The sequence below is a fragment of the Oncorhynchus gorbuscha genome, linkage group LG10 (genome assembly GCF_021184085.1).
Source record: "Oncorhynchus gorbuscha isolate QuinsamMale2020 ecotype Even-year linkage group LG10, OgorEven_v1.0, whole genome shotgun sequence".
In the NCBI taxonomy this organism is placed as follows: Eukaryota; Metazoa; Chordata; class Actinopteri; order Salmoniformes; family Salmonidae; genus Oncorhynchus; species Oncorhynchus gorbuscha.
The window spans coordinates 88,169,459-88,313,637 of NC_060182.1; the positions used below are offsets into that span (position 1 = coordinate 88,169,459).

General features: G+C 43.3%; 5 protein-coding genes across 24 annotated transcripts in view; all 5 read left to right on the top strand.

Moving 5' to 3' along the window:
- Window positions 1-5,515: 5,515 nt before the first annotated feature.
- LOC124046680 (trifunctional enzyme subunit alpha, mitochondrial-like) lies at window positions 5,516-16,818 on the top strand. Its single transcript, XM_046367323.1, has 20 exons — window positions 5,516-5,644; window positions 6,406-6,447; window positions 6,527-6,597; window positions 7,404-7,537; window positions 7,782-7,920; window positions 9,075-9,194; window positions 10,422-10,524; window positions 10,705-10,827; window positions 11,397-11,515; window positions 11,682-11,738; window positions 11,864-11,973; window positions 12,254-12,388; window positions 12,892-13,063; window positions 13,185-13,271; window positions 14,031-14,171; window positions 14,316-14,384; window positions 14,493-14,688; window positions 14,957-15,071; window positions 15,261-15,406; window positions 16,121-16,818. The coding sequence occupies exons 1-20, from the start codon at window positions 5,581-5,583 to the stop codon at window positions 16,264-16,266; spliced, it is 2,289 nt and encodes a 762-aa protein (XP_046223279.1). The 5' UTR covers window positions 5,516-5,580; the 3' UTR covers window positions 16,267-16,818.
- Window positions 16,819-17,002: 184 nt separating this feature from the next.
- On the top strand, window positions 17,003-28,569 carry LOC124046679 (kinesin-like protein KIF3B). Its single transcript, XM_046367322.1, has 8 exons — window positions 17,003-18,964; window positions 19,112-19,213; window positions 19,861-19,983; window positions 20,334-20,452; window positions 20,548-20,664; window positions 24,923-25,034; window positions 25,506-25,690; window positions 27,739-28,569. Exons 1-8 carry the CDS (start codon window positions 17,402-17,404, stop codon window positions 27,893-27,895), a joined length of 2,478 nt encoding a protein of 825 aa, XP_046223278.1. The 5' UTR covers window positions 17,003-17,401; the 3' UTR covers window positions 27,896-28,569.
- Window positions 28,570-28,949: 380 nt separating this feature from the next.
- LOC124046972 (putative Polycomb group protein ASXL2) lies at window positions 28,950-59,369 on the top strand. The gene is made up of 15 exons (XM_046367723.1): window positions 28,950-29,129; window positions 37,513-37,595; window positions 38,010-38,012; window positions 38,508-38,616; window positions 42,004-42,235; window positions 46,390-46,508; window positions 50,469-50,574; window positions 50,852-50,911; window positions 51,188-51,351; window positions 52,364-52,460; window positions 52,637-52,742; window positions 52,936-53,515; window positions 53,578-53,620; window positions 53,805-54,205; window positions 54,343-59,369. Exons 1-15 carry the CDS (start codon window positions 29,073-29,075, stop codon window positions 56,539-56,541), a joined length of 4,359 nt encoding a protein of 1,452 aa, XP_046223679.1. The 5' UTR covers window positions 28,950-29,072; the 3' UTR covers window positions 56,542-59,369.
- Window positions 59,370-60,243: 874 nt separating this feature from the next.
- LOC124046681 (dystrobrevin beta-like) lies at window positions 60,244-119,849 on the top strand. 16 transcript variants are annotated; one of them, XM_046367332.1, is made up of 19 exons: window positions 60,244-60,366; window positions 66,534-66,601; window positions 69,315-69,395; window positions 69,577-69,790; window positions 71,871-71,956; window positions 73,817-73,971; window positions 74,323-74,428; window positions 74,693-74,859; window positions 75,770-75,897; window positions 84,769-84,843; window positions 87,634-87,739; window positions 89,285-89,370; window positions 89,605-89,718; window positions 97,529-97,625; window positions 106,899-107,058; window positions 110,020-110,109; window positions 110,193-110,250; window positions 110,296-110,506; window positions 114,260-119,849. In XM_046367332.1, the coding sequence occupies exons 1-19, from the start codon at window positions 60,353-60,355 to the stop codon at window positions 114,266-114,268; spliced, it is 2,025 nt and encodes a 674-aa protein (XP_046223288.1). In that variant the 5' UTR covers window positions 60,244-60,352; the 3' UTR covers window positions 114,269-119,849. The 16 variants fall into 16 exon arrangements, 15 of the variants coding, with proteins under 15 accessions (XP_046223288.1, XP_046223290.1, XP_046223280.1 ...); XM_046367334.1 differs by having other exon boundaries at window positions 110,196-110,250; XM_046367328.1 differs by adding an exon at window positions 65,730-65,779 and having other exon boundaries at window positions 60,248-60,472; window positions 110,193-110,506.
- Window positions 119,850-128,340: 8,491 nt separating this feature from the next.
- The window catches only part of LOC124046687 (DNA (cytosine-5)-methyltransferase 3A-like), a 70,129-nt gene continuing 54,290 nt past the window's right edge, over window positions 128,341-144,179 (top strand). For all 5 annotated transcript variants that reach the window (XM_046367344.1, XM_046367346.1, XM_046367345.1 and 2 more), the window contains exons 1-3: window positions 128,341-128,458; window positions 130,106-130,313; window positions 135,363-135,473. In XM_046367344.1, the coding sequence (XP_046223300.1) occupies window positions 130,230-130,313; window positions 135,363-135,473 (195 nt within the window). In that variant the 5' untranslated portion in view covers window positions 128,341-128,458; window positions 130,106-130,229. The remainder of the gene's footprint in view (window positions 128,459-130,105; window positions 130,314-135,362; window positions 135,474-144,179) is intronic.

Sequence of the window (144,179 nt, forward strand, 5' to 3'; positions counted from 1 at the left end):
CTGCCAAACGACTGAATGCGCGTCATGCTCGTTGGGCGTTGTTTTTCGCTCGTTTCGAGTTCGTTATTTCTTATTGCCCGGGTACTAAGAACACCAAGCCTCATGCTTTATCCCGTCTCTTTAGTTCTTCTGTGGCTTCTACTGTTCCCGAAGGGATCCTTCCTGTTGGGCGTGTTGTCGGGTTGACTGTCTGGGGAATTGAGAGACAGGTTAAGCAAGCACTCACGCACACTGCGTCGCCGCGCGCTTGTCCTAGTAACCTTCTTTTCGTTCCTGTTTCTACTCGTCTGGCTGTTCTTCAGTGGGCTCACTCTGCCAAGTTAGCTGGCCATCCCGGCGTTCGAGGTACTCTTGCTTCTATTCGCCAGCGCTTTTGGTGGCCTACTCAGGAGCGTGACACGCGCCGTTTCGTGGCTGCGTGTTCGAACTGCGCGCAGAATAAGTCTGGTAATTTTTTTTCTGCTTCTGCTCCTGGTCTTGCTGGGTCTCAGTCTGTTCCCTGCCACCGCATCTCTCCTGTTCTTGTTCCTGCCCTTGCTGTGTCTCAGTCTGTCCCTAGTTGTTACTCTCCTGGCCTGTTTGGTCCTGTTTGCTCTAAAGCTTTCAGTTCTCTACCCGTGTCTCATTTTTTTTTTTTAGAGTAGTACCCTAGTTTCCCTTTTTTCGTTTTCCGTTACGGTCCTGAGGAGAGGAGTTGGGTTCTTTCTCGGGACGTGCTGGACCGTTTGTGATCTATGATTTCCTCCGTTGCCGCCAGTGTTCCTCCTCGAGAGCGCCAGGAGGCGCTCGGTGAGTGGGGGGTACTGTCATGTTTTGTCTTATATTGTCTTGTCATTATGCTTTCCCTTCTGTTCGTTTTCCCCTGCTGGTCTTTTTAGGTTCGTTCCCTTTTTCTCTCTCCCTCCCTCTCTCTCTTCTCTCTATCGTTCCGTTCCTGCTCCCAGCTGTTCCTATTCCCCTAATCAATCATCTAATCTTTTCACACCTGTTCCGTATCTTGCCCTCTGATTAGAGTCCCTATTTCTCCCCTTGTCTTCCGTTTCTGTCCTGTCGGATCCTTGTATATTGTTCGCCGTGCTGTGTCTTGTTTCCCTCAGATGCTGCGTGTGAGCAGGTGTCTGAGTCTGCTACGGTCGGTGCCTTCTCGAGGCAACCTACAGTTTATGGTCGAGTCTCCAGTCTGTCCTCGTCACTACGAGTGGAATTAGTTTCTTATGTTTTGTTTTCTGCTCCGATTTGTCTAGGAGTATTGCCTATTTTCCTTTACTGGAATAAAGACTCTGTTTTCGCCAAGTCGCTTTTGGGTCCTCATTCACCTGCATAACACTCCCCCTCTACGAGAGAGAACACGCTGTAGAGAGGACCCACTGTAACCTGATCCTTCAGATCATCACAGGAGAGTTATGACATTCCCCTTTACGAGAGAGAACACACTGTAGAGAGGACGCACTGTAACCTGATCCTTCTGATCATCACAGGAGAGTTATGACATTCCCCTCTACGAGAGAGAACACGCTGTAGAGAGGACCCACTGTAACCTGATCCTTCAGATCGTCACAGGAGAGTCATGACATCCCCCTCTACGAGAGAGAACACGCTGTAGAGAGGACCCACTGTAACCTGATCCTTCAGATCATCACAGGAGAGTCATGACATCCCCCTCTACGAGAGAGAACACGCTGTAGAGAGGACCCACTGTAACCTGATCCTTCAGATCGTCACAGGAGAGTCATGACATTCCCCTCTACGAGAGAGAACACGCTGTAGAGAGGACCCACTGTAACCTGATCCTTCAGATCGTCACAGGAGAGTCATGACATTCCCCCTCTACGAGAGAGAACACGCTGTAGAGAGGACCCACTGTAACCTGATCCTTCAGATCATCACAGGAGAGTCATGACATCCCCCTCTATGAGAGAGAACACGCTGTAGAGAGGACCCACTGTAACCTGATCCTTCGGATCATCACAGGAGAGTTATGACATTCCCCTCTACGAGAGAGAACACGCTGTAGAGAGGACCCACTGTAACCTGATCCTTCAGATCGTCACAGGAGAGTCATGACATTCCCCTCTACGAGAGAGAACACGCTGTAGAGAGGACCCACTGTAACCTGATCCTTCAGATCGTCACAGGAGAGTCATGACATTCCCCCTCTACGAGAGAGAACACGCTGTAGAGAGGACCCACTGTAACCTGATCCTTCAGATCGTCACAGGAGAGTTATGACAGTCCCCTCTACGAGAGAGAACACGCTGTAGAGAGGACCCACTGTAACCTGATCCTTCAGATCGTCACAGGAGAGTCATGACATTCCCCTCTACGAGAGAGAACACGCTGTAGAGAGGACGCACTGTAACCTGATCCTTCAGATCGTCACAGGAGAGTTATGACAGTCCCCCTCTGGTGGATTCAACTTGGAAGGATTATTCAGATCGTCACAGGAGAGTTGTGACATCTGCCATGGCTTCATGAGCTCTTTAGCTGATTTTGTCATTGAATTGTAAGTCACCGTTGTGTCTGTAGGCTTTGCAGGCAACTTGAGTAATCAACTCTTAGAATTGTGCCAGCAATTAGGTCACTGAATTCACAACAATACACACAAACAGAGACCAGTCTCAGCTGTACGGATTCAGATACTACTGTACACTGTTCTCAGAGTCTGACACACACACGCATGCATGCACACACATGCACACACATACTCACACACACACATAACCCAAAAGGCAAGGACTAAATACCTCCTTATTTTCTTAAACTGTTACCACTTTGACACTTGCTAAGCAACAGTTTGAAAATATTCAACTCTGTTCTGTACAAATTGTACCTGTTTCTATCTGTGAGTATTTATTTATTTGATTTATTTCACCTTTATTTAACCAGGTAGGCTAGTTGAGAACAAGTTCTCATTTGCAACTGCGACCTGGCCAAGATAAAGCAAAGCAGTTCGACACATACAACAGGTAGGAATGTGTGTCTATGCTCAAGGATCACAACTTGACATAATTACCATAGTGGCCCAATGAGTATAAAGACAACACTGAGTCCTAGTGTCTGTCACAGCATTCTATTAGAAAATACCCATTATTTTAAGCATAGGTCCAACATGCCCCTTGAGAGATAGAGAGAGCGAGAGCGAGCGAGAGAGCGAGAGAGAGAGAGAGAGAGAGAGAACGAGAGAGAGAGAGAGAGAGAGAGAGAGAGAGAGAGAGAGAGAGAGAGAGAGAGAGAGAGAGAGAGAGAGAGAGAGAGAGAGAGAGAGAGAGAGAGAGAGAGAGAGAGAGAGTGAAAAAGAGGGAGAGAGAGGCAGAGAGAGAGACGGAGTGCCACACTGTGTTCAAAAACTGCAGTGTGACTAGTAAGGGCACCCTCTTATCATTCTCACCAAAATTATTGAAATGATGTGAAATGATGAATGTTACATTTTTCATAACCGTTCATGATTTGTTGCACATATCAACTACAAGTGTCAAAATGATACACATTTTTCTGACAATATAAATAATTTTACGTCTCGCCTGTCTGCTAGGGCCTCAGCAGACTTTATTTTTGTCCAATGATGTACATTTGAACCCTTGATTGCTGATACTATGTATTGCTATGTAAGGCTCAAATCAGTTTTGCTTTACATTTTTTTGGGGGGGGAAATACTGACTGTCCAAACAGCAAGGTAAAATTGACCAAATCAGATTTGTGTGTGTTCAGACAGCAGTCATTTGCTGAAATGGCTATGCTAGTTGTCATAGTAACAACAGATGTGTGCGCAGCGGTGGTCGGCATAATGGTTGTGCTTGTACTTTCCATCACTAAAGAGTTATGTAGCAGCTATATGACAACAATGCATACCATGGTCATTTCCCAGTTGCTGTGAATGTTCAAAATCGTAGTGTAAGAACACATTTAAAGCCTCAAAGGATAAGATGATCCACCTTTCAAAACAAGTCCTTTTAGGCTAGCCACAGCATTCAACTAGATACAGTAGGTAGCTATTTAGCTTTCTAGCACATTTATTCATTTGTTTGTAAACAAATAACAAGCTACTTAGCTACCACTTCATGTTCTTGTCAAACTGTCAACAGAGTCATAAGGTGAATGCACCAATTTGTAAGTCGCTCTGGATAAGAGCGTCTGCTAAATGACTTAAATGTAAAATGTAATGATGTTAAATGAGTAGCTAGCAAGCAACAATATATGCCAAATAACAGTCCAAAAAGCACTTGAGGGCAGATTTGACCATTCAGACACAAGTCGCATGGCCAGGGATAAGATTTGTAAGGTGGTTTGAAATGTGGCTTGAGATATCCGATTCATTGTGGCTTTATGCTGTTCAGACCTTCCAGAAAAATAACAGATACAAATCAGATATGCCAAAAAATTGGATATGAGTCACTTCAAACTGCCAATGTGAACAAGGCAAATGTTTTTGTATATTATTTCATGTTTTATCTGTATGTTTATCTCATATAATATCATTTAAAAGTATGCATTAAGGTGTCTTTAATAGTATACTCGTTGAAAAATGAATGGAGACATTAATAAATGCATTTCCATAGCCTACAAAATATGATTTTCAATGGTGAGGGAGTGCCAAGACAAAGGCGCGGTGGCTTCAACACAGTGCCCCCAATTGGTCATCTAGTGTATTTATAAATTATTGGATTATGCACTGATCATAAGAGCTCGACAGTTTGTAGTTCAAAAAACCCGGAAATAAATTAGCTCCGGTTCGTTCATCGTCCCTATTAAAAAAATATGGGGAATGGATATGGTTTTGGAATAAACGCCGAAAATAAGGTCTGAGGTTAACAGAGGTTTATGAGGTTTTATACGTTTCGTTTTATGAGATAATAGAAGCCATTTAACATGACATTATTAATTAGGAAGCATTTATGTGCTTCATGTTTTTCTTCATTACATAAATTCTTCCAAATTCACAAAAAGTGATGTTAGCTGATGAAGACTATCTAAAAAAAACGCCATACATTTTCCCCATAAACTTTGTTACTGCGTATAGAAACACGCTATAAATATTTATTTATAGCTATTGATTTCCCCCCCACTTCTGTCATGTGCTCCCGCATGTCTTTCAGTTGTCGGTGTTGAAGTATATAAACCCTGGATTGAAGCCACCGGTCGGCCATATTGTCACTCCCCGATAGAAGCAGTCGTCAATGAGAACGAATGGAATTCTACAGTATTTTAATTAAATGTTTAGAATAGAAAAATTAAATGTATTTAGCTATTTTTGTTGTTGTAGTTGCGTCAGTAATATTATTCATTTCTAGAAATATATACTTTCTTATAAAATTCTTATATATATTTATGTTCAGCTCACATAATATAATTTAAAAGTATAGATTAATGTGTCTGTAAAAAATAAATGTGACAAAAACGAATGTAGAAATTAAGAAATGCATTTCTCTAGCATCCAAATTATTATTTTTTTACAACGTGGGGGAGTGCCAAGATGGAGACATGGTGTCTTTAACACTGCGCCCCCTTATTCTGTCATCTAGTGTATCTATAAATCATTGGTTGTCAGCAGTCAGGTTGTTTCGGTGTTCTTGACCTCCTAAAATGGCTGGTGTTCGAGCCCTGGGTGCGCTGTCCAGAATTACAGCAAGGAGATATGTCCTCTCAGGTAAAATTGTGTTGAAGTGTGTGCAATTGATGCCAAAGTCAAATGTTATTCGATTGTTCAGCTACATTTTGTAAACCGGCGCCTTTCTACTGTCTGAGATGCTAGCTAGTGCTAATGGTGCGGCTAACTTGGCTAGCAAACGTTAACTTCGCTGTCAGAAGTCTACCGGTAGCTAGTTAACACCGCTTACTAACTAATTTAGCAACGCAACTTTACTGGTACACACATCTGGCTTTAGCTCCCTATTTGTAATTCATTAACTAAGATTAAGATGGCTAGATAGTTAGCAGTTAACCGATGCGAGTGAACTTTCACCGAGTGAGCAAACTCGCTACGTCACATGAACTAAGTTAACTAACTTTGTTGATATTAGTCTAGATGGCTAGATATGAACACCCACTCATCGCTAAAATCAAACTTTCCATTCAATTGAATTGTTTTCTTGATAAATCTACACTTTACATTAGATGCTTCCAGTTGTCATTGTCTAATTTGCTACGTAGACCGGGGATCTAGGTGAAAGTTCAGTGTCTGTCTTTGAGGTCAGACCCCCCCCCCCCACACGGCTCGTCATCAACACTTGTCATGAGTTATCTGTTGCAGACCCAGGCCTAGAATAAATAAAGCGTGGCCTAAATATTTCACTCCCTACAGAGACACACCCCCTCAACCTTAACTAGTTTTTGCTAGCTAGCACCTTATCAGTAGCTAATGTATTGAATTTAGTTAACATTAACCCTCTTCTTATTTTGTGTTTTTAGGTATCTCATGCCGTAACTTTTCAGTTGCCCTTGCCATGTCAGGTAAGTTGAATGACTAATTGTGATAATAACTAGATTATAAAATAGAAGTATGAAGTTCATTTGGTCTCTTTCTTCTTAGCCCGAACCCATGTCAACTATGAAGTGAAAGAGGATGTGGCGGTCATTCGGATGAATGACCCAAATTCTAAGGTAATTTATTTAAAAATACATTTTCCATGTACAGTACCAATCAAATTTCAATCTATCAAATGTATTTATAAATCCCTTTTTAAACTGCCCTATGGGATTGAACCCGGGTCTGTAGTGACCCCTCAAGCACTGCAATGCAGCACCTTACATGCTGACCAGACCGGACACTTTGCATGCGACGCAAAATAAATTTAGAAATTAATTTCATTCAATTATTGCACCCCCACTGCTCTCGCACGCCAACGGGCGTCTGCGATGCCAAGGGCTAAAATAGAGCTCCTTTCTATTTCTGACGCAGATCGCGCAGGAAAGTCTCGCCTCTCCCATCTCCTCATTGGTTTATAGAAGCATGTACCCACGTGCCATTTCCTCATTGGTTATACCCACGTGGGGGATTGAAAGACAAAATGTTTTGCCAGACTGTCGTGGTAAAAGTGTAGATGCCAATCACCATATAAGTTCAAAGATGAAAAAGCCTGGAAGGAGGAGAGATTTGGTTGGCCGTTTTATGTGTGGATTAATTGTCGAAGTAGAAGACCTTGTGCATTTCAGGTAAAATAACTCAATGTTTATATCCCTGGACAAATTAGCTAGCAAGCTACCTAGCTAAATTGCCATACATGTTTAATGCTTTTTGACCTGTCCCCAAATTGTCATTTGTTTTGGTATTTTAACCTGCGTTTCGTGTTAGCTTTAGGGGAACAAAATGTATGCACGATGGCGCGCGCAGCTGGTTTGGGTTCCGTGTTAGACCGCTGCACCACTCAGGAGGCCCCAGTATTGTATGTCTATCTATGTTTTTGCAGGTCAACACTCTGTCGGTCCAGATGCAAAATGAGATGATAGAAGTATTTAATGAGGTCTTGGCCAACGATGCAGTCCAGAGTGCTGTCCTCATCTCCTCCAAGCCTGGCTGCTTCATTGCAGGAGCTGACATCAAGTCAGTCACACCTTTCACATTATATGATATAAATGTTAATATATGGTGCCACCTTGGCTTACATGCTGTGTAATTAAAATGCTGTACTCAGATTGGAAAGTAGAACCTAGTTCAGGTTTACATGATTCTCAATGTTGCATATCAGTCTAGCATAGTGCATTTCACCACTATGCAAGGTTTGGGTGTTCTAGGGTCGTAATTTCCATGTCCCTCCCCCCACTACTGTCTGTCCTCTCTTTTGCAGCATGATCCAGGCCTGTAACACCTCAGAGGAGGTCACAAAGCTCTCTCAGGAGGGACAGAAGATGTTTGAGAGGATTGAGAAATCGCCCAAGCCCATTGTTGCGGCCATCAACGGCTCCTGCTTAGGAGGCGGCTTAGAGGTGAACAAAATTACTTCCTTTACACTAATACATAAAATAATCATTAATGAAAAAATACAATTCTAAGCGACTTGCAACAGCAAACGTCCCAGTTTAAATCTTTGTCATACTATAGACTTTTTATTTGGCATGCTACTCCGTTAGAAACGTAATTTTAAAATGTTGCTGTAATGTTGCCTTAGCAATTTGCTAAGGACAGCCTGGGGCTAAGGACAGCCTGGGGCTAAGGACAGCCTGGGGCTAAGGACAGCCTGGGGCTAAGGACAGCCTGGGGCTAAGGACAGCCTGGGGCTAAGGACAGCCTGGGGCTAAGGACAGCCTGGGGCTAAGGACAGCCTGGGGCTAAGGACAGCCTGGGGCTAAGGACAGCCTGGGGCTAAGGACAGCCTGGGGCTAAGGACAGCCTGGGGCTAAGGACAGCCTGGGGCTAAGGACAAAGCAGTGTGAAAAGGCCTATTGTGACTTGACACTGGCTTCTGACCACTTTCCCAACAACGTAGACAAATACTTAGAGGGCATGACATCTTGGTCTACTTCTCTGCTATTCAAATCTTAAATCGGAACAGAACTATATTCTACTGATCAAAAGATACAGCTGTTTTAGTAACTGCATCAACTACATTTAATCTAACCTTTTAAAGGGCTACTTTTTTTTAAAGCCATACTTCAGGAATTAGGCAATGAAGCCCTTTATTTCCCCGGAGTCAGATCAACTTGTGGAAACTATTTTCATGTCTCTGCATCCTGTATGAAGGAAGTTGGAGGTAGTTTCGTGAGCCAATGCTAACTAGCATTAGCACAATGACCTGATGTCTATGGTAACATCTAGCAAGCAACTTCCTTCAAACTGCACACAAGGTATCCACAAGTTCATCTAACTCTGGGTAAGTAAAGGGCTTCATTGCCAAAATATCCCTTCCCTACAATGTATGGCATCTTAGTCTGCCTTTAAAATCTATAATCTGAACACTTATTCCACTACCACAAAAAATACTTTTAAAGAGCTAAAGCAAGTCCCACAATTTTACCTTGTATTACTCAGTATCGTAACAAATTACTAGACAAAATAATCTCGGGCAACAAGACATTTGACTTCCTTTATTTCAAAGTTATTGATTTTCTTAACGTTATGTTTCAATGTGTTGTGTCCTTAGTTTGCCATCGCCTGCCAGTACAGAGTTGCTACCAAGAGTAAGAAGACAGTGCTGGGAACCCCTGAGGTGATGCTTGGTCTTCTACCTGGAGCTGGAGGAACACAGAGACTCCCTAAGATGGTCAGTATATGGGAAAATACTTTATATATTCAGAAACCCTACCTGAACAGCACAGTAAACCATCTTTTCGGCATGGGGCTGTGCATTATCATGCTGAAACATGAGGTGATGGTGGGGGATGAATGGCACAACAATGGGTCCTCGGGATCTCATCACGGTATCTCTGTACATTCAAATTGCCATCGTTAAAATGCAATTGTGTTCGTTGTCCATAGCTTATGCCTGCCTATACCATAAACCCAACACCACCGTGGTTCACAACGTTAACGTCAGTAAACTGCTCGCCCACACGACTGCATACACGCTATCTGCCCGGTACAGTTGAAACCGGGATTCACCCGTGAAGAGCACATTTCTCCAGCGTGCCAGTGTACCATTGAAGGTGAGCATTTGCCTACTGAAGTCTGTTACAACGCCGAACTGCATTCAGGTCAACACCCTGGTGAGGATGACGAGCACGCAGATGAGCTTCTCTGAGATGGTTTCTGATAGGTTGTACAGAAATTTTTTGGTTGTGCAAACCCAGTTTCATCAGCTGTCTGGCTGGCTGGTCTCAGACGATCATGCAGGTGAAGAAGACTGCTGGCCTGGTTACACGTAGTCTGAGGTTTTGTGAGGCCGGTTGGACGTACTGCCAAATGATCTAAAACGACGTTCGAGTTGGTTTGTGGTAGAGAAATTAACATTCAATTCTCTGGCAACCGCTCTGGTGGACATTCCTGCAGTCAGCAGGCCAATTGCACGCTCCCTCAACTTGAGACATCTGTGACATTGTGTCGTGTGAAACTGCACATTCTAGTTGCCTTTTATTGTCGCCCGCACAAGGTGCACCTGTTTAATCAGGTTCTTGATATGACACACCTGTCAGGTGGCTGGAACTTGGCAAAGGAGAAATGCTCACTAACGGAGATGCACACAATTTGTGACATTTCTAGGATCTTTTCTTTTGGCTCATGAAACATGGGACCAACCCTACATGTTGTGTTTATTTTTGGTGTTATTTTCAGTGTTGTGTTTCAGTGATATTGGAAGAGTGAAACTTAGTTACTACAGTATGCACACTAACTGTACTGCAGAATGCTACAGTATTCTTTAATACATTGAGCTGATTTGCAGCACTCTTTGCCTGTTGTAGTAGTAGTGTTTAATTTCCTTGATTTTGTTGTCAGCAGTTAAAAATAAATAAATGGAATGCTGTCTTAGTAGTGTAAAATATGTTGTCTTCAGGTCGGTATTCCTGGTGCCTTTGACATGATGCTGACAGGAAGAAACATCAAGGCAGACAAAGCCAAGAAGATGGGTCTGGTCCATCAGCTAGTGGACCCACTAGGTATAGTAACCACTGCACTAATGCAATCAATATTAGAATCAATAAAAGTTATTGATAAGAGCATACCAGTATTCAAAGAATGTTCTGAGATTACAATAGCTGTAAATTGTTTCCAGGTTAGATGCCGTCAGTGAAGGTGTCTTAACTGCTGCTTATTGAGCCCCCTCTTTGATATTCCAGGACCTGGATTGAAGAGTCCAGAGGAGAGGACTATTGAGTACCTGGAGGAGGTTGCCATACAGTGTGCCAGAGGAATCGTCCACAAGAAGATCTTGCTCACCAAGAAGAAAGGCATGATGCAGAGTACGTATTTGCGTATTAGAGGCCAATACCATGTAGATATACAGTGCTCTTGGTATAGTGCAAAAAAACAGACTCTACTATATATATAATATGAAGGCAGGTTTTGAATTGTAAGCTTCTCATGTTTGTTGTTTTTCAACCTTTTACCATATGTTACATCACACTTTCAGTCCTTGTTTTTAATGCATGTACACAACCTTTTACCATATGTTACATCACACTTTCAGTCCTTGTTTTTAATGCATGTACACAACCTTTTACCATATGTTACATCACACTTTCAGTCCTTGTTTTTAATGCATGTACACAACCTTTTACCATATGTTACATCACACTTTCAGTCCTTGTTTTTAATGCATGTACACAACCTTTTACCATATGTTACATCACACTTTCAGTCCTTGTTTTTAATGCATGTACACAACCTTTTACCATATGTTACATCACACTTTCAGTCCTTGTTTTTAATGCATGTACACAACCTTTTACCATATGTTACATCACACTTTCAGTCCTTGTTTTTAATGCATGTACACAACCTTTTTTGTTTTTCTCTCCTTCCTCTGCAGAAGTCCAAGACTACGTAATGGGCATTGCGTTTGTGCGGCAACAGATCTACAAAAATGTTAATGGCAAAGTCATGAAGATGAGCAAGGGACTGTATCCTGCCCCCTTGAAAATCATTGAGGTAGGACTTTGACATATCTACTTATCCATTTGATGATTTTTAGTGAGTGAAGTATATGAATTGGCAGCAATTTTGCAAAAAAAAATGGACACAGAGCTCCAGATGAAACTTCTCTCTCATGGTTCTATTGAAAAAAGACTTATATTTGTTTCTCTCTTGCCCTCAGAGTGTGAAGGCTGGCTTGGAACAGGGCCCAGATTCTGGCTATTTGGCAGAAGCACAGGTCAGAGAATATATATAGAGTTAAATAGATTTCTGAATTGTATGCTTATCAGTAAATGTAATGATTTTGTATGGAACATGGTTTCTTTCAGTCACTGTTTTATCTTTCTTATTCATTCTTTACAGAACTTTGGCAAACTGGCAATGACTTCTGAATCAAATGCCCTGATTGGACTTTACCATGGCCAAGTGGCATGCAAGAAGAACCGCTTTGGAGTCCCTGAGAGACCGGTCAAGTAAGTGATGACCTTTGACCCAAAACCAGTTAAATAGCTATTTTCATGTTTCAATCAGTGAAAAATGCAAACCGTATTACAAATATTGTAATACTGATCAGATGATTCAGAGTTTCTTGAAGATCAAACCACTTATGCTGATTTCATTATTATAGAGGTCATGACATTAACTTTGTAACTGGAGATATGGTACAAACAATTATTTGGGGGGTGGAAATCCTTGGTGGACAATAATTCCATTCTATTGTAACAGCCTGTTTCTTCATTCTGCATCCACCAGGAACCTGGCTATCTTGGGGGCAGGTCTGATGGGTGCAGGCATTGCCCAGGTGACTGTGGACAAGGGCATCCACACTGTCCTGAAGGACACCACTGTGGAAGGTTTGAGTAGGGGTCAGCAGCAGGTCTACAAAGGGTGGGTTTACCAGGGCGCATTACTGCCCTACAAAGGCAAGGTGCAGTTACAATGTATTTGGTCAGAAGTCTTTGATTTGTTGTAATGGCCAGACATATTATCTGATTAATGTATTATTTAGTTTCCTGAAACAAGAACAAGCCAGTCAATCAGAATATATATAATAAAGCACCAGAAGATGCTGTCGGTCTATACAGAAAGATGAATAGCGCACCACTAATTAGCTATTGACTATTTCAGCTACACAATCTCCTGGCTGTCTGGCATATTGGGGGTTAAACTCCTAGGAACGGTTTCCTAAAGCTTAAGATATTGCATTTTAGTCCAGGACTAGGCTTAATCTGGGGATCTGACCCTTAAAGCATAGCTGGAGTTGTTGATAAAGAATAAACTAAATATTGTTGAACCTGCCCTAATCTCTCTCTCTCGACAGACTTAACATAAATAAATGTTGATTGGGTAGCTAGTACAGAGATTAAACCTGCCCTCACTTTCATCACCAGCCTCAATGACAAAATCAAAAAGAAGGCCATCACGTCATTTGAGAGGGACTCCACACTGTCCAGTTTAACTGGCCAGTTGGACTACAGTGGTTTTGAGAAGGCTGACATGGTCATCGAAGCTGTGTTTGAGGACATCAACATCAAACACCGAGTCATCAAGGAGGTGGAAGCTGTAAGTAGTGCAGAATTGTAAAATTAGGGCAAACAACAAAGCTTTTTCTAATACAAAACTAAAATAAGCGTTTCTTATTGGAAAACATTGTTCTAAAAAAAAAAAATGTTTCTGATTACAGGTGATTCCACCTCACTGTATATTTGCCACCAACACGTCTGCTCTCCCCATCAAAGATATTGCTGCTGCTAGCATGAGGCCAGAAAAGGTAGGTTTAGTAAGAGTTCAATGGGATTAACATTCCTGTTAAAAAAGGCCTTTTTGCTCCTTCAAGCCAGATTCAAACCACTCACTAGAATCCCTTTGTCCACAATAACCTCTCAGGCTACATGTTTTGTGTGCTTTGGGCTGATTATTCTCTCTGTATAAGTAAGCCTTGTCCAAGCCAGAACATCCCATAGAGGCAGCAGTCAATCTCCTGTTTCTGTCACGTGAGGCAGCTTGATGTACAAGTACACCTCCTGGACAGGATGCTAGTCTGTTTCAGGGCCTTACCCAAAATCACCTCCTTAAAGGGATACTTTGGGATTTTGTCTATTTCCCCAGAGTTGGGTGAACTTGTAGATACCATTTTTATGTCTGCGGCAGGTTGAAGAAAGTTGCTAGCTAGCGCAATTGCTAACTAGGGTTAGCATAATGACTGGAAGTCTATGGTATCTGCTAGCAGATATCTGTCGACTTCGCCATTGTGCTAATGCTAGTTAGCATTGGCTCGCGAAACTTCCTCTAACTTCCTTCATACTGGACGCACCGAGACAAACATTTATCCACTAGTTAATCTGACTCTAGAGCAGTAGATGAAGTGCATCATTGCCAAAATCCCTTTAATAAGGAGTGCCAAGCAGAGAGAAGGCAGGTCCTCCTGTCCCCCAATCTCTGGGCGGACACTAACCACAAGGCCACCACGTAGTTTTGTCTGTATAACTGGAGCCATTGCAATAAATAGTTGTATTTTCTATTCCTGTAGGTTATTGGTATGCACTACTTCTCTCCAGTGGACAAGATGCAGCTGTTGGAGATCATCACTACCGATAAGACCTCTAAAGACACCACTGCCTCTGCTGTTGCTGTAGGCCTGAAGCAGGGGAAAGTCATCATCGTTGTCGGAGTGAGTGCGCTTCTGCCCAGTGCCCACTTCCCATGTTCTCCCTTAGCTTGTTGATCAACATAACGACACTAATACATGAATTTTATATATTTTATACTGTAGTGCTTTTCATGGGCCTATAATAACTTGTGTGCTTGTTTGCAGGATGGACCTGGGTTCTACACCACCAGGTGTCTGGCTCCTATGTTAGCTGAGGCAGTGCGAGTGCTACAGGTTAGTGTTGTCACATGCACTCTTCATCTACAATGTTGGAATGGCGTGGGTATTGTCTCCAAAAACTCAAATAATGGACCTGTATTTCTGTGCTGTGTGTGTTCTCAGGAGGGTGTTAACCCCAAGAAGTTGGATGCCCTGACCACAGGTTTTGGATTCCCAGTGGGTGCAGCTACACTGGCTGATGAGGTGGGCATTGACGTGGCTGCCCATGTGGCTGAGGACCTCGGCAAAGCATTCGGATCCAGGTTCGGTGGTGGAAATGTTGACGTGCTGAAGACCATGGTGGAGAGAGGATTCAAGGGTAAATTCTTGTTTCTAGGACTTTGAGACAAAGGCTCTTTCAAAATGTTTTAAACTTCCCTCGATTTCTTGCATCCCTTCATCTTGCTTTCTTAATACATTGGAGAAGGTAAGAGGGGTGGAACTTTGGAACTTCTCCACCAATGAGGTTTGAGATGGAGAGTATGTGAAGAATCAAGGAAATTTTGGGAGAGAAATGATGTAATGGGAAGTGCATGATCCTCATTGGTTTTATCTGATACCCAATTAGAAGTATTTTCCATCAACAGGCCGCAAATCAGGAAAGGGCTGCTACGTGTATACGCCAGGACTCAAAAGCAAAGATGTCAACCCCGATATTGACGACCTCCTGGAAAAATTCAAATTGACACCAAACCCTTCAGTGTAAGTCGCAACCACAGTGGAAATGTCTCCTCTAAAGTGACTTGCAGTACAGTGAATGCATACATGTTCTGTGTGTGTGATCCCAGTGGGAATGGCATTTGCTAGCTCAACCCTCTTACCAACTGAGCCACACAGGGTCATCTACTCTCCAGACCACCACTTAACCGTCTGGGTCTTTTTTTTCTCCAGGTCTTCAGACTCTGATGTCCAGTACCGTCTGGTCTCGCGGTTCGTGAACGAGGCAGTGATGTGTCTGCAGGAGGGGATCCTGAACGGCCCCGTAGAGGGAGATATAGGCGCTGTGTTCGGACTGGGATTCCCCCCCTGCCTTGGAGGTAGGGATTAACTCTATAGCAAGGGTATTCAAATGAGTCTGGAGGTCCGGAAAGAGTACTGCGGGGTTGCTGTTCTATAATGAATTCTGATGATGAATTGCACCAACCAGTGTTCCAGGTCTAAGTTGGTTCCTGACTAAAGGACAATAATGAAAATCAGCAGTGGAGCTTAAATGTTCCTTCTCTAGACGGCTCAAAATAATGGTTAGAATGGAGTCAATGGAATGGCATCAAACATGAAAACCATGTTTGATTCCATTTACTCCATTCTGGCCATTTTATTATGAGCTGTCCTCCCTTCAGCAGCCTCCACTGGTCTTATACTATATGCCACTTACAGTGCATTGACTGCATACATTTTTGCTATGCATCTAATCCCTGTGGAAATTGAACCCATGACCTTTTACCAGCTGACCCAGCCACACATACAGGATGATCACATGACATGAGCATAAACGGCTCTAATGACATTTCGCATGCATTGCTGAACTCTTTTCAGGTTTAACAGCAGGCACAGCCTTTTTGTTGTGCTACAATTAGGACTTTTCTTTCAACTTCCCTGTTTAGTCCATTCCCGTTTGTGCAACTGGACTTGACTAAATTTGATTTTATCAAATTTCGGTATTTTAGACAGCTATCCGATATCATGCTATCATTATTTGTCCATTTGAAAGATTGAATCCTACAAACGTTATTTTAACCTTCTCTGTTCAGGTCCTTTCCGGTTTGTGGATACCTTCGGTGCTGATAAGCTAGTAGAGAAGATGAGGAGGTATGAGGAGGTTTACGGCAACCACTTCACCCCCTGTCAGCTACTGCTGGATCACGCCAAGGACTCCAACAAGCGATTCCACAAGTGACTTTCATCATCTACTGATACCATCTAATAGCAGGCTTGCCATTAGAATGTGCCTAGGCTGTGTATTTGTCTGTTAACTTAAGCTCAATGCTTATTTCTTTAAAGTTTGCAGAAGAGAAATCATGAGGGGCCTGTTTTTACAAATCACAAAATGTTTCAAGTTCATAACTAAAGGTTCTTTTTTTGGGGAGTGTTTTTTTATTTTTATGTTTTAACATGATTTGAAAGTTCCCTTTTTGATAATATTCTGCTGTAATATCCATCCGAGGCAGGTGTAGACCCATCTGGCAATCCTAGTCTTCTCAATGTAAATTTAAATCCATGTCTTCATCTCAAAAGTGGACTCCTTTTCACCAGGATCACTACATAGGGTGCCATTTCAGCTTTCATAAGTGACCAGTCTTGGGCTGTTCAGTCATGTTTATTCATCTGAGGTGAATGTTTCTTTTTTTTTTACATTTATGATTTTTTTTGGTCTTTATGCCATGGTTTGGGCAGTGATGTATTTAATATTTAGAGCCAGTAAATTAATAAATAATGATATTGAAGTACATTCACATGCCTTATGTATATTCTTTGTTTTCAATGAATGAACATTTTGTGCTAATCGGTTAATTTGTTATGCCTATTAAATCACATGTATTAAATAATTGCATTAGGCTACACCTGTTTACAAGGTTTCGCTTTAATCCAATCTGTTTTGTTGGTCACATGCCTTGTTCCTATTGTCTGCAGCAGAGAGAAGGGTGTGTACTGGGGATGTGGGCTGGCTGGCTGACGGCAGTGTTTTCTAGCAGTGGTGGCGCAGCATCCTTTGTATCATGTAGCCTTGGTGCGGTGCGTGCGGATTAAGGGTGGAGACAGTTATGGTTGCCAGGATCAAGGATATGCATCAGTCGGAGGAAGTACATGTAGTCTACGTGGTATAGGCTATGTCCGTGTGATTAGGTGTGCCCAAGTACAGAATGTTACCATTTTCTGCGAAAGCTATGAATTGGCTTACCTGGGTACCGCTCGGCGGAGGATGCTTCGAGAAAGAGGGGCAACATGAGTCATGATGCGCGATTAACAGATAGTGGCTTTTAATTGTGTTGCGGAGAAATCCATTTTTATGGTCAAGGATCAAAGGAATAAATATGTCGAGACCGAAACCGTGCGAGGCGGTAAAGGTGGTGGTGCGATGCCGCCCTTTTAACAGGAGAGAGGAGACTATGGACAACGATAACATATTGGATGTGAATTCAAAACTGGGCCAGATCACACTGAGGAACCCGAGGGCGTCACCTGAAGAAGTCATGAAATCATTCACCTTTGATGCGGTCTACGACTTTGAGTCGAAACAGAGCGATATTTATGACGATACAGTCAGACCTCTTGTAGATTCCGTGTTACAAGGATTCAATGGTACGATATTCGCATATGGACAGACTGGGACAGGTAAAACATACACGATGCTAGGTATGCCCACAGACAATGAAAGGGGGATCATCCCAAATTCATTTAACCACATTTTTACACAGATCTCCAGGTCTCAGAATCAGCAATATTTAGTGAGGGCATCCTATCTAGAAATCTATCGGGAGGAGGTCAGGGATCTGTTATGTAAAGACAACAAGAAACTAGATCTCAAAGAGAACCCAGATTCAGGTGTTTATGTCAAAGATCTGTCTTCGGTTGTCACCAAGAATGTGATGGAGCTCGAACATGTCATGAACATAGGAGATGAGTCCAGGTCTGTGGGGTTCACCAATATGAACGAACGCAGCTCGCGGTCCCATGCCATCTTCATGATCACGGTGGAGTGCAGTGAGAAAGGTGCAGATGGAGAGGACCACATACGGGTTGGGAAGCTGAACATGGTTGACCTGGCTGGCAGCGAACGCCAGAGCAAGACGGGTGCTAAAGGGGAGCGCCTGAAAGAAGCCACTAAAATCAACCTGTCCCTCTCAGCACTGGGTAATGTCATCTCAGCTCTGGTGGATGGGAAGAGCACCCACATCCCTTACAGGGACTCTAAACTGACCCGTCTACTCCAGGATTCACTGGGTGGCAATGCTAAGACAGTCATGGTAGCCACTCTGGGACCAGCGTCCAAGCACTATGAAGAATCCCTGACCACCCTACGGTACGCAAACCGAGCCAAAAATATAAAGAACAAACCCAAAATCAATGAGGATCCAAAGGATGCTCTGCTGAGAGAGTTCCAGGAGGAGATCGCCCGCCTGAAGGCCCAGCTGGAGGAGCGAGGGACGCTGGCGAAGGAGAGGAGGAGAAGGAGGAATAGCAGAAGACTGACTAAAAGTATGATTGTTGAGGATGTAGCCCACAGAGAAAGGGATGCAGAGCTGTGGAAGGCACTGGAAGCAGAATGGAAGCGGAATGAGGAATACTATATAAAGGAAGAAGAAGAAAGCAAGATGATAGAAGAGGATGAAAAGGGGGTAGAGAGATTCAACTCCATGGATAACTCTGTAGAGGCCAGTCCCCAAAAAACTTTAACCTCCAGAATACCGATACATAGATTTAGCTCTGTGGATGATAGCCCCAAAAAGGCTTTTCCCACCAGCACCCATAGCAGCCCAGGGGCCAGAGAGAAATGGAAGCCATTTGGTGAAAAAGAACAGATGGAAAAGGAAAGGATGATGGACGACATGCAGAAGGAACAGGAAGCTATGGAAAAGATTATTGAGAAATATAAGGTGACAATACATTATTTTCTCTGATTCTGTATGAGACAATAATGTGCATTTTGATATGTTTTATATGATCCATTATTTATTGGTGATACAGAGCGTCCGTCCTTCCAATGATCAGCCATCCATATGGCCATGTGTCTTTCTCTCCAGGCAATGGAGAGCAAAATATTGGCTGGGGGAAAGAACATTATTGACCACACTAATGAGCAACAGAAGATGCTGGAATTGAAGAGGCAAGAGATTGCAGAACAGGTGAGAGATCGTCTACAAACCAATAGGGTATGTTCATTTGATAGATTGAGGGAGTCATGGAGAAGGCAAAAAGCAACTAGGCTATCACTCTACTATAACACAAATAGTGCTGTGTCTGATGATCCTGATGAAAGTGGTAATTCAATATTATTTCATGTTTCTCAATGTACAGTACCAGTCAAATGTTTGGGACACACCTACTCATTCAAGGGTTTTTCTTTATTTTTTTTACTATTTTCTACATTGTAGAAAGACATCAAAAGCAAAGCTTGGCTACTTTGAAGAATATAAAATATATCTAGATTTGTTTAACACTTTTTTGGTTACTACATGATTCTATCTGTGTTATTTCATAGTTTTGATGTCTTATTTTATGTAGAAAATAGTAAAAAATTAAGAAAAAGCCTTGAATGAGTAGGTGTGTCCAAATCTTTGACTGGTACTGAACATGCAGGTTTATTCACTGTTTAGTATCTCTGTGTTTACGTATCTTTGATTTTGGTCAGCACCTTGGAGTGCGGCTATGATATGAAAAACAAAATGTTGTATAGTTTGCGTGCAGGCTAGGCCTCACTTTATTGTGAAATACGACTACACAAAGGAAGTTCCCACACTGGAAAATAAAAGTCATTTTTCTTTGTATTTAGATAAGACGGGAGAGGGAGATCCAGCAGCAGGTGATGGCTCAGGATGAGGAGACAGGAGAGCTGAGAGAGACCTTCTCCTCCCTGCAGCAGGAGGTGGATCTCAAGACCAAGAAGCTAAAGAGGGTAAGATGGATTACTAACCAGCAGGGTTGGGGTCTATTCCATTTCAATTCCAGTCAATCCAGAAAGTAAACCAAACTCCAATTCTAAATTTTCCTAATTGAAAAGCATTGAAGAGAATTTACATTTCAGTGTAAATCTGAATTGACTGGAATTTAAATGGAATTGACTCCAACCTTCCATATCCCTAAAGCCCATTAGGGATCATTATCATGACCTTATGTTTAATATAAAGGGATTTTAGACAGTGTTCTGATACAAAAACCTATTCCCTCATTTCTGGTTATTTTGATTAGGATATTAACATTCAATGGTTGTGCTCTCCTATTTTGTTTCCTAACTTGTTGATCCAGTTGTATGCCAAGCTGCAGTTGGTGAAGGCAGAGATTGGGGATGTCATTGATGAGCATGTAGTTACTAGACAGGAGCTTGAGCAGACACAGAATGAACTCACCAGAGAACTCAAGTTCAAGTAAGTTTTAATAACGTATAATCACACAGACACACACAGACACACTACCCCAATTGGTTCACTTTTCATAATGTTGTTTTATGTGTTACCTGCAGGTATCTCTTAATTGAGAATTTCATCCCTCCCAAAGATAAGAACAAAATTATGAACCGGCTTCACTTTGACAGTGACGAGGACCAGTGGAGGTTTAAGCCCTTCGTTCCTTCCGAAAGGTCAGTGAGTTCACATAGTCTACGCTAGTCTATACTATTCTATACTAGTCTTATGAGCTTAATATTCATTAAGTATTAAGAATTGCAATGGTAGCAAATATATTATTGACTGGTGCTGGAAGGACAGCCCTGCTAATCGGCCAGCCACTGCATAAAGGTACAGGTGGTCAGGGCAAACATTGTGGTGCTGGAAGGACAGCCCTGCTAATCGGCCAGCCACTGCATAAAGGTATAGGTGGTCAGGGCAAACATTGTGGTGCTGGAAGGACAGCCCTGCTAATCGGCCAGCCACTGCATAAAGGTATAGGTGGTCAGGGCAAACATTGTGGTGCTGGAAGGACAGCCCTGCTAATCGGCCAGCCACTGCATAAAGGTATAGGTGGTCAGGGCAAACATTGTGGTGCTGGAAGGACAGCTCTGCAAAGCCAGTTACAATAATGTCACTGATGAGGGTCACAATTTGATTCAAATCCAAATTAAATTTGTATTTGTCACACGCACCGAATACGACAGGTGTAGCCCTTTACAGTGAAATGCTTACTTTACAAGCCCTTAACCAACAATGCTTTGAGAAGTTAAGACAAAAAAGTGTTAAATTAAAAATGTAAGTAACAAATAATTAAACAGCAGCAGTAAAATAACAATAGCGAGGCCATATACAGGGGGTACCGGTACAGAGTCAATGTGGAGGCCATATACAGGGGGTATCGGTACAGAGTCAATGTGGAGGCCATATACAGGGGGTATCGGTACAGAGTCAATGTGGAGGCCATATACAGGGGGTACCGGTGCATAGTCAATGTGGAGGCTATATACAAGGGGTACCGGTACAGAGTCAATGTGGAGGCCATATACAGGGGGTATCGGTACAGAGTCAATGTGGAGGCTATATACAGGGGGTATCGGTACAGAGTCAATGTGGAGGCCATATACAGGGGGTACCGGTACAGAGTCAATGTGGAGGCTATATACAGGGGGTATCGGTACAGAGTCAATGTGGAGGCCATATACAGGGGGTACCGGTACAGAGTCAATGTGGAGGCCATATAAAGGGGGTACCGGTACAGAGTCAATGTGGAGGCCATATACAGGGGGTATCGGTACATAGTCAATGTGGAGGCCATATACAGGGGGTATCGGTACAGAGTCAATGTGGAGGCCATATACAGGGGGTATCGGTACAGAGTCAATGTGGAGGCTATATACAGGGGGTACCGGTACAGAGTCAATGTGGAGGCCATATACAGGGGGTATCGGTACAGAGTCAATGTGGAGGCTATATACAGGGGGTACCGGTACAGAGTCAATGTGGAGGCTATATACAGGGGGTACCGGTACAGAGTCAATGTGGAGGCTATATACAGGGGGTATCGGTACAGAGTCAATGTGGAGGCTATATACAGGGGGTATCGGTACAGAGTCAATGTGGAGGCTATATACAGGGGGTATCGGTACAGAGTCAATGTGGAGGCCATATACAGGGGGTACCGGTACAAAGTCAATGTGGAGGCCATATACAGGGGGTATCGGTACAGAGTCAATGTGGAGGCTATATACAGGGGGTACCGGTACAGAGTCAATGTGGAGGCCATATACAGGGGGTATCGGTACAGAGTCAATGTGGAGGCTATATACAGGGGGTACCGGTACAGAGTCAATGTGGAGGCTATATACAGGGGGTACCGGTACAGAGTCAATGTGGAGGCTATATACAGGGGGTACCGGTACAAAGTCAATGTGGAGGCCATATACAGGGGGTACCGGTGCATAGTCAATGTGGAGGCCATATACAGGGGGTATCGGTACAGAGTCAATGTGGAGGCTATATACAGGGGGTACCGGTACAGAGTCAATGTGGAGGCCATATACAGGGGGTATCGGTACAGAGTCAATGTGGAGGCTATATACAGGGGGTATCGGTACAGAGTCAATGTGGAGGCCATATACAGGGGGTACCGGTACAGAGTCAATGTGGAGGCTATATACAGGGGGTATCGGTACAGAGTCAATGTGGAGGCCATATACAGGGGGTACCGGTACAGAGTCAATGTGGAGGCCATATAAAGGGGGTACCGGTACAGAGTCAATGTGGAGGCCATATACAGGGGGTATCGGTACATAGTCAATGTGGAGGCCATATACAGGGGGTATCGGTACAGAGTCAATGTGGAGGCCATATACAGGGGGTACCGGTACAGAGTCAATGTGGAGGCCATATACAGGGGGTACCGGTACAGAGTCAATGTGGAGGCTATATACAGGGGGTACCGGTACAGAGTCAATGTGGAGGCCATATACAGGGGGTACCGGTACAGAGTCAATGTGGAGGCCATATACAGGGGGTATCGGTACAGAGTCAATGTGGAGGCCATATACAGGGGGTACCGGTACAGAGTCAATGTGGAGGCTATATACAGGGGGTACCGGTACAGAGTCAATGTGGAGGCTATATACAGGGGGTATCGGTACAGAGTCAATGTGGAGGCTATATACAGGGGGTATCGGTACAGAGTCAATGTGGAGGCTATATACAGGGGGTATCGGTACAGAGTCAATGTGGAGGCCATATACAGGGGGTACCGGTACAAAGTCAATGTGGAGGCCATATACAGGGGGTATCGGTACAGAGTCAATGTGGAGGCTATATACAGGGGGTACCGGTACAGAGTCAATGTGGAGGCCATATACAGGGGGTATCGGTACAGAGTCAATGTGGAGGCTATATACAGGGGGTACCGGTACAGAGTCAATGTGGAGGCTATATACAGGGGGTACCGGTACAGAGTCAATGTGGAGGCTATATACAGGGGGTACCGGTACAAAGTCAATGTGGAGGCCATATACAGGGGGTATCGGTACAGAGTCAATGTAGAGGCTATATACAGGGGGTACCGGTACAGAGTCAATGTGGAGGCTATATACAGGGGGTATCGGTACAGAGTCAATGTGGAGGCCATATACAGGGGGTATCGGTACAGAGTCAATGTGGAGGCCATATACAGGGGGTACCGGTGCATAGTCAATGTGGAGGCCATATACAGGGGGTATCGGTACAGAGTCAATGTGGAGGCTATATACAGGGGGTACCGGTACAGAGTCAATGTGGAGGCCATATACAGGGGGTATCGGTACAGAGTCAATGTGGAGGCTATATACAGGGGGTATCGGTACAGAGTCAATGTGGAGGCCATATACAGGGGGTACCGGTACAGAGTCAATGTGGAGGCTATATACAGGGGGTATCGGTACAGAGTCAATGTGGAGGCCATATACAGGGGTACCGGTACAGAGTCAATGTGGAGGCCATATAAAGGGGGTACCGGTACAGAGTCAATGTGGAGGCCATATACAGGGGGTATCGGTACATAGTCAATGTGGAGGCCATATACAGGGGGTATCGGTACAGAGTCAATGTGGAGGCCATATACAGGGGGTACCGGTACAGAGTCAATGTGGAGGCCATATACAGGGGGTACCGGTACAGAGTCAATGTGGAGGCCATATACAGGGGGTATCGGTACAGAGTCAATGTGGAGGCCATATACAGGGGGTACCGGTACAGAGTCAATGTGGAGGCCATATACAGGGGGTACCGGTACAGAGTCAATGTGGAGGCCATATACAGGGGGTATCGGTACAGAGTCAATGTGGAGGCCATATACAGGGGGTACCGGTACAGAGTCAATGTGGAGGCCATATACAGGGGGTACCGGTACAGAGTCAATGTGGAGGCCATATACAGGGGGTATCGGTACAGAGTCAATGTGGAGGCCATATACAGGGGGTACCGGTACAGAGTCAATGTGGAGGCCATATACAGGGGGTACCGGTACAGAGTCAATGTGGAGGCCATATACAGGGGGTATCGGTACAGAGTCAATGTGGAGGCCATATACAGGGGGTACCGGTACAGAGTCAATGTGGAGGCCATATACAGGGGGTATCGGTACAGAGTCAATGTGGAGGCCATATACAGGGGGTACCGGTACAGAGTCAATGTGGAGGCCATATACAGGGGGTATCGGTACAGAGTCAATGTGGAGGCCATATACAGGGGGTATCGGTACAGAGTCAATGTGGAGGCCATATACAGGGGGTATCGGTACAGAATCAATGATACAGGGTCAATTATTTCCTTGTTTCACATGTTTATGAAATCGAAGTTACTTTGTCACGTTAAGATACTGTCTATTATTTGCTTTGCACTCCTTAACTAACTCCTAAACTAGATTTTCCTCCCTTGCACATCTTATTGCAGTAAATCGGCTCATCAGGTGAAGCGAAGGCCCACGTCTGTGGTGGGATACAAGAGACCAATCAGCCAATATGCACAGATGGCTGTCACAGCAGGAGCTCCATGTCGATACCGGGTGGGTTGATGCTTGTTTTTTTTTAAATCCATGGTACTTATTTCATATCTGAGATTGAACATAAATGAAAAGTTGTCTTTTTTTACAACCGAATCTAAACGTCTTATGTAAATAAAATGTTATAGAAGGGTCCAGACACCTTTTTTTAATTTCACTTGTTTTTGAGAATCCTACCCCAAACGGCAAATGGTATGGGGGCCCTAAAAAAACATGAACAGACTCCAAAAACACACAAATATGTATTTTTTTAGAAAAGGTAAAGCTCTCAGTATAGTGATGCAGGTTAAGATGTGGTACACATTAAATTGTGTCATTCCAAACTAATTGGGGGCCATTGACATACTGAACTGATTAGTGTTAAGAAATCACTTTCCACACATTTATTTATCATCAATTGCAGATGGTTTCCATCGTCATTGTTCATTATATTAAACTCCCTCTCTCTTTCGCGCTCATTCATTATTTCTGTAGGCTGAGAATGTGATGCTCCTGGAGCTAGATATGAGCCCACCCAGCATGTACAACCTCAACCTTAACGGAGCACACCTGGAACAGAACTTTGGAGGTCACGGTAGTCCCAGGAGAGACCTGCAAGCCAACGTCCCATTCAAGGACAGGACAACTGCATCAGGAAGGGTCCGGAAGTCACGATCCTGGTGAGTTACAGTACCTGTAGGAACCTGGTGAGTTACAGTACCTGTAGTAACCTGTTGAGTTACAGTACCTGTAGTAACCTGTTGAGTTACAGTACCTGTAGTAACCTGGTGAGTTACAGTACCTGTAATAACCTGGTGAGTTACAGTACCTGTAGTAACCTGGTGAGTTACCTGTAATAACCTGGTGAGTTACAGTACCTGTAATAACCTGGTGAGTCACAGTACCTGTAATAACCTGGTGAGTTACAGTACCTGTAGTAACCTGGTGAGTTACCTGTAATAACCTGGTGAGTTACCTGTAATAACCTGGTGAGTTACAGTAGCTGTAGTAACCTGTTGAGTTACAGTACCTGTAATAACCTGGTGAGTTACCTGTAATAACCTGGTGAGTTACAGTACCTATAATAACCTGGTGAGTTACAGTACCTGTAATAACCTGATGAGGTACAGTACCTGTAATAACTTGGTGAGTTACCTGTAGTAATCTGGTGAGTTACAGTACCTGTAGTAACCTGGTGAGTTACAGTACCTGTAATAACCTGGTGAGTTACAGTACCTGTAGTAACCTGGTGAGTTACAGTACCTGTAGTAACCTTGTGAGTTACATTACCTATAATAACCTGGTGAGTTACCTGTAGTAAACTCGTGAGTTACAGTACCTGTAATAACCTGGTGAGTTACAGTACCTGTAATAACCTGGTGAGTTACAGTACCTGTAGTAACCTGGTGAGTTACAGTACCTGTAATAACCTGGTGAGTTACCTGTAGTAACCTGGTGAGTTACAGTACCTGTAGTAACCTGGTGAGTTACAGTACCTGTAGTAACCTGGTGAGTTACAGTACCTGTAATAACCTGGTGAGTTACAGTACCTGTAGTAACCTGGTGAGTTACAGTACCTGTAGGAACCTGGTGAGTTACAGTACCTGTAATAACCTGGTGAGTTACCTGTAGGAACCCGGTGAGTTACAGTACCTGTAATAACCTGGTGAGTTACCTGTAGTAACCTGGTGAGTTACAGTACCTGTAATAACCTGGTGAGTTACCTGTAGTAACCTGTTGAGTTACAGTACCTGTAGTAACCTGGTGAGTTACAGTACATGTAGTAACCTGGTGAGTTACAGTACCTGTAATAACCTGATGAGGTACAGTACCTGTAATAACTTGGTGAGTTACCTGTAGTAACCTGATGGGTTACAGTACCTGTAGTAACCTGGTGAGTTACAGTACCTGTAGTAACCTGGTGAGTTACAGTACCTGTAATAACCTGGTGAGTTACCTGTAGTAACCTGGTGAGTTACAGTACCTGTAGTAACCTGGTGAGTTACAGTACCTGTAGTAACCTGGTGAGTTACAGTACCTGTAGTAACCTGATGAGTTACAGTACCTGTAGTAACCTGGTGAGTTACAGTACCTGTAGTAACCTGGTGAGTTACAGTACCTGTAGTAACCTGGTGAGTTACAGTACCTGTAGTAACCTGGTGAGTTACAGTACCTGTAATAACCTGGTGAGTTACAGTACCTGTAGTAACCTGGTGAGTTACAGTACCTGTAATAACCTGGTGAGTTACCTGTAGTAACCTGGTGAGTTATAGTACCTGTAGTAACCTGGTGAGTTCCAGTACCTGTAGTAACCTGGTGAGTTACAGTACCTATAATAACCAGGTGAGTTACCTGTAGTAACCTGGTGAGTTACAGTACCTATAATAACCAGGTGAGTTACCTGTAGTAACCTGATGATTTAAAACTGTAGAGGAGGACACTCAGAGTTCCTTCAGTATTTGCTAATTAAATGTTAGGTGATTTGTCCTACCTACTTTACTAATAATTGGCAGTTTAGAACCATGCATATCGTAATTTGATTTCTGACACGTTTCAACAAAACAGAATAGATGTACAACTATATTTGCTATGTTAGGCCTACTCTTGGTACAGCATTTTTGTGACAATCTTTGTTGCAGCTAAAACAATTCCATATGAAAGGATCCATATAAGACCCTCAAGTTGCCAGCTGAATACGTAATATGTATTCCCTCTTCTTTATTCCCAGGTACCAGGCACCACGCTCATCCTCTTCATGCGTCTCATCCTCTTCATCATCCAGCTCTATAACATCAGGGCCCCAGACCCAGTGCTCTCCTCACCCCCAGAGACCCTCCTCAGCCATATACACTCCATTGGAAGGTTCCATTCCAGGGGATCCCTGAGTCCAGATTCTAGAACATTCCAACATTCCAATGTATATCATATATGCTTATTTGCTAGGTCGAAAATATACAGGTTAGGACAATGTAATAATCCATGCAGCAGTGTTAGAAAATAAACAATTTCATTGGACCAGCGCCTACAGGATTAGCATAAAAATTGTGACCAGTGGCCAGGAAATCAAGTAGTGAAGTGACTGGAGATCATTTGAAACGTAGATAATTTAAACGTTTGAATTAATAGAATGACAGTAAAACAGTTATGCTATGTGTTTGATGAGTAGTTAGCTGAAATGTACTACGATTGTGGTTATTTTCCAAGTTTGATGACAAACTTTCTGTACTGCTAACATTCACTTCCAGTCATTTTCACTCGCATTGCTAGCAATGAGGTACAATAGATTGCTAGTCCCATTGTTTATAATCCTTTTGCATTTATAGAGACATTCATGGGATTTTAGAATCCTCTTGTCCTAACCTGTATATCTGACCTGTCTGCATTATCAACAATTTCATAGTGTATTATTTCACCAAACACAATTGGTCTGTAACCAAAAGTAATTTGCATTTGTGGAAACTATTGCACCGCTGAACTTTGACTAAAGTATATGACTAAAGTAATGTTTAGCTTTTGGCGTACAGAAACATCAGAATAAATGGTACAAACTGTTACATAACATAACTTGTATGAGCCTACATTGTTTAGGGAATGGAGAAAATACCTGTCTTTCAAATTGAATGAACTGCCATTGGCCACAACAAATAGGGAGAATAGGAAAAACACCGGCCTTAACGTTTTTCTTTTGTTGTTGAGGATTTACTCGGTAACATTCTATTTTATTATATTATATTTTAGTCTGAGCACCCAATCTCCCCAAAATGTTCACATTTTCTCACAGTAATTACACTATTAATTATAGTGAGAAAATAACGGTATTATTTTTTATATAACAAAGATCATCTTTAAGATGTAAAACAAATGTGCATTCTATCAAAACTCCAGTGTTTAGTGACAGCTCCATTTGTACAGTAAGATGACATCTCTCTCGGGGTCACATGACACTCTCCTTACAGTAAAATACCAATATGGTAGAAGCGGTGGGTCTTGCGCGGTAACTAAAGCAACATAACACAGGAGCACACTGTCAAATTCAACACTAATCAGTACAAGACCGCAGCGATGAGGGAGAGACAGAAGAAAAAGAAGGGGAGGACATGGGCAGAAGCTGCTAAAACGGTATTTACTCTCGTTCTATTCAACGTTTGTTGTGCTTGTTTTCCCTTCGCTCCCACTAGTACAACTGTGTTTATGAGTTCATGACCCACTGGTGCAGACGAAATGTTGCTTATGCAATGCAAGGCCTTCTTGTCGGCTAGATAAGCACTGGAAGTCCATCAAGATTTGCTTGATAGTCTTGTGGCTTCATTTACAGAAAATAGCTATATCAATGTGTCCATGTAGCTTACAATTGTAGGTAGGAAATTGCGAAGACATAATTCTTGTTTCGACCGCATACCTACGTATTATTGAGAAAATAACGTCTGTCTTGCGCTGTAAAGTAAACACCAAAGTGTTGCGCTAGCGTAGAGCTAGCCAGTTAGCAAGCTATGTTAGCTCTAATGAATAAAATGTTAGAATTAATAAAATATATTGAAACATGCCCGTTGTCAAGTGTCCAAGTTAGATCTCCAGCTTAGCTCTAATCGCCCTATGTTGGTGGACACAAGCTCTTGATGTTGAATAATGACCGACGAAAGACAGCTAGCATGGTAGCCAGCATTGCTAAGCTACAGTAGTTGGCTAGCTAGTAACTTAACTATAGCTAGCTAGCTAATGTTAGTACATCAGTAGTGTTTATAAACAATTTATAAAGGTGTTTTAGCTACCTGGTCACTGTATTGGCCATTAAGTAATAGTAAAATGCTTAGCTATAGCTACATGTATTAGCAAATCATTGCTGTTACATTGTAAGCAAAAGACACTGACACACACTATATATACAAAAGTATGTGGACACCCCATGCATTCGGTTATTTCAACCCCACCCGTTGCTGACAGGTGTATAAAATCGCCATGAAATCTCCATAGACATTGGCAGTAGAATGTCCTTACTGAAGAGCTCAGTGACTTTCAAAGTGGTATCATAGGATGCCACCTTTCCAACAAGTCAGTTTGTCAAATTTCTCCCCTGCTAGAGCTGCCCCGGTCAACTGTAAGTGCTGTTATTGTGAAGTGGAAACGTCTAGGAGCAACAACGGCTTAGCCGTGAAGTGGTAGGCCACACAAGCTCACAGAACGGGACCGCCGAGTGCTGAAGCACATAGCGCGTAAAAATCATCTGGCCTCAGTTGCAACACTCACGAACAAGTTCCAAACTGCCTCTGGAAGCAATGTCAGAACAAGAACTGTTCATCGGGAGCCTAAGATCTCCATTTGCAATGCCAGGCATCAGCTGGAGTGGTGTAAAGCTTGTCGCCATTGGACTCTGGAGCAGTGGAAATGCGTTTTCTGGAGTGATGATGTCATGCAGGTGAAAGAGGACCCAAAAGCGACTTAACAGAAACAGAGTTTATTCAAGTCCAAACAGGGAATAACAGAAATCCTCTAGTCTGTAGAGGGGAATAACAGGAGAAGCGGCCACAGACTGCAGGTCGCTTCGGGTAGGCGCAGGCCGTAGTTGACAGAGACACCTGCTCACACGCAGCATCTGATGAAGGCAAAAAACACGACAGGACAGGGCGATACACAATCACAGCACGGTGAATTCTAAACAAGGAACCGACAGGACAGGAACGGAACACAAAGGAATAAATAGGGACTCCAATCAGGGGAAAGGATCGGGAACAGGTGTGGGAAGACTAAATGATGATTAGGGGAATAGGAACAGCTGGGAGCAGGAACGGAACGATAGAGAGAAGAGAGAGCGAGAGAGTGAGAGAGGGAGGGGGAGAGAGAGGGATAGAAAGAGGGAAAGAACCTAATAAGACCAGCAGAGGGAAACGAATAGAATGGGGAGCACAGGGACAAGACATGATAATAAATGACAAACATGACAGTACCCCCCACTCACCGAGCGCCTCCTGGCGCACTCGAGGAGGAATCCTGGCGGCAACGGAGGAAATCATCGATGAGTGAACGGTCCAGCACGTCCCGAGACGGAACCCAACTCCTCTCCTCAGGACCGTAACCCTCCCAATCCACTAAGTATTGGTGACCCCGTCCCCGAGAACGCATGTCCATGATCTTATGTACCTTGTAAATAGGTGCGCTCTCGAAAAGGACGGGAGGGGGGGAGGGAAGACGAACGGGGGTGCGAAGAAAGGGCTTAACACAGGAGACATGGAAGACAGGATGGACGCGACGAAGATGTCGCGGAAGAAGCAGTCGCACCGCGACAGGATTGACGACCTGGGAGACACGGAACGGACCAATTGGAGTCAACTTACGAGAAGCTGTCGTAAGAGGAAGGTTGCGAGTGGAAAGCCACACTCTCTGGCCGCAACAATACCTTGGACTCTTAATCCTGCGTTTATTGGCGGCTCTCACCGTCTGTGCCCTGTAACGGCAAAGTGCAGACCTCACCCTCCTCCAGGTGCGCTCACAACGTTGGACAAACGCTTGAGCGGAGGGAACGCTGGACTCGGCAAGCTGGGATGAGAACAGAGGAGGCTGGTAACCCAGACTACTCTGAAACGGAGATAACCCGGTAGCAGACGAAGGAAGCGAATTGTGAGCGTATTCTGCCCAGGGGAGCTGTTCTGCCCAAGACGCAGGGTTTCTGAAAGAAAGGCTGCGTAGTATGCGACCAATCGTCTGATTGGCCCTCTCTGCTTGACCGTTAGACTGGGGATGAAACCCGGAAGAGAGACTGACGGACGCACCAATCAAACGACAGAACTCCCTCCAAAACTGTGACGTGAATTGCGGGCCTCTGTCTGAAACGGCGTCTAACGGGAGGCCATGAATTCTGAATACATTCTCAATAATGATTTGTGCCGTCTCCTTAGCGGAAGGAAGTTTAGCGAGGGAATGAAATGTGCCGCCTTAGAGAACCTATCGACAACCGTAAGAATCACAGTCTTCCCCGCAGACAAAGGCAGACCGGTAATGAAGTCTAAGGCGATGTGAGACCATGGTCGAGAAGGAATGGGGAGCGGTCTGAGACGACCGGCAGGAGGAGAGTTACCCGACTTAGTCTGCGCGCAGTCCGAACAAGCAGCCACGAAACGGCGCGTGTCACGCTCCTGAGTCGGCCACCAAAAGCGCTGGCGAATAGACGCAAGAGTGCCTCGAACACCGGGATGACCAGCTAACTTGGCAGAGTGAGCCCACTGAAGAACAGCCAGACGAGTGGAAACAGGAACGAAAAGGAGGTTACTAGGACAAGCGCGCGGCGACGCAGTGTGCGTGAGTGCTTGCTTAACCTGTCTTTCAATTCCCCAGACTGTTAACCCGACAACACGCCCATAAGGAAGAATCCCCTCGGGATCAGTAGAAGCCACAGAAGAACTAAACAGACGGGATAAGGCATCAGGCTTGGTGTTCTTGCTACCCGGACGGTAAGAAATCACAAACTCGAAACGAGCGAAAAACAACGCCCAACGAGCTTGACGGGCATTAAGTCGTTTGGCAGAACGGATGTACTCAAGGTTCTTATGGTCTGTCCAAACGACAAAAGGAACGGTCGCCCTCCAACCACTGTCGCCATTCGCCTAGGGCTAAGCGGATGGCGAGCAGTTCACGGTTACCCACATCATAGTTGCGCTCAGATGGCGACAGGCGATGAGAAAATAAGCGCAAGGATGAACCTTATCGTCAGACTGGAAGCGCTGGGATAGAATGGCTCCCACGCCTACCTCTGAAGCGTCAACCTCGACAATGAATTGTCTAGTGACGTCAGGAGTAACGAGGATAGGAGCGGACGTAAAACGTTCTTTTAGAAGATCAAAAGCTCCCTGGGCGGAACCGGACCACTTAAAACACGTCTTGACAGAAGTAAGAGCTGTGAGAGGGGCAGCAACTTGACCGAAATTACGAATGAAACGCCGATAGAAATTAGCGAAACCTAAAAAGCGCTGCAACTCGACACGTGACCTTGGAACGGGCCAATCACTGACAGCTTGACCTTAGCGGAATCCATCTGAATGCCTTCAGCGGAAATAACGGAACCGAGAAAAGTAACGGAGGAGACATGAAAAGAGCACTTCTCAGCCTTTACGTAGAGACAATTCTCTAAAAGGCGCTGTAGAACACGTCGAACGTGCTGAACATGAATCTCGAGTGACGGAGAAAAAATCAGGATATCGTCAAGATAGACAAAAACAAAGATGTTCAGCATGTCTCTCAGAACATCATTAACTAATGCCTGAAAAACAGCTGGCGCATTGGCGAGACCGAACGGCAGAACCCGGTACTCAAAATGCCCTAACGGAGTGTTAAACGCCGTTTTCCAAGTCCCCCCCTCTCTGATGCGCACGAGATGGTAAGCGTTACGAAGGTCCAACTTAGTAAAGCACCTGGCTCCCTGCAGAATCTCGAAGGCTGATGACATAAGGGGAAGCGGATAACGATTCTTAACCGTTATGTCATTCAGCCCTCGATAATCCACGCAGGGGCGCAGAGTACCGTCCTTCTTCTTAACAAAAAGAACCCCGCCCCGGCCGGAGAGGAAGAAGGCACTATGGTACCGGCGTCAAGAGACACAGACAAATAATCCTCGAGAGCCTTACGTTCGGGAGCCGACAGAGAGTATAGTCTACCTCGAGGAGGAGTGGTCCCCGGAAGGAGATCAATACTACAATCATACGACCGGTGAGGAGGAAGGGAGTTGGCTCGGGACCGACTGAAGACCGTGCGCAGATCATGATATTCCTCCGGCACTCCTGTCAAATCGCCAGGTTCCTCCTGAGAAGTAGGGACAGAAGAAACGGGAGGGATGGCAGACATTAAACACTTCACATGACAAGAAACGTTCCAGGATAGGATAGAATTACTAGACCAATTAATAGAAGGATTATGACATACTAGCCAGGGATGACCCAAAACAACAGGTGTAAACGGTGAACGGAAAATCAAAAAAGAAATAGTCTCACTGTGGTTACCAGATACTGTGAGGGTTAAAGGTAGTGTCTCAAATCTGATACTGGGAAGATGACTACCATCTAAGGCGAACATGGGCGTAGGCTTCTCTAACTCTCTGAAAGGAATGTCATGTTTCCGAACCCATGCTTCGTCCATGAAACAACCCTCAGCCCCAGAGTCTATCAAGGCACTACATGTAGCACCCGAACCGGTCCAGCGTAGATGGACCGACAAAGTAGTACAGGATTTTGATGGAGAGACTTGAGTAGTTGCGCTCACCTGTAGCCCTCCGCTTACAGATGAGCTCTGGCTTTTACTGGACATGAATTAACAAAATGTCCAGCAACTCCGCAATAGAGGCACAGGCGGTTGGTGATCCTCCGTTCCCTCTCCTTAGTCGAGATGCGAATCCCTCCCAGCTGCATGGGCTCAGTCTCAAAGCCAGAGGAGGGAGATGGTTGCGATGCGGAGCAGGGAAACACCGTTGATGCGAGCTCTCTTCCACGAGCCCGGTGACGAAGATCTACCCGTCGTTCTATGCGGATGGCGAGAGCAATCAAAGAGTCCACATCTGAAGGAACCTCCCGGGAGAGAATCTCATCCTTAACCACTGCGTGGAGTCCCTCCAGAAAACGAGCGAGCAGCGCCGGCTCGTTCCACTCACTAGAGGCAGCAAGGGTGCGAAACTCAATAGAATAATCCGTTATGGACCGTTCACCTTGGCATAAGGAAGCCAGGGCCCTAGAAGCCTCCCCACCAAAAACTGAACGGTCAAAAACCCGAATCATCTCCTCTTTAAAGTTCTGGAACTTGTTAGAGCAATCAGCCCTTGCCTCCCAGATAGCTGTGCCCCATTCTCGAGCCCGGCCAGTAAGGAGTGAAATGACGTAAGCAACCCGAGCTCTCTCTCTAGAGTATGTGTTGGGTTGGAGAGAGAACACAATCTCACACTGCGTGAGAAAGGAGCGGCACTCAGTGGGCTGCCCGGAGTAGCAAGGTGGGTTATTAACCCTAGGTTCTGGAGGCTCGGCAGGCCAGGAAGTAACAGGTGGCACGAGACGTAGACTCTGGAACTGTCCAGAGAGGTCGGAAACCTGAGCGGCCAGGTTCTCCACGGCATGGCGAGCAGCAGACAATTCCTGCTCGTGTCTGCCGAGCATGGCTCCTGGATCTCGACGGCAGTGTAACGAGCGTCTGAAGTCGCTGGGTCCATTCCTTGGTCGGTTCCTTCTGTCATGCAGGTGAAAGAGGACCCAAAAGCGACTTAACAGAAACAGAGTTTATTCAAGTCCAAACAGGGAATAACAGAAATCCTCTAGTCTGTAGAGGGGAATAACAGGAGAAGCGGCCACAGACTGCAGGTCGAAAGCCGGGTAGGCGCAGGCCGTAGTTGACAGAGACACCTGCTCACACGCAGCATCTGATGAAGGCAAAAAACACGACAGGACAGGGCGATACACAATCACAGCACGGTGAATTCTAAACAAGGAACCGACAGGACAGGAACGGAACACAAAGGAATAAATAGGGACTCCAATCAGGGGAAAGGATCGGGAACAGGTGTGGGAAGACTAAATGATGATTAGGGGAATAGGAACAGCTGGGAGCAGGAACGGAACGATAGAGAGAAGAGAGAGCGAGAGAGTGAGAGAGGGAGGGGGAGAGAGAGGGATAGAAAGAGGGAAAGAACCTAATAAGACCAGCAGAGGGAAACGAATAGAATGGGGAGCACAGGGACAAGACATGATAATAAATGACAAACATGACAGATGAATCAGGCTTCACCATCTGGGTTTGGTGGATGCCAGTAGAACGCTACCTGCCCCAATGCATAGTGCCAACTGTAAAGTTTGGTGGATGTGGATTAAAGGTCTGTTTTTCATGGATCATGAATGATCATGGATTATTTCCAGTGAAGGGAAATCTTATCGCTGCAGCATACAATGACATTCTAGACGATTCTGTACTTCCAACTTTGTGGCAACCGTTTGGGGAAGGCCCTTTTCAGCTGTGCACAAAGCAAAGTCCATACAGAAATGGTTTGTCCAGATCAGTGGGGAAGACCTTTACTGGCCTGCACAGAGCCCTGACCTCAACCACATCGAACACCTTTGGGATGAATTGGAATGCTGACTGTGAGCCAGGCCTAATCGCTCAACATCAGTGCTCGACCTCACTAATGCTCTTGTGGCTGATTGGAAGCAAGTCCCCTAGCACTGTTCCAACATCTAGTGGAAAGCCTTCCCAGAAAAGTGGAGGCTGTTATAGCAGTGAAGGGGGGACCAACTCCATATTAATGTCCATGATTTTGGAATGAGATGTTCAACGAGCGGGTGTCCACATACTCTTGGTCATGTAGTGTAGCTACTTCTACTAGCTAGTTGTCTGGAACCCCAACGTTGAATTGGATTGAATTCTACATTGGGCAGAAATTTGTGTTTGAACCATTAAAGTTTCCTTTCATGACCTCTACAAGCCAGAATGTTTAATAAAATTATATTTTAGAGTACTTTATTGGTTGTCCTTGCTGTTGGTCCTTTTGCTTGTAGGAATGTGAGACAATATCAACAAGAAAGTATGATTACATTAACTTTATGTAATTATACTTTCCTATGGATTCCTTTTCTCACATTCCAACCCCCCCAAAAGAACCAACCGCACCGACAACCGGTAAAGTGCTTTTAAAATATAATTTTATTCAGCATGTTGGCATGTAGATGTCATGAGAGGACACTTTCCTGATTCAAACACTCATTTCTGCTGACATACAATTCAATGCAATTCAACGTCTTGTTTCCAGGCTACTTGCTAGGTAGCTGACATGACTACTATTCATATGAAAATCTTTGTGACAGCTCATGGCTATGATGGTGGTGGGTGGTGTGATGGTCGTGCTTAGTCTTTCTCTTCTTACACAAATACACACACAAAGGAAGTGAATCATGTTTTGATGAGGTCATTTAGCTCTGTCTTATTCCCAGCAAGACATCTATTCTTTTGACACTGGGCAAAGGCATGCAGTACATAGCTACATCATTGGGCGGGAGTTGTCGACAGGCTCAGTCCCAGAGGTTGACTTTTTTGTCTAAATCAACCACACCACTAATGACTTAAAAACTCAGGGGTCGTATCCGAAGGAGTGCTTATCTAGGATCAGGCCCTCCCTCTCTGCCTAATATTATTCCTTGTGATCTAAAAGGCTAATAAACTGACTCTAAATCAGTACTTGTATTCATAGTCAGAGCTATGACATGACAGCAGCGAAACTATAGAACAGCTCAGTAGAAGCTTGCTCATTTGGGCATGCTGTAGCGTTTTTCATTTGACCTCATACGTCAGAGCAATTTCATACTCCTAGGTACAACTATAGAATCGTGGGTTGATGATAATGTGTAGTAACACCGTAAGCAATGTGAATACTAGGACAGGTGGAAGTATGTTGTTGTCTATAGGCTAGATGTTGTTTACATTCCTCAAGTGGTTTTAAGCATGTATTACACTGCAATCCATTGACAGATTTTGTGCTGTATTTATTCAGGTATTGGAAAAGTACCCGAACACACCCATGAGCCACAAAGAGATCCTACAGGTGATCCAGAGGGAGAGACTGAAAGAAATCAGGTAAATGAACCGGTTCTCATGTTTTCTGTATGTTCTCAAAGGGAAAGGTACCTTAGACTACTTCTTAGACACCTTCTTTAGCTTCCTTTAGTCCCCATCTCTGTTTGGACTTCAGTTTTGATACACAGGATCGGGGCCCCGTATTCATAAAGTGTATTGAGTATGAGTGCTGATCTAGGATCAGTTTTGTTCTTTTAGATCACAATGAGTAAGATTACATGTACAGGGTGGGACCTGATCCTAGATAAGCATTCCTACTTTGAGACGTTTTATGAATAATTTCCCATTGTATGATTGATTGCTCATGTTCTTTCTCTTTTTATGTTCCTTTTCTTGTTGGTAATTATTACATTCACATAATTCTAATTATTTAATTTCTTTTTTTGTTGAATTATTTTCATTCTTATCATCCAGAAGGTAAGAGAAAGCTAGTTGTGCCCAACCCCGTCCCTTGACAAACTCACTAAAATGTTGTTTTATTTTTCCTATTGCATGTTATTTGCAACTTGTAACAACAACTTGTAACAACCAAGTTTCAGCATGGCATTACGAACATGTTATTGCATGTTAGGTATTGTTATTTCAGCCAACACAGCCTAATAATTTCATCAGTTGCTGTTATACTCAGAATACAGTACATTGGTGCTTGATTCACACTATAGGGCCAAACTGAGCCAGGCCAAGCCGAGCTGTACTGGGTTGACCTGCTTGGCCTGACTATGGTTCCACCATAGTTGCAGAAACTATGCTGGAAAGGGCAATGTGAAATCGAAAGGTCAGAGCGAGCACAGTACAGTTCAAGTCATCTCTTTATTGTGAATCAGGCATTACTGTCTCCTCCCTCCGGTGGCCAGTCAGCTGTCTGCTTCATTGAGTGTAACTGGCTGTGTTCCCTTTTCTCTTGTTACCTAGTGGTACTTCCCCGCTGGCATGTCTTAATGCTATGCTCCACACCAACTCTCGCAGTGAAGAAGGGATCTTTTACAAAGTACCTGGACGAATGGGGGTCTACACACTGAAGGTCCGTTTGTAATTTCTATGAATCAAACGCATGTAACAAATTAATGCTGACAAGTGAGATTGACATAGAGTTTTCAGATATGCCCGAGATTTTTTTACTAATAGTCAGTGCTACATTGTACAAAATGATATGTTAAAATCATTTATGATGACACTGCTTCTCTTTGGAAGGACATTTGAAAAGTAGAGCAACATTATGACTCACACAGCGAGCTTATCAGACAATTAGACATTCACATGAATCATTGTTCGTTGCTCTGAATGTTAGGAGGCACTCAAAGAAGTCCGTGTTATGGGAGTGTGTACTATCTTATGGTGGTGTGTACTGTATATACACGTATATATACAGTGCCTTGCGAAAGTATTCGACCCCTTTGAACTTTGCGACCTTTTGCCACATTTCAGGCTTCAAACATAAAGATATAAAACTTCAAGGGGGCCGAATACTTTCGTAAGGCACTGTATATACAGTGGGGCAAAAAAAGTATTTAGTCAGCCACCAATTGTGCAAGTTCTCCCACTTAAAAAGATGAGAGAGGCCTGTAATTTTCATCATAGGTACACTTCAACTATGACAGACAAAATGAGGGGGGGAAAATCACATTGTAGGATTTTTAATGAATTTATTTGCAAATTATGGTGGAAAATAAGTATTTGGTCAATAACAAAAGTTTATCTCAATACTTTGTGATATACCCTTTGTTGGCAATGACAGAGGTCAAACGTTTTCTGTAAGTCTTCACAAGGTTTTCACATACCGTTGCTGGTATTTTGGCCCATTCCCCCATGCAGATCTCCTCTAGAGCAGTGATGTTTTGGGGCTGTTGCTGGGCAACACAGACTTTTAACTCCCTCCAAAGATTTTATGTGGGGTTGAGATCTGGAGACTGGCTAGGCCACTCCAGGACCTTGAAATGCTTCTTACGAAGCCACTCCTTCGTTGCCCGGGCGGTGTGTTTGGGATCATTGTCATGCTGAAAGACCCAGCCACGTTTCATCTTCAATGCCCTCGCTGATGGAAGGAGGTTTTAACTCAAAATCTCACAATACATGGCCCCATTCATTCTTTCCTTTACACTGATCAGTCGTCCTGGTCCCTTTGCAGAAAAACAGCCCCAAAGCATGATGTTTCCACCCCCATGCTTCACAGTAGGTATGGTGTTCTTTGGATGCAACTCAGCATTCTTTGTCCTCCAAACACGACGAGTTGAGTTTTTACCAAAAAGATATATTTTGGTTTCATCTGACCATATGACATTCTCCCAATCTTCTTCTGGATCATCCAAATGCTCTCTATAATACTTCAGACAGGCCTGGACATGTACTGGCTTCAGCAGGTGGACACATCTGGCACTGCAGGATTTGAGTTCCTGGCGGCGTAGTGTGTTACTGATGGTAGGCTTTGTTACTTTGGTCCCAGCTCTCTGCAGGTCATTCACTAGGTCCCCCCGTGTGGTTCTGGGATTTTTACTCACCGTTCTTGTGATCAAGAAGAAGTTACAGGTCTGTGAGAGCCAGAAATCTTGCTTGTTTGTAGGTGACCAAATACTTATTTTCCACCATAATTTGCAAAGAAATTTTAAGCATCTCATTTTGTCTGTCATAGGTGAAGTGTACCTATGATGAAAATTATAGGCCTCTCTCATCTTTTTACCTGGGAGAACTTGCACAATTGGTGGCTGACTAAATACTTTTTTGCCCCACTGTACAGTTGAAGTCGGAAGTTTACATACACTTAGGTTGGAGTCATTAAAGTAGCATATGTTACAGTTGAAGTCGCAAGTTTACATACGCCTTAGCCAAATACATTTAAACTGAGTTTTTCACAATTCCTGACATTTAATCCTAGTTAAAATTTCCTGTCTTAAGTCAGTTAAGATCACCACTTTATTTTAAGAATGTGAAATGTCAGAATAATTGTAGAGAGAATTATTTCTTTCATCACATTCCCAGTGGGTCAGAAGTTTACATACACTAAATTAGTATTTGGTAGCATTGCCTTTAAATTGTTTAACTTGGGTCAAACGTTTCAGGTAGCCTTCCACAAGCTTCCCACAGTAAGTTGGGTGAATTTTGGCCAATTCCTCCTGAAAGAGCTGGTGTAAGGTTTGTAGGCCTCCTTGCTCACACACACTTTTTCAATTCTGCCCACAAATTTTCTATAGGATTGAGGTCAGGGCTTTGTTATGGCCACTCCAATACCTTGACTTTGTTGTCCTTTAGCCATGGGGTCATTGTCCATTTGGAAGACCCATTTGCGACCAAGCTTTACTTCCTGACTGATGTCTTGAGATGTTGCTTCAATATAGTATCCACATAATTTTCCTGCCTTATGATGCCATCTATTTTGTGAAGTGCACCAGTCCCTCCTGTAGCAAAGCACCCCCACAACATGATGCTGCCACCCCGTGCTTCACGGTTGGGATGGTGTTCTTCGGCTTGCAAGCCTCCCCCTTTTTCCTCCAAACTCTACGATGGTCATGATGGCCAAATAGTTCTATTTTTGTTTCATCAGACCAGAGGACATTTCTCCAAAAAGTATGATATTTGTCCCTATATGCAGTTGCAAACCTTAGTCTGGCTTTTTTATGGCGGTTTTGGAGCAGTGGCTTCTTCCTTGCTGAGCGGCCTTTCAGGTTATGTCGATATTGGACTCATTTTACTGTGGATATCGATACTTTTGTACCTGTTTCCTCCAGCATCTTCACAAGGTCCTTTGCTGTTGTTCTGGGATTGATTTGCACTTTTCGCACCAAAGTACGTTCATCTCTAGGAGACAGAATGCTTCTCCTTCCCGAGCGGTATGACGGCTGCATGGTCCCATGGTGTTTATACTTGCATACTATTGTTTGTACAGATGAACGTGGTACTTTCAGGCATTTGGAAATTGCTCCCAAGGATGAACCAGACTTGTTGAGGTCTACAAAAAACAAATTCTGAGGTCTTGGCTGATTTCTTTTGATTTTCCAATGATGTCAAGCAAAGAGGCACTGAGTTTGAAGGTAGGCCTTGTAATACATCCACGGGTACACCTCCAATTGACTCAAGTGATGTCAATTAGCCTATCAGAAGCTTTTCAAGCCATGACATCATTTTCTGGAATTTTCCAAGCAGTTTAAAGGCACAGTCAACTTAGTGCATGTAAACCTCTGACCCACTGGAATTGTGATACAGTGAATTATAAGTGAAAAAATCTGTCTCTAAAGAATTGTTCAGAGAAATTGCTTGTGGCAAAATGGCAGATGTCCTAACCGACTTGCTAAAACTATAGTTTGTTAATTAACAATACATTTGTGGAGTGGTTTTACGAGTTTTAATGACTCCAACCTATGTGTATGTACACTTCTGACTTCAACTGTATATATGTATGTTGTGTGTCTGTGAATAGAAGGACATTGGGGACGTGGTGAAGGAACTGTCTGAGGAGGGGTCGGATGTGAATGAGCTGTCTGAGGGCTCAGAGGAGCTGTCTGAGGAGGGGTCGGAGGTGAAGGAGCTGTCTGAGGAGGGGTCGGAGGAGGGCGGTAGTGATAATCTGTCTGATTCCCAGAGAAGCACAGAGAACAACAACTACAACGCTAACAACCAGGAGGGCAGGAGGGGACGGTGGAGGAGGAGAGGTACGCTACTCCGTCACAATATATTTACAACATCACTCTCCTTTTAACGAGGCAATGGGGAGGAGGGAGGAGGAGAGTTGGGATATACAGATAACTGACAAAACAAAGGAAACACCAACATACAGTTGGGCCAACACGAGCTAGAACAGCTTCAATGCACCTTGACATAGATTATACTGTACAGGTTCCTGGAATTCCATTGGAGGGATGTGACAATATTCTTCCATGAGAAATTCCATAATTAGGTGTTTTGTTGATAGTGGTGGAAAATGCTGTCTCAGGCACAGCTCCAGAATCTGGTGACTGAGATGGAAATGGCATATTGTTTAAATTGTTTTCATGCTCATCAAACTATTCTGTGACCACTCGTGTCCTGTGGAATGGGGCATGGTCATCCTATGGGGGAATAGCCTGCCCCAGAGAGGAAGAGGCGAAGCGAGAGGTTTTACTCCACCAAAAATCTGTCCATGAAAAGAAGCCCACGAAATGAAGAGTCTTTGTATGGAGGTGCTGTCACAGATGCAATTTTTTCTTTTAAAAATAATTCCATTTCAACCTTTATTTAATTAACCAGGTAGGCCAGTTGAGAACAAGTTCTCAATTACATCTGCGACCTGGCCAAGATAAAGCAAAGCAGTGCGACAAAAAACAACACAGAGTTACACATAGGATAAACAAAAGTACTGTCAATAACACAATAGAAAAATGTACATACAGTGTGTGTAAATGGAGTAATGAGGTAAGGCAATAAATAGGCCGTAGTAGCGAAGTAATTACAATTTAGCAAATTAACACTGAAGTGATAGATGTGCAGATGATGATGTGCAAGTAGAAATACTGGTGTGCAAAAGGGCAAAAAAGTAAATAAAAACAATATGTGCCACGACTTCTGCCGAAGTCGGTCCCTCTCCCTTGTTCGGGTGGTGTCTGGCGGTCGAAGTCACCGTGCTATTTACAGATGGGCTATGTACAGCTGCAATGATTGGTAAGCTGCTCAGATAGCTGATGCTTAAAGTTAGTGAGGGAGATATGTCTCCAACTTCAGTGATTTTTGCAATTCGTTCCAGTCATTGGCAGCAGAGAACTGGAAGGAAAGGCGGCCAAAGTGGGTGTTGTTATGGTGACCAGTGAGCAGAGATTAGGCAGAGCTTTACCTAGCAAAGACTTATAGATGACCTGGAGCCAGTGGGTCTGGCGAGGAGAGCATACAGGTCGCAGTGGTGGGTGGTATTTGGGGCTTTGGTGACAAAACGGATGGTACTGTGATAGACTGCATCCAGTTTGCTGAGTAGTGTTGGAGGCTATTTTGTAGATGACATCGCGGAAGTCGAGGATCGGTAGGATAGTCAGTTTTACGAGGGTATGTATGGCAGTGTGAGTGAAGAAGGCTTTGTTGCAAAATAGGACGCTGATTATAGATTTAATTTTGGATTGGAGATGCTTAATATGAGTCTGGAAGGAGAGTTTACAGTCCAGCCAGACACCTAGATATTTGTAGTTGTCCACATATTCTAAGTCAGAACCGTCCAGAGTAGTGATGCTAGTCGGTGGGCGGGTGCAGGCAGCGATCAGTTGAAGAGCATGCATTTAGTTTTACTAACGTTTAAGAGCAGTTGGAGGCCTCGGAAGGAGTGTTGTATGGCATTGAAGCTCGTTTGGAGGTTTGTTAACACAGTGTCCAAAAAAGGGCCAAATGTATACAGAATGTTGTCTGCGTAGAGGTGGATCAAGGAATCACCCGCAGCAAGAGAGACATCATTGATATATACAGAAAAAAAGAGTCGGCCTGAGAATTGAACCCTCTGGATCCTCCATAGAGACTGACAGAGGTCCGGACAACAGGCCCTCCAATTTGACACACTGAACTCTATCTGAGAAATAGTTGGTGAACCAGGCAAGACAGTCATTTGAGAAACCAAGGCTGTTGAGTCTGCCGATAAGATTACGGTGATTGACAGAGTCGAAAGTCTTGGCTAGGTCGATGAAGACGGCTGCACAGTACTGTCTTTTATCGATGGTGGTTATGATATCGTTTAGTACCTTGAGCGTGGCTGAGGTGCACCCGTGACCAACTCGGAAACCGGATTGTACAGCGGAGAAGGTACGGTGAGGTTCAAAATGGTCGGTGATCTGTTTATTTACATGGCTTTCGAAGACTTTAGAAAGGCAGGGTAGGATGCTACAGTTTGGGTCTAGAGTGTCTCCCCCTTTGGAGAGGGGGATGACCTCGGCAGCTTTCCAGTCTTTAGGAATCTTAGACGATACGAAAGAGAGGTTGAACAGACTAGTAATAGGGGTTGCAACAATGGCGGCGGATAATTTTAGAAAGAGAGGGTCCAGATTGTCTAGCCCAGCTGATTTGTACAAGTCCAGGTTTTGCAGCTCTTTCAGAACATCTGCTATCTGGATTTGGGTGAAGGAGAAGCTGGGGAGGCTTGGGCAAGTAGCTGTGCGGGGTGTGGAGCTGTTGGCTGGGGTTGGGGTTGCCAGGAGGAAAGCATGGCCAGCTGTAGAGAAATGCTTTTTGAAATTCTCGATTATCGTGGATTTATTGGTGGTGACAGTTTTTCCTAGCCTCTGTGCAGTGGGCAGCTGGGAGGAGGTGCTCTTATTCTCCATCGACTTTACAGTGTCCCAGAACTTTTTGAAGTTAGCTACAGGATGCAAATTTCTTTTTGAAAAAGCTAGTCTTTGCTTTCCAAACTGACTGTGTGTATTGGTTCCGTACTTCCCTGAAAAGTTTCATATCGCAGGGACTATTTGATACTAGTGCAGTACGCCATAGGATGTTTTTGTCTGGTCGAGGGCAGTCAGGTCTGGAGTGAACCAAGGCTGTATCTGTTCTTAGATCTACATTTTTTGAAAGGGGCATGCTTATTTAAGATGGGGGGGAAATTACTTTTAAAGAACAACCAGACATCCTCAACTGTTATAGCTATAATGGCACAGATACAAAGATGATTCCTCTGTCTATCTCTATGGGCTGGTGTGTACACATGTATCTGCCCTCTCATTGGCTAGAGTGGTCCCACCTGATCTCGCCTCTTTCATCTTTGAGGACATGTATTTACATTATTAGAGCGGTCACTCTAATATCTTGTCAATATAATAGACAAACTTGGCCTGCCCAGCATTTTTATACATGACCGTAAGCATGATTGGATGTTAATAGCTTAATTACCTCAGGAACCACACCTGTGTGGAAAGCATCTTCTTTCAATATACTTTGTATCTGTTGTTTTCTCAAGTGTTTCCATTATTTTGGCAGTTGCCTGTATGTCAGCTTCACCTTTTTCCATGATGACTAGGCTATATAATTGCACTGCTTGAAATTGACTGAAATGGGTGCTGATGCTCATTTGAATGCAGACCGTTACTCTGTTTCGGTGCCAGGCCCACCCAAACATGAAGTTATTGTGGTGTTTCTATTTTCACTATTGAGTTTGCAGCTTTACATCTTGTGATAAATACTGTACATACATCAGACTGTTTCCCATCTTAGTAACACTTTAGAAGGAGTTTTAAGTTTCGGCCATTTCTGTCATTATTTCTTTCCTGTTATAACAGGAAATAGTTTTTTTTTTTAATGATGTTTGAGCCACACTTCCTCATGTACACATATGAATGAGTTAAGGAAGTAATAGCTTATCTTCTGAACACAAGGACATCTTGTTTTCTGTTTTTGTTTTCTATTATTTTTAATACCGCTGCAAAAAAAAATCAATCAGAGCAAATGTTATCAAAAGAACCACAGAGACACAAGTCAAAGGGTTACAGCTACGGTGAGTGAGAAATGAACATGCAAGCCTTGTAAAAAAACAAACAGGAAATAGCTGTTGTTTTAAGTAATATTGCTACTAGCAGGTGGGTTTTTGGTGGTTGAAAAGACAATTCTTCATTTAAAAAGGCAAACTGTTGTGTATGTTTTCATCAATCTTTTGATGAATTAATTAACTCGATGCAACATATTTGATAGTGTATGATCTCAAAAAAACATCTACTTTGGTGTATCCATCTTAAAGATGAACTGAAACACTAAAATAACATAAATTTCATGTTGATGTTATCAGCTTTTTGGATGTGAACATTTCTAAGCCTAATAATGTGTTGTTGACTGTCTATCTAAGTTGTGCTATGTTGTATTTCCTTCCCAGGGCCTTCCAAGCTGCCGCCTGATCCGTTGTCTCCTCAGCCGCGCTGTTCATCTCCCTCTGTCCCCAGCAGCAAGCTCATCTCTCCTTCACAGAAACACTGCAAGAAGGCCCTCAAACAGGTACATTAGGCTACTGTGCTGATGCTCCATCGTCTTCGGTCTCAATTTCACTGGTTAATAGAGATGTAAAAGAGATGTTTTCTCAACAAGACTAACCTAATAAAGGTTAAACAAGGTACTGCTGCTGACCTGTTGCCTCCTGAGTGCCTATCAGTGTCTCAGTGATGCTCTCTGTGCTAATATAGCTCTAATTTCTGAAATGTGGCTAATAAAATACCAGTTTTGTCAAATAAATGCAGACATGACGTTCACTGTGCTTGTTAAATCTAACCGCTTCTTTGTTACAAAAACATATTGTGTAAGTTATTTGAAAAACACAATGGGGTGTGGGTGAGAGGGGAAAATAAACACCTTTTGCTGAGTTGTATTAATTTCCTCACAAACCTTCCCATTGGTCTTCCTTAGCTTGCATCTGAAATGGCAACCTATTCCCTATATAGTGCACAACTTTTTACCAGAGCCCTGCTGGCCCTGGTTAAAAGAAGCACACTATATTGGGTGCCATTTTGGTCGCACCATTAGCCTTTTGTGCTCTGCATAATTAGATTTCAGTTGATTGCAGATCGTAATGAGTTCCATCTGCAATGCTGTGGAATTTTCAGCTGTGTGTGTAAGAACAGTTTTATGGGTTTGTTAGGCAAAAATAAACCCAAGTCAGATGAAAATTTGGCTCCAAGGTTAGGCACACAGAGTAGACATTGGGTTTATTTTCCATCTGTAACTGTTATATACTGGGACGGCAGGTATACTAGTCGTTAGAGCGCTGGTTGCAAGATCAAATCCCTGAGCTGACAAGGTAAAAATCTGTCGATCTGCCCCTGAATGAGGCAGTTAACCCACTGTTCCTAGGCCGTCATTGAAAATAAGAATTTGTTAACCTTTTCGGGCTAGGGGGCAGTATTTTCACGTCCGGATGAAAACCATGCCCAAAGTAAACTGCCTGCTACTCAGGCCCAGAAGCTAGGATATGCATATTATTAGTAGATCTGGATAGAAAACACTCTGAAGTTTCTAAAACTGTTTGAATGATGTCTGTGAGTATAACAAAACTTATTTGGCAGGAAAAACCTGAGGACAAACAATCCAGGATTTTTTTTTTTTAGGTCACTCTCTTTTCAATGGGGTTTCATTGGGAATCTAGAATTCTAAGGCAGTTGCTTGCAGTTCCTATCACTTCCACTGGATGTCAACAGTCTTTAGAAATTGGTTGATGTTTTTCCTTTGTGTAATGAAGAAGTAGCCCTGTTCAGGACGAGGGTCGAGTGAAGTGTACTGTTTGATAGAGGCGCGTGACCTGAAAAGCACGCTCCACTTTGTTTTCCTCCGGTATTGAACGCAGTTTATCCCGTCTTTGTTTGAAATGCTTGGACAAAGATTACAGGTAATTTATGAGATACTTTGTAGTCATGTGGTGTGAGTTGGAACCTGTGTTTTTCTGGATCAAACTCGCCAAATAAATGGACATTTTGGATATATAACGACGGAATTAATCTAACAAAAGGACCATTTGTGATATTTATGGGACATATTGGAGTGCCAACAGAAGAAGCTCGTCAAAGGTAAGGCATGAATTATATCTTTATTTCTGAGTTTCGTGTCATGCCTGGCGGGTTGAATTATGATTGTCTGTCTTTGTTTGATGGGGTGCTATCCTCAGATAATAGCATGGTTTGCTTTCGCCGTAAAGCCTTTTTGAAATCTGACACAGCGACTGGATTAACAAGAAGTTTATCTTTAATCCTATGTATAACACCTGTATCTTTCATCAATGTTTATGATGATTATTTCTGTAATTTGATTTGGCTCTCTGCAATTTTACCAGATGTTATTTGAGACAATGCATTACTGAACATAACATGCCAATTTAAACTGAGGTTTTTGGACATAGAGGGACTTTATTGAACAAAACAAAAATGTATTGTGTAACATGGAGTCCTGGGAGTGCCACCAGATAAAGATCATCAAAGGTTAGTGATTAATTTAATCGCCGTTTCTGACTTTTGTGAGTCTCCTTGGCTGGAAAATATCTGTATGGTTTTTGTGGCTAGGCGCTGTCCTAACATAATCGCATGGTGTGCTTTTGTCGTAAAGCCTTTTTGAAATCTGACATGATGGCTAGATTAACAAGAAGTTAAGCTTTAATTTGGTGTATTGCTCTTGTGACTGTATGAAAGTTTTAAAAAAAATAATAATAATAATTTTGTGCTCTGCCATTTCACCGGATGTTGTCGAAACGTTCCGCTTGCGGAACCCCTAGCCGTAAAAGTTTTTAACTGAATTGCCTAGTTAAATAAAGGTTACATTAAGAAAAAATTATAATAATAAATACTGTAAAAATAGAAAGAATGAAGAATAGTGAATGATTTGGCCTCGTGAAAATGTAGGCTAATGCAACTTATTTCATTGTGTAAATTTTAAAATCATTTACCTAATAGACAGTACGACTAATTTGCGATAGTGATGATTCTAAACCCATCAAAAGAAGAAACGTCCCTCTTTCAGGACCCTGTCTTTCAAAGATAATTAATAAAAATCCAAATAACTTCACAGATCTTCATTGTAAAGGGTTTAAACACTGTTTCCCATGCTTTTTCGATGAACCATAAACAATTAATGAACATGCACCTGTGGAACGGTCATTTTGACACTAACAGCTTACAGATGGTAGGCAATTAAGGTCACTGTTATGAAAACGTAGGACACTAAAGAGGCCTTTCTACTGACTCTGAAAAACACCAAAAGAAAGATGCCCAGGGTCCCTGCTCATCTGCATGAAGGTGCCTTAGGCATGCTGCAAGGAGGCTTGAGGACTGCTGATGTGGCCAGGGAAATAAATTGCAATGTCCGTACTGTGAGACGCCTAAGACAGTGCTACAGGGAGACAGGGCGGACAGCTGATCGTTCTCGCAGTGGCAGACGTGTTACAACACCTGCACAGGATCGGTACATCCGAACATCACACCTGCGGGACAGGTACAGGATGGCAACAACAATTGCCCGAGTTACACCAGGAACGCACAATCCCTCCATCAGTGCTCAGGCTGAGAGAGGCTGAGCTGAGGGCTTGTAGGCCTGTTGTAAAGGCAGGTCCTCACCAGACATCACCGGCAACAACGTCGCCTATGGGCACAAACCCACCGTCGCTGGACCAGAGAGGACTGGCATAAAGTGCTCTTTACTGACGAATCGCGGCTTTGTCTCACCAGGGGTGATAGTCGGATTCGTGTTTATCGTCGAAGGAATGAGCGTTACACCGAGGCCTGTACTCTGGAGCAGGATCGATTTAGAGGTGGATGGTCTGTGGCGTCATGGTCTGGGGTGGTGTGTCACAGCATCATCGGACTGAGCTTGTTGTCATTGCAGGCAATCTCAACGCTGTGCGTTACAGGGAAGACATCCTTCTCCCTCATGTGGTACCCTTCCTGCAGGCTCATCCTGACATGACCCTCCAGCATGACAATGCCACCAGACATACTGCTAATTGTTAAGTTTGCTGAAAATAAACGCAGTTGACAGTGAGAGGACGTTTATTTTTTTGTTGAGTTTAGAATATATCACATGATATACACTACACATTTGGTTCAAAATGTTAATTATAAACTGGGTGGTTCGAGCCCTGAATGCTGATTGGCTGACAACCGTGGTATATCAGACCGTATACCACGAGTATGACAAAACATTTATTTGTACCGCTCTAATTATGTTAGTAACCCGTTTATAATAGTAATAAGGCACCTTGGGGGTTTGTGGTATATGGTCAATATACCACAGCTAAGGACTGTATCCGCATTGCGTCTTGCCTAGGAACAGTCCTTAGCTGTGGTATATTGGCCATATACCACACCCACTTGGGCCTTAATGATTAATTATGCCACGTAGAGTCTAAGACAGGAGCTGACATTCATCTTGGCACTGGTAAATAATCTATAATTTTCCTTCTTCCTCTTCTCTGTCCCCCAGGCCCTGAAGCAGCAGCAGCAGAGGAACCAGCGGAGACAAGGGGGCATGCCCACAACCTCCAGCCCTAGACTACTGCTTAAGACGGACACCATTGCCACTAAGTCCGGTAGGTGACAGACTTCCACATATCCAGTACACTACGTTGTTGATATACATCCTTAGTAGAAGCCTACAGGAAACACAAACAATCACTGTCGATGGTGATCAGTGGTCATCTCAAGTCTAACACTCGTCTCTACCCTTTATACAAAGCAGTGTGGTTATGGCTTTCTTATCCAAGTTCTAAAAAGGGGGGGAAACATATTAAATGCAGTGTATCCACTTGTGTGGCTAAATTGTGTTTCAATCGAATCGTGTTCCTCTCTCTCCGTCTGACCAAGCAGACTCCTGTCCTGCTGCTGGTACCAGGAAGATGTCCCAGAGGTCCAGTCGACTCAGTGCACGTCAGTAGTAGACTCATCCAGCTCGTCTTTGTCATTTACATATAGCAGGCCAGTATACATGCCAGGCTGTTGGACTGGTCCCAGATCTATTTGCGCTGTCTTGCCAACTCCTATGGTTAATGACACGTCAAACATAGCAACAACCATAGGAGTTGTCTACAGCACAAACAGATCTGGGACCAGGCTCAGTATAGTACCAAGTCTCTGTATCCTCTCTTGTTGTTTTGTATGACTCTTACTCTTCTCTTTACTCTTCTCTTGTGTTGTTGTCTCCAGGGCAACTGAAGCGTACCAAGTGTGCAGAGATAGACGTTGAGACACCAGACTCTATCCTGGTTAACACCAATCTGCGTGCCCTGATCAACAAACACACCTTCTCTGTTCTGCCCACAGAGTGCCAAGAGAGGCTACTGACGCTACTGCCTGAGGTCGACCAACAGGTGGGGCCATACTAGATATCATCAGGTCTCTAGCAACAGAGAGGTTTAAAATCAAGAGACTCAACATGTGATTAATTCCTGTAATCGTCCACCTGTATAATTCCTGTTTTCATTTTTCGGATTCTGTTGCAAAATGTTTAGTCTGTTGCGAAACATTTTGCAATGGAAACCGTTTACTCCAGATGGAAAATGTTTTGCAAAGAAAACTAAAGTTTATGGTGGACACTTTCAGGTCGGTTACTCCCCGTTTTGTTCCGTTTGCTCTGTTTGGTTCCTGGGGTAAACGGTAAATGATTTCTGTTGCAAATTGTTTTGCAACAGACAAAACATTTTGTAACAGAATCCGACTAATGAATAGACCCCAGGTATTTGCAGGACATAATCTCATGGTGAGTCTCTCTTTATGTACTGATGATGGTGATTATAGTGATGATGATTATAGTGATAATGATGTTGATTAGTGATAATGATGTTGATTAGTGATAATGATGATAGTGATGATGATTGTAGTGATGATGATGTTGATGATGATGATTAGTGATAATGATGATGATAATGATGATGATGATTAGTGATAATGATGGTGATGATGATTAGTGGTGATGATGGTGATAATGATGATGATGGTGATGATGATTAGTGGTGATGATGATTAGTGATAATGATGATGATGATTAGTGGTGATGATGGTGATAATGATGATGATGGTGATGATGATTAGTGATGTTGATTAGTGATAATGATGATGATGAGTGGTGATGATGATGATCATAGTGATAATGATGTTGATTAGTGATAATGATGTTGATTAGTGATAATGATGATAGTGATGATGATGATTGTAGTGATAATGATGTTGATGATGATGATTAGTGATGATGATGATTAGTGATAATGATGATGATGATTAGTGATGATGATGATCATAGTGATAATGATGTTGATTAGTGATAATGATGGTGATGATGATGGTGATAATAGTGATGATGATGATCTCTGTCTGTATCTCTAGGCCTGTATGGATGGTCTGTTGAAGGTAACCAGTTCTGCCTTAAACAATGAGTTTTTCACATCAGCAGCTCAGTCCTGGAAGGAACGACTGGCGGAAGGTCAGTGCTTCTAACCTGATCCGAGATCTGTTGGTGATCTCTTGCTTGATGGTCTTTGGCTTGATTAATGACCATTGGCAAGAGCACACAAACAGATCTTGGACCAGGTGATTGTGTTTCTGTAACTTTAAAAAAAAATGTCTCGTAAACCTTTTTATATTTTCCAAACCACCCAGGTGAGTTCACTCCTGAGTTGCAGCTGAGAATGCGTCAGGAGATTGAGAAGGGGAAGAAGGTGGAGCATTGGAAGGAGAGCTTCTTTGAGAACTACTATGGTGAAAAGTATGTCATTTTTTTCAGGGCTGTAATCTTTAAAATATAATGCAATTATTCTTATATCAAGCTTTATTTCTCAGAGACCAAACTTGCTACTTGTAATTTATATACTTTAAACATTCTTGAGTTATCCATTCTTTATGCAGTTGGCTGATCTCTCGCTCTCTATGTCTCCCTCCCTCCCTCTCTTTCTATCCAGCTCTGGACTCAGCTTAGAGGAATCCAAAGAGCTGCTTGAGTCTGGTCTCAGTTTGGAGCTCTCAGCCACCAAAGCCCAGTCGTCTCCTCCATCACAGCCACGTCCTGCTGGCCAAGTACTGCAAGACACCAAGATCCCATCGAACAGCTGCCAGACTCGCTCTTCAGAGAGGAGGCTCCGATCATCATCACTGCCCATAAACCCGACATGTAAACCCATAGAACCTACCAAGTCAAGGCCAGAGCCTGTTCAAGAGGAAACAGTAGCAGTCCCACCCGTTGTACTACCGGTGCTGCCAGTAAAGATCGTTCAGAAGACACTGGAGGTTGAGTACCCCAGACACAGGACTCGTAGTAGAGGTTTATCCCTACCTATAGAGGCAGTGGAGGCAGCTCTTGTGCGGAGACATGATGTGGTGGATTCAACCTCAACGGTTACTCCACTTGGAGAGAAGCAGAAGGAGGAAGATGAGGAGCAGGATTTGAAAGAAGCCCAGCCAGACACCCCCCAGTACCCTGAGATCCCCCCGTCCCCTGAGAACCCCCCGTCCCCTGAGATCCCCCGTCCCCTGAGATCCCCCGTACCCTGAGATCCCCCGTACCCTGAGATCCCACCGTCCCCTGAGATCCCCCGTCCCCTGAGATCCCACCGTCCCCTGAGATCCCACCGTCCCCTGAGATCCCCCGTACCCTAAGATCCCCCGTACCCTGAGATCCCACCATCCCCTGAGATCCCCCGTCCCCTGAGATCCCCCGTCCCCTGGGATCCCCCCGTCCCCTGAGATCCCCCCGTCCCCTGAGATCCCCCGTCCCCTGAGATCCCCCGTCCCCTGAGATCCCCCGTCCCCTGAGATCCCCCCGTCCCCTGAGATCCCCCGTACCCTGAGATCCCACCATCCCCTGCCCAGGAGAGTCATCCAGAGGTCTGCCCCCAGATTAAGCTCAGTTCATCACTGCCCATCGACCTTCCAGAGCCTCTGGGCGTGGACAAGCATAGTGGGGAGAGGAGGGAAGATGTTGACGTTACACCAGAGAGAGAAGCCTCAGCCCCTGTGTCAGTCACCTCTGTATCCGCCCCTGTATCCACCCCTGGAACCACACCTGTACCCACCACCCCATCCCCGGAGCCGTTGAAAAGGAAGTCCTCGTCCAGTGAACAGGAAGTAGAGCTGACTCCAGAGAAGAGGGCCCGCATCACTCCACCAGCAGTATCTGTGGTAACCTCTCCAGCAGCCACAGTAACAACAGCACAGAGAGTGCCTCCGCTTCAGGTAACAATTTAATATTGTATATTGGAATGTATTTGTGGTGAATAAAAGTGTCAGGTAAATTTAGACCAAATGTGTCTACTAACACCAGGAAGGCCCACACATTTTTTTTAAAATGTCTTGTTCACTTTGTTTTTCAGATTACTGTGTCGCAAATCCTATCAGTCCCAGTCCTTGTGTCTCCAACCCAGGTGTCCCCTAGGACACCTCTCCCTGTCTCCCTCAGTCCCAGTCCTAGCCCTGGTCCTAGCCCTGGTCCTAGCCCTGGACGCATTGGTGCTCGCACTCTGGCTGACATCAAGGCTAAAGCCCAGCTAGCCCGGACCCAACGTGCAGCAGCAGCTGCAGCGAGCTCCTTCTCTAAAGGTGCAGTACCAGGCCCAGGACCAGGAGGAGGCAGTGGAGAGCAAGGAAACCATAGAGCTTCAGCCCAGACCCTCCTCCACTCCAGAACCTCCTCCTCCACCCAAAGCTCCACCCAATCTCAGTCAACCACCAAGCTGCCAGCAAGCAGCACCATTGGTCAATCTACCTGTCAATCACCCGATACAGTCACCACACCAGCCCACTCCAGTTCTGTCCAATCAGGCTCCTCTGTGCCCTTTGACCTTAGCCTGTCTCAAAGATGCTCCAATACCAGCAGAGTGTCTCTCACTGATGACCGACAGAGAGGCTACTCTGCTGGTAACATGGGCCCAGGTTTTCTGATGAGGCCTCAACATGGGAACACTCAACTTATATCACACCCATCAGGTCCCCAGTCAACCTCTAGCCTCACTTCATCTGTGTGTGATGTGAAGAGCCAGTATGTATCTGGAGGCTCCATGGCAGCCAGGGCTAGCCACTTCATCCCAGCCAACAACCCCCTGGTCACGTCTCTCCTCCAGGGGAAAGAGGTCCCTCTGGAACAGATCCTCCCCAAGCCGCTGGACAAGGCAGAGGTCCAGCTGGCCCAGGCCAAACCCTCCCATGATGACAAATGGAAGATAAAGTCCCACAGCACAGCTGGGACAGCCAGTGGTGAAAGCCAGAGTCAGTACCTACACTCTGGTGGTGTGGAGGACAACAGTAGATCCAAACAGCAAGGATCTATAGGCCGCTCCCCCTCCACCATACCTGGAACAAGAGCAGGTAAGTTGGCAGAGCTCCAGCACCATCAAAGGGAAACACCTAACAAAGACATCCAGGAGCAGATCCTCAGGGCTCTGATGCAGAGGGCCACCCAGCAGCACCAGAACCAGCCGTATGGGGTCTCAGGCGAGGCTCAGCGTGCCCAGTTTGGAGCCTGCAATCTAGGGCACCAGGAGGAGTGTGGGGACCATCCCCGGTTCTCCGCTGGGTTCCCTGGAAGGAAGAGGATGTCCAGGCCTGCCATGTCAGGGCACTATCTCCTCAATGTTTCCACGTACGGGCGAGGCTCAGAGAGCAGTAAACGCTCCCACCCATTGGCTACCGCCAACACCTCACTGACCCCTCTGGCCAATCTGAAGAGAGAACACACAGAGGGAGAGGTGCTGGCTAACGATGGGGAGGAGTCCGTGGAGAATAAGCCTCATTCTCATTCTAACTCAGCCGGAGGAGTCAAGATGGAACAGCAGGGCTTCTCAATCACAAAAATGGGTGAAGCTCTGGGCTTTCAGCGCTGTTCCAGGATAAAGTCTGAGTTTCCATCAGTGGAGGGCTGTCTACCGGAACGGCACAACAACAGTTTAGCCAGTACAGAGAGAGACAGTGGCACTTCTGCAAGAGCCAAAGAAACCAACCTTTTCACCCAATCACAGCACAGGAGGCACCTGGAACTTTGCAATAGTAAACAGGGTGGTCATTCTGAGCCATATCGGGTATCTGTATCTCCCCACATGGGGACCGTGGACCCCAGTCACACCAGTACTTACCAGCATCCGTCTGCCTTTCAAACCCAGAGACCTCCAATCAATAATCAGGAATCCATGGTGGGGTCCTGCTACAGTGGCACCATCAGCATGTCTGTACCTCACACTCTGAGTCTGAACCACAGTGCTGCTGTTTCAGGTAGCGCTTCCAGCACCTCCCTCTCTGTGTCAGGTAGTGGTGGGGACAGCGGCAGTGGCACCGGCAGTGTCATGTCTTTCTCAGTGACCGTCACTACCATACCTGCCGGTCACCCTTTGGACCACATAAACCAGGGGGAGGGGTCTCCAGAGCAGGGGTGTATGGAGGGATCTGGTATAGAGGACGTTCAGTCGAAATGCTACTGCCGACTCAAAGCTATGATCATGTGTAAAGGGTGTGGGGCCTTCTGCCATGACGATTGCATTGGCCCTTCGAAACTCTGTGTCTCATGTCTAGTGGTACGATAAAACAAATGTTAGAAATGTAGAAATGATTTGTTTCAAATCTTTATTGTTGCACCAAGGAACAAGTCAGCATCAAGTAATCTACCATTGTCAAGAAGTAGTTACCAGCAGGGTTGGGGTCAATTTGATTTCAGTTCAGGAAGTAAACTGATTTGATTTCCGATTCTAATTTTCTCACAGAAAAAAGGGGGAATTGCAAAGTCAGTTTATTTCTTGAATTGATTCAATTGAAGTGGAATTGACCCGAACCATGGTTACCAGGGTAAAATGCACAGTGGCCATACTAAACCCAACCCATGGTTTTCAGTGGAGAGGCAAAGCATTTACGCTAGACGATCATAGTCTTGTTTAATCTGTTCCATCTCAGAAAGACTGGTTTGTTTTGGGCAATTCACAGTAGTAGTTTTGTTTTGAACAGTTCAAATCAAATCTGCACCTTTCAGACTTGAGACATGTTGAATCTTGGCAATACTTTGCACTTGGACATGTTATTGTTCTATATTTTTGTAAAGATAGTTTAGATTTTTAAAAGGAAAGAAAAGAATGAATGTTGCTATTTTTGTAGAACGTAATAACACTGTTGTTATGTTAAAGACTGCCACTCCTTCTTGTGGAGTTTATGTTGTGATGTTTTAAAAGGTGAAGAAGGGAGTTCAATGGGGTTTGCGTGTAGGTGAGGGAGTACAAATATACTGATTTATATCGATTTTAAAGGTTGCAATCAATCATTTACATATTTACAGTACTAGAAACAGTCTTACAGATATATAACAAGAGAATAGATATTTGAAATTATTATTTTGATTATAAAAAATGTCACAATTATTGCACTTAGCTTTTCTAAGTACTAACACTTACTGGGCAAAGGACTTGAATGACAGCTCTACTGAGTGTATACTGTACACTATACATGTAGTGTACACTGTACATGTAGTGCACACTATACAAGTAGTGTACAGCCTTCGTACTCTTAACATGGTGTTGAAAAGTTAAAGCACTTCACTGATAAATAGTGCCCTTCGAGGAGCAAGCTGAGTAGCCTGGTTCCAGATCTGTTTGTATTGTTTTAAGACAGTGGCCATAGGAGTTGTCAATACAGTACTAACAGATCTGCGGCAAGGCTACTAATTAAGATCTTTCCCATTTCAGTCTAAGGTCATTGGTGAAGTTTTACCGACACCGTGAACCTTCATTGAACCTTGACTGAAAGATATTCTGTCTCATTATGTTTCATACGTGGATGCTTGTTTGTGGATAGCAACGTAACCATTAGCCCTGATGTACAGTTAAAACACTCAGAGAAAGAAGGGAGTAAAATGTATTATTCTTTTGCTTTTTAAATATTGTCTTTAAGCTATATTTAGAAATGAATTCTCTATCTAAGCTTTATGTACGTTGCTTCAGCATATCCAACATTATATCCAATGTTATATGTTTTTATTGCAAAACAGTTTATATCTCTAAAAGAAACTACGCAAAAATGTGTATTTAAACGCTAAATGCTGTACTATCAAGAAACCATTCAAAGTATAGGTGATAGAGAGGTACAGTTTACTACATATAAAGCAAAGGCACATAATATTGGTATGCATGGTGATTGCAATTATAAAATCTAAATGTATCAATCATATTTTTGAATGATCTGACTAAAACTAAAGATAGTTGCTGAGTACCGGTATATTTTATAGAAATAATTTCCATGGGAACATGCCAAAGTCACCTCATGAAAACTAAAAGATCAGATCTCGTTTTTAAATGTCTGACTAGTTAAAGAAATTAATATATTTAAGTCATATATTTTAATATAAAAAAAATCTATTTACAAATCTTTTTTTTTTAAGAACAGGGTATTTTTTTTCAACGTTTTTGTTTGAGTGGGACAGACCAATTACTTTTGTAACAAAAAAAAATCCCCAGGTTTTCTGATTCTGTATGTCCTTTTCCACTGAATTTATCCCTCTGAACTGAATGCTCTTGTAATGACTTTGGTTAATAAGGATCTTTGTTTTATGTCTTACACATATTTTCTGCATTAACTATGTGCTTTATTTAGGGAAAAATTAATGCCTGTAAATTAACAATACAATTTCATGGCACCGTTTGTAAGTGGTCGGTGGATTGGATCCAGGCCCTGTGTGTGCGTGTGTGTCACATTATTCTCAAAAGGTTCGAAGTCTACGTCCCAAATAACACCCTATTCCTTTATAATGTTGGGAATAGGGCGCCAATTGGGAAGCAACCAAATGGTTCATAAATGGAGGGTTCATATTTTGTAAGGATATAAAAGAGACCTTATATTTATGATTTCCCCTCTATCGTTGCAAACTTTTAATGAAGTTTAGTATTGAGTAAAAATGGTTTTAAAAACAACAAAAGTTCTGTTGACTGACTTGTGATGGTGACTGGATTGCAAAGAGAAAGTTGTTTTTACCTACTGTACATTTTGTAAACAGGCAGCTGACGTCTTTATTGATGAATAATTGGTTTAGTAGCCTACTCAACTTTGTCCTTTTTCTCAAACCTTGATTTACTTTTTTAATAAGCAATTGATAGCCTAAATTCAGAGGGATATATTGATTAGATTTATTTTGAAACCTAAGGACAAAGAATAAAGGTTGAGGATAGATTTGGAGGAAAAGTGTTTTCTAAGTGTCATCGAGGAATCAATAATGGTTTGAAAATTTCTGTCTGTTTGTCTTGTGAAGGGTGCAGTCCCCTCAGTCTGTCATTTTTGCTGTTTTTAGATTTTAAACTCTCCATTTCAAAATGCAGGTGAATGTAATATAGTAATCAGCACTTGTCAACAAAGAATAAATAACAATGAGAAAACATTTTGTGTGTGACATTTGTATGTCAATCAAATTCAATCAAACCTATTTTATAAAGCCCTTTTTACATCAACAGTTGTTACTAAATGCTTGACAGAGACCCGGTCTAGACCCCGAAGAAAAGCAGTGCAGAAGCACAGTGGCCAGGAAGAACTCCCGAGGTGGAAGGGACCTAGGAGGAAACCAAGAGAGGAACCATACTCATGGGTGGAGCATACTCTTCTGACTGTATCTGTAATGTGACTCTACTCTAATACTAGTACAACTTACACAATAGGCATACTATCAGTAACACATCACATTATGACAGTAGGCTTTTACACTTGCCTCATCTTTTTCACACTCCACTAAGAAGAGATACAATCCCCAGTTCAGATGCATGTTGTTTCCATATTACACATGATAAAAATATGCTACAGAGAAAGTATATTGTTGATTGGAATGTTGTAGCATACCTGCTGACTGTTCCATATATCATACAATTATTCGGGTGTTCGGTTGTTCATGATGCTGAGGAGAGAGCGCGGCGCTCGTACATTTTTATGAGACGCCACCACCGAAGATTTTTATAACTAACACAAGATAGACCAGAGCCTGTCGTTTCCAATGAATCATAGTGGGCAGAGCCAAGCACGAGCTAGTGAGATTCTATTTGTGCGTTCTAGACTGTTCATACTGTGTGAAGTGCATGTGTGCAGTAACTAAATTCGCCCTAAACAGCGGCATTTTTAGAGACTTTGGCAAAGGGTAAAGTCTCCTACTGCCAACCACCGGGCTTCCTCTCATCACCATATTTGGTAGTGAGTGGAAACGCCAACCGGATGCTTCACATTTATACATCCGGTGAAATATGTGTCTCATTGTTCTATCTGTGCCACCACCGTAATTCTGAGTCGTAGGCTATGAAACAGGAAACGCACTGGATATGGTACAGTGTTTGTATAATATAAATCGTTTTGCATTGCTCGGACAGCAATAACGAACGAATGCAGACAGACGGGTGAGACTGAGTGCAGCGATGATTCACGAAGGAAATATCCTGACTACTTATATCCTCTTCATCTGATGTTGATGCTATTAATGTCACTGGCGTGATTTTCAAACTGGTAAGGCTAATTGTATGTACAATTCTCATTTAAATAGCCTATAGTGTGGAGAAGGCACATCTAAATTAGGCTACTACACATTTATTAGGGTAGATATTTAGGGTACATTATCATTTCGCAAAGTCCTTTAAGATGCATCACACGACAAACTCATATTGCGGAAACAATGTAAATAGAGTTAAAACAGCAATATGGCCGCGTAGGACGTTCGGTTCCTTCCAGATCTGAGACGCATAAAGTCTTGTAAAGCTAATGATTCGTCACCGAGAGCGTGGATGATGTTTTCGCCTTTCGAGCCCTATAAACCCTAGTCCTCCGTATGTTGACTCACTTAAAATGATGTTGTCATTAGCTAGGCTACCTACTCGGCAAGGTGCGATAGATATATCACTGCGCTATTCAACTGACACATTTATTATTTTAGTGTGTGCTGTGATGCTCCTATAGAGGCTGATGCGCTTGAGTTCATTCATTGCAAATGAAACCCGTGGAATGACGTAATGCTTGGCGATAGGCCTACTATCATCTATGTATTTGCATTTCGTTTAGGTTGACCTTATTGTATTAAAAACGCTGATATGCCTAATAATGCAGATGATATAGCTCAGGCCGTTTGGCATTTGATGATGGGTGATCATCACCGTCATCTATGGAGCGCAGTTTGGGTATTTTTGTGTCAAAAAAGATATACCTCAAATAACACTAATTGACGTGTCAAATAAGCTTTTATTTTGAAGTCAAATAACAAAATTATATTTTAGACTGTCTTGTGCGCTGAATTTGCATGCGCAAGCACTATGGTTTGTTGCACTGTCAAAGTGAAACAAAGAGTCAAGTGAAACAAGCACACACAGGCCATGATGTGTTTACAGTACCGTGTTGGTAATCAACCATTATTTGTTCGATCGAATGGGACAAGGTCTGTGTGAGCCCCTGAAATGTTAGCCAAGTAGTGCAACATTCTCCCCGACATGCAAATCAGACACGGGGAGAAAAGATTGATCCTGCAGCTTCTGCCAGCCATATCCATATAACAGTTGCATATAATTAATCCTAGCTAGTCAAAATGCAGAATAAATAAGGATTTTGTCAACATTGATGACCGTTTGGAAACTGGAGGTAGGCTATTTCTCTGCTGCGTTGACTTCGGTTTGCAGTATGACAAAGTCACTCACATATCTTTGATGCAGATGTTTTTAGCAACTTATTGGGGGTACCTAATTAACACTCAATGTAAACAGCCTGAAAACAATGAGCAGAAACTACAATAATTGTCAATATTCTTAGCAATGGTATTACTTAGGCAGCCAAGTGTTGTTCTCCTATTAAAATCGAACTTCCATTCATGAAAATAACTAGCTACTTAACGAACAAAACCAGCTAGATAGTAGGTCTTTTGCCCCGAGCCACAGATACTTTGAAGAGATAGGACACTCCGTTGGAATTGTATTCACGTCCATTGTGTACGTTGCCCAGACGTCTTCAATGGGTCGCGCGTTGCATTCTGGGACAAGGAGTGTCCAAGGACTGAATGGGAGTCATTTGGGCACTAGCTCAAAAACCCAACAAAAAGTATAACATTACAAATATTTTCCGAGATTTGAGATCATTTTCTTGTTCTTTGTAATATCGTATAGCTTTGGAATCCTGACATTACGTACGTTCGAGGAAAATATGCACATTAATCGACTCATACCTCGACTCTTGAGTAGGGGGTTGAATGACGAAAAGCTTAGCAACCGTGGTACCTGGCATGACAACGTGAACGCGATTGGTCGACAGCAAGCTGAGTGGGGCGTTAAACGTTTTGCAGGTTAATTGGCCAATGGGATCTCCTTTCAATTCAATTCAAGGGCTTTATTGGGATGGGAAACATGTGTTAACATTGCCAAAGCAAGTGAGGTAGATATTATACAAAAGTGAAATAAACAATAAAAATTAACAGTAAACATTACACATACAGAAGTTTCAAAACAATAAAGACATTACAAATGTCATATGTATGTATGTATATATATACAGAAGTTTCAAAACAATAAAGACATTACAAATGTCATATGTGTGTGTATATATATATATATATACAGTGTTTTAACAATGTACAAATGGTTAAAGGATACAAGATAAAATAAATAAGCATAAATGTGGTTTGTATTTACAATGGTGTTTGTTCTTCACTGGTTGCCCTTTTCTCGTGGCAACAAGTCACAAATCTTGCCGCTGTGATGGCACACTGTGGAATTTCACCCAGTAGATATGGGAGTTTATCAAAATTGGATTTGTTTTCAAATTCTTTGTGGATCTGTGTAATCTGAGGGAAATATGTCTCTCTAATATAGTCATACATTGGGCAGGAGGTTAGGAAGTGAAGCTCAGTTTCCACCTCATTTTGTGGGCAGTGAGCACATAGCCTGTCTTCTCTTGAGAGCCATGAAACATGTTCAATTTGGTTTAAATAATGCAAAAACAAAGTGTTGGAGAAGAAAGTAAAAGTGCAATATGTGCCATGTAAGAAAGCTAATGTTTAAGTTCCTTGCTCAGAACATGAGAACATATGAAAGCTGGTGGTTCCTTTTAACATGAGTCTTCAATATTCACAGGTAAGATGTTTTAGGTTGTAGTTATTATAGGAATTATAGGACTATTTCTCGCTATACCATTTGTATTCCTTATACCTTTGACTATTGGATGTTCTTATAGGCACTTTAGTATTGCCAGTGTAACAGTATAGCTTCCGTCCCTCTCCTCGCTCCTACCTGGGCTCGAACCTGGAACACATCGACAACAGCCACCCTCAAAGCAGTGTTACCCATGCAGGGCAAGATGAATAACTACCCCAAGTCTCGGAACGAGTGACGTTTGAAACGCTATTAGTGTGCTATTAGTCTGCTACCTAGCTATCCATTTCACATCACATCGTTACACCAGCCTAATCTCGGGAGTTGATAGGCTTGAAGTCATAAACAGCAGAGCTGCTGGCAAAACACACGAAAGTGCTGTTTGAATTAATGCTTATGAGCCTGCTGGTGCCTACCATCGCTCAGTCAGACTGCTCTATCAAATCATCCACTTAATTATAATATAATAATACACAGATATTCCAGAATATCCAAATATTCCTGTTACATTGCACAACCTTCAATGTTATGTCATAATTACGTAAAATTTTGGCAAATTAGTTCGCAATGAGCCAGGCGGCCCAAACTGTTGCATATACCCTGACTCTGCCTGCAATGAACGCAAGAGAAGTGACACAATTTCAACTGGTTATTATTGCCTACTAACCTTGATTTATTTTAGCTAAATATGCAGGTTTAAAAATATATACTTCTGTGTATTGATTTTAAGAAAGGCATTGGTGTTTATGGTTAGGTACATGTTGGAGCAACGACAGTCCTTTTTCGCGAATGCGCACTGCATCGATTATATGCAACGGGGCGGGACACGCTAGATAAACTTGTAATATCATCAACCATGTGTAGTTATAACTAGTGATTACGAATGATTAAGTTTAATGCTAGCTAGCGACTTACCTCGGCTTCATACTGCATTCACATAACAGGCGGGCTCCTCATGAGGCAGGTGGTTAGAGCGTTGGACTAGTTAACCGTAAGGTTGCAAGATTGAATCCCTGAGTTGACAAGTTAAAAATCTGTCGTCCTGCCCCTGAACAAGGCAGTTAAACCCACCGTTTCTTGGTCGTCATTGAAAATAAGCATTTGTTGTTAACTGACTTGCCTAGTTAAATAAAGATTAAATTAAGGTGTAAAAAAAACAAAAAAAATACAGATTTCCGATTGTTATGAAAACTTGAAAATCGGCCATTCCGATTAATCGGTCGACCTCTAACCGTTACTACGATCAATTTCATAATAACCACAGCTTTACCCTTATGATGACTTAGTAGACCCGCCCATTCTGATTTACGGTAAGCTGTAGCCTAAGCTATATCTGCAAATGTAATTTAATGATCAATGTAAAGCCAGTTTCAGATTGGATATTCGCCCATTCTGATTTACGGTAAACTGTAGCTTAAGCCCATATATCTGTACATGTAATTTAATGATCAATGTAAAGCCAGTTTCAGATTGGATATTCAACGGATATTTGCGCTTTCGAACCTCAATAGCTTTCAAACCACTTGAGTCACAGACTCCAAATAAGTGTCATGATGTTGGAAAAAATGCTCACTTATTTTCACGATTTGGAAATTACTTCGCTTTGCAAAGCTAATAAATGTGTAAATGTGAGCACCATTTTGTATTCCTAGTTGAATTACTTAGTACAAATGTTTTTTTATTCTCGAATTTCAATAGCTCCTTGGTCGTGTGACCTACTGACCTCAAGGTTCAGAATGTCCCCTCAGTGGGCCTACACATTGCACACCCTTTAGTTTGTCCCTTTTCATCTCACACAATTTTACCGGTACATGGATTTTTCCAATGTTCTAATTTCAATAGACTCAAACAAGGTTCAGAATTTCCACTGACTGCCATTATATATTGCACACCCTTTGGTTTGTCCGTTTTCATCTCACACAATTTTACATGGATTTTTCCAACATTCTAATTTCAATAGTTCCTTGTTCATGTGACCTACTGACTTCAAACAAGGTTCAGAATGTACTCTGTGGGCCTACATATTGCACACCGTTTAGTTTGTCCATTTTCACCTCACACGTTTTTATATGAATTTTCAATGTTTTTCAATATTTCTAATATCAATAGCTCCTTGATCATGTGACCTACTGGACTCAAACAAGGTTCAGAATATCCACTGACTACCCTTCTATATTGCACATTGTAATCTCACACGATTTTACATTAATTTGCCTGCTCTGACCCCTGAAGGACAGTTTCACTCACACACCTATTCACAGGCCTTCTCCTTGTGGCCTTCCTGACCTCCAGGCTGTCCCTGCCAGCCTGCCTGCCCTCTCCCTGGGCCTGAGAGTGTATAGCTTACTCCCTGGAACTACAGACCTCCAGGCCTCCACACCTATTCTCCCTACCCGGTCAACACCCCTCTCCCTCGGCCTTAAAGAGTATTGCTTACTCCCTGGAATTACTAAGATGTCTATAGTTCTGCTGTCAAAAAAAACATGTTTGGTAGAGTTCATTTAGTCCTTTAAGGGAGGGTGTTAAAAGTCAAACCCATTTTGTCTGGAAGGATTGCTTATCCTACGACAGAGCATAACAGACATAGAATGTTAAGGAACCAACTAGCTAACTCTCTATGATTGTTCTTCTCTCCACAGGGGAAGCAGCATTTAATGCTTCACTTTGTTTAATATTCAGGCAGCGACAGGTAAATAAATACCTCTGGGATTTCTATCTGATAAAATCATCAGTAGATTAAGTTAACTTTTTCTGAAAATATGGAGAAATCGCTCCATTTCCTGGTTACTAAATATCTTAAAAGTTGCCTAATTTCACTTTGTGACAATGTATTCCCAATGTGTTGAGAATCATTGTACCATCTAAACTGCTGTGAAATATATTTTTCAACAACCCAAAATATTGTATTTGTAGCTGGTGTACAAAACCGAAAGTATAGGATGCAAAACAAAACTTAAGAACTGGAAACATCGAAATAGCGCAGCTCTACCGCTTCTTAGACTTGCTTTCAATGGAAAAATTACAGATCTATAACTTTTTTTTGAGGAAAATCCTTTGAATATCCCTTTTTGGGTCCAGGTAGAACCTTTTTGGTTCCAGGTAGAACTCTTTGGGTTCCACGTAGGAACCTTTCCACAGAAAGGATTCTACCTGGAACCAAAACAGGTTTTTGAAAGAGTTCTCCTATGGGGACATCCAAAGAACCCTTTTTCTCTAAGAGTGTATGTGTTGTACATTATTGAACATTCCATATATGATACATACATACTTAGAGTGATGAGTGTATAGAGTATACAGGATCAGTTACATTCATATTTTACACTACTGCTTTAACTTGAAGGGGGCAGAGAAGACTGATAATGTATATTGTCTACAATGATGATGTAATCACGTAGTGAGAAGGTAATGTGTGCTTATTGCCTGTTGTGGTACCCCCCCCCCAGAATGATAGAAGAACGCAGTAAACGAGGCACGGCCATGGTGGAGAGGAGACAACTCTTCATGGAGATGAGTGAGTAGACGGAGCTCCAGAGCCAAACTTTTACTATTAATTTACACACTGTTATAATCTGCTGTGCACAGTAAAGCATTATACTGTACATTCCCCTTTACATCAGGGATTCCTCAAAGTGGGTCTGCAGAGGTACTGCAGGGGGTCCGAGGCCAGATCTCCAAATGCATATATTAAAATTTTTGTTTTTACATTAGCAACAGCATATTAAACAAATCTTGGCTAAGGGATCCGTGGAATAAGTTTACAGGGTGTAATACAATACAATGTCATATTATTAATCTACAATGTGTGTTCTTAACCCTGGGCAACATGGGCCTGGGAGGCTCACAGGGATATTGGTATCCACAGTTACTCCACCAATTATACATTTTTCAACTCAATAGTTCTTGTATTCCCCCAAAATGATTTTATTTTCACATACAGTCAGAAGTTTACATACACTTACGTTGGAGTCATTAAAACTAGTTTTTCAACCACTCCACAAATGTCTTGTTAACAAACTATAGTTTTGGCAAGTTGGTTAGGACATCTACTTTAAGTCATTTTTCCAACAATTGTTTACAGACAGATTATTTCACTTATAATTCACTGTATCACAATTCCAGTGTGTCAGAAGTTTACATACACTAAGTTGACTGTGCCTTTAAAAAGCTTAGAAAATTCCAGAAAATTATGTCATGGCTTTAGAAGCGTCTGATAGGCTAATTGACATCATTTGAGTCATTTGGAGGTGTACCTGTGGATGTATTTCAAGGCCTACCTTCAAACTCAGTGCCTCTTTGCTTAACATCATGGGAAGTCTGGTTCATCCTTGGGAGCAATTTTCAAACCCCTGAAAGTACCATGTTCATCTGTACAAACAATAGTACACAAGTATAAACACCATGGGACCACGCAGCCATCATACCTCTCAGGAAGGAGACGCGTTCTGCCTCCTAGAGATGAAAGTTCTTTGGTGCGAAAAGTGCAAATCAATCCCAGAACAACAGCAAAGGTACAAAAGGTACAAAAGTATCTATATCCACAGTAAAACGAGTCCTATATTGATATAACCTGAAAGGCTGCTCAGCAAGGAAGAAGCCACTGCTCCAAAACCGCCATGAAAAGCCAGACTACGGTTTGTAACTGCACATCGGGACAAAGATCACACTTTTTGGAGAAATGTCCTCTGGTCTGATGAAACAAATATAACTGGCCATAATGACCATTGTTATGTTTAGAGGAGAAAGGGAGAGGCTTGCAAGCCGAAGAACACCATCCCAACCGTGAAGCACGGGGGTGGCAGCATCATGTTGTGGGGGTGCTTTGCCACAGGAGGGACTGGTGCACTTCAAAAAATAGATGGCATCATGAGGATGGGAAATTATGTGGATATATTGAAACAGCATCTCAAGATATCAGTCAGGAAGTTAAAGCTTAGTTGCAAATGGGGCTTCCAAATTGACAATGATCCCAAGCATACTTCCAAAGGCAAAATGGCTTAAGGACAACAAAGTCGAGGTATTGGAGTGGCCATCACAAAGCCCTGACTTCAATCCTATAGAAAATTTGTGTGCAGATCTGAAAAAGTGTGTGCGATCAAGGATCCTAAAAAACTGGGGTGGCAGGGTAGCCTAGTGGTTAGAGTTGGACTAGTAACCGGAAGGTTGCGTGTTCAAACCCCCGAGCTGACAAGTTACAAATCTGTCGTTCTGCCCCTGAACAGGCAGTTAACCCACTGTTCCCAGGCAGTCATTGAAAATAAGAATGTGTTCTTAACTGACTTGCCTGGTTAAATAAAGGTAAAATTAAAAAATTAAAAAACTGACTCAGTTACACCAGCTCTGTCAGGAGGAATGGGCCAAAATTCACCCAACTTATTGTGGGAAGCTTATGGAAGGCTACCTGAAACATTTGACCCAAGTTAAACAATTTAAAAGCAGTGCTACCAAATACTGGCACCAAATTATGTAAACTTCTGACCCACTGGGAATGTGATGAAAGAAATAAAAGCTGAAATAAATCATTCTCTTTAATATTATTCTGACATTTCACATTCTTAAAATAAAGTGGTCATCCTAACTGACCTAAGACAGGGAATGTCTACTAGGATTAAATGTCAGGAATTGTGAGTTTAAATGTATTTGGCTAAGGTTTATGAAAACTTCAAACTTCAACTATAAATGCACTGTAATTTAAGCTTTAAAACGGCAAAGCTTTCTTTCTGCCGCATGGCAAAATGTGTAGAATTGCAGGGTATTAGCTTTAAAGCTGCAACATTGCATTTTTATTCCCCTTGACAAAATGTGTATCATCGCCTTAAATTTGCTTGAAAACTGCAAAAATGTATCTCCGATGCCATGAGAGAGCCTTTAAAATGGCCTTTGCCAGGGCCCTAGACTTGGTTCATCCGGCAATGCACTGCCAAAGTCATAGTACAACTCTCTGCATGCTATTGTTTTTTAAAACTTCAGTTGTGTTCTGACTATAAAGGGGTCCCTGATGAATTTGCTATCACAAAAGGGGTCCCGGCCCCAAAATGTTTGAGAACCCCTTCACTACATGCACTGTCTGAGTGAAATCTCCAGAGGAAAACCAGTACTAATCATTCACACTGCTGTGTCTTAGCCAAGCCATTCACATTACACTGTACAGTACATTCCCCATACAGTGGGTTTTGTGTGTGTGTGCGGTTGTGTTAGTTTGTTGATTCATCTTTTATTTTTATCAGGGGGACAAAACTTTGACGTCATCAGACTGTCAACCTATAGGACGGCCTGCAAGCTAAGATTCGTGCAGAAAAGATGCAACCGTAAGTACTCGCTGTCGGGCTCTTTTAGTTTCCTTTACTGAAGATCTTACTCTCCTAACTTATTGAACTGTACACACAACAATGTCACATATGTTTGTTTCAAATACGGTACACTTGAACGTAATTAGTTAATTTAGAAGAAATCTATTATTTTTGTCAATCTTTCCCCTCCTCCTCCCAGTGCACCTGGTGGATGTGTGGAACATGATCGAGGCGTTCCGTGACAGTGGTTTGAACACACTGGACCACAACGCAGAGATTAACGTGTCTAGGCTGGAGACCATCTTGTCCTCCATCTACTACCAGCTCAACAAGCGTCTTCCCACCGTGCACCAGATCAACGTAGAGCAGTCCATCAGTCTGCTCCTCAACTTCATGGTGGCTACATATGACAGGTGCACTACATTAGACAGGGGATATACATTTGATATAGAATATTACATACACTATACACTGAGTGGACAAAACATTAGGAACACCTGCTCTTTCCATGACAGACTGACCAGATGAATCCAGGTGAAAGCTATGATCCCTTATTGATGACACTTGTTAAATCCACTTCAATCAGTTTAGACGAAGGGGAGGAGACAGGTTAAAGCAGGATTTTTATTCCTTGAGACAATTGAGACATGGATTGTGTATGTGTGCCATTCAGAGGGTGATTGGGAAGACACAATATTTAAGTGCCTTTGAACGGAGTATAATACTAGATGCCAGGTGCACCGGTTTGTGTCAAGAACTGCAACGCTGCTGGGTTTTTCACACTCAACGGTTTTCCGTGTGTATCAAGAATGGTCCACCACCCAAAGGACATCCAGCCAACTTGACACAACTGTGGGAAGCATTGGAATCAACATGGAACGCTTTTGACATCTTGTTGAGTCCATGCCCTAACAAATTTAGGCTGTTCTCAGGGCAAAAGGGGTGCAACTCAATATTAGGAAGATGTTCTTAATGTTTCGTACATTGTGTTGTAACGACGATGCAGGGAGTCAGGAAGCAGGTGCAGATGGTGAGTTTTTAATAACGAACATGGAGAGTTACCAAACAAGAGAAGTGTCTGGACATGAAAACAGAACCAATACTGCCTGATGACGGAGGTTGGTGAGGGCTATATGAAGGGAGAGTAATCAGGGTCATGATGAAGTCCAGGTGTGCGTTACCATAGGGAGCAGGTGTGTGCAATGATGGTTGCCAGGTGTGTGCAATGATGGTTGCCAGGTGTGTGCAATGATGGTTGCCAGGTGTGTGCAATGATGGTTGCCAGGTGTGTGCAATGATGGTTGCCAGGTGTGTGCAATGATGGTTGCCAGGTGTGTGCAATGATGGTTGCCAGGTGTGTGCAATGATGGTTGCCAGGTGTGTGCAATGATGGTTGCCAGGTGTGTGCAATGATGGTTGCCAGGTGTGCGCAATGTGGGTTGCCAGGACCGGTGGTTTGTCGACCGGCGACGTCGAGCGCCAGAGGGAGCAGGATGACGTGTATACATTTGCTTTGAACTGCTGTATGAAAAGTGCATGTACATGTCTGTAGATTTAAGTATGGTGCAACACCTTATTTTCAGAACTAGAGATTTATTTTATTTGTATTTTTTTTACCCCTTTTTCTTGATATCCAATTGGTAGTTAGTCTTGTCCCATCTCTGCAACTCCCCTACGGACTTGAGAGAGGCGAAGGTCGAGAGCCATGCGTCCTCCGAAACATGACCTTGCTAAGCCACACTGCTTGCTTAACCCGGAAGCCAGCCGCACCAATGTGTCGGAGGAAACACCGTCCAGTGAGTGACCAAAGTCAGCTTGCAGGCGCCTGGCCTGCCACAAGGAGTAGCTAGAGTGTGATAGGACAAGGGACTCCCATCCTGCCATACGCGGACGCCGCTGGGACAATTGTCTGCCGCCTCATGGGTCTCCCAGTCATGGCCGGCTGTGAGACAGCCTGGGATCAAACCCAGGTCTGTAGTGATGCCTCAAGCACTGAGATGCTGCACCACTCGGGAGGCCCACAAGACATAATTTCTTACTATGGAATACATATATTTAACAGATGTTATTGCGGGTGTAGCGAAGTGCTTGTGTTCCTAGCTCCAACAGTGCAGTAATATCTAACAATACACACATCTGAAAATAATGGAGTTAATTAAGAAATATAGAAATATTAGGACGAGCAATGTTGGAGTCCAGACTTTAAATATATCAAATGAATGTGTCTGTGTCTACCTGGACTAAAGTAATCAGTATGCTGGACTGAACTGTGAACTCTCCCCTTCAAATGATTCTGGGCCTTCAGACAACATGGTCAAGATAGATTCAGAAGTTCTATATTGTGGTCAACAAGCTAAAGCTATCAAATCATGGGGGGGAAAGTCTTTGCTTTATTGAACAGGGAAGAGGCTTCTCCTTTGTCGCTATGATGAGTGTGTGTGTGTTTCAGTTGTGAATAGATACATTTTCCAAATGGTTTGTTTGTGTGTTTAGTGAAGGCCACGGGAAGCTGAGCATTTTCTCGATGAAGGCAATGTTGACGACTATGTGTGGAGGGAAAATAGTGGACAAACTACGTTGTAAGTATATCTTCATGAACTTAGCCCAGGGTTGAGGTCACAGTTAAAGCAACCTAAAGGACAGTGAACAGCAGTAGTCACACTGTTTAATTTGATGGCTTAGTTTGTATCAGACAACAGGAAATCCTTTGAGACGTGTGAATACATGTAGACTACAACAGGGGTTCTTAAAGTGGGGGGGACTCAAAGTTGCGTCCGTGGACAGATCTCAAAATTATATGTAAAAAAAAAAAAAAAATTAAAAGGTGTTCTCATTTTATTTGAAAGAATATTACTAACAACATATTAGACATGTTGGTCACATGGAATACAAATCTTGGCTAAGGGATCTGTGGAATAAGTTTACAGGGTGTAATGCAATACAATGTCATATTATTCATCTACAATGTATGTTCTTAACCCTGGGCAACATGGGCCTGGGAGGCTCACAGGGATATTAACATTGATTACATTTAGATATTTTTGTTACTGGCCTACACGCAATACCCCATAATGTCAAAGTGGAATTATGTTTTTTGCAATGTTTTTTGCAATGAACAAGTCACATAAGTTGCATGGACTCTGTGTGCAATAATAGTTTAATGACTACCTCATCTCTGTACCCCACACATAAAAATTATCTGTAAGATCCCTCAGTCAAGCAGTGAATTTCAAATATAGATTCAACCGCAAAGACCAGGGAAGTTTTCCAATGCCTCGCAAAGAAGGGCACCTGTTGGTAGATTGGTAAAAATGTTTTAATAAATCAGACCTTGAATATCCCTTTGAGCATGGTGAAGTTATTAATTACACTTTGGATGGTGTATCAATACACCCAGTCATTACAAATATACAGGTGCCCTTCCTAACTCAGTTTCCAGAGAGGAAGGAAATCGCTCAGGGATTTCATCATGAGGCAACAGAGTTTAATGGCTGTGATAGGAGAACTGAGGACGGATCAACAACATTGTAATTACTCCACAATACTAACCTAAATGACAGAGTGAAAAGGAAGCCTGTACAGAATAAAAATATTCCAAAACATGCATCCTGTTTGCGACAAAGCATTAAAGTAATACTGCCAAAATGTGGCAATGCAATTCACTTTTTGTCCTAAATACAACGTGTTGTGTTTGGGGCAAATCCAATACAACACAATACTGAGTACCACCCTCCATATTTTCAAGTATAGTGGTGGCTGCATCATGTTATGGGTATGCTTGTAATCGTTAAGGACTGGGGAGTTTTTCCAGGTTAAAAAAAAAGTATAAATGGAATGGAGCTAAGCACAGGCAGAATCCTAAAGGAAAATCTGTTTCAGTTCCCTTTCCTCCAGACACTGGAAGATGAATTCATCTTTCAACAGGACGAGTACATAAAACACAAAGCCAAATTTACGCTAGAGTTGCTTACCGAGAAGAATGTTCCCGAGTGGCCAAGTTACAGTTTTAACTTAAATCGTCTTGAAAATCTAGGGCAAGACCTGAAAATAGTTGTCTAGCAATGGTCAATAACCAATTTGACAGAGCTTGAAGACTTTTGGAAAGAATAATCGGCAAATGTTGCACAATCCAGGTGTGGAAAGCTCTTAGACTTCCCCAACAATTCACAGCTGTAATCGTTGCCAAAAGTGATTCTAAAATTGATTGACTCTGGTTGAATACTTATCTAATCAAGATATATTAGTGTTTTTCGTAAGTCTTTTACAAATGTTAGTTTTGCATGAGTATTTTGTGTAGACAGTTGACCATTTTTTTTTATAAATACATTTTAATCCCTCTTTGTGACACAACAAATGTGGAAAAAGTCAAGGGGTGTGAATACTTTCTGAAGGCACTGTAATTTAAGCTGAAAAACTGAACTTCTCTCTCTCTCTCTCAGGTATCTTCTCCCAGATCTCTGACTCTAATGGTGTGATGGCCTTTGCTAAGTTTGACCAGTTTCTTCGTGAAGTTCTGAAGCTGCCCACAGCTGTGTTCGAGGGCCCGTCGTTTGGATACACAGAACACGCCGTACGGACATGCTTCCCTCAGCAGGTACGTTGGACATACCAAGAGGGTTTCTCTCACTGAAATAATATACAACATGTATAATATACTTAGAGAGTGTATAATATACTTAGAGAGAGAGAGAAAGAGATATGAACATCGGATGAGGGAGGAACCTTGTAAATACAGTCCACAGACCATAAAAAATCACTCCAAAAGGTCGTCTGCAATAAGCAGGGCACGTTCATCTATTATTGAAGATGACCTTTTGCAGTGGTGTCCATTTCATTCACTGTGGGTTACGTCCCAAGTGGCGCCCTATTCCCTATATAATGCATTACTTTTGAGCCCAATGATGTGTTTGTATTTAGAAGTTATTCTCTGTCTAACTGAATATAGAAGAAGATCTTGCTGAACACGTTTTTGGACATTTTGATGGCAGATCCTCCCCCCCAGTGTCTCGTGTGGCTACCTCTCATGCACCGACTCGCTAATGTTGAAAATGGTAACGTTTTCCCCTGTTATTAGTTCTCTTGACTTTATTTTCACAGTGATTTGCCAAACACCAATAATAGTCATTCTAATCTAAGTATTTGTATCGAGAAATGGGGTAAGATTTGACTTAAAACCTGTAGGTATAATGCTTTATAACTTATTTTAAGCATATATGTGCTATTAAAATGTCTTATAATAACATATAAGATTTATGTCTCACTGTATCAACATTTCATCAGTGACCTACTAACCATTTCCTTGTGGTTTCCTCTAGCCTTCCATCCCGTGGAATGTTCTTATTGCCGGAGTGAAAGTATGATGGGGTTCCGTTACCGGTGCCAACAGTGCCATGGCTACCAACTCTGTCAAAGCTGCTTTTGGCGTGGCCATGCCAATGGTCCCCATAGCAACCAGCATCAGATGAAGGAGCACTCCTCTTGGGTAGGCACGGCAACCACAAAGTCTCTCTCAATTGCTTATTAAAATCCCTCCTGTCCTTTTCTCCTCCCCTTCATCTGAACTGGTTGGAAAAAGAATGGACAGGTGAAAACAATATGGTGGAAGCTCATTATTAGACTGGCTTTCAGCTGCTCAGTGCTTTCAGGTCAGTACAATGAAGGAATTATAGTCTTCCTTTGCGCTCTGACAATCCAATAGCCGCCTGCATGCATAAGCAGAGCATTGCATTGGGCATTGGGCTTTGGGCTTGTTTCTACATGAACTAACCTTTATAAATATTCAGATTTATGGGTTTTTACTAATTTCAGCTAATTAAATTTAATGCTATGCCAATGCCAGCATTCTCCCAATTTTCAATCAGTGTGATGTAAATTGAAGCTGGGAGAATGATTTACACTGGTTCCAAATCCAATCCTGAACTCTGTGTGCCTGCGATCAGGATGGTAATGATGATTTTATTTTGAGGGCATCATGCCCAGAATGAAATGGCTGAGCATATTTGGAAGTAGAAAAAGGTTATTTCAATTGTCAGAGAAAACCTCTAGGACAAAGCAAAGAACTATGAATTCGGTCCCATTTTGCATGAACAAACCTTGTAATTCTCAGTACACTATGCATTGCATAATGTAACTGGGTATTTTAGAAATAGTTAAGGTCAATTACTATACATCTCTTTACACTACTTCTATAAGCAGTTTCCACATTATAACAGACAGGGTTGGGGTCAATTCCATTTCACTTCAATCAATTCAGGAAGTAAACTGGAATTTCCGTTTACTTCCTGAATTGACTGAATGTCCTGAATTGAATGAATTCAATTCTAATTAACCCCTAACCGTGATAATAAAAATTGTGAATATGATGTCCACTGTCTTGTTTCTGCCTCTCACAGAAGTCTCCAGCTAAAAAGCTAAGTCACGCCATCAGTAAGTCTCTGGGCTGCGTCCCCATTGGAGAGCTACCTCATCCAGTGTTCCCTGAGCAGTTAGAGAAACCCCAGGACAGCGTGCCACACACTGTGTAAGTACATTTGGACTCTTCTGTCACCACTGGACACAGATTAAGCCTAGTACTAGACATACGTTTACATGAGTCATTTAGCAGACTCTCTAATCCAGAGTGACTTACACTAGTGCATTCATCTTAAGATAGCTAGGTCATAAAATAGCATACCACAGTCGTAGTAAGTTCATCTTCCCTCAACAAGGTAGTTGTCACCAAAGTCAGTGCTAGTAGGGAAAGACAAGTGCTTATCATTTTTTGTTTTGGGTGGGGTAATTTAAAATACCTCTTAAAGAGGTAGAATTTCAGATGTTTTGGGAAGATGGGCAGGGACTCTGTCCTGACATTAGGGGGAGACTGGTTCCACCATTGGGGTGCCATGGACAGAGTAGAGCTTTGACTGGGCTGTGCGGGAGCTGCCCACCTAGACTAAAGAGCATTTTCAAAGGAGATTGCTCATGGAACGTCTAGACCTAATCTGTGTCCATGAAACTGCCCTCTTATGTCTACTTCACCAAGAGAGTCCATCTGTCTCTGATGTCATCAAGTGCTGCACTGTATGTTGTCCAAACTCCATAGGATAAAATCATTGGCTTTCAAGCTCGCTGCCAATTGATGGTGCGTTGTCAATAGTTTCTCACTAAGATTGTAGGGCCATGATTATTTAGTTATATGTGAGAAAGCTGATGTGTTACATTGGTTTATTGAGAGATGGGTGCTTGCATAGAAATATAATGATATATTATATTCTAAGTAATTAGATTATATACAGTGCCTTCAGAAATTATTCACACTCTTTGACTTTCTCCACATTGTAGGGTGTTACAGCCATAATTTAACATGGATTAAATGTAGATTTGCTTGTCTCTGGTCTACACATGATACCCCATAATGTCAAAGTGGAATTATGTTTTTTCAAAATGTTTACAATTTATTTAAAAATGAAAAGCTGAAATGTCTTGCGTCAATAACTATTCAACCCCTTTCTTATGGCAGATTCTGGAGTAAAAATGTGCTTAACAAGTCACATAAGTTGCATGGACTCACTCTGTGTGCAATAATAGTGTTAAATGTGATTTTTGAATGACTACCTCATCTCTGTACCCCATACATACAATTATCTATAAGGTCCCTTAGTCGAGCAGTGAATTTCAAGCACAGATTAAACCACAATGACCAGGGAAGTTTTCCAATGCCTCGCAAAGAAGGGCACCTATTGGTAGATGGTTAAAATGTAAAAAGCAGACCTTGAATATCCCTTTGAGCATAGTGAAGTTATTAATTATACTTTGGATGGTGTATCAATACATGCAGTCACTACAAAGATACAGGCATCCTTCCTAACTCAGTTGCCGGAGAGGAAGGAAACCACTCAGGGATTTCACCATGAGGCCAATGGTGACTTTAAAACAGTTATCTTAATGGCTGTGGTAGGAGAACTGACCTAATGGACAGAGTGAAAAGAAGAATGCCTGTACAGAATAAAAAATATTCAAAAACATGGATCCTGTTTGCTACAAGGCATTAAAGTAATACTGTAAGAAATGTGTCAAAACAATTCACTTTTTGTCCTGAGTACAAAGTGTTAGGTTTGGGGCAAATCCAATACAACACAATACTGAGTACCACTCTCCATATTTTTAAGTAAAGTGGTGGCTGCATCATGTTATGCTTGTAATCGTTGAGGACTGAGGAGTTTTTTCCAGTAAAAATAATAATAATATGGAATGGAGCTAAGCACAGGCAGAATCCTAGAGGAAAACCTGGTTCAGTTCCCTTTCCTCCAGACACTGGGAGATGAATTAATCTTTCAACAGGACGAGAACATAAAACACAAAGCCAAATTTACGCTAGAGTTGCTTACCGAGAAGAATGTTCCTGAGTGGCCAAGTTACAGGTTTGACTTAAATCGTCTTGAAAATCTAGGGCAAGATCTGAAAATGTTTGTCTAGCAATGATCTACAACCAATTTCACAGAGCTTGAAGAATAATAAAAACATTTTAAAAAGTAATGATGGGCAAATGTTGCACAATTCAGGTGTGGGATGTTCTTAGACTTACCCAGAAAGACTCGCCGGTGTTTCTGCAAAGTATTGACCTAGGGGTGTGAGTACTTATGTAAATTAGATATTTCTGTATTTCATTCTCAATAAATTTGCAAACATTTCTAAAAACATGTTTTAACTTTGTCATGGGCTATTGTGTGTAGATTTGTGAGAGAGAAAATGTATAAATATTTGATCAATTCTGAATTCAAGCTGAAATACAACAAAATGTGGAATAAGTCAAGGTGTATGAATACTTTCTGAAGGCTCTGTTGCCAATTGGGTGTTTTGAAAAGCGGTTCTAAGTGATTCTATTTCTGTAGGTGCTTTGAACAGCATTTTGGTCCCCATCAACTCGTTGTTTGTTATGTAATGAATCTGGAGCTGGAGCTTTGCTATAAATCTAAGGCTTTGGCTGTGAAGCCTTTCTTAAATCATTATAGAAACAGTTTTATATCCTACTGGCTGTCACATAACCGAAGTTACATTTCTGTACATTTCATGTTATTTCAGAATAATATCTACTGTGTTCCATATCGAACAGTAACTGAATGCCTCGATGCCTGTGTGCCTGGTTTATATAGCCACAGCTACTTGACTCACTGTCTGTAGGAGCGATCCATTTTCATGAATGGGGTGGTGTACCTAATAAACTGACTGGTGAGTGTATATTGCCTTACATGTGTAGATTGTAGCTAAAACTGACCTCAAGTTGACTATGCCCCACTAGTAACCAGATTTGCTATAGCCTATAGCTAGTTCTGTAGCCTGGGTGCCAGTCTGTTACTGGTTTCTTGCCAACTCATTATGGAATTGTCATGGAAAACATGAAGTCTGACATGACAATGACATTGGAGTAGGCAAAAGATCTATTGGTGCTTTCTTGCTTACTCCTACCATATGATTGTTGTTTGGCATGACAGCACAAACAGATCTGGGACCAGGCTATTGTTAGTGTACTGCTTTGTTGCTATTTTGGAGTCCCAGTAAAAGTTGACGCAGGATGAGGGTTATTCAGAGTTCCTCCCTCTCCTGGCTGTCATCTCCCTCCATCCCTCTCTTCTCCACCCTTCTTTTCTCTCTCCCTCTATTCATCACTTTCCCCTCCTTCCCTCCCTCTATCCCTCCTTTCCCTTTTAAATAGGAAGGATGTTGAAAACTAGTTTCTGGGTTCAACCAAACCAAACACACAATTGTTATCAGAATGTGGTGACAGCAGGGGATGAGTCTTGAGTAGTGCAGTATTACGGACCATAATGAAGTTAGATGGGGCTGAAAAGTAATATTCAGACTGTAAAACCTCAGCCTTAGAAGTAAATCTCATAAAACCAGACTCTCTCATCACCATATCGGCTCTGACCAGATGGCACAATGTTCCGTTTCTTTTGCACATGGATTCTACTTCTTAATTTTTATATTTCAATTTAAAATCTGAGGCAATTACATTGCTCTTCCTTCCAGTAATATTCTCTGGAACCCTTTTTGGAAAACATTTTGGGGGGGAAAAACATCCACTATCTCAAATTATCTTTAGCAAAGCCCTAAAGGTGGTTCCAAATGGCGCTCTATTCCCTATAGTGAATTACTTTTGACTAGAGCCCTATTGGCCCTGGTCAAAAGTAGTGCACTATAAAGGGAATGAATGAAACAGTGCAATTAGGATGATGGTGTTTAAATGGAACTCTGGCTGCAGTGTGAAAGACATGGCCAGATGTAATGGCTGCCATTTAGGACACTGATCTAGTCTGTTTTCTAATAAGGACACATTTATTCTGAGAGGATGTAGTTTTTGAAATGTCCTGAATTTGTATTAGTAGGCCTTTACCGAAAGGAAACAGTGCAATTAGGATGACGGTGTTTAAATGTCCTTGATAGTTTGTGTATGCATTGATATGTAGGCTACGTATGCCTTTAAAAAAAAAAAAAAGTTAACCACCGTTGGGGTCACTTAGAAATGTCCTTGTTTTTGAAAGAAACGCCATTTTGTTTTTTTTGTCCATTTAAAATAACATGAAATTGAACAGAAATATAGTGTAGACATTATTAATGTTGTAAATGACTATTGTAGCTGGAAACGGCAGATGTTTTATGGAATATCTACATAGGCGTACAGAGGTCCATTATCAGCAACCATCCCTCCTGTGTTCCAATGGCACGTTGTGTTAGCTAATCCAAGTTTTTATCATTTTAAAAGGATAATTAATCATTAGAAAACCAGCACAACTGAAAACTGTTGTTCTGATTAAAGAAGCAATACAACTGGCCTTCTTTCGTTGAGTATCTGGAGCATCAGCATTTGTGGGTTCGATTACAGGCTCAAAATGGCCAGAAACAAATAACTTTCTTCTGAAACTCTCATCACTTTCATCAGTCTATTCTTGTTCTGAGAAATGAAGGCTATTCCATGTGAGAAATTGCCTTAAAACTGAAGATCGCTGTATACTACTCCCTTCACAGAACAGCGCAAACTGGCTCTAACTAGAATAGAAAGGGTGGGAGGCCCCGGTGCACAACTGAGCAAGAGGACTAGTACATTAGAGTGTCTAGTTTGGGAAACAGACACCTCATAAGTCCCCAACTGGCACCTTCATTAAATCGTACCCACAAAATACCAGTCTCAACATCAACCGTGAAGAGGCGACTCCGGTATGCTGGCCTTCTATACAGAGTTGCAAAGAAAAATCCATATCTCAGACTGGCCGAGACAAAGGAACTCTGCCTAGAAGGCCGCATCCCAGAGTTGCCTCTTCACTGTTGACGTTGAGACTGGTGTTTTGCAGGTACTATTTAAAATAAATGTTCATTCAGTATTGTTGTAATTGTCATTATTACAAATTAAAAATAAAACAATCTGCCGATTAATCGGTATCGGCTTTTTTTGGTGCTCCAATAATCGGTATCGGTGTTGAAAAATCATAATCAGTCGACCTCTAGTGTGATTGTCTCATGTTGTTTTATTCCTTTAGTCAATATTGTCATTGCAAATGGAAATAGCTATGCAATTCACTTTGTTGCGAGTACGATTTGAATTTTATGACAGGGATATTGACAGACTGAGAGAAAGGGGGAGAGAGCATTACTGGGAAGTAGTGGATTCATTAGATTTTTTTTATGCAGCCTGCAGATTGCATATATTTCCAAATGCTTTCCTTCAAGTTGATTTCTGAAGTCAGAAATAGAAGGAAAGAGATGTCTCACCAGGAATAGAGGCGAGACTGATATGAAAGCTAGGGGACATTTATGAAAGTACAGCCTTCTCTTCTCTGTCCTCGATGCCACAGGCAAGGAAGGCACAATGAGTAGAATGTCATACATTGCCATTAGATGCCCACTCTTCGTGACAACGCTAAGCTAGCTCATTGCAGAACTTTGATCATAGAATGCCTAAATATAATGTTGACTTGTTCTTATTATTTGACCTTTTGACCTCTGTGGCACCTCTCATTGGGTTGTGGATCGTTGTGATGGGAACTTGTGACATCACGTGTGGCTGAAATCATTATCAGGGAGTCATACTGAGACCAAGGTCCCTTTTACAGATGAGCCTTGAATTAAAGAAATGACAGAAAATGCACACATCAAAATATAAATACAAAATGCAAAGCAACATTTAAAAAAGTTATAATCATCATCATCAGTAATAAGGTCCTCAATCAGCTTTCTGAATTGCTCTACAGGCACCAAAACATTATTTTGTAATAACATTTGGAAGATTGTTCCACAAATAAGGCCCAAGAACTAAAAGCTGATTTACCTAACTCCGACACCAAAGGATTTTCCAGAGTTATCAATCCCTGCGACCAGGGGTGGTAACTCCTATGTCTGAGGTTTAGTAGTGATGTTAGGTACAGTGGGACTTTTTATAAAGGGCTTTATACATTGCTATGTTTTCATGTATCAACCTATGTGACATCAGAGGGCCATCCAACTTTCTGTTAGAGAATGCAGTGATGACATCACAGAGGGCCATCCGACTTTCTGTTAGAGAATGCAGTGATGACATCACAGAGGGCCATCTGACTTTCTGTTAGAGAATGCAGTGATGACATCACAGAGGGCCATCCAACTTTCTGGTAGAGAATGCAGTGATGACATCACAGAGGGCCATCCAACTTTCTGTTAGAGAATGCAGTGATGACATCACAGAGGGCCATCCAACTTTCTGGTAGAGAATGCAGTGATGAGTACTAAACATGTCTCCCGTAATAAAGCGCAGTGTGTTTTATAAGAAACTGCATCTGACGGCTTTAATGAAGTGGCAGAAAGTCAACGGAATTATCTGCTTTCTACTATTTAGCAAGAGGCAGGAACGACTTCTAGCCCAATTTATTCTTAGCTTCTTAACTAAGTCACATCTGTATGCTTTTTAAAAGATAGCTTTCGGTCTGTCCAGATGTTTGTAAGCAGGGACAGAATCAATATGGACACCATCTAGTTCTAGAGAACAACATATACAGAGTTTTACCTGCCGAGAGAGAGATTCTCAGAGCATGTCATTCTTAAACCTTTTATATAAGAGTCTTTTCCCCCACTACTCTTAATACCACTCAGTAAATAGGAGTTTTATCTGTACACTGTTTGCTGAAAGGTTTGATGGTTTACTTCTCAGAGGATAGTATAGTGCTGTATATGAAAGGCCTTTTATGTAATGGGCCTTGGATAAGTGTCATCACTGCCTGGGCGAAGGAACTGTGCACGTATGTAAATGTCATTGTCAGAGAAGGCAGTCATGCATTTATTTCACTGAATGACAAAAACAAAATGATGGGAGAAAAAATCTAGTCTATTTAGAGGTTGAGATGAAGTGCGGTATTGAGAAAAAGTTAATTTTATTATTATTTTGTTTAATTTTTTTATTGTTTATTTCACTTTTGTTTATTATCTATTTCACTTGCTTTGGCAATGTTGACATATGTTTCCCATGCCAATAAAGCCCCTTAAATTTAAATTGAATTGAGGGAGAGGAGAGGAGGGGAGGGGACTGTATTGTCATAGTCATGTGACTGCTGGGTCTCCTTGGAGACAGCAGCAGTGTAGTTCATTAAGATGCTGCTGGCTCAGTTAAGAGCAGAGCGGACCAGGGTAGGCAGCTGGCTGTATTTGGCTAGCCGGACTGTAGCTTTCTACCCTCTAAAGGAGGTGAGTGAGATCTCATTATATCCTCTCATTATATCCTTATCTCAGTTATTATAGTATTAGGGTCCTGGATGAAAGCGGACGCTGGATTTTTACACTATTGTTATTCGTAAATATTTGACTTGAGATTTGACTTGTTTGTCAGAAATTTACTAAACTAGAGATATATTTTTAGGGACACTATATTCCTATAACATTCCCCTTTTCCTTGTCTGAACTGGATCAACATACTCTTTTATTGAAAATATGATGCAGTACTATAAAGGTTGAACATTCTTTGAAAACATTTTCGGAGAAACGAACAGTATGCTAATACTATTATGATATCAGTACTCAGTTGTGTTGTGACAAGGTAGGGGTGGGATACTTAAAAAAAAAATATATATATATATATATATAACCTTTTATTTAACTAGGTAAGTCAGTTAATAAGAACAAATTCTTATTTACAATGACGGCCTACCAAAAACCAGAGTGTCTTTTATGAGTTTAAACCGCAGCCCATGATTGAATCTTTGAATAAAGAAATGTAGATAAAACTGTCCAGTTTGCAATGGTGGAAAAAGTACCCAATTTTCATACTTGAGTAAAAGTAAGGATACCTTAAAAGAAAATGACACCATAAAAGTGAAAGTTACCAAGTAAAATACTACTTGAGTACTTAAGTATCAAAAGTAAAAGTATAAATCATTTAAAATGTATTATATTAAGAAAGCCAAACAACATGATTTTCTTTTTTTTTTAGTGTACGGATAGCCAGGGGCACAGTTCAACAAACATAGCATTTGTGTTTAGTGAGTCTGCCAGATCAGAGGCAGTAGGGATGACCGTGGATGTTGTCTTGATAAGTATGTGAATTAGACAATTTTCCTGTCCTACTAAGCATTCAAAATGTAACGAGTACTTTTGGGTGTCAGGGAAAATGTAAGGAGTAAAAAGTAAATTCTTTTCTTTAGGAATGTAGTGGAGTAAAAGTTGTTCAAAATATAAATAGTACAGTATAAATACCCAAAAAAAACTACTTAAGTAGTACTTTAAAGTATTTTTACTTAAGTACTTTATACCGCCATGCCAGTTTGAGTGTGTTTTGCAGTTCGTTCCAGTCTCTAGCTGTAGCAAACTGAGAAGAGGTACGACCCAGGGATGTGTGTGCTTTGGGATCTTTAACAGAACTGTGATGGACAGGTATTGTATGTGCCGGGTCTCCCTGCCGCGACTGGGAGACCCATGGGCGGCGCACAATTGGCTTATCGTCGCCTGGGTTAGGGAGGATTTGGCCGGAGGTTTCCTCCGACACATTTGTGCGGCTGGCTTCCGGGTTAAGTGGGCATTGTGTCAAGAAGCAATGCCGATTGGTTGTGTTGTGTTTCGGAGGACCCACGGCTCTCGACCTTCGCCTCTCCCGAGTCCGTACGGGAGTCACAGCGATGGGACAACAGAGAGAGCCTGTAACTACCAATTGAATACCACGAAATTGGGTAGAAAAAGGGGTAAAAAATAATATATATTTTTTTAAAATGTATTACGATTTCGCATACAGTGTAACAATAAAGTGGTGTAATCTTTTGTTACTACATACAGCACAGTAGTTTTGTATGATAATGCTTACAGTCATGGTGGTATATTTAGAATCTAACCCCATATTCGGTGTATAAGTCTGTGTTCACAGTGTAGCAATAAAGTCGTGTAATCCTGTGTTTTACTGCAGTCAGCCGAAGCCAGTAGCCAACAACATGAACAACACAATGTTCATGTCCTCTGGTGTACCTACTCCTACTCAAAGGTAAGTGCCTCATTATTGGCTGTGATATGCCCCTATAGCTAGCTATCATATCTAACTTACTGTATTTCCTCTGAGTTCCTCGCAGAACACCAACTGCTACTAGCCTCTTATGTCCTGCTCCTGTGTCTTTTAAAGATGTCTTCCCCTGTGTCTCCAAAGATGTCTTCCCCTGTGTCTCCAAAGATGTCTTCCCCTGTGTCTCCAAAGATGTCTTCCCCTGTGTCTCCAAAGATGTCTTCCCCTGTGTCTCCAAAGATGTCTTCCCCTGTGTCTCCAAAGATGTCTTCCCCTGTGTCTCCAAAGATGTCTTCCCCTGTGTCTCCAAAGATGTCTTCCCCTGTGTCTCCAAAGATGTCTTCCCCTGTGTCTTTAAAGATGTCTTCCCCTGTGTCTTTAAAGATGTCTTCCCCTGTGTCTTTAAAGATGTCTTCCCCTGTGTCTTTAATGATGTCTTCCCCTGTGTCTTTAAGGATGTCTTCCCCTGTGTCTTTAAGGATGTCTTCCCCTGTGTCTTTAAGGATGTCTTCCCCTGTGTCTTTAAGGATGTCTTCCCCTGTGTCTTTAAGGATGTCTTCCCCTGTGTCTTTAAGGATGTCTTCCCCTGTGTCTTTAAGGATGTCTTCCCCTGTGTCTTTAAAGATGTCTTCCCCTGTGTCTTTCAAGATGTCTTCCCCTGTGTCTCCAAAGATGTCTTCCCCTGTGTCTCCAAAGATGTCTTCCCTGTGTCTCCAAAGATGTCTTCCCCTGTGTCTCCAAAGATGTCTTCCCCTGTGTCTCCAAAGATGTCTTCCCCTGTGTCTCCAAAGATGTCTTCCCCCGTGTCTTTAAAGATGTCTTCCCCGTGTCTTTAAAGATGTCTTCCCCCGTGTCTTTAAAGATGTCTTCCCCCGTGTCTTTAAAGATGTCTTCCCCCGTGTCTTTAAAGATGTCTTCCCCTGTGTCTTTAAAGATGTCTTCCCCTGTGTCTCCAAAGATGTCTTCCCCTTATTTGTTCTTAACGGCCTACCAAAAGTCAAAAGGCCTCCCGCGCTGCCTTTTTTTTGTCAGATGTTACTATGGAATACTGAAGTATAATTACAAGCATTTCATAAGTGTCAAAGGCTTTTATTAACAATTACATGAAGTTGATGCAAAGAGTCAATATTTGCAGTGTTGACATCTACAATCCGCCCTGGCATGCTGTCAATTAACTTCTGGGTCACATCCTGACTGATGGCAGCCCATTCTTGCATAATCAATGCTTGGGGTTTGTCAAAATTTGTGGGGTTTTGTTTGTCCACCCGCCTCTTGAGGATTGAACACAAGTTCTCAATGGGATTAAGGTCTGGGGAGTTTCCTGGCCATGGACCCAAAATATCAATGTTTTGTTCCCCGAGCCACTTAGTTATCACTTTTGCCTTATGGCAAGGTGCTCCATCATGCTGGAAAAGGAATTGTTCATCACCAAACTGTTCCTGGATGGTTGCGAGAAGTTGCTCTCGGAGGATGTGTTGGTACCATTCTTTATTCATGGCATTGTTCTTAGGTGAAACTGTGAGTGAGCCCACTCCCTTGGCTGAGAAGCAACCCCATACATGAATGGTCTCAGGATGCTTTATTGTTGGCATGACACAGGACTGATGGTAGCGCTCACCTTGTCTTCTTCAGACAAGCTTTTTTGCGGATGCCCCAAACAATCGGAAAGGTGATTCATCAGAGAAAATGACTTTACCCCAGTCCTCAGCAGTCCAATCCCTGTACCATTTGCAGAATATCAGTCTGTCCCTGATGTTTGTCCTGGAGAGAAGTGGCTTCTTTGCTGCCCTTCTTGACACCAGGCCATCCTCCAAAAGTCTTCGCCTCACTGTGCGTGCAGATGCACTCACACATTTTGGTTTCATCTGACCATATGACATTCTCCCAATCTTCTTCTGGATCATCCAAATGCTCTCTAGCAAACTTCAGACGGGCCTGGACATGTACTGGCTTAAGCAGGGGGACATGTCTGGCACTGAAGGATTTGAGTCCCTGGCGGCGTAGTGTGTTACTGATGGTAGGCTTTGTTACTTTGGTCCCAGCTCTCTGCAGGTCATTCACTAGGTCCCCCCGTGTGGTTCTGGGATTTTTCCTCACCGTTCTTGTGATCATTTTGACCCCACTTGGTGAGATCTTGCGAGGGGCCCCAGATCGAGGGAGATTATCAGTGGTCTTGTATGTCTTCCATTTCCTAATAATTGCTCCCACAATTGATTTCTTCAAACCAAGCTGCTTACCTATTGCAGATTCAGTCTTCCCAACCTGGTGCAGCTCTACAATTTTGTTTCTGGTGTCCTTTGACAGCTCTTTGGTCTTGGCCATAGTGGAGTTTGGAGTGTGACTGTTTGAGGTTGTGGACAGGTGTCTTTTACACTGATAACAAGTTCAAACAGGTGCCATTAATACAGGTAATGAGTGGAGGACAGAGGAGCCTCTTAAAGAAGAAGTTACAGGTCTGTGAGAGCCATAAATCTGGTTTGTAGGTGACCCTGAACTTATTTTCCACCATAATTTGCAAATAAATTCATTAAAAATCCTACAATGTGATTTTCAGTTTTTTTTTTCTTCTCATTTTGTCGGTCATAGTTGAAGTGTACCTATGATGAAAATTACAGGCCTCTCTCATCTTTTTAAGTGAGAGAATTTGCACAATTGGTGGCTGACTAAATACATTTTTGCCCCACTGTATGTTAACATAAGCAAAAGTGAAATAAACAAAAATGAACAGTAAACATTGCACTCACAGAAGCTCTCTCTCTCTCTCTCTCTCTCCAGTGTCTTAGAGAGTCCCAGCAGGCTAGAAGAGGAGCATCGTCTCATTGCTCGCTATGCAGCGCGCCTTGCAGCAGAGGCAGGCAACTCCACAGTGAGTTGCTCCACAGTGAGTAGTGAGTGTGTATGTGTATAGGCTGCCCCAGGGTGGTATTCTGTCAGCCTTTTATTTATCCACTTCTTATTATGTAACTGCAGAATGTCCATGAACAGAACAATCCTCTCTGCACCCAGAACCAAAGCAGATTATGTTAAGGCTGTCACCAGGCACTAACGTAATCATTACCCACAGTGTACTGTCACCAGACACTAACGTAATCATTACCCACAGTGTACTGTCACCAGACACTAACATAATCATTACCCACAGTGTACTGTCACCAGACACTAACATAATCATTACCCACAGTGTACTGTCACCAGACACTAACATAATCATTACCCACAGTGTACTGTCACCAGACACTAACATAATCATTACCCACAGTGTACTGTCACCAGACACTAACATAATCATTACCCACAGTGTACTGTCACCAGACACTAACATAATCATTACCCACAGTGTACTGTCACCAGACACTAACATAATCATTACCCACAGTGTACTGTCACCAGACACTAACATAATCATTACCCACAGTGTACTGTCACCAGACACTAACGTAATCATTACCCACAGTGTACTGTCACCAGACACTAACGTAATCATTACCCACAGTGTACTGTCACCAGACACTAACATAATCATTACCCACAGTGTACTGTCACCAGACACTAACATAATCATTACCCACAGTGTACTGTCACCAGACACTAACATAATCATTACCCACAGTGTACTGTCACCAGACACTAACATAATCATTACCCACAGTGTACTGTCACCAGACACTAACATAATCATTACCCACAGTGTACTGTCACCAGACACTAACATAATCATTACCCACAGTGTACTGTCACCAGACACTAACATAATCATTACCCACAGTGTACTGTCACCAGACACTAACATAATCATTACCCACAGTGTACTGTCACCAGACACTAACATAATCATTACCCACAGTGTACTGTCACCAGACACTAACATAATCATTACCCACAGTGTACTGTCACCAGACACTAACATAATCATTACCCACAGTGTACTGTCACCAGACACTAACGTAATCATTACCCACAGTGTACTGTCACCAGACACTAACGTAATCATTACCCACAGTGTACTGTCACCAGACACTAACGTAATCATTACCCACAGTGTACTGTCACCAGATACTAACGTAATCATTACCCACAGTGTACTGTCACCAGACACTAACGTAATCATTACCCACAGTGTACTGTCACCAGACACTAACATAATCATTACCCACAGTGTACTGTCACCAGACACTAACATAATCATTACCCACAGTGTACTGTCACCAGACACTAACGTAATCATTACCCACAGTGTAGTTTATCAATGTGAAAGATTAAATAAAAGTGCAGGTTGGCTGACATGGCCCCAGCTGTTAGAATAGTCACTCTAAAGTCTAAAGCACAGGACTTTTACTTCTGGGCAGTAGATCATGTCTGATGTGTTTCTCTTTTTATCCGCTCAGTTTTGTTAACTCTGTTTTGAATGTGTAATTGTGACTTTTAGCAATGTCCTCCAACTGATCTGAGTTTCAACTTCGATGCCAACAAACAACAGAGGCAGCTAATAGCAGAACTAGAGAACAAAAACAGGTGGGAATGTATTTGACTGTCACTTTATGAAGAAACATTAAGCAATTAAAAAAAAACTGTACTAAATATTTTCTCTATTAGTTAATCAGATTTATTGTATGCTCATAATTTAAGAATTTTGTGAATTATAAGTAAATAGAGTTCAGTTTATGTTGGTCACAGGGATCTGCTTTCAGAAAGTCATTTTCCGGGAGATTTTAAATCCCCATTTTGTTGTGTCTTCTGGTCCCTCAGAGAGATCCTCCAGGAGATCCAGAGATTACGTCTGGAGCATGAGCAGGCCTCCCAGCCCACCCCAGAGAAGGCCCAGCAAAACCCCACACTGCTGGCTGAACTCAGGCTCCTTAGGTACCACATATCCAGCTATATTACCCACCTACACTGTAACTTATAGGAGAGATCATTACCCACCTAAATCTAATAGGAGAGATCATTACCCACCTAAATCTAATAGGGGAGATCATTACCCACCTAAATCTAATAGGGGAGATCATTACTCACCTAAATATAATAGAAGGGATCATTACCCACCTAAATATAATAGGGGGATCATTACCCACCTAAATCTAATAGGAGAGATCATTACCCACCTTCATCTAATAGGGGAGATCATTACCCACTTATATCTAAAAGGAGAGATCATTACCCACCTTTATTTAATAGGAGAGATCATTACCCACTTATATCTAAAAGGAGAGATAATGTCCCACCTTCATCTAATAGGAGAGATCATTACCCACATATCTAAAAGGAGAGATAATTACCCATCTTTATTTAATAGGAGAGATCATTACCCATCTACAGTGTATCTTATAGGAGAGATCATTACCCACATACATCTGATAGGAGAAATCATTAACTACCTATACCTAATGGCTGATATCATTGCCCACCTTTATCTAATAGGAGAGATCATTACCCACCTAAATCTAATAGGAGAGATCATTACCCACCTACAGTATATCTTATAAGAGAGATCATTACCCACTTATATCTAAAAGGAGAGATCATTACCCATATTTATTTAATAGGAGAGATCATTACCCATATTTATTTAATAGGAGAGATCATTACCCATCTTCATCTAATAGGAGAGATCATTACCCACTTATATCTAAAAGGAGAGATCATTTCCTACCTATATCTAAAGTGAGGGATCATTACCTACCTATATCTAAAGTGAGGGATCATTACCTACCCACCTACAGTATATCTAATAGGAGAGATCATTTCCTACCTATATCTAAAGTGAGGGATCATTACCTACCCACCTACAGTATATCTAATAGGAGAGATCATTTCCTACCTATATCTAAAGTGAGGATCATTACCTACCCACCTACAGTATATCTAATAGGAGAGATCATTTCCTACCTATATCTAAAGTGAGGGATCATTACCTACCCACCTACAGTATATCTAATAGGAGAGATCATTTCCTACCTATATCTAAAGTGAGGGATCATTACCTACCCACCTACAGTATATCTAATAGGAGAGATCATTTCCTACCTATATCTAAAGTGAGGGATCATTACCTACCCACCTACAGTATATCTAATAGGAGAGATCATTTCCTACCTATATCTAAAGTGAGGGATCATTACCTACCCACCTACAGTATATCTAATAGGAGAGATCATTTCCTACCTATATCTAAAGTGAGGGATCATTACCTACCCACCTACAGTATATCTAATAGGAGAGATCATTTCCTACCTATATCTAAAGTGAGGGATCATTACCTACCCACCTACAGTATATCTAATAGGAGAGATCATCACCAACATTGCATTCGGAAAGTAATCAGGAAATTTAATAAAATAAGATACTGAAATATCACCTTTACAAGTTTTCAAACCCTTTACTCAATACTTTGTTGATGCACCTTTGGCAGCGATTACAGCCTAGAGTCTTCTTGGGTATGACGCTACAAGCTTGGCACACCTGTGTTTGGGCAGTTTCTCCCATTATTCTCTGCAGATCCTCTCAAGCTCTGTCAAGTGTGGATGTGGAGCGTCAATGTACAGCTATTTTCAGGTCTTTCCAGAGATGTTCGAACGGGTTCATGTCTGGACTCTGGCTGGGCCACTCAAGGATATTCAGAGACTTTTCCCAGAAGCCACTCTTGTGTTGTCTTGTCTGTGTGCTTAAGGTTGTTCTCCAGTTGGAAGGTGAACCGTCGCCCTATCTGTGGTCCTGAGCGCTTAGGAGCAGGTTTTCATCAAGGATCTCTCTGTACTTTTCTCTGTTCATCTTTCCCTCGATCCTGACTAGCCTCCCAGTCCCTGCCGCTGGGAAAAACATCCTCACAGCATGATGCTGCCTCCATCATGCTTCACCATAGGGATGGTGCCAGGTTTCCTCCAGATGTGACGCTTGGCATTCAGGCCAATGAGTTCAATCTTGGTTTCATCAGACCAGAGAATCTTGTTTCTAATGGGCTGAGAGTCCTTTAGGTGTCTTTTAGCAAACTCAAAGGGATGTCATGTGCCTTTTTCTGAGGAGTGGCTTCCATCTGTCCACTCTACCAAAAAGGCATGATTGGTGGAGTGCTGCAGAGATGGTTGTCCTTCTGGAAGATTCTCCCATCTTTACAGAGGACATCTGGAGCTCTGTTAGAGTGACTATTGGGTTCTTGGTCATCTCCCTGACCAAGGCCCTTCTCCCCCGATTGCTCAGTTTGGCTGGGCGGCCAGCTCTACGAAGAGCCTTGGTGGTTCCAAACGTCTTCCATTTAAGAATGATGGAGGCCACTGTGTTCTTGGGGACCTTCAATGCTGCAGACATGTTTTGGTACTCTTCCCCAGGTCTGCGCCTCGACAGAATCCTGTCTCTGAGCTCTATGGACAATTTCTTTGACCTCACGGCTTGGTTTTTGCTCTGACATGCACTGTCAACTGTGGGACCTTGGATAGACAGGTGTGTGCCTTCCCAAATCATCTCCAATCAATTGAATTTAACACATGTGGACTCCAATCAAGTTGTAGAAACATCTCAAGGATGATCAATGGAAACAGAATGCACCTGAGCTCAATTTCGAGTCTCATAGCAAAGGGTCTGAATACTTATGTAAATAAGGTATTTCTGTTTTTTATTTGTCATACATTTGCAAATAATAATGAAAACCTGTTTTTGCTTTGTCATTATGGGGTATTGTGTGTAGATTGATTGAGGACAAAAATGTATTTAATCAGTTTTAGAACAAGGCTGTAACGAAACAAAATGTGGAAAAAGTGAAGGGGTCAGAATACTTTCCGAATGCACTGTACGTGGACAGGACTGCAGTGTATGAAACAAGTGACAACCTACTCATACCAGATCACATAGTATGTCTTCCTGCTATAGCTACTGTGTCTCTATAGCTACTGTGTCTCTATAGCTACTGTGTGTCTATAGCTACTGTGTGTCTATAGCTACTGTGTCTCTATAGCTACTGTGTGTCTGTAGCTACTGTGTCTCTATAGCTACTGTGTGTCTATAGCTACTGTGTGTCTATAGCTACTGTGTCTCTATAGCTACTGTGTGTCTATAGCTACTGTGTCTCTATAGCTACTGTGTGTCTAGCTGTGTCTCTATAGCTACTGTGTCTCTATAGCTACTGTGTGTCTAGCTGTGTCTCTATAGCTACTGTGTCTCTATAGCTACTGTGTGTCTAGTTGTGTCTCTATAGCTACTGTGTGTCTATAGCTACTGTGTCTCTATAGCTACTGTGTGTCTATAGCTACTGTGTGTCGAGCTGTGTCTCTATAGCTAGTGTGTCTAGCTGTGTCTCTATAGCTACTGTGTCTCTATAGCTACGGTGTTCCTAGCTGTGTGTCTATAGCTACTGTGTGTCTATAGCTACTGTGTGTCTATAGCTACTTTGTGTCTATAGCTACTGTGTGTCTATAGCTACTGTGTGTCTATAGCTACTGTGTGTCTATAGCTACTGTGTGTCTAGCTGTGTCTCTATAGCTACTGTGTCTCTAGCTACTGTGTGTCTAGCTGTGTCTCTATAGCTACTGTGTGTCTATAGCTACTGTGTCTATAGCTACTGTGTGTCTATAGCTACTGTGTCTATAGCTACTGTGTGTCTAGCTGTGTCTCTATAGCTACTGTGTGTCTATAGCTACTGTGTGTCTAGCTACTGTGTGTCGAGCTGTGTCTCTATAGCTAGTGTGTCTCTATAGCTACTGTGTCTCTATAGCTACTGTGTGTCTATAGCCACTGTGTGTCTATAGCCACTGTGTGTCTATAGCTACTGTGTGTCTATAGCTACTGTGTGTCTATAGCTACTGTGTGTCTATAGCTACTGTGTGTCTATAGCTACTGTGTGTCTAGCTGTGTCTCTATAGCTAGTGTGTCTATAACTACTGTGTGTCTATAGCTACTGTGTGTCTAGCTACTGTGTGTCTATAGCTACTGTGTGTCTAGCTGTGTCTCTATAGCTACTGTGTGTCTATAGCTACTGTGTGTCGAGCTGTGTCTCTATAGCTAGTGTGTCTATAGCTACTGTGTCTCTATAGCTACTGTGTGTCTAGTTGTGTGTCTATAGCTATTGTGTGTCTATAGCTATTGTGTGTCTATAGCTACTGTGTGTCTAGCTGTATGTATATAGCTACTGTGTGTCTATAGCTACTGTGTGTCTATAGCTACTGTGTGTCTAGTTGTGTGTCTATAGCTATTGTGTGTCTATAGCTATTGTGTGTCTATAGCTACTGTGTCTCTATAGCTACTGTGTGTCTATAGCTACTGTGTGTCTATAGCTACTGTGTGTCTATAGCTACTGTGTGTCTATAGCTACTGTGTCTATAGCTACTGTGTCTATAGCTACTGTGTGTCTATAGCTACTGTGTGTCTAGCTGTGTCTCTATAGCTACTGTGTATCTATAGCTACTGTATGTCTATAGCTACTGTGTGTCTATAGCTACTGTGTGTCTAGCTGTGTCTCTATAGCTACTGTGTGTCTATAGCTACTGTGTGTCTATAACTACTGTGTGTCGAGCTGTGTCTCTATAGCTAGTGTGTCTATAGCTACTGTGTCTCTATAGCTACTGTGTGTCTAGTTGTGTGTCTATAGCTACTGTGTCTATAGCTACTGTGTGTCTAGCTGTGTGTATATAGCTACTGTGTGTCTATAGCTACTGTGTGTCTATAGCTACTGTGTGTCTAGTTGTGTGTCTATAGCTACTGTGTCTCTATAGCTACTGTGTCTCTATAGCTACTGTGTCTCTATAGCTACTGTGTCTCTATAGCTACTGTGTGTCTATAGCTACTGTGTGTCTATAGCTACTGTGTGTCTATAGCTACTGTGTGTCTATAGCTACTGTGTGTCTATAGCTACTGTGTGTCTATAGCTACTGTGTGTCTATAGCTACTCTGTCTCCATAGCTACTGTGTGTCTATAGCTACTGTGTGTCTATAGCTACTGTGTGTCTATAGCTACTGTGTGTCTATAGCTACTGTGGGTCTATAGCTACTGTGGGTCTATAGCTACTGTGGGTCTATAGCTACTGTGTGTCTATAGCTAGTGTGTCTCTATAGCTACTGTGTGTCTAGTTGTGTGTCTAGCTACTGTGTGTCTATAGCTAGTGTGTCTATAGCTACTGTGTCTCTATAGCTACTGTGTGTCTAGTTGTGTGTCTATAGCTACTGTGTGTCTATAGCTACTGTGTGTCTATAGCTACTGTGTGTCTATAGCTACTGTATGTCTATAGCTACTGTATGTCTATAGCTACTGTATGTCTATAGCTACTGTGTGTCTAGATGTGTCTCTATAGCTACTGTGTCTCTATAGCTACTGTGTGTCTATAGCTACTGTGTGTCTAGCTGTGTCTCTATAGCTACTGTGTCTATAGCTACTGTCTCTATAGCTACTGTGTGTCTAGCTGTGTCTCTATAGCTACTGTGTCTCTATAGCTACTGTGTCTCTATAGCTACTGTGTTTCTATAGCTACTGTGTGTCTAGCTGTGTGTCTATAGCTACTGTGTCTATACCTACTGTGTGTCTAGCTGTGTGTCTATAGCTACTGTGTCTCTATAGCTATATATCACTCCAGTGATATATGGGTGGGGGGGGCAGAGCTGTTGGTTGGGGGTAGTCAGGTGGAAAGCATGGCCAGCCGTAGAGAAATACTTATTGAAGTTCTCGATTATTGTGGATTTATCAGTGGTGACAGAGTTTCCTAGTCTCAGTGCAGTCTATAGCTACTGTGTCTCTACTACTATGTGTCTATAGCTACTGTGTGTCTATAGCTACTGTGTCTCTACTACTATGTGTCTATAGCTACTGTGTGTCTATAGCTACTGTGTGTCTATAGCTACTGTGTCTCTACTACTATGTGTCTATAGCTACTGTGTGTCTAGCTGTGTCTCTATAGCTACTGTGTGTCTATAGCTACTGTGTGTCTAGCTGTGTCTCTATAGCTACTGTGTGTCTATAGCTACTGTGTGTCTAGCTGTGTGTCTATAGCTGTATTGTAGCCTATAGCTCTGCATTGTAGGCTATAGCTCTGTATTGTAGCCTATAGCCTATAGCTCTGTATTGTAGCCTATAGCCTATAGCTCTGTATTGTAGCCTATAGCTCTGTATTGTAGCCTATAGCCTATAGCTCTGTATTGTAGCCTATAGCTCTGTATTGTAGCCTATAGCCTATAGCTCTGCATTGTAGCCTATAGCTCTGCATTGTAGCCTATAGCTCTGCATTGTAGCCTATAGCTCTGCATTGTAGCCTATAGCTCTGCATTGTAGCCTATAGCCTATAGCTCTGCATTGTAGCCTATAGCCTATAGCTCTGCATTGTAGCCTATAGCTCTGCATTGTAGCCTATAGCTCTGCATTGTAGCCTATAGCTCTGCATTGTTTTATTTATTTATTTTATTTCACCTTTATTTAACCAGGTAGGCAAGTTGAGAACAAGTTCTCATTTACAATTGCGACCTGGCCAAGATAAAGCAAAGCAGTTCGACAGATACAACGACACAGAGTTACACATGGAGTAAAACAAACATACAGTCAATAATACAGTATAAACAAGTCTATATACAATGTGAGCAAATGAGGTGAGAAGGGAGGTAAAGGCAAAAAAGGCCATGGTGGCAGAGTAAATACAATATAGCAAGTAAAACACTGGAATGGTAGTTTTGCAATGGAAGAATGTGCAAAGTAGACATAAAAATAATGGGGTGCAAAGGAGCAAAATAAATTAATTAATTAAATACAGTTGGGAAAGAGGTAGTTGTTTGGGCTAAATTATAGGTGGGCTATGTACAGGTGCAGTAATCTGTAAGATGCTCTGACAGTTGGTGCTTAAAGCTAGTGAGGGAGATAAGTGTTTCCAGTTTCAGAGACTTTTGCAGTTCCTATAGCTCTGCATTGTAGCCTATAGCCTATAGCGCTGTATTGTTTCGGTGCCCGATGGACCTGTTCAATCATCTCATCACATTAACAGTGATCTTGCCAGTGGTGTGTTGTCTCTTTGTGTTACCCTGGACCAGGCTCAGAGAAGAGACTATGTAGTGCCATGGTTGGTAACCCTGGTCCTGGACTGCTGCAGGCGCTTCATGTTTGTGGTTTAACTGACCTGGAAGACCAGGTGTGTTGAATTTAGGCAATCGCTGAACTGATCAATTAGCTCGGTTGGTCAGGTGTGGTGCCTAGTCGCAAGAAAATCCTGCAGGACCTGTGGCACTCCAGGAACAGGGTCGTCTCACCCTGAGGTAGTGTAACCAGGCTCAGAGAAGAGACTGTGTCTGTGTAGTGGTGTGATATTAGGAAAGACATGGACAAGGGACTGAACAATGTCTTCCATCATCACCACTCAGCGTCTGCAGTCTGCACTCAGGGACGCCACCTAACGGTAGACAGTTGGGACTTCAGGCCAAGGACGGCTCATTGTTCATGTGGAAGGCAACCCTAGGGAGCCTAGTGACTGACAGGCTTTCACCTTTCAGGAGGCAATAGACTAACAGCTTGTGTGTGTGTGTGTGTGTGTGTGTGTGTGTGTGTGTGTGTGTGTGTGTGTGTGTGTGTGTGTGTGTGTGTGTGTGTGTGTGTGTGTGTGTGTGTGTGTGTGTGTGTGTGTGTGTGTGTGTGTGTGTGTGTGTGTGTGTGTGTGTGTGTGTGTGTGTGTGTGTGTGTGTGTGTGTGTGTGTGTGTGTGTGTGTGTGACAACAGGCACAGGAAGGATGAGCTGGAGAGGCGCATGTCAGCCCTACAGGAGAGCAGACGGGAACTGATGGTCCAGCTAGAGGGACTGATGAGGTTACTGAAGGTAGGAGAGGACTCTGACAGCCAGATTATTATAAACACTATCTGATACACTATCTGTTTCTTGTTCTTCAGACTTTTATATACTGATGCTGTCATTTTTTACTATATAGTTAGTAGTATATCAAATTGATACAGTGCCTTGCGAAAGTATTCGGCCCTCTTGAACTTTGCGACCTTTTGCCTCCATCCAACCTCACTGAGCTCGAGCTGTTTTGCAAGGAGGAATGGGAAAGAATTTCAGTCTCTCGATGTGCAAAACTGATAGAGACATACCCCAAGCGACTTACAGCTGTAATCGCAGCAAAAGGTGGCGCTACAAAGTATTAACTTAAGGGGGCTGAATAATTTTGCACGCCCAATTTCTCAGAATTTTGATTTGTTACAAAAGTTTGAAATATCCAATAAATGTCGTTCCACTTCATGATTGTGTCCCACTTGTTGTTGATTCTTCACAAAAAAATACAGTTTTATATCTTTATGTTTGAAGCCTGAAATGTGGCAAAAGGTCGCAAAGTTCAAGGGGGGCGAATACTTTTGCAAGGCACTGTATATAGTATATCAAATCAAATGTTATTGGTCACATACACATGGTTAGCAGATGTTAATGTGAGTGTAGGGAAATGCTTGTGAGAGAGAGTGCATTTGTCAACCTCTGTCATTATTGCATTTTATGCCATCTGGTATTCGTCAACCATGAATTTATTCCAACTGTTTAGAACGCGTTGGACACTCCATTGATTGTAGTTGACAGTTGCTCTCCTCAGGGTCCATTGATTGTAGTTGACAGTTGCTCTCCCTCAGGGCCCATTGATTGTAGTTGACAGTTGCTCTCCTCAGGGTCCATTGATTGTAGTTGACAGTTGCTCTCCCTCAGGGTCCATTGATTGTAGTTGACAGTAACTCTCCTCAGGGTCCATTGATTGTAGTTGACAGTTGCTCTCCCTCCGGGTCCATTGATTGTAGTTGACAGTTGCTCTCCTCAGGGCCCATTGATTGTAGTTGACAGTTGCTCTCCTCAGGGTCCATTGATTGTAGTTGACAGTTGCTCTCCTCAGGGCCCATTGATTGTAGTTGACAGTTGCTCTCCTCAGGGCCCATTGATTGTAGTTGACAGTTGCTCTCCTCAGGGTCCATTGATTGTAGTTGACAGTAACTCTCCTCAGGGTCCATTGATTGTAGTTGACAGTTGCTCTCCCTCCGGGTCCATTGATTGTAGTTGACAGTTGCTCTCCTCAGGGCCCATTGATTGTAGTTGACAGTTGCTCTCCTCAGGGTCCATTGATTGTAGTTGACAGTTGCTCTCCCTCAGGGTCCATTGATTGTAGTTGACAGTTTCTCTCCTCAGGGCCGATTGATTGTAGTTGACAGTTTCTCTCCTCAGGGCCGATTGATTGTAGTTGACAGTTTCTCTCCTCAGGGCCCATTGATTGTAGTTGACAGTAACTCTCCTCAGGGTCCATTGATTGTAGTTGACAGTTGCTCTCCCTCAGGGCCCATTGATTGTAGTTGACAGTTGCTCTCCCTCAGGGCCCATTGATTGTAGTTGACAGCTACTCTCCTCAGGGTCCATTGATTGTAGTTGACAGTTGCTCTCCTCAGGGTCCATTGATTGTAGTTGACAGTTTCTCTCCTCAGGGCCGATTGATTGTAGTTGACAGTTGCTCTCCCTCAGGGCCCATTGATTGTAGTTGACAGTTGCTCTCCTCAGGGTCCATTGATTGTAGTTGACAGTTTCTCTCCTCAGGGTCCATTGATTGTAGTTGACAGTTGCTCTCCTCAGGGTCCATTGATTGTAGTTGACAGTTGCTCTCCTCAGGGTCCATTGATTGTAGTTGACAGTTGCTCTCCTCAGGGTCCATTGATTGTAGTTGACAGTTGCTCTCCCTCAGGGTCCATTGATTGTAGTTGACAGTTGCTCTCCTCAAGGCCCATTGATTGTAGTTGACAGTTGCTCTCCCTCAGGGTCCATTGATTGTAGTTGACAGTTGCTCTCCTCAGGGTCCATTGATTGTAGTTGACAGTTGCTCTCCCTCCGGGTCCATTGATTGTAGTTGACAGTTGCTCTCCCTCAGGGCCCATTGATTGTAGTTGACAGTTGCTCTCCCTCAGGGCCCATTGATTGTAGTTGACAGTTGCTCTCCCTCAGGGCCCATTGATTGTAGTGCTCTCCCTCCGGGTCCATTGATTGTAGTTGACAGTTGCTCTCCTCAGGGTCCATTGATTGTAGTTGACAGTTGCTCTCCTCAGGGCCCATTGATTGTAGTTGACAGTTGCTCTCCCTCAGGGTCCATTGATTGTAGTTGACAGTTGCTCTCCCTCAGGGCCCATTGATTGTAGTTGACAGTTGCTCTCCCTCAGGGCCCATTGATTGTAGTTGACAGTTGCTCTCCCTCAGGGCCCATTGATTGTAGTTGACAGTTGCTCTCCCTCAGGGCCCATTGATTGTAGTTGACAGTTGCTCTCCTCAGGGCCCATTGATTGTAGTTTACATTTGCTCTCCTCAGGGCCCATTGATTGTAGTTGACAGTTGCTCTCCTCAGGGTCCATTGATTGTAGTTGACAGTTGCTCTCCTCAGGGCCCATTGATTGTAGTTGACAGTTGCTCTCCCTCAGGGTCAATTGATTGTAGTTGACAGTTGCTCTCCCTCAGGGTCCATTGATTGTAGTTGACAGTTGCTCTCCTCAGGGCCCATTGATTGTAGTTGACAGTTGCTCTCCTCAGGGCCCATTGATTGTAGTTGACAGTTGCTCTCCCTCAGGGTCCATTGATTGTAGTTGACAGTTGCTCTCCCTCAGGGTCCATTGATTGTAGTTGACAGTTGCTCTCCTCAGGGTCCATTGATTGTAGTTAACAGTTGCTCTCCTCAGGGTCCATTGATTGTAGTTGACAGTTGCTCTCCTCAGGGCCCATTGATTGTAGTTGACAGTTGCTCTCCTCAGGGCCCATTGATTGTAGTTGACAGTTGCTCTCCCTCAGGGTCCATTGATTGTAGTTGACAGTTGCTCTCCTCAGGGCCCATTGATTGTAGTTGACAGTTGCTCTCCTCAGGGTCCATTGATTGTAGTTGACAGTTGCTCTCCTCAGGGTCCATTGATTGTAGTTGACAGTTGCTCTCCTCAGGGTCCATTGATTGTAGTTGACAGTTGCTCTCCTCAGGGCCCATTGATTGTAGTTGACAGTTGCTCTCCTCAGGGTCCATTGATTGTAGTTGACAGTTGCTCTCCCTCAGGATCCATTGATTGTAGTTGACAGTTGCTCTCCCTCCGGGTCCATTGATTGTAGTTGACAGTTGCTCTCCCTCCGGGTCCATTGATTGTAGTTGACAGTTGCTCTCCCTCAGGGTCCATTGATTGTAGTTGACAGTTGCTCTCCCTCAGGGTTCATTGGTTAACTTGTAGAAACCTGTCTTTCCTGTCCTGATATTGAAGCTCCTGACTCTTTGCCACTGTTTTATCTTTTTCTCTCTCTCTTTCTGTCACTTTTTCTGTCTTGCGCTCTCTCTCTTTCTGTCACTTTCTTGCTTCTCTTTCTCTCTCGTTCTCGGCCTGTACCTCTCTGTCATTTCTCTCTCCCTCACTGCTCATGCTTTCTATCACTGCTTACCATTGACTGACTGATAGGATGAGGAGCAGAAGCAGGCAGTAAGTGTGTCTCTCTTAAGTTTACATTAAGGAAGCAGTAGTGGCAGCTCCAGACCCAGTCACCCAGTCACTCTCTAACCATAATATTACATGTCCCACTACTATCCACTCTTAATGCACATGTTGATATGTCTCCGATGGATTGTGTTTAAGGAACTTCCAGTAGCAGCATTTTTTATGGACATATTATGTTATGCACTTGCACTGGTCGGTTTGAGGCAGCACTGTTTTCCTACAGAGATTTGGCACAGTACTTTTATAGGTGGCTTATTTGTCACATCATGCAGGACCTGGACCAGACTGGCTCTAAGCCATACAGTCGTGGACCCCCGGGCAGGCTGGCTCTAAGCCATACAGTCGTGGACCTGGGCTCAAACGCTATTCGAAATCTTTCAAATACATTCAGCGTTTGCTCAAGCCTGCCTGGATTGCAAGATGAGCGGGGTTTGATGTTTTGGGACTATTCTAATGGTCCATTTAAGCTAAGCAGGCTCAATCAAGCACAGATGCAGTATTTGAAATTATTTGAATAGTGTTTGAACCCAGGTCTGCTCCTAGGCCCTGCACAGTGCCCCTTTCTCCAGACCGAACAGTACAGTCTCTCCTTAATTGCTACAGGCAGGCTCACACATGGGTCTCATTAGATTTCAGAGCAGTAAAGATGCTGTAATAGACGGAGTGTATGTTCGGGGGGGGGGGGGGGGGGGGGGTTATAGTGTGGTTCATGGTGTCAAAGGCAGCAGATAGATGTAAGAGGATGGGAACAGAGGAGAGAGAGTCAGCTTTGGCAGTGCAGAGAGCCTCCGGGACACAGAGGAGAGCAGTGACCCATCTTATAGCCTGACTGGTTAGGGTCAAGAAGATCGTTCTGAGAGAGATAACGAGAGAGTTGATCAGAGACAACACACTCAAGTGTTTTGGAAAGAAAAGAAAGCAGGGATACAGGTCTATAGTTTTTGACATCAAATGAGTTGAGTGTTGGTTTCTTGAGGAGCGGAGCGACTCAGGCCATTTTGAAGTCAGAGGGGACGCAGCCAGTGGTCAGGGATGAGTTGATGAGGGAAGTGAGGAATGGGAGAAGGTCTCCAGAGATGGTCTGGAGAAGGGAGGAGAGGATGGAGTCGAGCGAGCAGGTTGTCGGGCGGCCAGATCTCACTAGTCACATGATGTCCTCTGGATAGAGAGGGGAGAAAGAGGTCAAGGCGTAGGGTAGTTCTGTGTGAGTGACACCAGTGGACTCAATGGTCTAAGTGAATGAGGAGCAGACTGTCATCAACCTTCTTTTCAAAGTGGTTGACAAAGTCGTCCGCAGAGAGGGGGGGTGGAGCATTAAGGAGGGAGGAAAGGGTAGCAAATAGTTTCCTAGGGTTAGAGGCAGAAGTTTGAAATGGAGAGTGATAGAAAGTAGCATTAGCAGTGGATTCAGAGGAAGAGAAGGTAAAGAGGAATCAGTGAAAGGATGATAGGTCCTCCAGAAGTTTTGTTTTCCTCTATTTTCGCTCAGCTGCCCGCAGCCCTGTTCTGTAAGCTCGCAATGAGTCACTCAGCCACGAAGCAAAAGGGGAGGGCCGAGCCGGCCCGGGAGGACATAGGGTAGTGTGAGTCAAAGGATTCGGAAAGGAAGGAGAGTAGGGTCGAAGAGGCTGAATCAGTACACAGGAGAGAAAAGGATTTAGAAGGGAGAGATGATAGGTTAGAAGAGGAGAGGGTACTGGGAGAGAAAGAGCGAAGATTGCAACGGCACATGGCCATTTGGGTAGGGGCTGAGAGGGTTGGAGGAAAGAGAGACAGAAAAGGAAACAAAAGTAGTGATCCTCGACCTTGACGGCGGTTGCAGTGAGATTAGTAAACGGCCAGCATCTAGTAGAGATGAGGTCAAGCATATTGCCTTGTGAGTTGGAGGGGTTTGGGAAAGGGTGACATCAAAACGCAAGGAGGGTAATGAGTGAGTTGCAAATAAATGAATCGAAGGGAGATGTCGGGAGGTAGAAGTCGCCCAGTAAAAGAGTGGTGAGCCATCATCAGGAAATAAGTTTATGAAAGTGTTAAACTCATTGAGGAAGTCTCCAAGGGCACCTGGTGAGCAATAGATGACAACAAGCTTGAGTGGACAAGTGACAGTGACCGCATGGAATTCAAATGAGGAGATGGACAGGTGAGAGAGTAGATGGACAGGTGAGAGGGAGAAAAGACCACATCTCCAGTTAGGAGAAATGAGTAGCCCTGTTCCACCACCGCGACGACCAGATGCTCTTGGACTATGAGAGAAAACGTAGTCAGGTGAAGGGAGAGCAACGTAGTCAGGTGAAGGGAGAGCAACGTAGTCAGGTGAAGGGAGAGCAGCTCTGAAGGGCATCATAGGCTTAGATTATCTCAGTGTTATTTTTTAAATTTGTTTTTAAAAATTACCCCCTTTTCTCCCCAATTTTCGTGGTATCCAATTGTTTGTAATTACTATCTTATCTCATCGCTACAACTCCCGTACGGGCTCGGTAGAGACGAAGGTCGAAAGCCATGCGTCCTCCGAAACACAACCCAACCAAGCCGCACTGCTTCTTAACACAGCGCGCCTCCAACCCGGAAGCCAGTCGCACCAATGTGTCGGAGGAAACACCGTGCACCTGGCTACCTTGGTTAGCACGCACTGCGCCCGGTCCGCCACAGGAGTCGCTGGTGCGCGATGAGACAAGGATATCCCTACCGGCCAAACACTCCCTAACCCAGACGACGCCAGGCCAATTGTGTGTCGCCCCACGGACCTCCCGGTCATGGCCGGTTGCGACAGAGCCGGCCGCTATCACTGCGATGCAGTGCCCTAGACCACTGCGCCACACGGCAGGCATCCTAGCGTTCTTAACTGTCAATCAACAGTTCCAAATGCTGCAAAACATTTTTTTTTCATAAAATAAAAAAATCACTTGGTCCTGATGAACTAGACCCCCGCCTCCTACATCTAGCTGCAGACATCATTGCTCCCCCTTAACATGTATTTTAACCTCACACTTGATGTTAAGGAAATCCCCAAGTTATGGAAATCTGCTTTTGTACTCCCTCTTCTGAAAGGTGTAGATCCTTCGCTACTTGACAACTATCGACCCATATCAAAATTGTCTGTACTGTCAAAGGTACTGGAGTCCTTAGTTAGTAGGCAGCTAAAGGTCTACTTCCAAGAATACAACATCTTAAATGAAATGCAATCAGGTTTTAGATCTGGCCAGAGCACTGTTTCAGCAACATTAGTTTTAAATTACACCCAATGTGCTCTTGATAAGAAGTTACATTGTGTGTCTGTTTTTGTTGATTTGTCGAAGGCTTTTGACACCGTGGACCATGCTGTGTTAGTGCAGAGGTTAAAATGTTGTGGAATTACTGGTCATGCTCTAGATTGGTTTATAAATTACCTATCAAATCGTACACAATGTGTAATGGTGGATGGTTGTAAATCTGAGTCCATAGAGGTGTGCTCAGGTGTTCCGCAAGGTTCTATTTTGGGCCCACTGTTGTTCATTTTGTATATCAACAACATTGGGGATCTTATTGAAACAGCGGATGTTCATTTTTATGCAGATGATACTGTTCTTTATTCAAGTGGTAGTAGTTTATCTTTAGCTTTTGAAAATGCCCAAAGAGCATTTAACATCATACAACAGAATCTGTATGATTTAAAGCTGATTCTAAATTCGGGTAAAACAAAATGCATGGTATTTTCAAATGCCAGGCATGTTACAAATCATGTCATTGCTGGGCATGCTATACATACTGTACATACTATAGAGCAAGTTAAAGTGTACACATATTTGGGTGTGTGGGTTGATGATAAGCCGAGCTTCACTGTGCATGTAGAGAACTTGATAAGGAAGCTCAAGCTGAAAATAGGATTTTATTACCGGAATAAGGCTTGTTTTTCTTTTGAGGCCAGGAAGGAGCTACGATGTACATTACTGTCGGTTTTAGATTTTAGTGATGTTATATATATAATAATAATAATATATGCCATTTAGCAGACGCTTTTATCCAAAGCGACTTACAGTCATGTGTGCATACATTCTACGTATGGGTGGTCCCGGGGATCGAACCCACTACCCTGGCGTTACAAGCCCAATGCTCTACCAACTGAGCTACAGAAGGACCACCATATATATATATATATATAATTTGCAGGCCTCAGCCACTACCCTGAGAGCACTTGATTCAGTGTATCATGCAGCCCTTAGGTTCATTACAAATCAGAAACGTCTAACACATCATTGTGATCTCTACCTGGCTGTTGACTGGTCGTCATTGACCTTGCGTAGCCTTAAACACTGGTATACACAGATTTATAAGGCCATATTGAGTAAAATGCCATTTTATCTCGGTTCTTTTTTAGTCAGGTCAGTAAATAAATATCAATTATGGTCCCATTCTGATTTGCTTCTAACAGTACCAAAAATTAGAACAGGACATGGTAGAAATAGTTTGTTACTTAGCTCTGTGGTCCTGGAATTCTCTCCTGAACATTTTCAAATGTGATGATCTAGTTTCGTTGGTGGAGTTTACACTTGATCGATGAATATATCATAGAAGTGTGTAATTGTTTTTAGGCCAGCTGTTTTTAGTCAAGGCGTTTGTGTTTTTAATGTACAATGTTTTTGTTGTACTGTTTGTGTGTTTATAGTTTTGTTTAATGTTGTGTTAGTGTATGTAAGTTGTTTTGTCTGAAACGTTGTCACCTCTGCTGCTATTGGACCAGGTCTCTCTTGGAAAAGAGATATTATCTCAATGAGAAAAAACCTGTATAAATAAAGGTCAAACAAAAAGAATGAAAAAAGAGACCCGGAGGGTAAATGAAAAGGGTTGCAGTCAAGGAGTGGGGAGCTCACAAGAGTGAACTACTTACAAAGCTCCGGTCTCTCGTCATTGTGTGTTTCTAAACAAACACCACTTGACTGGGAACTACTGGTAAGCTTCATAATGAAAAATTATGTGAAACGAAGAACGCAATCTTCTTTCTCTCCTAACGTATTGCACAAGTTGACTACAGGTATTTACTTAAAAAGTAACTACAAATATTAATTTATATATTTTTTTAAAACTTAAAATAAAATATTTTACTTCTTCATAGTTTCAACGGTATTGAAAACCCATCCTGTGGCTATTTCCAAATACCCCGGTATACGGTATATATGGCATACTGCCCAAGCCGTGTGTGTGTTTTGTTAGCAAAGATAACAGGTGGTGGTCTAGGCCTCTTCTACTCCTAACCTATGGTAATATTGGTATGTGTCCTAACCTATGGTAATATTGGTATGTGTCCTAACCTATGGTAATATTGGTATGTGTCCTAACCTATGGTAATATTGGTATGTGTCCTAACCTATGGTAATATTGGTATGTGTCCTAACCTATGGTAATATTGGTATGTGTCCTAACCTAAATGACTTAAATGTAAATGTAAATGTATGTGTCCTAACCTATGGTAATATTGGTATGTGTCCTAACCTATGGTAATATTGGTATGTGTCCTAACCTATGGTAATATTGGTATGTGTCCTAACCTATGGTAATATTGGTATGTGTCCTAACCTATGGTAATATTGGTATGTTTCTATAGTTTGTTTCCTAACCAGTGGTGATGTTGGCATGTTATCAGGCCCAGACAGGAGGCTCAACCCACTCCTCCCCCAGCCACGGGGCAGTCTGCTCCATGCCCATGCCGATCCGCTCCACCTCAGCTGGGTCCACCCCCACCCACACACCCCAGGACTGCCTGGCCGGGTTGGGGGGCGACGTGCTGGAGGCCTTCGCTCAAGGTGAGTCCTGGATCTTTGCCCAACGGGAAAAACAGTGCAAAACTAGTTGAAATGACATCAGTTTCTGGTTGAAAAGGCATCATGATGTCATTTCAACTCGCTTTCTCCACTGGACAATGTTCTCCTTTAGATCCAGTACATCTGTTGTTAGTTATCCATTTTCTGACCTTGTTTGAGTCAAGGACAACACAAGATTTTGATCTGTGATTGAGCTGTGACAAATTCGATTAAAGTGCATTCCAAATGCAAAAATAGTAGCCACGAAATGCCATGTACAGTTGGAAGTTTACATACACCTTAGCCAAATACATTTAAACTGAGTTTTTCACCATTCCTGACATTTAATCCTAATAAAACATCCCTGTCTTAGGTCAGTTAGGATCACCACTTTATTTTAAGAATGTGAAATGTCAGAATAATAGTTGAGAGAATTATTTATTTCAGCTTTTATTTCTTTCATCACATTCCCAGTGGATCAGAAGTTTACATACACTCAATTAGTATTTGGTAGCATTGCCTTTAAATTGTTTAACTTGGGTCAAACGTTTCGGGTAGCCTTCCACATGCTTCCCACAATAAGTTGGGTGAATTTTCTCCCATTCCTCCTGACAGAGCTGGTGTAACTGAGTCAGGTTTGTAGGCCTCCTTGTTCGCACATGCTTTTTCAGTTCTGCCCACAAATGTTCTATAGGATTGAGGTCAGGGCTTTGTGATGGCCACTCCAATACATTGACTTTGTTTGTCCTTAAGCCATTTTGCTACAACTTTGGAAGAATGCTTGGGGTCATTGTCCATTTGGAAGACCCATTTGCGACCAAGCTTTAACTTCCTGATGCACATCATTTTCCATCCTCATTATGTCATCTTTTGTGAAGTGCACCGATCCCTCCTGTAGCAAAGCACCCCCACAGCATGATGCTGCCAACCCCGTGCTTCACGGTTGGGATGGTGTTCTTTGGCTTGCAAGCATCCCCCTTTTTTCTCCAAACATAACGATGGTCATTATGGCCAAAACAGTTCTATTTTTGTTTCATCAGACCAGAGGACATTTCTCCAAAAATGATGATCTTTGTCCCCATGGGCAGTTGCAAACTGTAGTCTGGCTTTTTAATGGCGGTTTTGGAGCAGTGGCTTCTTCCTTGCTGAGCGGCCTTTCAGGTCATGTTGATATAGGACTCGTTTTTACTGTGGATGTAATACTTTTGTACCTGTTTCCTCCAGCATCTTCACAAGGCCCTTTGCTGTTGTTCTGGGATTGATTTGCACTTTTCGCACCAAAGTACGTTCATCTCTAAGAGACAGAACACATCTCCTTCCGGAGTGGAATGACGGCTGTGTGGTCCCATGGTGTTTATACTTGCATACCATTGTTTGTACAGATGAACGTGGTACTTTCAGGTGGTTGGAAATTGCTCCCAAGGATGAACCAGACTTGTGGAGTTTTTTTCTGGAGTCTTGGCTGATTTCTTTAGATTTTCCCATGATGTCAAGCAAAGAGGCACTGAGTTTGAAGTTAGGCCTTGAAATTCATCCACAGGTACACCTCCAATTGACCCAAATTATGTAAATTTGCCTATCAGAAGCTTCTAAAGCCATGACATAATTTTCTGGAATTTTCCAAGCTGTTTAAAGGCACAGTCAACTTAGTGTATGTAAACTTCTGACCCACTGGAATTGTAATACAGTGAATTATAAGTGAAATAATCTGTCTGTAAACAATTGTTGGGAAAAATACTTGAGTCATGCACAAAGTAGATGTCTGAACTGACTTGCTAAAAACTATAGTTTGTTAACAAGAAATTTGTGGAGTGGTTGGAAAAATTAGTTTTAAAACCTCTTAGTCCGCCCCATCCCGGATCCGGGATCGTGACTACAACCTCAAGCTCATTACCATAACGCAAAATTAGCGATTTCTGAAAATTGCAAATTAAATGAAATAAATATGCCTATCCTCAAGCTTATCATTTTCTTAACAATCCTGTCGTCTCAGATTTTCAAAATATGCTTTAGAACCAGAGAAAATCAATAATTTGTGTAAGAGTGGTGATAGCTAGCTTAGCATTTAGCGTTAGCATTTAGCACGCAACATTCACAAAAACCAGCAAAGGGATCAAATAAAATAATTTACCTTTGAAGAACTTCAGATGTTTCAATGAGGAGACTCTCAGTTACATAGCAGATGTCCAGTTTTTCCTGAAAGATGCTTGTGTAGGACACAACGTTCCGTTTTGTTACTATGCATTTGGCTACCGAAACTAACCGAAAATTCAGTCACCTAAACGTCAAACTTTTTTCCGAATTAACTCCATAATATCGACTGAAACATGGAAAACGTTGTTTGAATCAATCCTCAAGGTGTTTTGTCATATATCTCTTCATTGAAATCCCTTCCCTGGAAGTGTGCATTCTTCTCTGATTCGGATGGAAAAATACTGGTACCTGACTTTTGCGCACCAATTTCCACGCAGACACCGTGCGGGACACTTGGTAATTGTAGGCTCTTATGGTCAATCTTCCAATGATATGCCTACAAATACGTCACAATGCTGCAGACACCTGGGGGAAACGATAGGAAGTGTCCGTTCATTCCTGTCGCATTCACAGCCATATAAGGAGATCATGGAAAACGTGCCTCCAGAAATCCTGTTGATTTCCTGGTCACTCAAACATCTTGGTTTTGCCTGTAGATTCTGTTCTATGGCACTCACAGTGGAAATCTTTACAGTTCTGGAAACGTCAGAGTGTCTTCTTTCCAAAACTATCAATTCCAAGCATAGTCGAGCATCTTTTCGTGACAAAATATTGCGCTTAAAACGGGCATGTCTTTTTATCCAAAAATGAAATACTGCCCCTAGAGTCTTAACAGGTTATTAACCTGACTCGAACCTAAGTTTATGTGAAATTCTGACTTCAACTGTAAGTCACTGACTATTTTCATTGACTGTGTCCTCTATGTTTCAGGTGTACCTAGAAATCTTCGTAATGATCTGTTGGTCGCTGCAGATTCAATCACAAACACCATGTCATCACTTGTCAAAGAACTCCACTCAGGTTAGTTGAGAGGCACGACTGCTATGTTGCCTGTGATTGGTTGATAACTCTCTGGGACTGAAGTTCTATTCTCTTTAATAAAGTAGATGATGCTGCAGAGGAAGAGGACAACCAGATGAGGAACGGAGGCCTAGGGGACAGGCGTGTGGAGGACAACCAGATGAGGAACGGAGGCCTAAGGGACAGGGCAGAGGATGAGGACAACCAGATGAGGAACGGAGGCCTAGGGGACAGGCGTGTGGAGGACAACCAGATGAGGAACGGAGGCCTAGGGGACAGGGCAGAGGATGAGGACAACCAGATGAGGAACGGAGGCCTAAGGGACAGGGCAGAGGATGAGGACAACCAGGTGAGGAACGGAGGCCTAGGGGACAGGGCAGAGGATGAGTACAACCAGGTGAGGAACAGAGGCCTAAGGGACAGGGCAGAGGATGAGGACAACCAGGTGAGGAATGGAGGCTTAAGGGACAGGGCAGAGGATGAGTACAACCAGGTGAGGAACAGAGGCCTAAGGGACAGGGCAGAGGATGAGGACAACCAGGTGAGGAATGGAGGCTTAAGGGACAGGGCAGAGGATGAGTACAACCAGGTGAGGAACGGAGGCCTAAGGCACAGGGCAGAGGATGAGTACAACCAGGTGAGGAACAGAGGCCTAAGGGACAGGGCAGAGGATGAGGACAACCAGGTGAGGAATGGAGGCCTAAGGCACAGGGCAGAGGATGAGGACAACCAGGTGAGGAATGGAGGCTTAAGGGACAGGGCAGAGGATGAGTACAACCAGGTGAGGAACGGAGGCCTAGGGGACAGGCGTGAGGAGGACAACCAGATGAGGAACGGAGGCTTAAGGGACAGGGCAGAGGATGAGGACAACCAGGTGAGGAATGGAGGCTTAAGGGACAGGGCAGAGGATGAGGACAACCAGGTGAGGAATGGAGGCTTAAGGGACAGGGCAGAGGATGAGGACAACCAGGTGAGGAATGGAGGCTTAAGGGACAGGGCAGAGGATGAGGACAACCAGGTGAGGAATGGAGGCTTAAGGGATAGGAGGGGAAGCCTTGGCTCACTATCTTATTAACACCGTTTTTTTCCTGTATCAAGCTGTTTGGGATTTTAATTAGTAATTTCTTTGAAACAACATTCTAGAATTCTAATTGTTTGGACACACCTACCCATTCAAGGGGTTTTCTTTAATTTATATATAAACTACAAAATAACACACATGCAATGATGTAGTAACCAGAAAAGTGTTAAGCAAATCAAAATATATTTTCTATTCTATTTCAAAGTAGCCACCCTTTGCCTTGATGACAGCTTTGCACACGCTTGGCATCTTCTCTACCAGCTTCACCTGGAATGCTTTTCCAACAGTCTTGAAGGAGTTCCCAAATATGGTGGCTGCTTCACTCTGCGGTCCAACTCATCCCAAACCATCTCAATTGTGTTGAGGTCAGGTGATTGTGGATGCTAGGACATCTGATGCAACACCATCGGTCTCCTTCTTGGTCAAATAGCCCTTACACAGCCTGGAGTTGTGTTTGGTCATTGTTGGGTCACCATTGTTGGGTCACTATGAATGATAGTCCCACTAAGCGCAAACCAGATGGGATGGCATATCGCTGCAGGATGCTGTGGTAGCCATGCAAGTTAAGTGTGACTTGAATTCTAAATAAATCACTGACAGTGTCACCAGAAAAGCACCCCACACCATCACACCTCCTCCTCCATGCTTCACGGTGGGAACCACACATGCAGAGATCATCTGTTCACCTACTCTGCATCTCACAAAGACATGACGGTTGTAACCAAAAATTTCAAATATGGACTCGACAGATTTCTACCTGTCTAATGTCCATTGCTCGTGTTTCTTGGCTCAAGCAATTCTCTTATTATTATTGGTGTCCTTTAGTAGTGGTTTCTTTGCAGAAATTTGACCATGAAGGCCTGATTTACTCAGTCTCCTCTGTTGATGTTGAGATGTGTCTGTTACTTGAACTCTGAAGCATTTATTTGGCCTGCACTTTCTGAGGCTGGTAACTCTAATGAACTTATCCTCTGCAGCAGAGGTAACTCTAATGAACTTATCCTCTGCAGCAGAGGTAACTCTAATGAACTTATCCTCTGCAGCAGAGGTAACTCTAATGAACTTATCCTCTGCAGCAGAGGTAACTCTAATGAACTTATCCTCTGCAGCAGAGGTAACTCTAATGAACTTATCCTCTGCAGCAGAGGTAACTCTAATGAACTTATCCTCTGCAGCAGAGGTAACTCTAATGAACTTATCCTCTGCAGCAGAGGTAACTCTCATGAACTTATCCTCTGCAGCAGAAGTAACTCTCATGAACTTATCCTCTGCATGTAACTCTCATGAACTTATCCTCTGCAGCAGAGGTAACTCTCATGAACTTATCCTCTGCAGCAGAGGTAACTCTCATGAACTTATCCTCTATCCTCATGAACTTAGCAGCAGAGGTAACTCTCATGAACTTATCCTCTGCAGCAGAGGTAACTCTCATGAACTTATCCTCTGCAGCAGAGGTAACTCTCATGAACTTATCCTCTGCAGCAGAGGTAACTCTCATGAACTTATCCTCTGCAGCAGAGGTAACTCTCATGAACTTATCCTCTGCAGCAGAGGTAACTCTCATGAACTTATCCTCTGCAGCAGAGGTAACTCTCATGAACTTATCCTCTGCAGCAGAGGTAACTCTCATGAACTTATCCTCTGCAGCAGAGGTAACTCTCATGAACTTATCCTCTGCAGCAGAGGTAACTCTCATGAACTTATCCTCTGCAGCAGAGGTACTTATCCTCTCTCATGAACTTATCCTCTGCAGCAGAGGTAACTCTCATGAACTTATCCTCTGCAGCAGAGGTAACTCTCATGAACTTATCCTCTGCAGCAGAGGTAACTCTCATGAACTTATCCTCTGCAGCAGAGGTAACTCTCATGAACTTATCCTCTGCAGCAGAGGTAACTCTCATGAACTTATCCTCTGCAGCAGAGGTAACTCTCATGAACTTATCCTCTGCAGCAGAGTAACTCTCATGAACTTATCCTCTGCAGCAGAGGTAACTCTCATGAACTTATCCTCTGCAGCAGAGGTAACTCTCATGAACTTATCCTCTGCAGCAGAGGTAACTCTCATGAACTTATCCTCTGCAGCAGAGGTAACTCTCATGAACTTATCCTCTGCAGCAGAGGTAACTCTCATGAACTTATCCTCTGCAGCAGAGGTAACTCTCATGAACTTATCCTCTGCAGCAGAGGTAACTCTCATGAACTTAACTCTGGGTCTTCGTTTCCTCTGGCGTTGAGAGCCAGTTTCATCATAGCGCTTGATGGTTATCGACTGCCCTTGAAAAACTTTAAAAGTTGTGGAAATTTTCCACATTGACTGACCTTCATGTCTTAAAATAATGATGGACTGTTGTTTCTCGATGCTTATTTTAGCTGTTCTTCTCATAATATGGACTTGGTCTTATACCAAATAGGGCTATCTTCTGTATACCACCCTTATCTTGTCACAACACAACAACTGATTGGCTCAAACCCATTAAGAAGGAAAGAAATTATTCCACCAATTAACTTTTCTCAAGGCACACCTGTTAATTGAAATGCATTCCAGGTGACTACCTCATGAAGCTGGTTGAGAGAATGCGAAGAGAGTGTATCAAGGCTACTTTGAAGAATCTCAAATGTAAAACATATTTTGATTTAACACTTTTTTTGGTTACTACATGATTCCATATGTGTTATTTCATTATTCTACAATGTAGAAAATAGTAAAAATGTAAGGGGAAAACCCTTGAAAGAGTAGGTGTGTCCACACTTTTGACTGGTACTGAGTATTAGACTTTTATGTTACTGCAAATAAAGGAACATTTTTCACTTTGTTTTCAAGACGATACAGAATTAAAAGAAAAGTATGAATATTCCTATACTTTTAACATTGTTTGTATATCATCGCATAGTCATTAATGAGTCATTCACAATGTAAATCAACAAATCTCTCAATGAACATAATAGAAATCCCAGGAACTTTTTCAGTCCCACTTGTTCATCAAAATCCCAAATCCTTAATCTGTGAATATTTATAGTTATGTTGTGCCCCAGTCTAAAACCTCCCCATCTGTCTGTCTCTGTCTTCAGGCACAGTGAGAGATCTAAAACATCATTGAGGGAACAACAACCTCCCCAAACACCACTCCATTGATCTAGACAGGATGTCAGACTGGAGAAGAAGAATCAGAATGAGAATCTGCCACACCGACCAAACCCTTCTATCAGGAATTAGCACGTAGAGTAATGCATGCTGTTATCAAACAGGATTTCACTGTGTGAACTCCTATTCAACATGTTTGTTACACCTTGCTGTGGGATGTCTGTTGGCAAGTCTATATGTCATTCTGTATAAAAACTTGAAGCTGTAATTTTTATGTAATGACTGATCCCCCCCCCCCGTCATGACTGCAAGGGTCAAATGTCTAAGGAATGGCTTCCTGTGCTTTCTCTCAATCTGTCTTGTTAAATACAGATCACCCTGTGTGCATCATAAATGGCAGTGCACTACATAGGGAATAGGGTGCCATTTTGTGCACTACATAGGGAATATTGTTCCATTAGGGATGCTACCTCTATCTGCATAAACTGTACATATTATATATGACCTTGGGAACACAGCACTGACCATAACCTGAAAACAACCTATTTTCACCATGACATGTTCCCCGGCCGTCATTGCCTTTTGTATGATTACAGATCACTTGCTAGTGTGCTTTCATTAGGGGTTTTGCATGAAGTTGCACTGTCCTGAGTCTGACTGGGTGTACTGTAGGTTGGTAGGTACCATGTTATCCCAGCTCTTTGTGGGTTTATCAGTGCTTCTCAACCTGCGGTCCCCGGGCCAGCACTGGTCCTTGGGGTGTTGCTGATTGGTCCCTCAGATAGTGAGTGGACACTGATTTAGTCAGTTCTCAAGTGTTAGATTAAAACTAAGTGGTCTTCAAAGGAGGAAGGACTATAGCTGGTCCTTGCCGGTCCCTGGTACACAAAAGGTTGAGAAACACTTGGTTACGATGACTGCTGGGATTTGTAGTCATGTATGTTGTCATGCCTCAGAATTCACATTGATTATATCCCAAATGGCACCCTATTCCCTATATGGTGCACTACTTTTGACCAGTGCCCATAGGGCTCTGGTGAAAAGTAGTGCACAATATAAGGAATAGGGTGCCATTTGTGGGACGTAACCATTGAGTCGCATAATGCTGCTACTATGTGCTCACTCTGCCGCGAGACACCCTTTTGCAAAAATATGAGGGTTGTTTGGTCGTAGGGAGCCTATGGGGGCTGTTGTTTATTTTAATCAGGGAAATGTCCCGTTGTTAGAATCGGATTAATTCTTCTCATAGTTAATATTTTATAGAAAAAAAACAAAGTGAGAGAAGCTACTAAATGTATTTTAAAGTGCATTTAAAACTCTACATGGTGTCTCGTCCCTCATCCACTAAACTAGTCACTCAGTAGTGACCGTATTTATTGACCACATGAAGCAAAGCGAGGGAGAGGAACTCAGGACATTAGTTTTAAATGAATATTATATTGTGATCTTTCGTTACAACATACTCACCTGTACATAGGTGACGACAGGAGGCCGACACAGAAAGGTTGTGCTCAGATAAGATTAGCTTTGATGGCTTAAAAGAAACGAGGACTGGAACATGTGACTTGGGAACTGTAGCGGTAGATGGAATGCAGTGGTGACTCTCAAATGGCACCCTATTCCTGACATAGTGCACTACTTTTGACCAGAGCAATCAGCCCAGTGGGGCAAGAATAGTGCACTATATAGCCAATGGGGCGCAATTTGGGTCACATATTCAAAATGTGTGGTTAACTAATAGTCAGTAGGCTAGGCCCTAATGGGCTCCAGACCTGCTTGTTTAGGGGTCAGTTGCTGTGTAATCATTAAAGAGTCTGGAGGGAGCAGACAGCAACCCTGCGTCTCAATAATCTGGCCTTTCTACTGCATTTAAAAGCATTGGATTGGTCTAAGCATGTGCTAGACTGCTATATTTCTTAAAATGGACATATTATTGGGACACACAGCAAGAAGGGTTAACCAGATGGCAGAAATGACAGATTATTGGGAGACTGGGCAAGAGAGATTGACCAGACAGCTGGAAGGACAGATCATTAGGAGACAGGGCAAGAGAGATTGACCAGACAGCTGTAAGGACAGATCATTAGGAGACAGGGCAAGAGGGGTTAACCAGACAGCTGGAAGGACAGATCATTAGGAGACAGGGCAAGAGGGGTTAACCAGACAGCTGGAAGGACAGATCATTAGGAGACAGGGCAAGAGGGGTTAACCAGACAGCTGTAAGGACAGATCATTAGGAGACAGGGCAAGAGGGATTGACCAGACAGCTGGAAGGACAGATCATTAGGAGACAGGGCAAGAGGGGTTAACCAGACAGCTGGAAGGACAGATCATTAGGAGACAGGGCAAGAGGGGTTAACCAGACAGCTGGAAGGACAGATCATTAGGAAGACAGGGCAAGAGAGATTGACCAGACAGCTGTAAGGACAGATCATTAGGAGACAGGGCAAGAGAGATTGACCAGACAGCTGTAAGGACAGATCATTAGGAGACAGGGCAAGAGGGGTTAACCAGACAGCTGGAAGGACAGATCATTAGGAGACAGGGCAAGAGGGGTTAACCAGACAGCTGTAAGGACAGATCATTAGGAGACAGGGCAAGAGGGGTTAACCAGACAGCTGGAAGGACAGATCATTAGGAGACAGGGCAAGAGGGGTTAACCAGACAGCTGGAAGGACAGATCATTAGGAGACAGGGCAAGAGGGATTGACCAGACAGCTGTAAGGACAGATCATTAGGAGACAGGGCAAGAGGGGTTAACCAGACAGCTGGAAGGACAGATCATTAGGAGACAGGGCAAGAGGGATTGACCAGACAGCTGTAAGGACAGATCATTAGGAGACAGGGCAAGAGGGGTTAACCAGACAGCTGGAAGGACAGATCATTAGGAGACAGGGCAAGAGGGGTTGACCAGACAGCTGGAAGGACAGATCATTAGGAGACAGGGCAAGAGGGGTTAACCAGACAGCTGGAAGGACAGATCATTAGGAGACAGGGCAAGAGGGTTAACCAGACAGCTGGAAGGACAGATCATTAGGAGACAGGGCAAGAGGGGTTAACCAGACAGCTGAAAAGACAGATCATTAGGAGACAAGGCAAGAGGGGTTAACCAGACAGCTGGAAGGACAGATCATTAGGAGACAAGGCAAGAGGGGTTAACCAGACAGCTGGAAGGACAGATCATTAGGAGACAGGGCAAGAAGGGTTAACCAGACAGCTGGAAGGACAGATCATTAGGAGACAGGGCAAGAGGGGTTAACCAGACAGCTGGAAGGACAGATCATTAGGAGACAGGGCAAGAGGGGTTAACCAGACAGCTGAAAAGACAGATCATTAGGAGACAAGGCAAGAGGGGTTAACCAGACAGCTGGAAGGACAGATCATTAGGAGACAAGGCAAGAGGGGTTAACCAGACAGCTGGAAGGACAGATCATTAGGAGACAAGGCAAGAGGGGTTAACCAGACAGCTGGAAGGACAGATCATTAGGAGACAGGGCAAGAGGGGTTAACCAGACAGCTGGAAGGACAGATCATTAGGAGACAGGGCAAGAGGGATTGACCAGACAGCTGTAAGGACAGATCATTAGGAGACAGGGCAAGAGGGGTTAACCAGACAGCTGGAAGGACAGATCATTAGGAGACAGGGCAAGAGGGGTTAACCAGACAGCTGGAAGGACAGATCATTAGGAGACAGGGCAAGAGGGATTGACCAGACAGCTGTAAGGACAGATCATTAGGAGACAGGGCAAGAGGGGTTAACCAGACAGCTGGAAGGACAGATCATTAGGAGACAGGGCAAGAGGGATTGACCAGACAGCTGTAAGGACAGATCATTAGGAGACAGGGCAAGAGGGGTTAACCAGACAGCTGGAAGGACAGATCATTAGGAGACAGGGCAAGAGGGGTTGACCAGACAGCTGGAAGGACAGATCATTAGGAGACAGGGCAAGAGGGGTTAACCAGACAGCTGGAAGGACAGATCATTAGGAGACAGGGCAAGAGGGGTTAACCAGACAGCTGGAAGGACAGATCATTAGGAGACAGGGCAAGAGGGGTTAACCAGACAGCTGAAAAGACAGATCATTAGGAGACAAGGCAAGAGGGGTTAACCAGACAGCTGGAAGGACAGATCATTAGGAGACAAGGCAAGAGGGGTTAACCAGACAGCTGGAAGGACAGATCATTAGGAGACAGGGCAAGAAGGGTTAACCAGACAGCTGGAAGGACAGATCATTAGGAGACAGGGCAAGAGGGGTTAACCAGACAGCTGGAAGGACAGATCATTAGGAGACAGGGCAAGAGGGGTTAACCAGACAGCTGAAAAGACAGATCATTAGGAGACAAGGCAAGAGGGGTTAACCAGACAGCTGGAAGGACAGATCATTAGGAGACAAGGCAAGAGGGGTTAACCAGACAGCTGGAAGGACAGATCATTAGGAGACAAGGCAAGAGGGGTTAACCAGACAGCTGGAAGGACAGATCATTAGGAGACAGGGCAAGAGGGGTTAACCAGACAGCTGAAAAGACAGATCATTAGGAGACAAGGCAAGAGGGGTTAACCAGACAGCTGGAAGGACAGATCATTAGGAGACAAGGCAAGAGGGGTTAACCAGACAGCTGGAAGGACAGATCATTAGGAGACAGGGCAAGAGGGGTTAACCAGACAGCTGGAAGGACAGATCATTAGGAGACAGGGCAAGAGGGGTTAACCAGACAGCTGGAAGGACAGATCATTAGGAGACAAGGCAAGAGGGGTTAACCAGACAGCTGGAAGGACAGATCATTAGGAGACAGGGCAAGAGGGGTTAACCAGACAGCTGGAAGGACAGATCATTAGGAGACAAGGCAAGAGGGGTTAACCAGACAGAAAGTCTGGTTTTGGTTTATAATATTGAATGATTTAGAGCAGAGAACAGATGTGGGGTGGACAAGAGCAGGAAACTGGCTCTGTTGAATCAGGAGGATATCAGATACAATAAAACACTCTTCTGATGGACAGACAGTTCTGTTGTTCTGGGTTTGCATTTATCTCTGAAATAAAGCACTGAAATGAATAACTAGATAACAAATGTTAGGTTTAGCAATGTGACACGATAAAGGGCCAGACGGAGAAGAGTGGGGTTTGGTTCACGTCATGATATTACATAATAATAACATGTTTACGCTAAATTGAAACACTGGTTAAGCAATGAACTGTACTGAAGTTGTACTTAAACATTTAACATTGAGATAATGTGCAAAGTACAGTCAGCTATCCTTTAAACGAAGTACAAGGCCTTATCAACCTACTACACTGTGTCCAGGAATAGAAGAACGAAGAAGTGGATTCTAACTATCCGTTGTTCTAAATGTGATGTTTTTATTTGGTTACTTATTTTACGTGATCTTATCATTCTGGGTGTTATTTTAGTTTGCTAGTGGAATTAAATCATTGATAGAGTAGAATAAAATAGAAGAAATCAAAACTATGAAATTATAAGTGTTAAACAAATCAGAATAGATTTTAATATTTGAGATTCTTCAAAATAGCCACCCCTTGCATTGATGACAGCTTGCACACGCTTGGCATTCTCTCAACCAGCTTCATGGTGTAGTCACCTGGAATGCATTTCAATTAACAGGTGTGCCTTGTTAAAAGATCATTTGTGGAATTTCTTTCCTTAATGCGTTTGAACCAATCAGTTGTGTTGTGACAAGGTAGGGGTGGTATACAGAATGTAGCCCTATTTGGTAAAAGACCAAGTCCATATTATGGCAAAAACAGCTTAAATAAGCAAAGAGAAAATGACAGTCCATCGTTACTTTAAGACATGAAGGTCAGTCAATGTGAAAGTTTCTTCAAGTTCAGTCGCAAAAACCATCAAGCACTATGATGAAACTGGCTCTCAGGTGAACCGCCACGGGAAAGACCCAGAGTTACCGCTGCTGCAGAGAATAAGTTTGTTAAAGTTAACTGCACTTCAGATTGCAGCCAAAATAAATGTTTCAAAGAGTTCAAGCAATAGACACATCTCAACATCAACTGTTCAGAGGAGACTGTGAATCAGGCCTTCATGTTCAAATTGCTGCAACAAAGAAACCACTACTAAAGGACAGCAATAATAAGAGACTTGCTTGGGTCAAGAAACATGAGCAATGGACATTAGACTGGTGGAAATCTGTCCTCTGGTCTGGTCCGAATTTAAGATTTTTGGTTGCAACCTCCGTGGCTTTGTGAGACTCAGAGTAGGTGAACAGATGATCTCTGCATGTGTGGTTCCCACCATGAAGCATGGAGGAGGTGTGGGGATGCTTTGCTGGTGACACTGTCAGTGATTTATTTAGAATTCAAGGCACACTTAACCAGCATGGCTACCACAGCATTCTGCAGTGATAAGCCATCCCATCTGGTTTGCGCTTAGTGGGACTATCATTTGTTTTTCAACAGGACAATGACCCAACACACCTCCAGGCTGTCTAAGGGCTATTCGACCAAGAAGGAGAGTGATGGTGCTGCATCAGATGACATAGCATCCACAAACACCTGTGTTATCACAGCTGTCATCAAGGCAAAGGGTGGCTACTTTGAAGAATCTCAAATATATTTTCATTCAACACTTTTTTGGTTACTACATGATTATATATGTGTTATTTTATAGATTTGATGACTTCACAATTATTCTACAATGTAGAAAATAATAAAAATGAAGAAAAACCCTTGAATGAGTAGGTGTCCAAGCCTTTGACTGGTACTGTATATTCAAGATCTAAGGAAAGTGCTGAGATAAAACCTTCTGAAAAGTCAGTTATTGTTTTCCCTCTTCACTCCGCTCACAGATAGGAATATTATGATTTGAGTTTGTGCCTACTGCCTAGATGTTCTGTATAAAGTGCTGAATAAAGTCAAAACCCATTCATGCAGATATAAGAACATCAATCAGCCTTTTAAGTAGGAGTTTTAGTCTCAGTCAGTTACCTTGTGGAAAAATAGGATTTATTTATTGTTGTTCAGGAGAAAAAGTTGAGTACTTTTGTTCAGCCTTTACATTTGTGCCAAAAATGCAGACTTTGTGTGTAATTATACAGATATAACTACATTCCATATGTTGTTGTTGTTGATGTCCATATTTTGCATGATAAAATCCCGGCCATATATTTACTTGGTCTTCCTTAAAATGTAGAACCCCCAACAGTTCTAGAACCAGTAACAGTTCTTGAGCTACAAACTGTTCTAGAGCTACCAACAGTTCTTGAGCTACAAACTGTTCTAGAGCTACACACAGTTCTAGAGCTACCAACAGTTCTAGAACGACAAATTGTTATTGAGCTACCAACAGTTCTAGACCTACAAATTATTCTAGAGCTACAAACTGTTCTAGAGCTACCAACTGTTCTAGAGCTACCAACAGTTCTAGAACTACAAACTGTTCTTGAGCTACCAACTGTTCTAGAGCTACAAATTGTTCTAGAGCTATCAAAAATTCTACAGCTACAAACTGTTCTAGAGCTACCAACAGTTCTAGAGCCATAAACAGTTATAGTTACAAACTGTTCTAGAGCTACAGTACCACTCGTTCAAGAACTCCCAACCATTCTAGAATGATTTCCTTCTAGCCAACAGAGTCAATAGAAAGGTACATGCTGCACATTATGATTGTTTTATTGTTTGCAGAGAGAAAATGACAAAAAAATGGCAAAATGACAAACCATAAGCTTCCCGAAATGTTATTTATCTTTCTATGTGTTATATACTGATATGCTTCTGGTATTCATTTGTTTCTCATGTTCATTTTAAAAACATGGTTTCATGTCACATGACCACTGTCTTTTGTAAATACAATGAATCAATTGTGAAATGTATTAAAATATTTTAAAACTTGATATGCTTTGATGTGATGCCTTTTTTCCCAACAGTATTTAGTCTGTTATCGTTTGAACTTCAGACAGTGCCTTTAGAACGTTTTCATACCCCTTGACTTATTCAACCTTTGGCGGAAATTTCAGCATTGAGTCGTCTTGGGTATGTCTGTATCAGCTTTGCACATCTGGATTTGGGGATATTCTCCCATTCTTACTTGCATATTTTCTCAAGTTAGAAGGAGCGGTTGTGAAAAGCAATCGTTTTTTAAACATTTTTTAAAATTTCACTTTTACTATACTAAGGAAGTAATTACAATATAGCAATTAGACACTGGAATGGTAGATGTGCAGAAGATGAATGTGCAAATAGAGATACCTGGTGTGCAAAGGAGCAAGATAAATAAATAAATACAGTATGGGGATGAGGTAGTTGGATGGGCTGTTTACAGATGGGCTATGTACAGGTGCAGTAATTTGTGAGCTGCTCTGACAATCTTCAAGTCTTTCCTAAGGTTTTCAGTGGGATTCAGGTCTGGGATTTGGCTGGGCCACTCAATGACTATCACATTCTTGTTCTGAAGCCATTCTAACGTTGCTTTGGCTGTATGTTTGGGGTCATTGTCCTGTTGGAATGTAAATCTTCCCACCAGTCTAAGGTCGTTTGAACTCTGAAGCAGGTTCTCATCATGGATTTGCCTGTATTTGTCACCATTCCTTGTTCCCTCTGTCCTTACCAGCCTCCCAGTCCCTGCTGCTGGAAAGCATCCCCATAGCATGATGCTGCCACCACCATGCTTCACAGTAGGGGTGGTGTTAGACAGGTGATGAGCTGTGCCTGGTTTTCTCCAGACATAACACTTTGCAAAGCGTTCAAGTTTTGTCTCATCAGACAACATAATCTTTTGCCTTCTGATCACAAAGTCTTTCATGTAAACTTTTTGCTAACTCTAGGCGTGCTGTTGTGCATTTTTTGCCGGAGTGGCTTCCGTCTGGCCACTCTCCTATGAAGCCCAGATTGGTGAAGTGCTGTAGAGACTGTTGTCCTTCTGGCAGGTTCTCCAATCTCAGCCAAGGAACTCTGTAGTTCTGTCAGAGTGGTCATTGGGTTCTGGGTCACCTCCCTGACCAAGGTCCTTCTTGTCCTGTGGTTCAGTTTGGTCGGATGGGCAGCTCTAAGCAGAGTCTGGGAAGTTCCATATTTTTTCCATCTCCCGAAGATGTGTTGTGCACTGTGCTCTTGGAAACTTTCAACACTAGAAATAGTTTTCTACCCTCCCCCAGATATATGCCTCATCACCATTCTATCTCAGAGATCTACAGACGGGTCCTTGGACTTCATTATATAGTTTCTGCTCTGACATGCACTGTCAACTGTACGACCTTATATAGACGGGTGTGTTTCTTTCTAAACATTTACATTACATTACCACCTTCCGGAGACACCTGAAACCCCACCTCTTTAAGGAATACCTAGGATAGGATAAGTATTCCCTCTCACCCCCCCCCCTTTAAGATTTAGATGCACTATTGTAAAGTGACTGTTCCACTGGATGTCATAAGGTGAACGCACCAATTTGTAAGTCGCTCTGGATAAGAGCGTCTGCTAAATGACTTAAATGTAAATGTTTCTAAAAACATGTCCAATTGGCCACAGGTGGATTCCAATCTAGTTGTAGTGACATCTCAAGGAGGATCAAAGGACTACGAAAAAGTAGACACTCAACACTGTAAGTTGTTCTAGATAAGAGTGTCTGCTAAATTAATCAGATGTCAATTAAATAGGATGCACCTGAGCTCAATTTGGAGTGTCATAGTAAAGGGCTGTGAATATTTATGTAGATGAAGTACTGATGTGCTTTCTGAAGGCACTGTGTGTACTGTCCTGTTGAATATGGCCTTGAAAGAAATGTGACTGTCATAACTTTACAGTTTAGGGGCACCCGAGTGGCGCAGCGGTCTACGGCACTGCATCTCAGTGCTAGAGTTATCACTTCAGACCCTGGTTCGATTCCAGGCTCTATCACAACCGGCCGTGATTCGGAGTCCCACAGGGTGGCGCACAATTTGCCCAGCATCGGTTAGGGTTTTGTCAGGGTAGGCCGTCATTGTAAATAAGAATTTGTGTTAAATTTTTTACAAATTATATACATATATATATAAAATAACCACTGAGTGGTTATTTTTTCTGGGAAACAACTCCCTGCTATCGGGTAAGATTGCCATTGGCCCGCAGGGAGTCATATATCCTCCAATCATAAATAATATCTCCTGATGTTTGCATAACTGTAATCATAACTATGACCCTGTGTTTTAGACTATCATGTCGCATGACCTAGATTTTAACCTCTATTTTTAGCCTTTTCCAGAAATGAGAATTACACCAAAAATGTAAGCAATTGTCTGTGTATGGTGCTGGATCATCTGCCATAAAAAGAAAAGGGGACATTTTTTATGAATAATATTTATATAAAGGTTAAAATCCAGGTCATGTCAAATGATTGTCCAAAACACAGGGCCCTAATCATACCAGGCAATTAATATGTCTGTGTGCTTGTGTATGTGCATTGTCCTTCCACCCATCTGTCTGTGTGAGGGTCAGTGAGAGCAGCCCCAGACACAGCTCCTGCTCTCCTCTCCTTCTGCTCTCCCTCTTTCTCTCTCTCTCTCTCTCTCTCTCTCTCTCTCTCTCTCTCTCTCTCTCTCTCTCTCTCTCTCTCTCTCTCTCTCTCTCTCTCTCTCTCTCCCTCCCTCTCTCTTCCTCTTTGTTGGGTTGTGTCATCATGCTTCTGTCCTTGAATGAACCTGACCACGCGAGAGGGACATAGATTCAGTCTACTCTACAGACAAGAGAGGGACAGAGCGATTCAGTCTACTCTACAGACAAGAGAGGGACTGAGAGATTCAGTCTACTCTACAGACAAGAGAGGGACAGAGCGATTCAGTCTACTCTACAGACAAGAGAGGGACAGAGAGATTCAGTCTACTCTACAGACAAGAGAGGTACTGAGAGATTCAGTCTACTCTACAGACAAGAGAGGGACTGAGAGATTCAGTCTATTCTACAGACAATGGAGGGACTGAGATTCAGTCTACTCTACAGACAAGAGAGGGACAGAGAGATTCAGTCTACTCTACAGACAAGAGAAAGACCTGGCTCTCAAGAGAAAACAGGCTATGTGCACACTGCCCACACAATGAGGTGGAAACTGAGCTGCACTTCCTAACCTCCTGCCAAATGTATGACCATATTAGAGACACATATTCCCCTCAGATTACACAGATCCACAAAAAATTCCAAAAACAAATCCAATTTTGATAAACTCCTATATCTACTGGGTGAAATACCTTGCTGTGTGCAAACACAGCAGCAAGGTGTGTGTCCTGTTGCCACAAGAAAAGGACAACCATTGAAGAAAAAACAGCATTGTAAATACAACCCTTATTTATGTTTATTTATTTTCCCTTTTGTATTTTAACTATTTGCACGTCGTTACAACACCGTATATATACATAATATGACATTTGACCAGAGAGAGACAGAAAGATTCAGTCTACAGACGAGAGAGAGACAGAGAGTCAGTATACTCTCTGTCTCTACAGACGTGTGGTGTCATGTGATGTGAAGAGCTCCTGGCTCCAGCCATGCTTCAAGCTCACTGAACCACATCAGCCTGCCCCCCTCTCTCTGGATCTCTCTCTCTTTTCCTCCCTCCCTCCCTCCCACTCGCTGCCTCTCCCCGTCCCCTCTCTCCACCCCCTCTTCCCTCACTCTCCCTTTCTCTCACTCTTCCTGCCTCTTTTTCTCACTCCCCTCTCTTTCTCTGTCTCTCTCTCTGCCCCCCTCTCACTTCTCTCTCTCACCCCTCCCTCCCTCGATCTCTCTCTCCCTCCCCCTCCTTCTCTCGCTCTCCCTCCCTCCCCTTTCTCCCTCCCTGTCTCCCCTCCCTCTCCTTCCCTGTCTCCCTTCCCCTCTCTCCGCCTCCTCTCCTTCACTCTCCCTCTCTCCCCCTCCCCCCTCCCATCCCTCCTCCCCCTTAAATATCTGTAGCCTGTCTGATCCCCAGGGTTTTGTTCTGTTTGTGCTTGTAAGAGCCTCTAGAGCCTCTGGCACTATACTCCTGACAATGACATACTCTGAAGCAGCAGGCAGGACGTACACGAAATATACAAAAGTATGTGGACTCCCCTTCAAATGAGTGGATTCGGCTATTTCAGCCACACCCGTTGCTGACAGGTGTATAAAATCTAGCACACAGCCATGCAATCTCCATAGACAAACATTGGCAGTAGAATGGCCTTACTGAAGAGCTCAGTGACTTTCAACATGGAACCGTTATAGGATACCACCTTTCCAACAAGTCAGTTTGTCAAATTTCTGCCCTGCTAGAGCTTTCCAGGTGAACTGTAAGTGTTGTTATTGTGACGTGGAAACGTTGAGTGCTGAAGCATCGGTTGCAACACTCACTACTGAGTTCCAAACTGCCTCTGGAAGCAACGCCAGCAATATAACTGTTTGTAGGGAGCTTCATGAAATGGGTTTCCATGGCCGAGTAGCCGCACACAAGCCTAACATGCTGATCACACCACTTGCACATGTGCCAACACACGCGTGTTGATTTTGTCCATCCGTACCAGACTCCATCAGGACACGCAGGTTTAAATATCAAAATGAACTCTGAACCAACTTTATTAATTTGGGGACAGGTTGAAAAGCATTAAATATTTATGATAATATAGCTAGCTTGCTTGCTGTTGCTAGCTAATTTGTCCTGGGATACAAACATTGGGTTGTTATTTTACCTGAAATGCACAAGGTCCTCTACTCTGACAATGAATCCACAGATAAAAGTGTAAACCAAGTTTGTTTCACGTAACCTCTCCTCCTTCAGGCTTCTTCTTCTTCTTTGGACTTTATATGGCAACCAACTTTAAGGTGCATTACCACCACCAACTGGACTGGAGTGTGGACCTCAGTTCATCTTTCAATCACCACGTGGGTATATGCTTCTAAAAACTAATGAGGAGATGGGAGAGGCGGACTTGCAGTGTGTCAAGCGTCACAAATACAACCAAGTTCTATTTTAGCGCCTGGCTAGGCAGACGCGCGCGTGCAGTGTGGGTGAAATGGTTGAATTTCATGTATGTGTACATTTATTTTGCGATGCTTGCGCAAGTGACGCGGGCAGTGTGGTCAGCATGTTAGATCACCATGCTCAATGCCAAGCGTCAGCTGGAGTGGTGTAAAGCTCGCTGCCATTGGACTCTGGAGCAATGGAAATGCGTTTTCTGGAGTTATGAATCACGCTTCATCATCTGGCAGTCCAATGGACAAATCTGGGTTTGGCGGATGCCAGGAGAACGCTACCTGCCCGAATGCATTGTGCCAACTGTAACGTTTGGTGGAGGAGGAATAATGGTATGGGCTGGTTTTTATGGTTCGGGCCCCTTAGTTCCAGTGAAGGGAAATCTTAACGCTACAGCATACGATGACATCCTATATCATTCTGTGATTCCAACTTTGTGGCAACAGTTTGGGGAAGGCCTTTTCTTGTTTCAGCATGACAATGCCCCCGTGCAAAAGTGAGGTTCATCCAAAAATGGTTTGTTGAGATCGGTGGGGAAGAAATTGACTGGCATGTACAGAGCCCTGACCTCAACCCCATCAAACACCTTTGGGATGAATTGGAACGCCGACTACGAGCCAGGCCTAAATGCTCTTGTGGCTGAATGGAAGCAAGTCCCCACAGCAGTGTTCCAACATCTAGTGGAAAGCCTTCCCAGAATATTCATTATTATGTAATCACTATAAACACAATGCAGACTGCAGGCTTATTTATTAGCTATTGGGTTTGATTCATTCTTAGTAATATTGTTTTATTTCTCTCTTATATGTTTATTTTCATGTTTATGGCCAGAGGTTTGACCCTTGACCTAGGGCCACCAGTGTGAAATAGACCTGCAGCCTATATGCCTGTCTGGTGCCTACTTGTAGGCCTATTGCCAGCTATGTGGTCTGATGTATGCTATTTTCAACACTCTGAACCTTTTTGGCTATTTGAATATTTGACACAGAAAAGGACAATTATTTAGGTTTAACCGGATTTTGAAATAGTAATTAAATATATTGTGTATAGATTCTAGCATAATGGCAATGAAGCAGCAGCCGTTACAGCACTACCTTTAGGACCTAGTGGAGACACTATCGGTCCGCTGGCCCCTGCAGTGTGAGCCGAGCATCTGGCGGAGTGCTGGCCGGCTGGTGTGGTGGAGGACGGGGAGAGAAGAAGAAGGAGGATCCGGGAGCAAGCGACAACAAAAAGGGTCTGGCCTGGGACTTGGCAAAACGGGTAATGAACACCGTGATTCACTCGTTTAAAAACCATAGCCCGTTATTACCAAACCCTCTGTAGGGCTAACCTTTATCGGAACACACAGTCAGTGAGATCCCTTAGAACGGAAGGAAGACTGGCTGCATTCGATCGTGGTGGTGGGGGGAAACCGTATTCCTTTTTGTGCTTTTGCAGATATGCGATGACTGACTTGTGATTAGACATTGCGATACTCAGTTGAACTTGGTGACCGCGTATTTGTACATACCGAAAGGCGATTGTTTCTACAGAATACACGCCCGTCTGAAAATAACGGGGTTTTCTCCATCAAATGGTTGTGGCCTATAAACGCGGTACAGTCCCACCGGGTTAGATGCTGATTTCCCCTTCAAATACGTGTACAATTTGGTAATTTAAGCCTGCAACAGTGACAAATGCAGTGGACCGCCAGCCATGTGTTCATAGATAAAGTCGTTAATTCAATCAAAATTGTTATAATGCATAATATTTGTGATTTTTGCTGACAATGGAACAGTAGGTGACATTGTATTCACACACAAAAATATATATATACATTTAAAAAGTAACACGTTTTGTAGCTGCAATATCATTTCCCGCAACATTGTTTTCTTCCCACGAACAAATGGAAACATGCATTTACACTTGAACGACAGTGATATGCTACATTTACCAATATGTTTAGATTGATTTGAACTATCATTCAAGTGTCCCCAATGACGCATTAATGCAACATTTGTATCAATGTGTCAGAAAGTCTGTCTGTGCGCGTGGGTGAACGTGTGGCTCGAGCACTTTACCTCCGGCAGTTATCGGTAGACGGTAGTGTAGTAATAATAATAATAATAATATATGCCATTTAGCAGACGCTTTTATCCAAAGCGACTTACAGTCATGTGTGCATACATTCTACGTATGGGTGGTCCCGGGGATCGAACCCACTACCCTGGCGTTAACTAGTGAAAATGGGGGCAAAAACAAAAAACACCAAGGACGTTTAGCCTATATCAAGACTAGGCCTATATTACAAACCTTCTGGAATAATCGATGAAAAGTATAACATTGACCATCAACATTGATACTGTATTTATAAGTGCACATGGCTAGCTATGGATCTCGATAGGCAGAGAGGTAGTAGGCTAGGCCTTGCATGGAGCCAGCAGTCTGTGCAAAGGAGTGTCTCGTTTGACCACAGGTGTTGGGCTATAATGAAAATCTAATCTGCATATAGATTATTATATGCATAATGCATATATACCGGTAATAGTTTACGCCATATAGCCCTACAGTTCTACACGTGTGGTATATTGTGTGAGAGAAACGGGAGAAACCAGAGAGAACTGACACTTATTTAAGCATGCTTAAAATGTTTTTCTAACTAGTAAAGGCACAACTGGAGTAGACATGCCATTGACAATTTGAGCTAGTAGGCCCTGCTTTTGCCTGATTAGATCACTGCAGGCATAGTAGGGAGACTGAGATTCATTGAATCCAATCTGTAGGTATATAGGCTAGAATCATGTTCAACTTAACACAAAATGAAGGAATAATCACAATGTAATAATAAATATACTATTATAATAATAAATAGTTGCATTTACAGTTTTTCAGCGTGCATGATTACATTTGTTGTTCTTCATTTTGCAGGATCATCGAAGGTTCATTGAAGGATCGTCATTTTTTTTTTGTTCCTTTGATTTTATTTCCCATATTTTGAAGCTTCTTCTGTTTTCCATTGAGAATATCATCCGTAGGATTTGCACTCTTGGCGATGCCGTCCAACACTGTTGCCACCAACAACACCACTGCATTCCAAAGCTTAGACTACACCTGCGATGCACCTGGGAACAGAATGGTGAGAAACAAACTGCTATGTAAAGCCAAACTACTGTCATTAAAACACTGTAACATTTTGTTACTGTGTCAATACGTTTATAACAGTGTGTTTTACAATGTTATTATAACATGTTATACCCATATTGATCAGAGATCTTATCATTGAGTTATTTTGCATTATTTATCTGAACCACTGTGTAATTGATTACCATTTCCATCATTTCCATACGAAAATAAACATAAAGCAGGTTGATCCACCAGATGTTTCCATTGTATGTAAGGATTCATATGAATCTATACTCTGTACAGTTATACTATAAACATCATAACATGTCATGCTGGGCTACTGTAAGTTAGACACCCATTACCCACATTAACAACAGTAACAACTGCTGCCGTGAAAGGGGCTTTATAAATACATTTGATCAATTGCATTACATTATTGATAACAATATGATTGTGTTTTCTCTCATTGTGCCTGTTAGAATGGTGACAGTGTTTTCTTACTGTTACGTGGGGCGTTGGCTGTTATATCTAATGCTGTGCCAGCCAGCCAGTTGCTGCTGAAACTGCTCTCCCTATGTGTTATACTGGGACATTTATCCTCCTCTCTTTCTCTTCCTCTCTTCTCTCTCCTCTACTGTGCTCTCCCATCACACTGCCCGCCCAATGTAGTCCTGTTGCTAAGCAACAACCATTGCCTTAAATAAACCGACCGCCGACGGAAATTGTGCCAGAGATATCGAATAGTGCCAGAGTGTGTTATAGGGTTCACACAAAAGGCAATAACAAAATAGTCTTTGTATTTTATGCCATCTATTGTTTCCATGTCTATTTGTCATGTCTTATAAATGGTATGTTGTGTTTCATTGAAAATGTGGAGGATTTTGACAATACAATAGAAGGCGACATGTCCATGGGCTGGACTGACGGTGTCTCCAAATGGAGCATGATTTAGGGCCGCATATAAAACATTCCGTATTCTAGAATTCTGCCCTTGCGGTTACCTCGTTTCCACACTCCTTTGGTGACATGGGGGTTAGTGAGCTTGAAGCATGGCTGGAGCCAGGAGCTCTTCACATCACATGACACCACACGTCTGTAGAGACAGAGAGTAGACTGACTCTCTGTCTCTCTCGTCTGTAGACTGAATCTCTCGGTCTCTCTCTGGTCATCCTGTATAGAGTAGCACTCAGAGAGGCCACGCAGTACCAATATGCCTGTGGTGGAGCCAGGCTAAACCAGGCACTAGTAGTTTGTCCCAAATGGCACTCTATTCTCTATATACCGTAGTGCACTACTGTTGACCAAGACCCATAGGGTTCTTTGCACTTTGTAGGGAATAGGGTGCCATTTGGAACGTAGCTCTAGAAAGCAGAAGGGAAATCACTACTGGAGAAATAAACAACAGATAATGAAAATGAACAGTCAGATTAATTTTATATAAGGAGGAGATTAGATTTGGAAGATTATGTGAATGATTTTAGCTCAGTGGATCCACGTACTAGATACTACTGTAGATTTACTACCAATAATGTGCCTGCATAATATGACTGCTTATAAGACTGCCTTTAAAAAGTCCAGACTGTTTGTCATCAGCAGCTCCCAGTAGCTCCCTCCTCGTGATGCTTATAGCTGGTTGCTAAGCAGGATTTGATCTGCCTCAATTAATTGTTCAAGCTTGTCTCCCTTCATAGCCCCACAACAGACTCAGTAAGACACTCAGTCAGTACATGTTATTCAGTCGTTATTGAACCCCGGTGGCCTGTATTCACAAAATAGTCTTAGTTGGAGTGCTGATCGAGGATCAGGTCCTCCAGGTCCATATCACCTTCTTCATTATCATCTAAAAGGCTAAACAGATTCTAAGTCAGCAGTCTGAGACATTTTATAGAAGCAACTACATTAGTATTATCATATGTTCCATCAACCCCAGGGGTGATGCATCGAGGTGGACAGAAAACCCCAGGGGTGCTGCATCGAGGTGGACAGAAAACCCCAGGGGTGCTGCATCGAGGTAGACAAAACCCCAGGGGTGCTGCATCGAGGTAGACAAAACCCCAGGGGTGCTGCATCGAGGTAGACAAAACCCCAGGGGTGCTGCATCGAGGTGGACAGAAAACCCCAGGGGTGCTGCATCGAGGTGGACAGAAAACCCCAGGGGTGCTGCATCGAGGTGGACAGAAAACCCCAGGGGTGCTGCATCGAGGTAGACAAAACCCCAGGGGTGCTGCATCGAGGTAGACAAAACCCCAGGGGTGCTGCATCGAGGTAGACAAAACCCCAGGGGTGATGCATCGAGGTGGACAGAAAACCCCAGGGGTGCTGCATCGAGGTAGACAAAACTCCAGGGGTGCTGCATCGAGGTAGACAAAACACCAGGGGTGCTGCATCGAGGTAGACAGAAAACCCCAGGGGTGCTGCATCGAGGTAGACAAAACCCCAGGGGTGCTGCATCGAGGTAGACAAAACCCCAGGGGTGCTGCATCGAGGTGGACAGAAAACCCCAGGGGTGCTGCATCGAGGTAGACAAAACCCCAGGGGTGCTGCATCGAGGTAGACAAAACACCAGGGGTGCTGCATCGAGGTAGACAGAAAACCCCAGGGGTGCTGCATCGAGGTAGACAAAACCCCAGGGGTGCTGCATTGAGGTAGACAGAAAACCCCAGGGGTGCTGCATCGAGGTAGACAAAACCCCAGGGTGCTGCATCGAGGTAGACAAAACCCCAGGGGTGCTGCATCGAGGTAGACAGAAAACCCCAGGGGTGCTGCATCGAGGTAGACAGAAAACCCCAGGGGTGCTGCATCGAGGTGGACAGAAAACCCCAGGGGTCCTGCATCGGGGTAGACAGAAAACCCCAGGGGTGCTGCATCGAGGTAGACAGAAAACCCCAGGGGTGCTGCATCGGGGTAGACAGAAAATCCCAGGGGTGCTGCATCGAGGTGGACAGAAAACCCCAGGGGTGGTGCATCGGGGTAGACAGAAAACCCCAGGGGTGCTGCATCGGGGTAGACAGAAAACCCCAGGGGTGTTGCATCGAGGTGGACAGAAAACCCCAGGGGTGCTGCATCGGGGTAGACAGAAAACCTCAGGGGTGCTGCATCGGGGTAGACAGAAAACCCCAGGGGTGGTGCATCGGGGTAGACAGAAAACCCCAGGGGTGCTGCATCGGGGTAGACAAAACCCCAGGGGTGCTGCATCGACGTAGACAAAACACCAGGGGTGCTGCATCGAGGTAGACAGAAAACCCCAGGGGTGCTGCATCGAGGTAGACAAAACCCCAGGGGTGCTGCATTGAGGTAGACAGAAAACCCCAGGGGTGCTGCATCGAGGTAGACAAAACCCCAGGGTGCTGCATCGAGGTAGACAAAACCCCAGGGGTGCTGCATCGAGGTAGACAGAAAACCCCAGGGGTGCTGCATCGAGGTAGACAGAAAACCCCAGGGGTGCTGCATCGAGGTGGACAGAAAACCCCAGGGGTGCTGCATCGAGGAGGACAGAAAACCCCAGGGGTGCTGCATCGAGGTAGACAGAAAACCCCAGGGGTGCTGCATCGGGGTAGACAGAAAACCCCAGGGGTGCTGCATCGAGGTAGACAGAAAACCCCAGGGGTGCTGCATCGGGGTAGACAGAAAACCCCAGGGGTGCTGCATCGAGGTGGACAGAAAACCCCAGGGGTGGTGCATCGGGGTAGACAGAAAACCCCAGGGGTGCTGCATCGAGGTAGACAGAAAACCCCAGGGGTGCTGCATCGAGGTGGACAGAAAACCCCAGGGGTGCTGCATCGGGGTGGACACAGTTTTATTAATCAAAGGCAATGTGCTGGATGGGGTCTAAACACACACACACACACACACACACACACACACACACACACACACACACACACACACACACACACACACACACACACACACACACACACACACACACACACACACACACACACACACACAGTGTCTTTGTAACAGTGTCATTAGGGAATGTGTCTGGGTGAAGTCAGGCTCTGTACTGTCCTGCTCTCAAAGAGACATTCACATCCCATGTGTCCTATTGTCTTCATCCTAAAGAGGAATAGGATGGAGACCTATTGAGAGACCTTAAACTGCTCAACAGTTGGAATGGATAAATACTGTATACTGTTAAACTACAAATAGAATCACATTACACATTCAAACTGCCTGTCAATCCTATGGGTGATGCTTACTATGCATTTCCTGTAAACTTGCGATTCTAAACTGTTCATGTGAGGTTGTGAAAACTTGGAATGTTTATAGTAGAGCTATACAGGGAATTCAGGGTACAATTTTAGGGTCAAAGTTGTGGGGACTGATTACATTTACATTTACATTTAAGTCATTTAGCAGACGCTCTTATCCAGAGCGACTTACAAATTGGTGCATTCACCTTATGACATCCAGTGGGACAGTCACTTAACAATAGTGCATCTAAAACTTAGGGGGGTGGGGTGAGAGGGATTACTTAACCTATCCTAGGTATTCCTTAAAGAGGTGGGGTTTCAGGTGTCTCCGGAAGGTGGTGATTGACTCCGCTGTCCTGGCGTCGTGAGGGAGTTTGTTCCACCATTGGGGGGCCAGGGCAGCGAACAGTTTTGACTGGGCTGAGCGGGAGCTGTACTTCCTCAGTGGTAGGGAGGCGAGCAGGCCAGAGGTGGATGAACGCAGTGCCCTTGTTTGGGTGTAGGGCCTGATCAGAGCCTGGAGGTACTGAGGTGCCGTTCCCCTCACAGCTCCGTAGGCAAGCACCATGGTCTTGTAGCGGATGCGAGCTTCAACTGGAAGCCAGTGGAGTGAACGGAGGAGCGGGGTGACGTGAGAGAACTTGGGAAGGTTGAACACCAGACGGGCTGCGGCGTTCTGGATGAGTTGAAGGGGTTTAATGGCACAGGCAGGGAGCCCAGCCAACAGCGAGTTGCAGTAATCCAGAAGCGAGTTGCAGTAATCCAGACTGATGTCACATTTTGAATATGGTTGGTTTATGAATTTGTGATTCTACCTGATTCTTCATATGAGATTGATAATATTGTGTTGTGTGATTGTTTGATAGAGGGAGAGCACGATACTGGACAAAGAGCTGGCACCAGAAGAGAAATCCTCTAAAAGCAACACCAGCTGTAAAGAGGGCCGGCCTGCTGGGAGAAAACACAAGCAGATCGCTGTAAGTAGATCATTTGTAATAATATCTTCATTGGACTTTTTCACAACCATCAATAAACAAACAAACAGTGTCAGAAACAGTGTCATGCAGAACTGAAGGCTATACACACATTGTAGGTTTATTGTAAGAATAGCAGAATATACCATTTGTGGGAAACACTGTCGGAGGCTGTGTGACTCACAAAGTTGTCATTGGAAATTGTTCTCTTGCGAGTTTCATCATCCAATTATTTAAATTCTACAGGAGTGAAAGTTTCACCGAGGCGATACGTTGGCACATGATAATTATTAGAATATGGCTATTATTAGTTAATTATTGCATTTTATCCATGCTGGCTTGAGACATGAACCAGATAGGTGAAGGGCATATAGGCTGTCGTCAATTTATGAATTAGCTATTTTTCTAAATGGGTAATGGAAGCACTTCAACCAGTTCATCTCACTGAAACTGACCAATTAGCTAGTGGAGTTCATCTCACTGAAACTGACTAATTAGCCAGGGGAGTTCATCTCACTGAAACTGAATAATTATCCAGGGGAGTTCATCTCACTGAAACTAACCAATTAGCCAGAGGAGTTCATCTCACTGAAACTGACTAATTATCCAGGGGAGTTCATCTCACTGAAACTAACCAATTAGCCAGAGGAGTTCATCTCACTGAAACTGACCAATTAGCCAGGGGAGTTCATCTCACTGAAACTGACCAATTAGCCAGAGGAGGGGCCTCCCGGGTGGTGCAGTGGTCTAAGGCTGTGCCACCAGAGATTCTGGGTTCGAGCCCAGGCTCTGTCGCAGCCGCCCGTAAGGCCCATGTGGCGGCGCACAATTGGCCCAGTGTCGTCTGAGTTAGGGAGGGTTTGGCCGGCAGGGATGTCCTTGTCTCATCGCGCAGTAGCGACTCCTGTGGCGGGCCGGGCGCAGTGCACGCTGAGCAGGTCGCCAGGTGTACAGTGTTTCCTCCGACACATTGGTGCGGCTGGCCTCCGGTTTGGATGTGCGTTGTGCCAAGAAGCAGTGCGGCTAGGTTGGGTTGTGTTTCGGAGGATGCATGGCTGTTACGCTCATTGGATGAATTAGACCAAGGTGCAGCGTGGTAGGCGAACATCTTACTTTATTTAAAATGAAGACCGAAAACAACAAAATACAAAATGAACATAAAGTTCTGCAGGCTACACAACACCAATACAAAATCAAGATCCCACAAATAAAGGAGGAAAAAAGGCTTCCTAAGTATGATCCCCAATCAGAGACAACGATAGACAGCTGCCTCTGATTGGGAACCATACCAGGCCAAACAAAGAAATAGGAAAGCTAGAATGCCCACCCAAATCACACCCCGACCTAACCAAATAGAGAAATTAAAAGGCTCTCTAAGGTCAGGGCGTGACAATGGCTCTTGACCTTTGCCTTTCCCGAGTCTGTATGGGAGTTGCAGCAATGAAACAAGACTGTAACTACTACCAAAAATATAAAAAATTGTCAGGGGAGTTAATCTCACTGAAACTGACCAATTAGCCAGGGGAGTTCATATCACTGAAACTGACCAATTAGCCAGGGGAGTTCATCTCACTGAAACTGACCAATTAGCCAGGGGAGTTCATCTCACTGAAACTGACCAATTAGCCAGGGGAGTTCATCTCGCTGAAACTGACCAATTAGCCAGGGGAGTTCATCTGACTGAAACTGACCAATTAGCCAGGGGAGTTCATCTCACTGAAACTGACCAATTAGCCAGGGGAGTTCATCTCACTGAAACTGACTAATTAGCTACGGGTAATTCAGGTGATCAATAAAAAAAATAATGGAATATCTCATAGGCGTACAGAGGCCCATTATCAGTAACCATCACTTCTGTGTTCCAATGGCACGTTGTATTAGCTAACCCAAGTTGATAATTTTAAAAGGCTAATTGATCATTATAAAACCCTTTTGCAATCATGTTAGCACAGCTGAAAACTGTTGTCCTGATTAAAGAAGCAATAAAACTGGCCATCTTTAGACTAGTTGAGTATCGGGAGCATCAGCATTTATTGGTTCGATTACAGGCTCAAAATTGCCAGAAATGAAGACCTTTCTTCTGAAACTCGTCAGTCTATTATTTTTCTGAGAAATTAAGGCTATTACATGCGAGAAATTGCCAAGAAACTGAAGATCTCGTACAACGCTGGCTACTACTCCCTTCACAGAACAGCGCAAACTGGCTCCAACTAGAATAGAAAGAGGAGTGGGAGAGGACAAGTACAGTGTCTAGTTTGAGAAACAGACACCTAACGAGTCCTCAAATGGCAGCTTCGTTAAATAGTACTGTCTCTCATTATCTCTCTCACTCTGTCTCCACTCTTTGTCTCTCTCTCTCTCTCTCTCTCTCTCTCTCTCTCTCTCTCTCTCTCTCTCTCTCTCTCTCTCTCTCTCTCTCTCTCTCTCTCTCTCTCTGTCTTTCTTCTTCTCACAATGTTTTGGTTAAATGCTATCCTTTTTTTCTTATGTCAGTGAGAAATCAGTGGAGTTTGCTTTCAGATCTCTTCTCTGAAAATAGCTTGACAAATGTGTATTTTTATTTATTTTACCTTTATTTAACCAGGTGGCAAGTTGAGAACAAGTTCTCATTTACAACTGCGACCTGGCCAAGATAAAGTAAAGCAGTGTGACACAAACAACAACACAAAGTTACACATGGAATCAACAAACATACAGTCAATAACACAATAGAAAAATCTATATACAGTGTGTGCAAATGAGGTAAGATAAGTCAATAAATAGTTCTTAGTGGCAAATAATTACAGTTGAGCAATTAAACACTGGAGTGATAGATGTGCAGAAAATGAATGTGCAAGTAGAGATGCTGGGGTGCAAAGGAGCAAAAAAATAAATAACAGAATTGGGATGAGGTAGTTGGATGGGCTGTTTACAGATGGGCTATGTACAGGTGCAGTGATCTGTGAGCTGTGCTGACAGCTGGTGCTTACAGTTAGAGAGGGAGATATGAGTCTCCAGCTTCAGTGATTTTTGCAATTCGTTCCAGTCATTGGCAGCAGAGAACTGGAAGGAAAGGCGGCCAAAGGAGGAATTGACTTTGGGGGTGACTAGTGAAATATACCTGCTGGAGCGCGTGCTATGGGTGAGTGCTGCTATGGTGACCAGTGAGCTGAGTGAGCTGAGATAAGGCAGGGCTTTACCTAGCAAAGACTTATAGATGACCTGGACTTAGGTCTGACTTAGGTCAGGTCGAGAGCATCCTGGCGGGCTGTATCACCGCCTGGTACGGCAACTGCTCCGCCCTCAACCGTAAGGCTCTCCAGAGGGTAGTGAGGACTGCACAACGCATCACCGGGGGCAAACTACCTGCCCTCCAGGACACCTACACCACCCGATGTTACAGGAAGGCCATAAAGATCATCAAGGACATCAACCACCCGAACCACTGCCTGTTCACCCCGCTATCATCCAGAAGGCGAGGTCAGTACAGGTGCATCAAAGCTGGGACCGAGAGACTGAAAAACAGCTTCTATCTCAAGGCCATCAGACTGTTAAACAGCCACCACTAACATTGAGTGGCTGCTGCCAACACACTGTCATTGACACTGACCCAACTCCAGCCACTTTAATAATGGGAATTGATGGGAAATGATGTAAATATATCACTAGCCACTTTAAACAATGCTACCTTATATAATGTTACTTACCCTACATTATTCATCTCATATGCATATGTATATACTGTACTCTACATCATCGACTGCATCCTTATGTAATACATGTATCACTAGCCACTTTAACTATGCCACTTTGTCTACACACTCATCTCATATGTATATACTATACTCGATACCATCTACTGTATGCTGCTCTGTACCATCACTCATTCATATATCCTTATGTACATATTCCTTATCCCCTTACACTGTGTATAAGACAGTAGTTTTGGAATTGTTAGTTAGATTACTTGTTGGTTATCACTGCATTGTCGGAACTAGAAGCACAAGCATTTCGCTACACTCGCATTAACATCTGCAAACCATGTGTATGTGACAAATAAAATTGGATTTGATTTGATTTGATTTGACCCAGTGGGTTTGGTGACAAATATGAAGTGAGGGCCAGCCAACGAGAGCATACAAGTCGCAGTGGTGGGTAGTATATGGGGCCTTGGTGACAAAACGGATGGCACTGTTATAGACTGCATCCAGTTTGTTGAGTAGAGTGTTGGAGGCTATTTTATAGATGACATCGCCGAAGTCGAGGATCGGTAGGATGGTTAGTTTTACAAGGGGCAGCATGAGTGAAGGAAGCTTTGTTGTGAAATAGGAAGTCGATTCTAGATTTAATTTTGGATTGGAGAAACTTCATGTGAGTGTGGAAGGAGAGTTTACAATCTAACCAGACACCTAGCTATTTGTAGTTGTCCACATATTCTAAGTCAGAACTGTCCAGAGTAGTGATGCTGGACGGGCGGGCAGGTGTGGGCAGCGATCGGTTGAAGAGCATGCATTTCGTTTTACTTGTATTTAAGAGCAATTGCAGGCCATGGAAAGAGAGTTGTATGGCATTGAAGCTTGTCTGGAGGTTAGTTAACACAGTGTCCAAAGAAGGGCTAGAAGTATACAGAATGGTGTCATCTGCATAGAGGTGGATCAGAGAATCACCAGCAGCAAGAGCGACATCATTGATGTATACAGAGAAAAGAGTCGGCCCGAGAATTGAACCCTGTGGCACCCCCAAAGAGACTGCCAGAGGTGCGGACAACAGGCCCTCCAATTGGACACAATGAGCTCTATCAGAGAAGTAGTTGGTGAACCAGGCGAGGCAATCGTTTGAGAAACCAAGGCTGTCGAGTCTGCCGATGAGGATGTGGTGATTGACAGAGTCGAAAGCCTTGGCCAGGTCGATGAATACAGCTGCACAGTATTGTCTCTTATCAATGGCGGGTTATGATATCATTTAGGACCTTGAGCATGGCTGAGGTGCACCCATGACCAGCTCGGAAACCAGATTGCATAGCGGAGAAGGTACGGTGGGATTCAAAATGGTCGGTGATCTGTTTGTTCACTTGGCTTTCGAAGACCTTAGAAAGGCAGGGTAGGATAGATATAGGTCTGTAACAGTTTGGGTCTAGAATGTCTCCCCCTTTGAAGAGTGGGGATGACCGCGGCATTTTTCCAATCTTTGGGGATCTCAGACGATATGAAAGAGAGGTTGAAAAGGCTAGTAATAGGGGTTGCAACAATTGTGGCGGATCATTTTAGAGAGAGAGGGTCCAGATTGTCTAGCCCAGCTGATTTGTAGGGGTCCAGATTGTCTAGCCCAGCTGATTTGTAGGGGTCCAGATTGTCTAGCCCAGCTGATTTGTATGGGTCCAAATTTTGAAGCTCTTTCAGAACATCAGCTTTCTGGATTTAACAGTGGATATGTTTTAGTTCTACTCCGTCCACATCGCAGTATAATTAGGATTGGCTTCTCTAAAGAGCCTGGTAAGGAATGAAAAGACACAGTCATTAGTCTGATATAATAAAATCATTTCCCACAACATCAACAACATGTTCGGAAGTGTCAGATCTCTTGTCTCATTAGGCATTAGACTGTTGCTAACATAGTCAGATGTACATACTGCACCTGTCTCTGTGTGGGTGTGTCTGTCTCTCATTCTCTGTCTCTTTCTTGTTCCCTGCATCTGTCTGCCCGCCTGCCTTCCTGCCTGTCTGTTTCTGTCTCTCTCTCTCTCTCTCTCTCTCTCTCTCTCTCTCTCTCTCTCTCTCTCTCTCTCTCTCTCTCTCTCTCTCTCTCTCTCTCTCTCTCTCTCTCTCTCTCTCTCTCTCTCATTCCCTGCCTACCTGCCTTCCTGCCTGTCTGTTTCTGTCTCTCTCTGTCTCTCTCTCTCTCTCTCTCTCTCTCTCTCTCTCTCTCTCTCTCTCTCTCTCTCTCTCTCTCTCTCTCTCTCTCTCTCTCTCTCTCTCTCTCTCTCTCTCTCTCTCTCTCTCTCTCTCATTCCCTGCCTGCCTGCCTTCCTGCCTGTCTCTCTTCTCTCTCTCTCTCTCTCTCTCTCTCTCTCTCTCTCTCTCTCTCTCTCTCTCTCTCTCTCTCTCTCTCTCTCTCTCTCTCTCTCTCTCTCTCTCTCTCTCTCTCTCTCTCTCTCTCTCTGCCTGCCTGCCTGCCTGCCTTCCTGCTTCTGTCTGTTTCTGTCTCTCTCTCTCTCTCTCTCTCTCTCTCTCTCTCTCTCTCTCTCTCTCTCTCTCTCTCTCTCTCTCTCTCTCTCTCTCTCTCTCTCTCTCTCTCGTTCCCTGCCTGCCTGCCTTCCTGCCTGTCTGTTTCTGTCTCTCTTTCAGTCCCTGCCTGTCTGCCTGCCTGTCTCTGTCTCGATCTCAGTCCCTGCCTCTGTCTGTCTGCCTTCCTGCCTGCCTGTCTGTCTTTCTGTCTCTGTCTCTCTCTTGTTCCCTGCCTGTCTGCCTGCCTGTCTTTCTGTCTGCCTGTCTGTCTTTCTGCCTGCCTGTCTTTCTGTCTCTGTTTCACTCCCTGCCTCTGCCTCCCTGCCCACTTGCCTTTCTGCCTACCTGCCTGCCTGCCTGCCTTTCTGCCTGCCTTTCTGCCTGCCTTTCTGCCCGCCTGCCTGCCTGCCTGCCTGCCTTCTGCCTGCCTGCCTGCCTGCCTGCCTTCTGCCTGCCTGTCTGCCTGCCTGCCTGCCTGTCTGCCTGCCTGCCTGCCTTTCTGCCTGCCTTTCTGTCTGCCTGCCTGCCTGCCTTTCTGCCCGCCTGCCTGTCTGCCTGCCTGCCTGCCTGCCTGCCTTTCTGCCTGCCTTTCTGTCTGCCTGCCTGCCTGCCTTTCTGCGTGCCTGCCTTTCTGCCTGCCTTTCTGCCTGCCTGTCTGCCTGCCTGCCTGCCTGTCTGCCTGCCTGCCTGTCTGCCTGCCTTTCTGCCTGCCTGCCTGCCTGTCTCTGTCTTTCACTCTGCATCTGTCCGTCCTTCCGCCTGTCTGAGACAATCGATGCTTCAGACATGATGTTGTCAGTGTTGACAGACAGGCCAATCTCAGTGTTGACAGACAGGCCAATCTCAGTGTTGACAGACAGGCCAATCTCATCTCGCTAGTAGACATGCTCTACTTTCCTTTGCTGTGACCTAGTAATGGAATTGTCTCCAAAATGATTTTTAACACTATTTTTAGGCAGTAGTCTCTAGCAGAGACACTGCGGAGAAAAGATTGCTCTCCCACCAGCTCACATGTCCTGTTCTTCAAGCATTTTAAAAGGAGTTCATTTTCTAGGTCACTAAAAAGAGGTGTATATCTTGTGATCAACATGTTATATGAGATACTTGACGTGTGATTTTTATATGTACTTATCTGAAAAGATGAAAAGATGCCTGGTGATATAGATATATACAGTGGGACAAAAAAGTATTTAGTCAGCCACCAATTGTGCATGTTCTCCCACTTAAAAAGACGAGAGACGCCTGTAATTTTCATCATAGGTACACTTCAACTATGACAGATAAAATGAGAAAAAAAATCCAGAAAATCACATTGTAGGATTTTTAATGAATTTATTTGCAAATTATGGTGGAAAATAAGTATTTGGTCAATAAGTCTTCACAAGGTTTTCATACACTGTTGCTGGTATTTTGGCCCATTCCTCCATGCAGATCTCTTCCAGAGCAGTGATGTTTTGGGGCTGTTGCTGGGCAACACGGACTTTCAACTCCCTCCAAAGATTTTCTATGGGGTTGAGATCTGGAGACTGGCCACTCCAGGACCTTGAAATGCTTTTTACGAAGCCAGTCCTTCATTGCCCGGGCGGTGTGTTTGGAATCATTGTCATGCTGAAAGACCCAGCCACATTTCATCTTCAATGCCCTTGCTGATGGAAGGAGGTTTTCACTCAAAATCTCACGATACATGGCCCCATTCATTCTTTCCTTTACACGGATCAGTCGTCCTGGTGCCTTTGCAGAAAAACAGCCCAAAGCATGATGTGTCCACCCCATGCTTCACAATAGGTATGGTGTTCTTTGGATGCAACTCAGCATTCTTTGTCCTCCAAACACGACGAGTTGAGTTTTTACCGAAAAGTTATATTTTGGTTTCATCTGACCATATGACATTCTCCGAATCTTCTTCTGGATCATCCAAATGCTCTCTAGCAAACTTCAGATAGGCCTGGACATGTACTGGCTTAAGCAGGGGGACACGTCTGGCACTGCAGGATTTAAGTCCCTGGCGGCGTAGTGTGTTACTGATGGTAGGCTTTGTTACTTTGGTCCCAGCTCTCTGCAGATCATTCACTAGGTCCCCCCGTGTGGTTCTGGGATTTTTGCTCACCGTTCTTGTGATCATTTTGACCCCACGGGGTGAGATCTTGTGTGGAGTCCCAGATCGAGGGAGATTATCAGTGGTCTTGTATGTCTTCCATTTCCTAATAATTGCTCCCACAGTTGATTTATTCAACCCAAGCTGCTTACCTATTGCAGATTCAGTCTTCCCAGCCTGGTGCAGGTCTACAATTTTGTTTCTGGTGTCCTTTGACAGCTCTTTGGTCTTGGCCATAGTGGAGTTTGGAGTGTGACTGTTTGAGGTTGTTGACAGGTGTCTTTTATACTGATAACAAGTTCAAACAGGTGCCATTAATACAGGTAATGAGTGGAGGACAGAGGAGCCTCTTAAAGAAGAAGTTACAGGCCTGTGAGAGCCAGAAATCTTGCTTGTTTGTAGGTGACCAAA

What these genes read in the sequence shown, in the direction of transcription:
- LOC124046679 (XM_046367322.1), top strand. Translation starts at nt 17,402, where the DNA reads ATGTCGAGACCGAAACCGTGCGAGGCGGTAAAGGTGGTGGTGCGATGC. An exon ending in AGACCAAGAAGCTAAAGAGG is followed by an intron (nt 19,984 to 20,333) that starts GTAAGATGGATT and finishes TTGTTGATCCAG; the next exon opens with TTGTATGCCAAGCTGCAGTT. An exon ending in CCCTTCGTTCCTTCCGAAAG is followed by an intron (nt 20,665 to 24,922) that starts GTCAGTGAGTTC and finishes ATCTTATTGCAG; the next exon opens with TAAATCGGCTCATCAGGTGA.
- LOC124046680 (XM_046367323.1), top strand. Translation starts at nt 5,581, where the DNA reads ATGGCTGGTGTTCGAGCCCTGGGTGCGCTGTCCAGAATTACAGCAAGG. An exon ending in GCTTAGGAGGCGGCTTAGAG is followed by an intron (nt 7,921 to 9,074) that starts GTGAACAAAATT and finishes TTGTGTCCTTAG; the next exon opens with TTTGCCATCGCCTGCCAGTA. An exon ending in CACAGAGACTCCCTAAGATG is followed by an intron (nt 9,195 to 10,421) that starts GTCAGTATATGG and finishes TGTTGTCTTCAG; the next exon opens with GTCGGTATTCCTGGTGCCTT.
- LOC124046681 (XM_046367324.1), top strand. An exon ending in GACAGCGTGCCACACACTGT is followed by an intron (nt 75,898 to 84,768) that starts GTAAGTACATTT and finishes GTTTTACTGCAG; the next exon opens with TCAGCCGAAGCCAGTAGCCA. An exon ending in GTACCTACTCCTACTCAAAG is followed by an intron (nt 84,844 to 87,633) that starts GTAAGTGCCTCA and finishes CTCTCTCTCCAG; the next exon opens with TGTCTTAGAGAGTCCCAGCA.
- LOC124046972 (XM_046367723.1), top strand. Translation starts at nt 29,073, where the DNA reads ATGAGGGAGAGACAGAAGAAAAAGAAGGGGAGGACATGGGCAGAAGCT. An exon ending in GGGCAGAAGCTGCTAAAACG is followed by an intron (nt 29,130 to 37,512) that starts GTATTTACTCTC and finishes GTATTTATTCAG; the next exon opens with GTATTGGAAAAGTACCCGAA. An exon ending in CACCATTGCCACTAAGTCCG is followed by an intron (nt 50,575 to 50,851) that starts GTAGGTGACAGA and finishes CTGACCAAGCAG; the next exon opens with ACTCCTGTCCTGCTGCTGGT.